This window comes from Athene noctua, chromosome 2 (genome assembly GCF_965140245.1).
Source record: "Athene noctua chromosome 2, bAthNoc1.hap1.1, whole genome shotgun sequence".
Classification (NCBI taxonomy): Eukaryota; Metazoa; Chordata; class Aves; order Strigiformes; family Strigidae; genus Athene; species Athene noctua.
In genome coordinates this window covers 122,053,931-122,175,826 of record NC_134038.1, presented here as the reverse complement: position 1 = coordinate 122,175,826, position 121,896 = coordinate 122,053,931, and the positions used below count along the sequence as shown (strand labels likewise).

The 121,896-nt window shown below is 38.2% G+C and overlaps 1 protein-coding gene across 2 annotated transcripts; it reads right to left on the bottom strand.

Annotated features, from left to right (window-relative positions):
• Positions 1-217: 217 nt before the first annotated feature.
• Positions 218-118,597, bottom strand: ARHGAP21 (Rho GTPase activating protein 21). 2 transcript variants are annotated; one of them, XM_074900140.1, is made up of 25 exons: positions 118,167-118,597; positions 69,959-70,141; positions 63,364-63,388; positions 50,843-50,935; positions 46,844-46,922; positions 41,261-41,315; positions 32,373-32,402; positions 29,007-30,957; positions 16,145-16,303; positions 15,888-15,990; positions 15,759-15,795; positions 15,103-15,228; positions 14,043-14,327; positions 12,913-12,977; positions 12,683-12,819; positions 11,163-11,305; positions 10,911-11,066; positions 10,726-10,804; positions 9,344-9,417; positions 9,169-9,258; positions 7,127-7,252; positions 6,887-6,928; positions 6,450-6,555; positions 4,632-4,663; positions 218-2,784 (listed from the first exon to the last, which is right to left on the bottom strand). In XM_074900140.1, the coding sequence occupies exons 1-25, from the start codon at positions 118,251-118,253 to the stop codon at positions 1,051-1,053; spliced, it is 5,997 nt and encodes a 1,998-aa protein (XP_074756241.1). In that variant the 5' UTR covers positions 118,254-118,597; the 3' UTR covers positions 218-1,050. The 2 variants fall into 2 exon arrangements, with proteins under 2 accessions (XP_074756241.1, XP_074756242.1); XM_074900141.1 differs by lacking the exons at positions 32,373-32,402; positions 63,364-63,388; positions 69,959-70,141; positions 118,167-118,597 and having other exon boundaries at positions 12,683-12,831.
• Between the last annotated feature and the right edge of the window lie 3,299 nt (positions 118,598-121,896).

Sequence of the window (121,896 nt, the reverse complement as noted above, 5' to 3'; positions counted from 1 at the left end):
GAACCAGACAATCTGCCAAGATGAGAATATTTAACCAGCTGAACCTCTCTCTCATACGCTAACCTTCATGGTTTCGTCCCACAAAAGACATTAAAGAGAAGCACCTCTCATCCAGGAGCAACTGGAGGTTTTTGATCTGAGGGCAGCTACTGCTTGAAACTTCTAAACATGACATTTTAAAACCGTTCATTAGAATGAATTCGCATGACGCAAAGAGTCACCAAAACAATTTTATTTCCAGTGTTTAAGTGGGTATGCACACAGGCATGATACAGATTTGGATTCATTAGGTCTTCATGCAGAATTATATTCTCAATAAAAGAAACCAGTTCCATCCAGTATCCACTATCTACACGCCTATGTTACAACATTTATATCAAATCTGGTATCTGAAGAAAAGATACACATGTAATATGTACATTTAAGTTACTTATTTTACAGAAAGATTAAAAATTCAAGTCACATAAAACTCAAAATCTGTATTAAAATTGGAAATATAAAACTCCAATATTTACTGGAATGCCTAAGGAATGGAAGCTCTGTAGCCACCTGTGTTAACATTTGTAAAATGTAGTGAAACTCGTTAACAGTAAAATGCATTCATTTGTTTGTAATAAGTTTTTCTAATTTAACAATATGGCACCCTAACAAACCAAATGAATTTATGATGAGGCACTTGTTAGTGACTAAACCAAAAGAACAATTTTTCTGCATACTAATGCCAGGCCAACTCTCAGTCAGAAAACCATGTATACACTACACAGCATGTTGCATCAGATGCTTTGTTCAACATTTGTATGCAGCCATCAAATATACTTTTTCTTAAAATATATATATATATATATATACTTTAGTGTTCTTCTGGCTGTGGTAATGCACTGTGAAGACGTTCCACAGAGCATATTGATGAAACCAGCCCAAATGGAGGCTGCATAACAACAACAGTACAGGAAAATATATATATATGTACACACACACACACATACACACAGTTACTGGGAAGTGTAACAGGAAGTTAATGAATTGCTGTAGTGGACATATCTCCCCATTTCAAAGATACTGATAGAATCGAGATCTAACCACTTGGGTCCCAGACAGTTTATGAGGATGGGCATCAACTGCTGGGCTAAAGTTGTTTTTGTTCATGTTCTGATAATTTTCACCGTTTACCTGGTCTGGTGGCTGAAATGGTCCCAAAGGTGGTGTTCTATTAATTAAAGTCAAGCTGCTGGAAGAACTGCCTTCATCTGCCTGTATCTCTGCAGATAAAGGCAGGTCTACTTTTGATATATCTGCTAAGCTAGTGTTCTCAAGTCTGGGCTTTCCAGTTTCACCCGTATTAAGGTCAGTTGTGCTAGTGCGTAAACGCTCTCGTGCAAGCCAGTCTGAGATAGAGAGGTCCTGTGCTGGACATTTTGGCTTCAACCGATTCACAGCTGAAAGCTCAGATTCTCTCTCTCTACTTTGACTTGGCTCTTGAGCTTTCCAAGCGTTCAGGACACTTATTTCAGCAAAATCCCTCTGTCCTCCAAGCGTATGCCTTCGCCTGATATTTTTTCTCTTTGCAGTCTCTGCAGAGTTCGCTTTTTGATTCCCAACTCCAAACATGTCATCTGCAGATGATTTGAGTCGCAGCTTTAACCTATCTGTGATTTTAAGTCTCCAGGTAGGTTCTTGTTTGTCAGCCTCACTTCTGGCTGATGTAGCTAAACTGCTTGTCGATCTTCCTTTTTTCATTATGTCAAACATTTTGGTCACAGTAGGCAAGTCCTTCTCACTCTTTGCATCCCCTGAACCCTCACTGTCCGTTTTGTGCCGTGCAGACTTTCTCCTAGACAGTGTATCACATTCAATAAGTTTGTGCGAGCTAAAAAGTCTGCGACTCTCTAACTTTGGTGTTGAACTTCCCTCAGTACAACTTACTTCGCTTTCTTCAGAGTTCCTCCGACTGGTCTTTACCACTTCTGAAACTTTCCCCTTGGACAGCCTTTCAGCAGCAGCACTGGTGGCAAAGACAGGGAAGTCACTTTCACTGTCCGTCTCCATAGGACGCCCTTCGCTGATCAATTCACTTCTTTCATCATCAGCATCTTCTCCCTTGCTTTCTGTCACCGACTGCACCTCAGGGCTCAGCATACTGCCATCTAAACCAGTGAGATACATAGTAGATGAAGTAGTTGAATAATCCGAGGTGATGGAACTGACATCAGCTGCTAAAAACTCATTGTGTTTAACTTCAGGGCTGGCTACTTTTTTGCATGAGTATCTGTGCTGGGAAGCCTGGGACGAAGTACTTAGCATAGTGCCGGAGTCAGACACTGTCTCCTCAACCTGGGAAGAAGATTGTGAAATGGGCATTTTTGGGTTATTCTTCTGCGTGGCTTGGAGACAGCTGAGATTCTGTGATTTTGAACATTTTTCATGGTAAGGCAGTGAAGGCTCCTCTGACAAGATACTTTCTTTCTTTAATGACTTCTTTTCATCCTTCACAACATTCACATCTTTTTTACTGCTGTTCTCTTTTTCCTTCAGGACAAACATCCTCTGTTTTCTACCTATGTCTCTCTCTCTTTCATAGTCTCCTTTAGCTATGTCCTCTTTTGTTGTGTCACCACGAGACTGTTCTGCAAGCTCCTTCTTGAAAAAAACACTATCCAACTCATCCTCTGAGCTGCTTGGCTGAGGTTTCTCTTTTGTTTTTTTCCGCTTGCGACTAGCTGCTGCAAAAATGGAGGACACAAGCAGTTCCTTGCTATACTGATCCTTTCCAGAACCCCAAGAACCCTGTTTTTTTTTAAAAAAAGAGAGGGCATGATTAGAAATCAGAAAGCATTTGTTAGCCTGAGACTTTTTAAAAACATGTTCTGAGCTTCACAGTAGTCTTTATTCAGGAAATATTTCTCTTTCTGTAGCCTACAAGACATTGCCCAAGAAGTCAATTTTAATCCTGAGAATTCCACTTTTTATCTGAATCCCTTCAACTTAACAAGAACTAGTTTGTATATACAACTATTTAGTTTCTGACTGACTAATAAAGCAGGCTCCGTTACAGCAAGGCAACCTTTTCAAGACTGGTTTGCAACAGAAACTCAACCAACACTAACAAAAATATTCATGGTTATCCAGAACCTCCTGCTCCATGCAGCAGAGAATGTCACCCGCTCTTGATGCAGAGCTCAGAGATGAGGGCAGGGTGGGCAGAAGACATGCATTAGGTCTTGCTGAGAGGCCCCCAGGAAACAAGCATCTGAGAAGCCTGCACAACAACCACCCTGCAGTGACGGCCTGGTCTCCTGCACAATGACTGCCTACAGGCAGTGCAGACAAAGAACCTTCTGGGCAGCAGGCAACACCTCTGAATTGGCAGACAAGTGCCAATCCAAAACCGACTGGCAAAAGACCACTGGGTGTCAAGGCCTACCACTTTCCAAGTGACCACAGCAATTCTTCTCACTACTCAGGTGCCACTCTTGCATTAGCTACTGTCCCCATAAAGGATGGGTGAGCTCTGCACATTTTTTCCCATGGGTTGGGAACAGATACATGTCCTTCTCACCAAGAAGGATGCATCAAGCAATGCAGCCGGCTGGAGCTCCACTTGGGATGTGTCTGGCTGAGCAGTAAGGAAGCTCCTGGCCCAGGCAATCTGTGTGCAGCCGCGCCACTGCTCACAGGCCCGTGACTATGTGCTGTTGCTCTGTGCTGCTTGTAGGGGATGGTCAGCAAAAGGCAACCTGCAGCGTCCTGGCACAGGCAGTGTGACGTGGTGTCCTGGAAGTTGGGCTTTTTTGGAGCAGTGGCTGAGCACCAAACAGCTGGGCTGCCATCCCAACAATGAACCAGAAGGATGCATTAAGTCTGGTTCTCAGCTCAAGAGGGGGGCATCAGTGATACACCTAGAACACACGCCAGCATAAAGCTGTATCATGTGCTCACAGCTGACTGAGGCCAGCCACATGCTGCCATAACACCCTGTGCTACAGACACCCAGTGTTAGCAACTACTGAACACCAGCCTAAGAGACTGGAAGATTTGTCCATGGGTCCACTGAGAACTCTGTCATTAAACTGAAGACTGAACTGTTGCCCATGTTCCAGTCTTACTTCCCCACTATCTACAAGGCTGTCCTCCCAAGCACAGCAATACTTCCTAGGGAGGTTTTGCATAGCAACCTTTAACCACAACCTCTGGCTTGAGGAGGAGGAGCTATCATTATCTTGTGAGGAAGAAAAGGCTGAATTCTACATGTACTTTTGTCAGTGAAATAGGGAAACACAAATGCTGTCTGGGAGCAAGTAGGATGCCAGCAGTGACAGTGAACATACTATGTACATTTACCTCTACTAAATGAGATGCAAAAAGGAGGTAAACGCTCACAATTGCAAGAGTTTGGAACAAAGCTGTATATGTGTGCAGCTGCCTGCTTTGGCAGAAGCAGCTAACTGCAAACAAGTGACACTTTTCCAATGTAACACTTTAAAATTGTTTGCTGAGAAAACAATATTACCACTCATTCAGAAAATTCTACATAAGCCTTATAATACATCTGCATGTAAGTGATTTAATAAAGCAAGCAAATATCTAACAGATTTCAGAAGCTTCTAACTATATCATTTCACAAAATAGTTTACCTTAGATTTTGCTGAGTCACTAGTAGCTGAATCTGTGGAAAAATTAAAAAAAAAAACAATTCTGCTCAGTTCTATGCAATTTTTTTGTTGTTGTTACAGACAATGCTGGACTTATGGAAAAAGACAAGCACGGAACAAAATGTGAAGCAAATAAAAACCAGAACAGAGTGAATAGTCAGAGCTCACAAAGATGCAAGCTGCACCACAGAAAGCCACCGCCATGAAAAGATGCTGTGAATTGTAGGCAGAACCAGCTCAATGATAGGAATGGCAAAGGAGCCCTGTTCTTCTAAATAAAAACCAGAAAAACTGATGTTTATTCGATGTTTTAAGTATACAGCTCCTGCAAAACCGCAGCTGAGACACCTTTTCAGGATCGTACTGTGTACTTTCCTGAGATTCAGGATACACAAAGCAAAATTGAATGTCTTAGTACTGTTGGCTGCCCTAGGTACAAATCATGGTTCATGTAGTCATAATTCTTTTTAGAATAAAGAGTTTTAAAAGGAATTAAGTCATATTTTGTGTGTAAAAACCCCAATTATATATCTCTCCACCTCTGACTATGTATAGGTAAAATTTTATTTTTTAATTGGCTAGATTTCAGCAGCTACCAGTTTTGTACTTTTCTATAAACAAGCGCTATTATGAAATGAAAAATGGACACCATAGTTTTACTCTCTCGCAAAACCCAAGATTATACAATTACAAAGGGGGTAGGAAGGGGCTAGCACAGTGACTAAAAAAGCATGAACTTGGATGTGTTCCAGCTTTAGGGACTTTCTCCCTAGGAAGAAAGAGCCGAGCCCCCTGCCACACCCCTTTTTGACACATGGCTAATGCTTTATGACTAGAAAGACTGGTAGACCATACCATGCTATTTCTCCTCAGGGTCTGCTTCAGAGATAACAAGAAACAGCAGAAAAACTTTTAAAAAGTAGCATTGATCTGTTTAAAATACTCTTAAAAGAAAATTTACAGCACAGATCAACTGGGTTTTTTCCATTTACAAGAAACGGGGGTTTCTGCAGACAAGGCAGCTACAGTGTGGGCAACAGTCCTCCTTCTTCCTACAGTTCCAGCTGTCCATCAGTGACATCACAGAATCCACTAATGACATCACCGTGTGATAGACTCCTCCCACTTCGCCTGTTACAACATCAGTATAAAGTGACTGTTTCAGTAAGTGCTGAACAACCCTTTGAAAACTGAAACAAAAGCTAGAGATGAAGGGATAACATTTGTGGGATACAACATGCTGGGTTAGTGCAATAGTATAGTGAAGGGAGGGGGGGGAAAAAAGTCACCAAAAAAGAGCCTGCAATGCTTGTCCTTAGCCACAAAAGAGGATGGCATTTATAAACAGAAGGAAATCAGCTTTAGTATAGACATACTGCAACATACTTAAAGTGCCCATCACTTGACAAGAAAACAGAACTCAATGTGTTGCATTCCTAACGTTGGGAAGGAGCAATATTAGAACACCACTGACGATCAGTCTTTCTGCCATCACAGCAAACCACTTTACAGCAGCTTATCTGCTTCACCTCACGATGATGATTACATGGGTTACTGTGAATAAATAAAATAGTATGTCCAAGCCTCATCTTTTAATGATTATACTCCTGTTACACAACAAAGTTTTCCAAATTATATCATGCATGACTATCAACAACTCAAGTCTTTAAGAAGTGTTAATGATCTTTTGGAAAAGAGAAAAACAGATTATTAGTAAAAGAAAGTAGGAAGAGAGTTACAGTAAGTTAACAGAGCACGTTATTCTAGCCTATGGACTAACACTGTCCAGGCAAGAGTTACCTGATACGTCTCCAGGAGATACTCCCGTTCTTCCAATGTTGGTGAGTAAATGATCTATGTTTGGCACTGGCTGAGATTCTACAGTGTTTTCCTCCTGAACTGCTGTCTATAGTTAATAAACAAAGATCTCTTCATCATCGTTTCACAAATAATTCGTTATGATTCAACAGCATTTAGAAAATTGCATTATTCACCTGAGGACACGCTTTCCTCACGTGTTCTTATTTTCCCATTTTGATTTATGCTTTTGAAACAAATGCACAGCTTGCTTTTTTAAAAAAAAAAATTGTCACTGCAAGGACTGGAGAGCTAAAAAGGTGCTTCTGAAGAGCAAACCGTATAGCGATGTAATAAGAAATCTATACACATTCTAGAAGCAGCAGAAGCAGATTCTAAACTAAGATAATTAGAACACAAATATTTATGATAATACTTACAAGAGGTTCTTCAGCATCATCTTCTGTGAAAAACCAGTCATGCTACAATTTAAAATAAAAAAGGTGAAAACCCCACAGGAAACACAAGACCCAAATGTGGAACAATCAAACATGGAACTACTAAAAATGATATCCTGGAGTTCAAAGGATAAATACCAGACCCAAACTGGCCCAATGAGAGAAGAGCTGGTCAATCTGTGTACGATCTTATTTTTTAAATAATGAAATGCATCCACTTACTTTTTGGATGAGTGTTTCTACAATTTTGTATTGATCTGGCATGTGCGTAACCATGTGTGTCATGTTATCATCAGATGTCCTCACGAGTGTTGGACCAAATACTATTGCCAGGTTTCTTGGTTCCATCTAAGAAATTAAATATTTGACATCATACATTTATAATGAAAAAATACAGTAATATGGACTAAGTACATTCATATAACACTATTAATATATTTGAGAACCATTTTAAATAAGGACAAAGAAAAGGTTTTTAAAGAACACATTACTGACTCAGATAGGACGTTACACTACACTAAAACTCTTCTATACATAGCTGCAATAAATGCATCCAGCATTTCTGCAGTTCAGAAGCCAACCTTCCTCAACTCGCAAGTAAATAGCTCCACAAGCACAGAAAACTCAAGAACTCAGATATAATCTTTATACTTTCAGGGTGATTTTTTTTTCTTCCCATAAAGACTATTTGTTTTGTTTAGAAACTCTGTTTAAGATTTTTTTTTTTTTTTTTAAATTTTTTTAAGAGGGCATTGGTAGTTGCACGTTTCTTTTCTGTTTCTTTTCCTGAAAATGTTTACACGACACACGAAAAATTGAGCAATCAAATACTGTATTATGTGTACAGAGAGCTCATTCAATTTGCATCTACTTTGGAGGTGGCAGCAGCAACCAACATCAGACCCAACACATCTATTCATGAGACAGACTCATGTTATTCAGTCATGTCACAACATCAGTCATCCACTTAATTTACTTTTAATGTTACATCTTTGACAAGTAATTCCACAAAAGCAGCAGCAGAATACGTATCTGGCATTTTTGCTTACTTCTCTGACTTACAGTTTACTGTTGTGACATAGAATACACTAGTAATACATAAAAGGCAATGTCCTTGTGCTTACCAGAAAGAAGATGCAAACATGACATGAGCCCCTAATGCTCACTTTGACTTGAATTGTGGCCTTGTCAACTCATGAAATTACATTATCACCTCACTCATCTAGCTTTACGTGTTCCATAATATTAAAAATTATTTAAACAATGTTTACACAGCATACAAAAAGCATAAAATGATAAAGGTTTGCTTTAGGCATTGCACTAAAAAATTACATTTACTATCATTTCCTTATAATGCCAGCTATAATTCCACTAAAGGTTCTAATTTGTTAAATGCTTTTTCTTATATGTACACACACACACATATTTTTCTTTCACATTTAACTAGAAAGTATTATTTGCAGAACTGATGTTGGAACCTACCATACTCACTTGAATTGAGGCATTTTCTGATCTTTTAAATGATTTAAGATTGGCCACAGGTTTCTCTATATAGAATCCATCACATCCATTTTTCTCCTGTACCCTGCACACTGGTAGCCAAGTAACAAGCCACCAAGCTACCTGTCCTGAGGTAAGCATCCATAAGCACACTCACACTGTGTAAAGCTTTGCATCCAGTTACCCTTCCCCAAGAGCTAAAAAAACCATTTACTGTAGGATTACAGCATGCATAGAAGCACATAACAAACTAACTCTTCCCCACCCCATGAAAATGACAGAAAGCTATCCTTAGTGGTGGACTAAGACCCTGTAGTGATGAACTACCACCCTCTACAAGAATTTTCTTTCTTAAAACCAGCATCTTTTGGGGTCATCATTATTTACAGCAAGTCCTAGTCTTAAAAACTACTCAAGTGTCCAGGAAGCCAGGCTTCACACAAATCTGGTGGCTGGTGCAACTACCTCTCTCAACAGGTTCTCTCAGATCACAGACATTTGTCTGTCCTGCCCAGGCACACTCTTATTGCTGTCTAGATGGGATTATATGAAATTTATAGCCTTGGGACAAATTTAGGAGGTAGGCAGTTATTCCCACAAGAATTAATACCAATCTGAATAAAATTAATTCACAGTAAACAAGTGCTAATTTTTCAGGACCTTAGTCTAATCCAAGTACCTTCTCAACAAATAATAATCCTGCACAAAAACTCTACTTAGTGAATGAAACAAACAAAAATACATTATACTTTTGTTTCTGGTACCTTGTTTTTTTCTGAGTTCTCTGCTACTGTCTTCAGATGTGCAGAAAGAAACTTGAGAGTCTCATAATGATGTTCCGGTAAATCATGAATCTGCAACAAGGAATCACTATTCAGAACATTAAACATTTAATGCTAATTTTGTAGTCCATCTGCAACACACCCGATTTCATCTTACCAGTCTCTTCAGTGTTTTTAGACGCTCAACAGGATCTTCTTTTCTATTGGCATCTATAAAATCTGCGTATTTGTCTGTCAAAGAAAGCAGAAATTAATCATATATAAGTAAGTATATACACCCCCACACCCCAGCTCCACTCCCCTGTGAATACAGGTAACATACATATACACGTGAATGACCGTTGGAAGTCATATATTAGCTTGTTATATTGTATATAGGATAGTAAGATGTCAGTGGGGGAAAAAAACCCCAGCTTTCACAGAATATCACAACAGTAAAATTGCAAATTTTACTCAATTCTTTTTGCAAATTCATAATTCCTTCACCATCAGAGAAATCCTATTTACAGCTCTCATTCTTAAACTCTATGATCACCAGGACTCCTTGCTCTTCAAGGAATAAAGAGAGTATTTATTACAGAGAGAAGTGCTAAGGCTTGAACAACAGGCCCAAGCCAGAGCTGACCTATAGATGAATCCTGTATATTTTATAAATAACCATTGTGCTAGTAGGTATTGTACTAAGTTATAACCATCCACTTATGCTGATGTAGAAAGTGCTAAAGCATTGAAATGCTGAAGCCTGAACAACAGGCCTTGAGCTGAAGCTGCTAACTTAGCATGTAGTCATTAACAAAATATGTAAACTCACTAGTCAAAGATGCAGCTTAAATAGAATATAATCAGTAGTGAGGATGAAAAGCCGAGAGAATGTATCCAACTTTCCTTTCTCAGCCTTGTTCAAGGCTGAGAACCCAAGTATTTGGCCTTGTTTAAACTCCCTTGGTTTCCCTGCCCCTGAGACCTGGCCAGGCTTTGGATGGAATCCAAGGGGAGAATGAAACCAGAAGTTTTCCGCTCAAAACAAAGGTGCTGGTTATTCTGGCTTGCCGATCTCTAGTATATGAGGCTGGACCCGCTTGCAGGGACTTTGGATGCATCACCTGCAGGTGGATGCATTGCATAGGATTTCCCGCTTGCCAGGACAGGCTCTCCAAACCCTTGCTGTAACCGGGGCTCCCCAGCAACTGCAGATCTGGATCATGGTAACGAATGCAAGTGGTGATGTATCTTTCTTAATCACTATTCTCTCTCTCACGTAGTAATGATTTGATGCATTACCCTGTATTTTCCTATTTGTTTGCTTTAAGTGCATTAATCTGCTTTTCTTACTGCATGTTTTCTCTATTACTGTTACATTATTTAGCTATCACTAGTAAAATATGCCTACTCTTTTCACTCTGGTATCCGAGTTTAGTTGGTATCCTTAATCAGCAGAACAGAGTTAGGATGATTCCACTGGATTTTCTCTTAAATCATGTGAAAGCTGTAAGACAACCATTCAACAGTAATTCCTAAAGACAAAAGTGAACAACTTACCATTAGTAAAAAGGGGTTCTGGAAGCTTTCTGAAGAAGGATTTCAGCAAACTGCTTATCACATTCAAGTCTCGCCATTTCTGGATTTTAGAAGAAGAGGACAAACAGGCTTTATATTTCTATCATCACAACACAAGCAGACGTTTTTGGAAGTTCAATCTGGAAACAGTGTGATCAAAGACTTACATCATCATGAACATCAATGTCAGTCATTCCTTTGTTGAGCTCTTCTTGCATACTGGAGATGGCAGCATTATTTCCAGGAACTCTGTAAATACCTGTGTACTCAAGACCTCTTTCTTCAACCAGTTTGCAGCATATATCAACAATCAGTGGAATATACTGAAGAAAAATTGAAGTTATATATACATTTTAAAGTAGTTCATACAAAAAAAGTATTGTAAAATCACAATGGAAAGAAAAATTGTCCTTCCTTACTTTGTTGGTATGAGCTGGGGGACAATCGTCTAGTCTAACACCAAATGTTCCTACAGCAGATGGCTTCTTTTCAAATGTCTTCCTCATAATGCTTGGAATGCCTTTTCTCCATGTTCCCTTGTCTTTTGGTGGGCTTGTCTCATCTTTTTGTTGTTAGTATAATGCCAACAAGGAAATAAAGAAGAAAAATAAGAATATTTAAGTCACAAAAATTACTATGAATACAGGTAACAGATTCGCAAAGATCAAATAACACCTACTGCATTTTTACCTCTTTTGTGATGCAAAAGATACATTTAAACATACACCCCAGATTTAGAAAAGCAAGTAGATGGATGGTACTGTGGAGTTTCATAATTTAAGACTAAAGGTACATAAATTACATTTAAAAAAATTGAAGTCTACATTTAGGAAAGCAAGATTAAGCCTCTACTGAAACACAGTGCAGCACCAAATACCTATGAAAATATACAGCCATGCTCACACTTCTGCAGACCTACTCACTCTTTCAAAAATGACCAGATTTTAGTCACTCCTAAACGATTTCAAGCAGGACTCAAACAATTAAAAGTATTAGCCATCCAAAAATCAAATTAAAAGTTCAGTTGCTCTGTTTACCTCTCCTATACAATCCATGTAGCAAACTGTAATTCCCATTTATCCTGTACTGCAAGTGGCCTAATACAATAGTACTTCCTTCTTACTGAAGTATACTCTTTCAGCAGATTTGACATTTACTTAACATCTGCAATTTAGTTAAATGATCTGTAGCACAGCAGGAGCAAAGGGACATTGTTGGAATTGTGCAAAACTGGTTGATCAAAAGTGATCAGCCAGTTGCCTGAATTTATATGCAACATCCTTGCAAGAACAGTCTGATCAGAAATACAGTATGTATACACATTCTTGGGGGGAAAAAAAAAAAGTAGCTTGTGACATTATTTGATGAAGTTCAGTTACTGATTTAGGTTTGCAATGCCAGCTCATTGGACTTTTTCAGAACTCAGCAGGCATTAATTTTGTTCTGGAAAAAAATAATATAGTTTTACTTCTGTATTTTAAAGATTAAGACAAAAAAAGACATGTTCTTCTCTACTTCTAAACACTTCTGTGGAAAACTTTAGTTTATTAACAGCATTATTTAAAATATGAATTTACCTTGTGACTTCCAAGTCAGCTGGAGACAAAATTATGATTTTTACAGAAAATTATTTCCAAAGCTTGGCAAAATTTTGGTCACAAGAAGCATAACACCCATATTTTACTACTGTTAACACTACATAGAGCTGTAGGAAAAAAACACCCACAACCCTGTTGAGAGAGGACTAGAAGAAAAAACTTCAAGACCTGAAACATAACATCTAAATGAAGTAGTTACAAGAAATGAGTGATTATAGCTGAAGCTTAAGAAAACCTGGTTAATACTTGTTTTGCATCTGCATATTCATAAATTTGAAAAAGCTCAAAGGACACCTCAATGGGGCTATAAGGAGCTAAAGAAATATATAAAACATCCAGACCTTTAGTGAGAAGCTTCCTTTCAGACTCATCCTTAGGGGAATGTGGACTCTGGGTCCTCTGTTCTGCTTTAGTTCCAAGCAGTGTCTGTCTGATACTTAGACTCTGGCGAGGTGTTTTGGGAGACGGCTCTGTTTTGCTGCTTGAAGAACTGAAAGAAGATATATTACTTCAGTAAAAAGAAGCTAGATAAGAAGCCCACAGAAACTATAGCAGCATATAATTCACCTACCTCATCATTGTACTGTATTCTTTAATCCTTCGACTAATTAGATCTCTACTAGTGACACCAGTATCCTATAAAACAAATTGAGATCTACTTTACAATTTTGTAAAATTTAACAAATACTTTTTACTTTCAGAATATGATTGACTCTTCCTGTCAACAGACAGACATGAAAAATTAACATTTCTGTACAGTTTAAAAAAAATAAATCTAACAAGAATAAGGACAGAACATTAAAAAAACATAAGGAAAACTAAAGTGAGTAATTACAAATTTAATGCTGCTATTTAGACTTTTTTTCGAAGCAATACAATCTGATTACATCCTGTTAAATTAGAAATAAGTTTAAATAGAAAACAGGCAAGTCAACACACCCTACTACTCTGAAAAATCCAATCCTATGTACACACAGTATTTACATAACTGATTTCTACTACACATTCAGCTCAAACAGCTGTGAATTCTCAACCGTGTTTTTATCCATCTGTCTATTAGTGTTTATTAATTCATTTGCCTTTGGATAATTATTTCAAATCTGAGCAGATGTGCAACACCACAGACATGAGAATATTCCTCTATTGCTCGTCACTGAGATGAAAATGTACTGAGGACAATATTGTGACAGATATCGATATGTTATGTACAATAGTACATGTTTGCCTTTTGTAATTATCATTAATTCACATTTACTTCATAGAAACATCAATAATCAGAGAAACAGGCATCCTTCAAAGTTTCACTTTTTAACTACTGAGAAACTCATCACACTACCAGCGCACACACCACTTTGCAATGCAAGTCTGAAAACAACACACTGGATCTAATACTGCAAATTAACTTTTAAAAAAGATTAGGGATTTTTGACAGATCAGATTTATCTTTAGTCAAATCAGCAATGACATTAATTCTTTCATTTCTAAAGTCTGTTCTCTGATTATGTCAGGGTTTTTTTAACTCAATTCATTTACTCTGTTACCTTGTCTTTCACCTCATTTACTTGCATGTTCCTGCACACACTTTTGGCCTATAGTTTAATTGCAAGTGATGCATTTTGCTGAAGTATTACAAGAAAACACAATCAATTTTTACTTAAAAGACAAGAACTGTGGCTTCTGCATTATATATTATATGATTACCTCATCATTTAAGTTGCTGTTGTCTTGTATTGCTTTAATCCATGCTAGCATATTATCTCTGTCCTCAGCTTGAAACAGATATTCGCAGTCTGATGTGGTGAGTCTAAATACATTTTTCCTCTTGGTTTCACAGTACGAGATGTCTATCAGACAAGCGTTGATGCTTATAGGTTGTTCTTCTTCAGATGGGGTCATTTGTTCCTTTTTATCCTTGTACAAATAAAGTGAATGACCTCGAAGAACAACATATAATTGCTTCCATGGCCGAATGCTCCCACCAACTCGCTGAAAAAACAACCACCAATACATTTGTTTGCTTATTTGTTACAATGAATGTTTCTGGATTACAAAAACTACCTCCAGAAATTTTAAAGAGAAAGATTCACCACCTACGTACACTATTCTTAAGAATGACCTGTGGAAAGACTACACAAGTGGGATTCACTAATTGCTCTCCATTAGAGAAGTGAATTGCTCAACAGCCTGTCATCCCTGATCACCCATTAAATGCGTGCACATATGACAGTAGGGAGAAACAGAATGTGGCTAGAATTTCACAAAGGCATTATTACAAATATAGGGAAAAATATTCAGTGTATTCTTGCCCATGCCTTCTAAACTTCATTCAAGTCAGACTCGCATTTACATGCCACTGCAATTCCAGACTCCCAATTTCCCCTATGTGTTAGTTTGTACTTGTGCAGAAGGTTAATTTGAACTCAACCCTGCAACGTTCATGAAAACTGCATTTTTTTCATTCTTAGCAAACAGGAAGACCAGGAACTGCAATTATCAGGGGACTGATTCTTACCACTTAAGTAAACTCATTTCTAATGACTAATTCACAGATGCTTTGAAATGCACAAAGGAGACTGTAAAAGCAGCTGAGGAATTCTCTAAAGTTAATGTTCTAACAGGTCATACATTTTGTCAGTCTTACTGATGTTCATACCCAAAAAATTTAATTAAAATGCAGAACAGTAAGGTTTCAATTTTCTTATCTTAGTTTTTCACCAGCTTAATATTTGTGCTAGGTTAAAAACCCAAACATGACAGGTACCTTTCCTTTATCTGTAACAAGCTGACGAAAATGGAGCCATCCTTCCTTGGAGGCATCACCAAAGACCTCTGAAGAAGAATCTTTTCGGGAACCAGAGTCTTCTGAAGATTTCTGGCTGTCTGGGACCTAAGGAAAACGTCACAGAATGAACCCCACAATGTACTTCTACACACATTTCTCTATAATCCCTACATTCCAGATGTTTCTCGCTTTAAAAATGCCCCTAGAAATACCCTCCTGGGAAAATATGATTTCTAAAGTTTCCACACAATAGTGGATCTTACATATCCCAAGAATACTTTGAGAAACTGCAGGAGTCTTAGACTCTCCTTAGTAAGTTTTTACATAAGCATGCCATAGATATGCTTTGTTTACAGAGCCTGAGGAAAACGAAAATCAAGGACCACACATTGAGCATAGAAAAAGAGACCATGTTCACCTATGTGATGCATACAACACCAACTGGGGAAAAACATTAGAATCAATTTAAGTATCAAAATCAATCCAAACTATCAATAATTTGATAAGCAACAATTTCAATAAACTTCATGGCTGTGTTTAACACATCATTTTGTATAATGAAGTTGTATAATTCATACAACTTGTCACAGCAGTATGTGTAATTCTTAGGAGTTGTTATATAAGTATTTACCTACCTTAATCCCCTTTAAACTAGATACATGCTTAATGGATCTGTTGGGAGAAAAACAAATGTTAAAATGAGATTTTTATACCTTTTAAAAAAACCTTATCTCCAAATTAACTGATATTTTTCACGAACTCACGATTTTCCCTCTTCTCTGTAGTCATCTAGACCTTCATCATATGACTTTGATCTCTCAGTTTTTGCAGCAGGCTGGCTATCCAGTACACTAGGCCGGATGGATTCTACAAACAAATAGAAACTTTTGAGTATGCAGAAACCTGAAACACGTTTTTACAATTTATTTCAAGCAATAAAGAGTTTACAGTTTTCACTCCTATTCCCTGGAGTGCAAAAGGAAAAAGTTACATGAGAAAAAAAGATGAAATCAACACTCACCATGATCATGTGAAAGCTGTCGCCGAATTAAAGGGATTGGAGATGTGGGACTGGGAGGAACAGTTGTTACAGCTGGTGCTTGAGAAGCAGATGCAGAAATAACAGCAGAAGCAGGAATGTGTGCAATATCATGGTCAATACTAGGACTAGTCGGTTCATCTACAAAGGCAGTATGTCATATATTAACATATTAAATGCATTAATCAAATGCTCAAACTAAATAGCTGTCTGAACTTCTCATTACTGGTATATCAGATACCTTAAACATGAAGCTGTTCAAACAAACATAAGGATCCAATTAATTCACACTGTCAAATGTACTCTTTTTTAAGAAAGAGAAGCCTGTTTCATTTCGTAGGGATGTTAATTGTACATTAGAGATAACGGCAAAGAACATAATATCTGATTATAGATTTTGCTATGAGTGAATGAAAAAGGAATTATTTGCTAGACTATTTTTGTTTATGTGCATAAGTGAAAAACAAACATTGTATCAGTAAATCTAAACACGAAAGACAGATAACTACAATTTCCTACAATAAAACAAGGGCAGACTATTGAAAAACATTTGGTTTAAATGTGTGTTCAAATAATAAAGCCAAGTTACAAGCAAACAAAAAAAGCATTTTAAACTGATACCCAGCATCCAGTGAACCAATCCCCCCCATCCTCCATACATTCAAATAAAGAAGCAAGTATTTAAAAGATGGCACTACTACATACCAATTAGTTCTTCCACTAATTGTTCATACAAACGGTTGCATGCTGTACATGCCCAGCACCTCACAGTCTCAATAGCCACAAGGGTCATCATGAAAGATTCCAGAAAGCTTTTAAGTATTTCTAATATTTAACGTGTTTCTTACAAGATGGAAGAAGTCAAAAGATACATTTTCAATCATTCTGAGAAAAGAGTCATAACATCTTCTAGAACACATTACCAGAACTAGAAAAATAATCCTACTTCATGCTCCGGTAGAAAAGGGGATGGGAAGGAAGGGGAAAAAAAAAAAGTCACAAGCAGGGGCTGAACTGTACTGCCGTAATGAATATGAATGTATTCTAGGTGCTAAGAATTGTAATATGCAGAGCTACTGAAAAGCCTATTGAAATCAATGAACACTCACAGACAGAGGTTTATTCTTTGCTTTGTGTGAACACAACTGCGTGTGCTGCATTGTGCTTTTCCAACAGTCACTAACAGTTCCATTAAGGGAGCACTTCTACCATCAAAATTTGGCAATGTATATTTAAAACAAGGCAATAAACAATTAAAGTACAGGAAGGTTTAGCAATAACAGCCCTCTAAATTGCCTGGAGTGGAAAATACAATAATTTTTGATGTTATATGTTAAAAAAGCATACCCCCAAAAAAACTAGCTGCAAACTAGAAACATTAATAAAAAGGGAAAGCAAAAGAATTCACCACAAATCCGATACTACAATTTTTAAATTTTTTTAAGTTTTACTTGTGTCCACAGTGATAAATTAGAAGCATTTACAAACCTCTTCCCTACAGCAATAGGAGACAGGAAGAACCTCAGTTACACTTTCATTTCCAAACTACAACAGCTCACTGTCCTATTGACTTTTTTTTATTTGCCCAACTTCCCTGCAGCAAACCCTGAGAGAAGCATAGGAACGCCAAATAAGGAACAGAACCACTCAGTGTAAAATTAATTAGTTTGTAACATGCAAACTGGAAGCACTCAGCTTTAAGTTATTTATGTTACAGACTTATCTCAAAGTCTTATCTCAGAGTCTGTACTCCCCAAAATTACAAAAATGCTAATGCTTGAAATAAATCTGTGCAAGCTGTGAATACAAAGTGTTAGGCAACACTACACAATTTCCCACAACACTTAAATCCAACAATTCAGCTGAGGAAAAACAGTTTCTAAGTCCTTGAAAGCAACAATAATTATTCAAATTATTATTACTTCACAGTGGGTCTAATCCCCAGATAAATCAACATTAAAGTGGTTTTAGAAATAAGCAAGCTTTAAAGAAACTGCAAATGACATTAGTACAGGAGGAAAGTAACTGTTCAATCCCTGAAGAGGTTGAAGATCAGCTAATGGCAAACTTTTCTATGATATAAAGTGATTACAGAGCAAACCATGATGTACACCATGAGTTACTGCCTAATAATTTAATGTATTCGCAAACACGATTGCTGCTGTCCAGTAAGAAACAAATTCCAAAAACCTACATGTATCCCTTGCACTTTGACTTTTTAGCATTTGCAGTATTTGTCCTCTCTTTTTAATTTCCTTGATTAATCAGTGTATTTGCACCCCAAAACTCCTTGTACAGCATATGAAAGGATGTATTTGGTTCACCAATCAATGAAAACTACTGTATCCGAAATGCGGTGAAGTGTATAGAAAAAACAAGCCAGAGGGGAAGCCACACAAAATAATTCTTTCAGTTTGTTATCTCACGGATTACCAGTGTCCCTTTAAATATCTGTAACAAAAAAGGTCCAAGACTCCCAGACTAGTACTTAGTTTTACTTTTCAGTTGAGAAAAGGATACAAATACAATTTGTTCTGCATTATTGTCTATGAAACCGCCCAAGAGACCAGCCATCAGAAAATGAACCAGCATGGTGACCATCTCTGGCAAATGGGAAGATGCCACTTGTCACCTCTGTCCGAACATGAGCATGCAACTCGTCAACAGTTGCAACTAGTGATTTTCAGAAAGAGTCTTTCAACACAAAAACATTTACAGGGGATAAGACACTGAAAACTTGTAATAAACAGGCAACATAGGTCTAACTGCGTTGGAGTAACTTGCAGTAAACTGATCTGCTAGCTAAAGCAGAGAGAAATCAGTGTATCAAAGTACATTTAAACTGCAGTGCAGCTGGAGATCAGAGACCTACAAAGAGAGGCAACATCTGTACGCAATGTAAGTGATCAGGAAAAATACTAACATTCTGACTCTGCAAAGACAAATTTACACTGAATGGACTCAGAGGCAGAACTAGATATTTCAAAATTAAGAATTACATGGGTGAGAAAGCCTGACAGAGAAGAGATACTATTCCCACTCTGTGAATGAAGAACTAAAGAACAAGTGTTAAACCATTTTTCAAAAATTCAAAGTAATGCACACCAAAAAATCACTGGAAAACAAAGTACAGATCTGTATCATACCCTACTATGTTGCTACAATACAATTTTATAATGAATAATATTTACGTTTGGGGTTTTTTTCACCTGACTCTCCTGGAGCAGTCCTTCAGGATTACACATAAAGGTTTGAAAGTAACAACCTGAACACTTGAACATAAAAAGGAGGCACATTCTGAGAAGCTTAAATGTAATTTAAATGAATCACAGAATTATTCAGGTGGAAGCAAACTTTGGAAGGTCTCCTAGCCCATCCTCCTCCTCCGAGCAGGGTTAGCACTGAATTCAGACCATGCTGCTTAGGGCTTTTGTCCAAAAAATGACACATAAAGAGGAATGATCTCTTCCCTCAATATCCTGGCTGCACTCTTACTGATGCAGACCAGTACAGTGTTAGTCTTCATCACCAGTAAGGTGCTGGTACCACTGCAGGAGGTCAGCATATTCCAGGAGCAGGACTTATCATCTCTGCTTCAATTTCAAGAGGTTCCTAGCCTAGAGGTGTAAGTCCTTCTGAATACACCTTCATGTGTATTGACTGCACCCCCTAGTTTGGTGTTGTCTGCAAACTTAACATGCCATCTCCTCTCTAGCTCACTGATAAGATATAAACAAGATGGACCCTAAAGAACACCACTTATAACCAGCCTCCAGGCAGAATATAAACCCTTAGCCAGTACCCTTTATACCTGATAATCCAGTATTTCTACATATCCAGCAGTACACCCATCTAGACTATGGCACAAGGATGGTGCTGCAGAAAAGGTTAAAAGCCTTGCTAAAGTCAAGGTTGGTGCCCACCCCCCATGTGTCCTCCCCTCATTCACAGATCTAGTCATCTCATAAAACAGAATCACATTGGCTAAGCACTTATTTACCCTTGGTAAATCCACACTAGCTATTATCAATCACTTTCTCCTTCATGTGCCTAGAAGTAAGTTCCAAGAGGATCAATTCCATGACTTTCCTAAGGATTGAGATATAGCCCATTGACTGCTTCCCCTGCATTATACTTCTCGTCCTTTTTCAAGACAGGTGCACAATTTGCTTTTTTCTAGTTAACGGGGACCTCCCCCAGTCCTCATGATCCTTCAAAGATGGGTTGTTTTTGTTTGTTTGGGGTTGGTTGGGAGGTGGGGTGGGGGGGTGGTGTATGGGATTTGTTGGGCTTTTTTTTTTTTTTTTTTTTTTTTAAGGAAATACTTTAATCCATCATAACATATAATCATGGACAGCACATTCACAGACTAACTTTAGTCCAGAGAGGCTAAACTTCAGTACCCTTAAGCTATCATTCAGATTTTTTTCTTCACTGGTAATAGAAAGTGACTGGAAAAAACTAGCTTTCCAAGAGTAAAGCCATCTTTCATGTTCATTCCCCTTCGGACATCATAGTCTTGAAAGCAATATCTCAACACCTCAACAGACTAAGAAGGAATTGTATTATTTAGTAAGTGTATTGCAGACCACAATACCATTTAAAACATTCATTAGGCATTTCAATTTAAACAGACAATGAGAGTACGTGGCTACAAACCTTAATTCAACAAGTATGTATTTTATCAAAGACTATTATCTGATTTGAAGATTCAAATCATAAAAATGTAATGGCTGTGCAGTAACACACAATTAAAACAGCTTTATACTGCTTTTCATGTGAAGTGTTGAGACAGCATACACACCAGAAACACACACACATATAAAAAAAGTTTTAAAAAAAAAAAAAAAAAATCACTCAACATACAATTTCTGAAACTCCATATATTGAAGATAACTGTACTTTAGTATTATTTGCTATCTGAAAACCATATCCAATTCTTGGATTATGTATGGTTTAAAGATGCCCCCCCCATAGTACTTAATGCAATTTTGGTTACTCATATATCTTATGGAATTGTAACAGCGATTGCACTTTGTAAGAAGTTCAGCCTTCCGCGGAAGGCTACAGAGAGGTAACTCATACTTGCTATTTGTCTCCAAAGGAAAGGGCTAAAAGAGTAATTAACATCATTACTTGATTCAATGGAGGTACAGAAATGAAGGTTTCTATACACTGAGATGGCATCTACCCAAGAGCTGTTACAGTAAGTATTTTTATCATTGCCTCTCTATTCCTTCAATACTTCTCTCAAACAGCAGGTTATGGTTTTTGGGGTACAACTTAAGAATGAATCTGACATGGCAAATTCATTTGCTTGTGGCAGAAAAGGCGGCACAAAACTATCAAACACTCATCAGAAGCATTAAAAAAATTTTTTAAAAAAATCTTTTCCTTATTGACGGATATACAGGACATAACAGTGACATGAACAGACCCTGCAGCGAGACCAGCTTTGGAGGCACTCCATTACTTCCAAGTCCTTTGTCAACAACCATTTCGCATGCTGCATCCTTGGCCTACTCAAGCACTGCACAGTACATGATATCATGACATGCTCTGCACAACTTAAAATCTTGTCCTACATTTAATACCTCCTCTGTGCTTCTCAGTTTAGGTTTGCTCCAGCTTGCTATAGGCAGCACTTGCCTTATGGTACAGCCATGTGGACCAGATCTCCCTTCCTTCATCTCAGTGACAGGCAGTACACGAGGGGTCAGGCAATGGCTGCTGAGGCACAGGCACAAGCAGAGCAAGGGAGAGCAGAGCAGGGGGACAGAGACCACAAGGAAGAGGCACCAGTGAGAAGAATGCATGAGGTAAAGAGAGGGGAGGGACAGGATACTGGAGGTGGGAAGACCATCTTCATCCACACACAGGCAAGGAAGTTAAAAAGAAGTCTATCTCAGAGGCTCCTCATCTCCTAGAAACCTTAAAAGAAGCTGAATTCAATGTAAACACAGACATACTAATATAGACCATTTTTCTTAAAAGCCTATCAGGAAAACAACTAAATAAAAAGACCATGTATACAATTTTCACCTGCACAGTGAGAAGGCCAGAAATAACCAATAAAACAAAAATGAACTGCTCAATCAAAAATAAACTATATGAAACTAATGTTGCTATCACACAAGATAGCACAAAGGACTAATAAATACCCCACAGCAGTGACTTTTTGTTACAGATAACGTAACAATATGCTGCATTTTATACTTCAACCTGCAAGGGTAAAAGCTCCAATAATTAAAGACTTCCAAGCCTAAAACACATGATTTGGAAAGAAGATGCACTATTGCCTGGATTCATTATGACTCCCTACCTTGTTTTTTTAAAAAAGAACCTTTATAAAGGGATTTTTTTGTTTGTTTGTTGTTAAGTACTTCCAGCACTCATAGCACTGATTGTCTTTACAAAGAACTTCTTCATATATCTACTTTACGTAATTATCCTCTTGTAGCCAAGAGAATATAATAGAAACATGTCTGTATGCTGAGCACATTCATTTCTGTAAGCCACAAACACGACTGGAACAAGCCTCCTGAAACATCAAATCCAGCCCTCTGCTAATACACTCATGTAAATAATATATTTATTATACTGATTGAGTTTCACATAGAAAAAGGCTTCCCAAGGTTATCCTTCATGTAAAACTATTCTGAAAGCCTTATCTATTACAGTCAGTTGTTTATTTCAGTGTTAAACAAATTTATCTTTCTATACAAAAGAATTCTAAAGGTTCCTGTTCACAGTACTACCCTATCATATAAAAAAGTACAATTCTCAATACATTTTTTTTTGGCCAAGAATCCCTATAGCATTATTACCTGTAATTAGTATTTTAAGTTATAATGATATACTATGGATGATTTATGCTTTGAAAATTTTATCCATTACCAAACAAATCTGATGCTTCTATTCAATTAACACTCTTCTCAATGTTAAGAATTGACTTCAAATTTAGAGGTTTAATTTTAAAAACAATTTTTGAGTTACAGAGAATTGGAACGGTATTTAAAATGCTAATTTGTAATTTTGTGTTTTGGCTGCTATACTTCAATATACCACAACGATTTAAAAATTGTTCTTTGGATAAGAAACGCCAAAATTTTCAGCCTGGAGCAATAGTGATTTGGCAGGCCACACTGTAAAACCCTGAAAAGAAACAGAAGACTGATGCTTATCTTAGAAACACTGATGACATGTTAAAAGCTGTGCCAATGCTATTGCTAAAATAACGGAGGCAACAGTCCCTCAAAAATGAACATTTGTCAGCTCTAATTTCTACTGCAGTTACATTTATATTTTCATAGTTTGGAATAGCTAGGCAGTAACTTGTAGGGGAAAAAAAAAATCACAATGGCTGAAGGTTTTCATATTCATCTTGACTGCTAACAGGCTTTGCTAAAATTAAAGTCTCCTTAAAATATGCCATATCAACTATCTGTATTCAGCCACCATTTGTCCTTTAAGGTAACCACACATTTTGGGTTGACAAGCCACGATCTCTGCTGCAGAAGTTGGAGGTTTAGAATTCCTCTTTGCCTGATGCTTATTTCTTCTCACAAGGAGAAAACAGAATGAGTACATTCTTTCAGTTTTTTTCTTCGTTGCATGTGAGAATATTTCTCATTGTTCCCTTAACCTGTCTGTTCCTACCATTATAGCCCTTTTTATAGTGTTGCTGTCCAAGTGTATCAATTTATTTTCTAGTTTCAAGAATGTAACTGTATTCAGTATGTGTGTATTCACACTGTCTTCTGTACCAAAGCCTAAGCAGCCTCCAGAGAGAGGCATAAAGATGTCGAGGGAGAAGTGGAAAGGCATGCAACATATTTCACAAAGCAAGGGTAGTAAACTCATTACACTTTCAAAAAGAGTACTTGGGAGTTATGTACGTGACTTATCATTTAAGGGTAGGTACTGATAAGGTAAACCCTACACACCTCTACTTCCAGCATTAGAGAAGAATACCACCATCACATATACAGTAAAGATGCCTGAAAAGTTTAACTAATGCTGGGTGTTTTAGAATGTTTCACCTCATAATTCCTTAGTTAGTTTACTTTAATTTTTTTTTTTTTTTTAAAAGAGAAGTATTTGGTAACAAAAAAAAAATTAAAAAGAAGGTTGAGCAGAATTCACTAGAAGCCAGCCAAATTTATCCTATCAATCAACAAGTACACAAATACTTATTTGGACAGAAGTTTCTTGAAAAGTAGATACTGGAACAAAATAAAAAGGTGAAAAGCAGAGTCTGCCTTATTACTAGCACAGAAATCACTATGGTTGGTTGCCTGCACCAAGGGTAGAAGCAATAGAGAGATAAAGCCATGAGTGACATGGAAAGGGTGAATCGAGATTAGCAGTCTGCTGGTCACTCTTACATCTGTATCAGGAATTCAGCCGGCAGGAGATGGGTTTTAAAAAAATACACACGCGCAAAAAAAGTAATAAATATCATGTAATTAAAGCTGTGAAACTCCTGGCAAATCTTTATTTAAATCAATACAGGGTAGGACAATCAATACAGGACAGCAAAATTTTACTGTAGTACAAAAGAGAACGGAGGAATTTATGAAGCACTTTAAAATCACATTTGGCTCAGGTTGTAAAGCGCAAATGGTTGAAGAATAGAAAGTAACAACATTAAGTATCACATATCCTTGTCCTGTTATTACACCTTTCCTTAGGTATCACTTTCAGCCAGAGAGGACACTCATCTAATTTTTACAACACTTTGGTGTTATCAAAGTCCAGTCAAATATTTTTATCTGGCTAATTTTCCCTCAGTTATTCACAAATTATTAGCGGAATAAAGTGACCTAAATTTTTTCTAGGATAAGGATGTACTAGATATTTTCAAAACCAGGATTGCACCTCTGAGGAAAAGTCTTTGAACTTAATCTGATGCTACTGCAAGCCTAAAAGAAAAACTGTATACTAGGATGACTATAAACTTATTTGATTGGAAAAAAAATTAAAGCTTCATGATGATGTTGATTTAGGCCAAGTATTTTAAAACATCCATTCAAAACTGATGTTCATGTGACAACCCACTGCCAAGTCAGAACATTCACCCAGTAGTAATGGCCAAAGCACTAAACTGCACTGGCAGCTAGACATACTGCAATCAGGTTAAGTACTGAAGCAGCTTCTCCATTTCACTCATGGGTAGTTCATTCAACTCAATCTGAGAGTTGGATTATCCTTTTTTTCAATTGCTTTCTACTCTACAATAAATGGCGTAAGAAGGAAAAAAATTGTTTCAAGCTAGCTGCAAATCTCAGACATGCACACCAGACATCTCATCTAAGAAATGTACTGAAATAACTATATTCTTAATCAACAGTTACAAAAATGTTAGGCAGCATTCTGATTTCCATCCCAGTGCAAGTTAACACATCCAAAATTACCCAGTAAGTCAGAAATTTATCATCTGCTGTTCTCTAACTGAGAAGCTGTGTACAAATCACCAGTCTGAAAAAAATGTACATTAAACACCATAATTGCCAATATAGTCACTGATAGAGGTAATGGTATTTCTACTAGTCTTAGAGAACAGGTAGAAACCGTTTCTGGTTAAAAGGAGTAAGCTTTCATTATATTAACTGATACAGTTTGAAATAGAAAGCATTGCAAGAACAAAGCCTTTGGACCTGAAATAGAAATAGCAGCTTTCAAGCTAACCACAGTACCCTCCATTTAGTAGCACACGGAAAGTACTGAGGCCTGCAGTACCAGGGTATTCTGTAAAACTGGCAGCTTCCTCATCCCCCAAGAACATCCGCTTACCTGAAGATTTTAAGCACACAATATCTTATCTTTTTCAAATAAACCAATTTCACCTATGAAAGTTACTACATCTACCTACTAGGTTTGCTCTGAGCAGATCTCTCATTTCTATTAGCAAATGCAAACCAAAATTTAATCTTCCTGCCTCAGAACAGCCATTGCAAAAAGACTAGTGTCAAAAGGCAGTTCCTCAGCGACCCACCATAATCCCGGCAAGAATCTGCTGTACGCAAGTTTACAGAAATGTTGCTTGGTTTGTTGTGTTTGTGGTGCAGGGCATCATGCTACTTATAAAGAGCAAAAATCATCCTGATGTTGCACTATTCTCAAGAGCAGGTTAGTCACAAAATACTGCTGCAGAAGCCAACTGTTCCTGGCTAAATGTCTACCAAAATATTGTCTGACTGTATCTACTACTTTCAAAGAGCAGAAAATGGTATCAAAAATAAACACACCACAAAGTATTTAAAATGGCAGTAATATGTAACCTTGGAAGATATTTATTCCCTCCAAATTTGCATTTTTACACTAGTGCAAAGATCTACTGTACAAATAACTTCAGTAAGTGCATTTATGAAATGAACCATATCTAATAAAACCTAATACTGGAAAAAACAATTATGTTCATGAGAAGCAGGGGGGCTGCCAACACCAAGGCACGTCTTTATTCAAAGTAACATCTTCTCAATCCTCAGACAGAAGGGAAAAAAGAAAAAGCCCAAGTCAAAACACAAAACAGAAAAACCCAAGTGATTTTCCTTCAGAAGAGTTAAACAGCCTTTAACTGAGTTTCAAGGTAAATCTAGGGTTTTATCCGCCTGATTAAGTACGGCTTTTAGTAAGTAAAGCTGTAATTAAGCATAATGAAAGTGGAACAAGCAAAGTTAGAATCACGCATATTAATTCTAACTTTGGAAGATGCCCACTCCTAATGGCATTTGATGCTCTTCCTATTCAGAGAGGATTATATTTCATTTCATGGCACTGGAAATTTTCCATAGCACCTGTAACTACACAAGAATTTCTTGCGAGGAAGACAGCCACCAGTAGTGTGTTGGCTCAGACCATGCCCATGCTCTAGCAGCTTAGTATTAGTATTAGAGCTTAGCTCTAGCAGAAATACTTAGTATTTCTGGAGTATTCAGGAAGTTTCAGTCCAAGAGGACTCATAAGAATTCACACAATCCCATATGGTGCTATGCCAAGAAGTTTTAACTTTAGAGTTACAACTTTGTTTCTTCTGAACTGCTCAGCTGCTACCAGAATGCAGTACAACTGCCACGCTTAAAGCTTCTTGAAACTTTAATCGTCCCATTTCTCTAAAATCTGGAAGCAAGTCATACAAGTAAAAGTCCAAAACTTTGTCAAAATCAAGACAGAAGATTGTGAAGAAAAGTTGGGCTTTATTTTGATGATCTTGATCTGACTTTTACATGACATTTAAATTGTACTGGATTGAAAACTCCCATAAAGCACCCCTAAATGGGTACAGATACTGCACGTAACTTAAGTGCCCAACATTGATTTTAAGTGTAGTATTAAAAAACCTTGCACAAAGTCTGGTTGCATGCCTTACAAACTTGTACTAATCCTTAAAGAAAAATTGACAGGCTCTAAAGAAGATTCCAACATTACACTGGATACTGATGCATCCAGTAAGAAAAAACCCTAAAAAAAAATCTATATAACTCCCACTGAAAAAAAGAAAAACCAATACAAAAATCATCTGCTAACTAAGAAAGCTTTTTTGTTACCTCTTAACAAAATTTTGTCAAAAGAACAGAATTATTTTATCTTTTGTATGATTTCCATTCTTTGATGCACACAAAGCTTCTTTGCTATTTTTGGTTATTTACTTTAAAAACTAGTAGCATATATTAGAGATAATTCTAGGGGAAAAAAAAATCACTGCTGCAGATTCACAATAGAAGACAACTGTGCTAAAACAATATATCTAACTTCCTTAATCTAATCTGTTAAAAAAAAAAAAATCTAAGGAGTATTAAGACGACTTGTTTTTCACATACATGAGTTTGAGAATAAAAATACAGCATTTTCTAAAGACTTCCTATACTACATTCAAGAACACAGAGTCGGGTATAAATCAAGCTGTGTCCACAACCATCTAGACTTCCAAGAATTAAACCAGCCACAAAAAAAGAAAAAACAACTCAATAACAGCAGGGCAAAGACAACACATGCACTGACTACTTGAGTAGAACAGAAATGCTCTGCCACTGACACTGTGTCTTCAGCAGATTATTACAATTCCTCATGCATCCAAAACTAGACTTTTAATTTATTTTTTAAACTACTTGCAATCCTTCCATGAGCTACTCTTTTCTTCCAAATTATCTCAAAAGTGCTCAGTCTTCTTCCTCTAAGATCCCTGTAATTTCGACCCTGCTTGTGTCACAGCCCACAGGTGAATCTTTGTGCCTTCTCACATTTTGCTTCCACGTTTTGATTCATATCTATGTTAGCACCTTTACTTGCAAAGTCGTTCATTTTATTGCTATCTTTTCACCCAAATCAGCTTTCCTCTATCCCATATCCATCTCAGAAAGCTTTCACCTTACCTGTTCAGCTGACTATTTTTCCACAAATCACCCTTATATGGATTTACATGCATATCTGGAATCCAGTAAAGAGAAAATTTGTTTTATACTAGAGAAGTAAAAAATATTTTGAAAGGTGCTGCAAATGCTAGTTGTTCATATACATAACACCAGAGCATTATGTGGAGTGATAACCAGACACAGTTATATAATGTAGACTTCTCCAGAAGGTTAAGGAAAACTCTAAAAAAATATTAAACCACTGTAGACATTTTTACACCAATCCTCCAGGACTCCAAACAAAATAGAACTTTTTTTCCTCCTGTAGAGTATTTTTAGTTTTACCAACCTATTATTACTCTAGATGAGAAAAGAGCCCCCATGCTCCTCAGCCTCAGGGTTTACAGGAACAGCAGTCAGCTACCTGGCACGGTGCTCTCCATCTTTAGCAGAGAAGAGCATTTGATGTACACTGGAATAGTTTAACTCACCGATAAATGGAATAGAAGCCAAGGAGTCACCAGGTGGGCTGGAACCTGATGCTTTCCTTTCTTCTATTCTTTTTATGTGGACTTCTCTCCGAGCATCGTTAGGTAACCAACAGGTAGTATCCGAGGCTGCCTCTTGGTCATTTACAGCAAGAATGTAGGACTGATGCCTCAAAGGCTGTGGAGTTTGGTGGCCAGAAGGTGATTTGTCCCGCATGACCACTGTGTCCTTGTCATTTTCCTGACCATTCGTTTGCAGAATTTCAGGCTCTTGGACATCTTCCCTTTCAAAATCATGAATCTTTTGTCTGATAGAACCATCTACATTGTCAGAGGTAGCTGAACTCTCGCTTGTTGGCTGAACAAGTTTGGCAGAAGCTGGAGACAAAGAGGAGGGTTGGATGGTTTTGCCACTTTCTGTTTTGTGATCTGGGGCACCCTCTGCTCGGATCCTTGACTGTTGGTTTAACAGGCCACTCTGTTGCAAATGATTTACTATTCTTTGGTCTTTGCTGGCAATAGCATCCAGACCCTGGTTAAGGGGAAACAATGGTTTTGCTGCATAGGGAGCAGAGTTCTTCAAAGAGCTACTTTTAGAACTTCTGGCTGGTGTAAGAGACAATCTTTCTTGTGAGACAGTTGTAGATTTTGAAACTCCCCCAGGAGTTTGCAAATCTCGAGAAGGCTGTAACATTTTTATATCTGGTGGAACTTTCTGAAAATGAGAACCAGGCAGAGAAGCTCGACTACCTGTTCTCCTGTTATCTGAAATATAAGCACTCGGAGCCATAGAAAAATTTTGTCCTCGAAGGGACATGTGAAATGTGTGCTGTCTAGATCTCTCATAAATACCTCGCCTATCATCCTGTTCTGTAAACCCTGTCCACTTGTAAGTCTTTCTCCTATCTCCATTTGTATCTGCAATCAAATTCTCAGAATGAAAATTTTCTAGCACTTCACCTTGTTTGCTGAGATAATCCCATGATCGAGCCCTGTGATTCCTTGTGTTAACTGAAGGTGAAGTTAGAGTATCTTGCGAAGCACTTCGTGGCCACTCTTTCAACAACATGGGATCTTCAAGTCTTTCCTGGGATACGCTTCTCTGCCGGATCTGAACAGACTGTGGAACCCTGTCATGAGAGGTGCTCCTGCGCCGTACCTGTGAAGCAGTGCGATTTTGCACCACTTGATTATAATCAGTTGTATTCTGAGAAGCTGCTCTTAAACTATCTAACCTTTCCTGTATTGTTCGAGAGCCATACATGTGCATACGCCTATTATCAATGTACTCCTTGTAAGTTTTGTACGTCTTCCAGTCTATGTGCTGGTGGGAGGTTGGAGAACTGTAATGATTAGTAGAGACTGAGGGTGAATCTGTGGCTTGAGCAGGAGGTCTAGTGCTTGGGATTCCTTCTGGACATACTACGTAGTTTGAAGCTTTACTTAGTGTTCCAGTCGGATCAACTGGCCTTGTTATTGGAGTCTGTGGAAGTACAATGGCAGTGGACACCGAAGAAGATGGTGACGTGGTTCGTGCTTTTAGACTGGTTTGATCTTTTAAACCATATCTTACTTCCTCTGTCCTGTGTGATGGACCAGTATGATTATTTCTACAAGATGGCAAATCTACAGCCTTCTCAGAAGGCACAATAACAGTCCTTACAGTTTCATTGCAAACACACACAGCTGTGTTTGATTTTGCAATGTCTGTTGGTGACGGAGGCACTTGTATTTCCATTCTGTAGGCCCTCTCTGGCTGTGTCAATGCCCGTACTGGTCTACTGACTTGCTGTTTCCCCAGTGAGAAGTCGGAAAGTAGCTTGTCACCAGCTTGTGCCATAACAGAAGCTGTGGATGTCAGGCGTGGATAACATATTGGCGGTGGTTCAGGTATGTTGTGGGCATTACCACTGTAGGCTTCGTTGCCTTTCAGGTAGGCATCTTGGGAATACGCCTGCAGAGAGAAGATTAAATAAGTATGCAGCAGTGAGGGAGATGGAAAGTTCACTATCTAGTATTTGCATGATTAAGCTTCAAGAGAGGGAACACAAGTACAGAATTCACACCTATAATTTTAGACAAAATGTTAGTTAAAAAGATAAAAATAGCATTCCATCCCCTTAGTGTGCAGAAACAGAACAAGTAAAATCATTTACATTCCTGCCCTCAACAATTAAAAAAACAATGACCAGTTCTAGGAAATACTGCAGGTAGGGCACTGAGGCAGGTTTCCCAAAATCCTCCTTAATTTTGCTTTCTATCACAACACTTCGCACCTTCTTGTGTAAGCTTCACATTGCTGGAAATGAGAATTTCACAGCAATCAACAGGTTAAAATGCTGCATAATAAATTCAACTAGCACTGGAAAATTCTCTATTCACTTTCTGTATAAAAGAACTCTGTTCACATACCGTAGTACATATGAAAGTGCACACAAATATACATACACATGCTCCTCTAAGATGTCTTTTACATAAAAACTACTGTTCCTAAACAGAAAATGAATAAATTGAAGCAGTAACATCTTTGTTGCGAGCCAACACCCTATAAGTTATCTTACATTTTACAGGAGACAGTACATGGCACACAAATCTTACTGCAAAAATATTAATAACATTTTTAACTACTTTCCACACACTATTAAAACACAAACTAAAATCTCAGATTAATTTCCTTAGTGCACCTTTATTTGCACCTTTATGTTTAAGGGCCTGATTCCTATGGTTATATTACACTTAGTATGTTTCTGTAGCCTTTTAGAAAAGTAGCATTTATCATTCTGAAATTAACGGAACATTCCAAATAAGAAATCAGCGAGAAGCACACAGTATACTTAAACAATACCCTATTATTGAAAAACTTTAGCATGACTTCATTCAGTTTAAACAGAATGAAATAAAGAGCCAATGCAGAGCCTGCCAATGCAACAGAAGATTAAAATTATTTCTCAGAGCTTTTATACGCTTAGACATAGTAACATATCACAGCATTTCCTCTCCAAATCATAACATGCTCAATTCTGGAATATCAGTGTGCCCTGTCTTAACACTAGACAGATTATAAAAGCCCAAGTGCAGCCATAAGATTAATACAGAGCAAAGTACAGAGGAGGGCGAGGCATTTACAGTACTGCTGCAATGTTACACTGAGCATTAGTGAAGTGCAAAATAAAGCACACAGAGAAAACCGACCAAATAACACAGGCACAAACCACAAATTAAGAGATTAGCTTTATGAAGAAAATTCAGCTGAGACTATCTAGCTCATTTCCAACAGACTTGCTGTTTCATATTCTTGCTTCTCACAAATCATTAAGAAAAACATGCCTTACAAACCCATCAGAGAAATGGCTACTGTAGATTTCTTACCAGTACTGTGACATCCTTTGTAAACTGCAGCTGGCAGAAAACAGGAAAACATAGTAAAAGCTGCTTACAGATGTAAAGACAGAATTATCTTGTCATATTGATGCTGAACACAGCAAGCTAAAAATACAACTACCCTGATTTCAGTGGAAGGTACCAACAGAGGTAAAGGGCAGTAGAGCATAAAAAAAATAACTTCACCCTCCTTTTGAGCATATTCATCTCAGGCTTTTATCTGCTCCTTGCATCTATCCTCTACCCTTAAAAAAAGCAAAATACATTTGTGCCATTTTGCCTTGGTGCATCCCTACAGCTGCCTGCAGAGAGCTCTGGCTCTATGCAACAAGACTTCCCTTCCACTACAGCAACATTACTGTCTCTCATTTCCCCTGGGCTGCTACCATCCCTGCTTCCTGGTGACGAAACAACGGCTTTATTATGCATTTAAAACAGCACGCCCCTTCCCCACATATATCTAAACATGACCACAAGCTGTCAGCTGACTGCAGCTGCTTTCATGTTGTACATCTGAAATTAGAGGAATGATGCTGCAGAAACACTCTACTCGTGGGTTTGGTTTGTTTTTTTTTTTCCTCCACTCATAGTAAAAATCAAGCCAGGTTTCCACTGGCACATCTAATGGAGGGAAGGAACATACAGAAATAAATATTTCTAAATCTTTAAATAAATGGCTATTTAAGATCTTGATAGGTTGTAAGAAAAAAAAAAAATTGGAAAAATATGCTAAAGAGCCAGAAAACAGAAAGACCAAGAGGCTACTGGCATGTCAGACAAACAAAAACAATCACACACACGCCCTGAATCAGAAAACAATTATTAATTTATACAGCTGATAAAACAGTTCAAAACCTGGGATATGCACACGTTACACCAATATAAAATAGTCTGTGTTTACATGCCCATGACAAACAATGCTTCATTGACTTTGACAGCAGAAAGGTTAAATTCCAAAACTGGTGTGATCTGATCATAGCTGAAGACTGCAAATAAAAATCAGTTCTCAGCTTTTGACTAAATTTATCACAGATACTATTCAGAAGACAGCATTCTCACAGGGTCCAAAAGATAGGCTTTCTCCCCCACTTCCACCAATAGAGAATGTTTCCATGATTGCAGGTATATCCAGACAGAAAGGCTGGCAGTTCTGAGTAAGAAGACATATTTACTGGAAAAAAGGTTTTGATGATGGAAAGTGTAGTTCTCTTTTCAATCTCATTCCACCCACTTCCCAAGAAATCACTGAAAGCAAGCTGAACTTTCTTCCAAGAATGGAAAAGCTTATAAATGGGGGCTGTGACATTTCTACGAAGAATAGGAAATATCTTTGTTTCATAGTTCTGATTAAGGACCTACAGAGAAATATTGCAACTCAAAAGAAACGTATGGATCCATTCTGAATGTCACACTGAATGATGCATTATCAGCTTTTCTTACTATGAAATATTTTAATTGCTTTAACCAGACCATAATGGTTACATTTTCAGAAGAGGTTTAGAGACTAAAAAAAAGTACACTAACGCATTTATTAGTATTCATAAACCATTTTGACACTTAACGTACATTGCAACTGTATATAAAACACAGTTTGCATACTACTCTCTTTTCCCTTTAGTTCCTCAAGTGATATAGTATGTAGAAATACCACCTTAATCTCTAAGTGATTGCAACAGAGGATATAGTTATTAAAAAGCCACTAGGGTATGGCTTAAATTTAAGCCTTTTAAAAGCCTTAAAAATAAAATAAGCCTTCCCACTTAAAAAAACCCACCTAACTTTTTTTAATATCTGGATCAGTGATGCTCTTGATTGAGACACCAGCCAAGCCACTCAAATTCCTATAGGGGCTGGGTACTCAGCAGTTACTCAGAAATTACAACATGATTGAAAAAAATCAGTCTTGATACTTTTATGAGCGCTTTCTCACCTTCTCAAAACAACAGCAGTTATGGAAGGCTTACCATACAAATAAAATTTAGAGTGACATTAATAGCTTTGATGGATAACAGCTCTGCAACAATTACTAGAAGAAAACTGCTGCACTTACAGTAAGAACTCAGCATGTTTCCAGTTATTTGGTACAATTTCTTATCCACTTTGCAATCTGGTTTTGTTTGCATCAAGTTTGCAAACTCCTATGGCAAACAATTAATTTCTTACTGTGAATTTTTATAGCCATTAGCACATTAAGGATTTAACTGGTAAGGTAATACATTCAAGCTATATGATATGCAAAATAAATTTTAAGCAAATAAAGCATTCTACAAGATATTTTATTAACCCTCAAATTCAGCTGAAGGGTTTTGCTCAAATTTTTCCTACCTGATTTTATGACATTTAATGTTAGAATAATGACAGTCAACATACAAGGATTCATCTTAGCAAGAATCGTGGTGATACCCTGTACTTTAAAGAGCTTAAGCCAACCTTGTCCTATACCCCTTAGTCCAAACCCATAAAAGCACGTAGGCATATGCTTCACTGAGTGTAAGTATGCTTCACTACACTTCACTAAAGGATGAATAATAACGCTGATTTCAACTAAACTACTTGCAACCGTTTTGATGCATCAGAAGTTAATGTGCCCAGTGCCTTGCAAGACTGAGCTTGAGGCATTCTTCCTTCCTTCCTTCTCCAACCAGTTTGGCTTCAGATTGTTTCTTTACTACTAAATTCTTCTCTTCCCTGGTCCTAACTTATTCTCACATTTAGCAGGAAAATGGGAACCACACACCAGGAAAGGTTTTCACCTGTCTTGAAAGGAAACATTTTCCACTTACTAGTTTGCTCTGGCCAGATTGTTAGAACTACAGCTCAAGTGGTTTCATTTTGCTCTGAGACACCCAGCAAACACTATGGTCAGATAACATTATAGGAAAAAAACCCCAGCCCACCAAAAATCCAACCCAACCCAACACAAAACCAAAAAAACCCCCAACACACACCAAACCAAAAAAACCCAACCAACCACCAAAACAATGCATGCCCTTTCTTTCCTATGGCAGTGAAATTTTTGTATATAAAATTTAATGCCTTAAGCTCAAGAAACTTAATTTCCAAATACAAGCTGTGTAAAAGATTTTCCTGTAAATATTAGTCTAAACTAGATGTGAGGAGGGTTGATATGACTAGTATTTTCTAAAAAACTTTGTTAGCTAACATTGCATATAAGTCTTCTTCTAGATCACTAGGTCTTCACATCACACCTCTCCTTCCATTGTACTTGCTGCCAGAGCTTTAGTATTAACCTCTGCACATATTAGTAACTGCATCAGTACAAAATCTGAAAGTAAACAAATGCTCCAAGACTCTGGACTAAGTACACTTATTACTTATGAAGACATCTCTATTAAAAGTAAAGGAAATGAAAATATTTCACAGTTGTTCAGTTGTACTGGGTCTGGCTGAGCCGGAATCAGTTTTCCCCTATAGCAGCCCTCACGGTGCTGTGGTTTATGTTGGGAGCTGGCACGGTGGTGATAGCACACTGGTGTTGTGGCAACTGCTGTGTAGTGCTTACACAATACCAAGGCTCTTACCAACATTTTCCCACCCCAGTGGAACAGGGCGGGGGAAGATCTTAGTAAGGGACACAGCCAGGACAGCTGACCCAGACTGATCAAAGTCATATTCCATATCATATGACGTCTGCTCAAGTATAAAGCTGGGAAAAAGGAGGAAGGGAGTGGGGTCACCCTTGGTCCTCCAAGGCAACTACTACGTGCATCGGAGCCTTGCTTCCTGAAAAGGCCCAACATCGCCTCTTCATGGGAAGTAGAGAATAAATAGGTTTTCTTTTTGCTTCTGCGCACGGACCTTTACTTCGCTTTGCTTATATTAAAACTGCTTTTGTTTTACCCACAAGGGTTGGGTTTTTTCCTTATCTTAGTTTCTTTCCCCTCTTTGCCCTATTGAGAAAAAAGGGGGAAGGGGGAAAACTGTTAGAGCGACTTGGTGGGTACCTGGCATTTAGCCAAGGTCAAACCACCACACCAGTAAAACAGCCGTGTTGCTCCATTAGGTCTTATGCAGCTGAACTGTGTGAGGAAAAAAACAAACAAGACAATATTGTTGAAGTTGACTGTGGGCAGACCTGTAGTCAGAGGCATGAGGTTACTGGGGTACATAAAACTCTAGAATAAATTTCCTTATGTAAGTTATTTTTCTTTTTTCTTTTTTAATACAGGTGCTTCACTGGCAATTTCAGGGTACTACAAGGCCTTGAAAGCTGCCAAATTCCACCAAAATACCAGAAGTTACAAAGCATCAAAGCAGCACACTCTCCTGTGCAAATCTCCCAATATTCTGAAAACTTCCACATCACCCGACTAGAAAGAGGGGGAAAAAAAAAACAAAGGAAGATATACTTCAACTGACTTCCACTTGCTTTCCCAGTCATACCTATAGTAGGAGAACAAAAAAATCCTATATCTGTGACAAGAGAAACATTTCCATTCAAACATGGTCAACTAAGTTATCAATACGCAATGGTCTGCAATTTTAAGGAAAGATTAAGATGTAAATTACAAGATGTGAAAGAAGGAACTAAACATATCAAAAACATACAGTAGTGAACAGCCCCCTTTTATTTCCACGTTTACCATTATTCACAGAATGCTCAATAAAATCTTTTTTGTAAATGAAACTACAGAGATCTTCCTAGAAAAACAAGGCATGTTAACAGATTTGTATGCTACTAAAATTGACTGGTGACAACACCTAGGACTAGAAGTAACCTGCTACCTTTTGAGGCAATTGCTATGAAGAAATTATTTTTTAAAACTTACTCAAAATCAAACAGTAGGATAAAAGTTAGGAAAGATGAACTTTGGAGTAGATAGCAATGTTAGTGCCAGAAAATGAAAGATGAAAAGTAAGGATAACCTGCCTATAGCGTGTGTGTTTATATACACATACATAAAGTAGATACACATATTTACAAATCAGTATCTACATATATTTACATATAATAAATCCTATAAACATGAATGTTACATTACAAATAACCTTCCAAATGAACAGTTCCAATGTAGACCATAATAAAGATGCAGTTTTAAAGACTGACATTTTCAAGCGCTTGATACTTAGAAATTCAGTGACCTGTAAGCAATATTCTTCTTTAAACACACAAGGAACGATTAGCAAACAAGCAAATTCCAACATGAACATACCTTGGAAAAATGGCCCAAAAATCCTGCATACTAAGTATACCCTAATATATACATATCAGACACTACAAAGTCTATTGAGAAGAGTTATAAAAAGGCTGACTTGTAAGTGAACTTAGCAAGTTTAATTTTCTCTCTAGGAAGCACCTTTGCATTCAGTATTTTCTGTAGCACAAAAAGCTTATGAACAACTGAAAACTGTCATAATTTGAACAACTTTTTAGTATTAATTTTGTTATCTAAAGGTTACAAACCAGCAACAATTCCTTTAAATACACTTGAGACAAGAAGCTATTTGTAGTCAACCTAAATGTGTCTTCCCACTCATATGAAGTCGGCAGTACTAAAACCTACAAGATGCCAAAATTTTGACAAAGAAAGGTTGAGAAATCTACAGAAATTGTATATAGAGACATCAAATTTGAAACAGCGAGGAGAGTATAATACAACAATAGCCACCCTCCTCATAGTCTCAACACGGTTACATGCCTACAAATATGTTAAAATTATCAAAAGAAATTACTTTAAGTAAACTAATCTCAGATTTGAGGAGAAGCATAAAAAAACCCCAACACATTCGTAGCTGTCAAGAGTTCTAGTTTTTGTCATGGATAGAGATGTTTTAAATATCTTTTCTCCTATCTCCACAGTGACATTTCCAAGATCAAACCAGTGAACGAACATGACTGACACCAACTTCACTATGGCAGGATTAAACATGTAATTCCCTTCTATGTAAGCAGTATGCATGTGCCACAGAGGGCGATGACTTGTGGATTGGACCACTTCATTGTTACTACTGATGAATGGATGTAAAGCCCTGTTTTCAAGAAATTCAATATACCAACAAGTTCACAGACATATATGGATACTCAAGGTTTATAAATAGCAAACTAAGGATAGAAACAAGCAACTGTGTTCTTTATGTACTTAACCTAGCAATCAGTCATCACCACATGGAGTAGACTGCCAAGTACTATAAAGCTTAGCACAACCAGCATCATTCCTGAATATAATGAAACTATTTCATCCTCACTGCACTAGACAAACATTTCACTAGCTCCTACTACAATACCCAGTAATGCTTTTTCTATTTTTACAGCATACCAGTATTTGACATCAACACTTTACAGTGAGTGATACCATCTGAAGCTATTTACAGTGAGATTTACGACATATGTCAGAAACAACTAAATTCTTTAACATACTGTAAGAACTTACACAACACACAACTTCAGTGACAAATGTATAAATTCTTCCTCTATAAGTGCACTGTACCTTAATATTTACTGTTCACTTTGCACTTATATTGACACTACCACTACAGAGATTATCATTATCACTTATGCGAGCTGCACTTCATTCAGGAATAAGAATTCACTCTGAGGTTTAGACATAAGATTTCCACAAAAGCTAACACAGCATTAATCACAAAGATAAAAACAGAAAAACAAACAGAAAAAAAGCATACAGTTTCTCAGCTGAAAACAAAAAGTTACTATCTTTTCAGAGGGAGCGAGAGGAATAACATTCTGTGCTCTTACTCTAAAAAATATTTTAAACCCGAGTGTTCAGCTTTGAGTAGAGCAAAGTTCTTCACCAAATCTTGTAATAAGAACAGTAGATCCTAACACCTAAAGGCTGAAGATTGATATTCACCATCTTCAGAGGAACTGCACAGATTTTTAATTTGACTGAAGTTATAATGGCACACTGTGTCTCAAAAGACTGCTGATAGTTATTGTAGACGTGGTAAGATTTTTCCTCCTCTGTAGTCGTCTAAAAGGGAAAAAACTACAGGCCATAACTGATGACTTCTGTTGTATGATGAAATTCAGTTTTATCATCTGTATCTTCACATGTTGCAACTCTGCCAAAGATTTACACCTGAAAACATATACTAAAATACAGACAGTGACAAAACCACAGGAACAAACTGCAGCTATTGGAAATTTTTTCCAATAGGCCCAAGTACACGCAATGCTCAGTCTTGTGGACTACAGAAAACATGTGTCTCCATGGCAGATGCTATGTGGAACTTACAGTTCAAGACAAGTCCCCTCTGACACAAACAAATGTATCACAGCAAACAGGGGTGTGAACTCCTCCATGTTGTATCGTAATCATGTACCAGTCCAACACAACAGCAAACAGTCAGAAGGAACTCACACAAACTGTAGAGGCAATGCAAAGCATTCTTTGCAAAAGGATGACCTCACCTCTCAAACCTAATCCTCTATATTCAAAAGAGGCATACACAATTCACAACTCTACCACATCTTACAACTCAAAAGAAAGGGTTTTTTTTAATGATGCCTAGAAATTATTCCCACACATATCACCAGTTTTTTTCTAGAACTCCCACAGGCAGATATTTTCTTTATTTCCTCTACCCCTCAATCTCCTCCAAGAAAACAACTTCATTTTCTTTTTACTAATATATCCATCTGTAGCCCAAAGGTAATTGTCTGTCTTTGCTCCTCTACCTCATTATTTCATTGACATAAGTTAAATTCCAATCAATTATTTTTCATCTATACTTTACCTGAAGCTTGCGCTTCATATTTCATCAGCAAAGATGTGCCTGAGAACTTCTCACCCAGCCAAATACAAAGGTTTAACTTAAACCTATAAATCCTGCCTTACCCAGCTCCTTTAGACTATTATGGCTACAAGACTGTTAGATGCATATGGCCACTCAGATAATTTATAACTATTCCTGCATTTCTACATATTCACAGTTCCAATTAAAAAACTTAAAAACAAAAAAACCCCATACTCACAAAACCCCCAGATTTTCCCTCCTCTTATACATGAATCAAAACTCACTCCATGCCCCCAACATTTTCTGTGCTGGATTACTGAAGTATTTATCAAATGTTCCCAAAATACCACTTCTACTCTAGTAATCTTGGCTTGTTGGCCTAACTGGCTGAATTCTTATGCTAGCCTCTATCATCATCTTCAGCTCAAACAGAGTTTCTTGGTTTTTTTCTTTACCCATCAATTTGTCCTTTAATACTGGAGAACAGCTACTCAAACCCACAGGGTCTTCTTAACTGGTATTTATCTTATTATTTCTGTGTGGATTAGAAAACACTATTTTCTAACTACTAACCAGAAAGTCTAACCTGCTTGTCATCAGGAGGTTAATTATCTCACTATATATGCAGGACCTCAGTTCAAATTGAGAATATACCGGCACTAGTGTAACAAACTATTTAGAGGAGTTGCAATTAAAAAATTCAGTAATAACCTTCAGCACATTCATCACCCTGCTTCTTTCCTGAAAATCCACTGACAATGAGTTATTAAAACAAGTGTCATATGCTAGTTTTTTAATTCAAATTTAGGAATGATTCCCAACTTCTTTAGAATTAGACAACCTAGTGAAAGAAAGCAATCCAATTCATTAATTCTAACATAAGGAAACAAATCTAAAATATAATAAAAATACAGACACTCTTTTATGATTTTTTTTTTTTTTTTTAATAAGATGCTAGAAATATCATGGGAAGAAGGTATTCTCCCCTATATTTGGATTCCTCTGAAATTTCAGGGATGGCAAGCAAGTACGAAAATATCTAAGGAATGACAGAGAGATAAATGTTATTTAATTATTTGCTGGTAGCACAGCTCGTAAACAACACCAAGACATTTTTCTTTAGCCAACATACTGTCTGAATATAAGCTTCATAAACATACCAGCTGAAGGATGTCCTCGTCTTTTGGCATAACGCTAAGTTCCAGTATGCTGTCACTGAAACAAACAGAAAAAAACCAACACACATGAACTTTTGGAAAAGATACTCAAATCTTATTACAAAGACGATTAACTTCCATAAACCAAAACCATTCAAAAACTCCCACACTGAGCTATTCCGTCAAATTAATTTACCCAAAAGAAATAAACACTGATTTCCATTAGATCCATTCCATCTTAGCAAATATGAATAGAACAGAAATCTGACTGAAGAGTATACCTGTGTTGTCAGTATAACTAGTGTATTAAGATAACACGCCATTTTGGTTTGGGTTTTTTTTTTCCTCCCCTAGAAGCCTAAGGTACATTTGTTTGAAGCTTCTCAGACAAAACAAGGTGGCAAATCTCTGAACACAAGCTAAAATTTCTTTCTTTCATTGAAAACTAAAGTCTGTTAGCACTCTTTAAAATTGCTGGGGAAATGTCATAACCACCACAGCATGTGAAAAGTGAGGCAATAGCAAGTCAAGCACTGATTTACACCTTTCCTCTCCAATCACCTCCTAGCAGAATCAACTTAAACATATTTAGTCAGTCAGATGACATCTGAAACATGGATGAAAAAAACATGTGCTATTTATAAGCACTGAAACCAAAAGCAACAACAGTATAAAGATCCACGAATCCAGACAGTTATATCAATGTAACTTAATACAGGCAAAATCAGGACACCGAATGTACAATGTATTAGTTACCCAGGGTCAAATATTGTAAAACAGTGAAACCCACTGTTATTATCTACCAGAAAAACATATTTTCACATGCAAGAGAGAAGTATATGCTTGTAACACTGGATACTGAATAGCTGAATTCGTTACCTCATCCAAGAGAGGAATACGCCGTTCACATTCATTAAATGTGAACTGGAATAGGTACAGAGAAGGGCTACAAAAGAGATGGCTTGTACAGACTATTATAACTAGGCTAAAAAAACAGAAAATGAAGAGATTATGACTGTTATTTATAACTCTCATGTTCCATGTCACAAGAAGAAAGGATATTTAAACAAACCGATCAATACCAGCACAAGAAAAAAAACATACAACCTAACTAGATATATCAGACTAGAAATTAGCTTATCTATGCTGGTAAGTACAATGCATTTGCTGAGAAAAGATAAAACCAGCGCAGAGACTGGCCATCGACTTCAGGGCACACAGAACAGTCTATAAAAGCACTGAGAAGGACCTCAGTTTCTTATTTCTGCAGAGAGGAAAGTAATTTTCTCAAACATGTAATGTGTGATTTATTATGCTTCCTTATATGAAAAGTGTTTTTATTTTGTGGTTCCTTTTCCATTTGTTAGCAACCACAGACATAAGGCTGCATTCCAAAATAGCAAAGTAAAGCTATTTGGTTTCACAATCTTCTTAAACCTTTATTCATTTTAGAAAAGAAGTGTTCTCCAAGCAGCATAAATTACTTTACTTTTAAAATCAAATATCAACAACGATAGATTTAAGTTTTTCCTTTTAAGTCTATACACAGCTAGGAAAAAAAAAAAAAAGGTCATCAAAGCCTTTTAAAGATTTTTTTAAATATTCAGTTTTAAGAAACCAGAAGTATTGATATTTATGTGCATTTACAGTTGCATGTCCTGTTTTGACTGAATGCATAAACAAAGCTATTTAAAATAATTATTTAAAATTAGTGTCATCAGGAGGTGATATTTGCCTTAACCCCTTTGTATGAATATTACATTCTTTATCAATTGAAAAAAAAAAAAGACATGAAAGAGAGACCATAGCTTAAGATATTTCCAATTAAGCCTTCAGATTTCATTTCTATGTATGGGTAGCATGTATGTGTAAGTTCTATTAGGCAACTTACAATTTGATAATAATCAATGCTTTCTTGCAGGATGAAGACTTTGGAAGTAAAAAATATGATAAATAGCACTGCTACTCTTCAAATACTTTTCATATAAAGGAATATAATTTGTCACAGAACAAACCATTCTCTTAGCACAAAATACTTTTTTTTCTTTAAAAAAGGAAGCAATTAAATCCATTTACAGAGTCTAACATCTATTTTAATAGCCACCCAAAAAGAGGAAAGGGTTCCATTCAGGAACAATGGTTTATGTACCATTCACTTAATGGTTCTGTTCCAGTTTGCTGCAGAAGCTTCTGGAGACAATCTGGATCTTTTTACCTTACATTTTGTGAAGCACTCTCAGAATGTTTTTCAGTTCTCATACCAGAAACAAAAAGTATTAAAGCATACTTTTGGTGTATTCTACTCTATAATGTGCATGCAAATTGTGAACTAGAAAGTGTCAGTAAGACCCACCACACTGAAAATGGCAGTTTACACTAAAGTATTAGACAGAGTATTGCAAATTCTCAGGGATAGCTACCCTGCAAATAAGTTTCATTACACATTTTGAGAGCTGAATTTAAATTTGACTCAAACACTAATCATGACTGTCTTTTGATGCACTATTCTGTATTAATGAAAAAGATTCAGTAGCTAATCTCTACATTTCTGAGTCATCCCAATACTTTCGAGAATTTGCCAAGATAAACAAGTGGAATAGACCTAATCATTCAAATTCCCCACAGTTTAAAAAAAAAAAAAAGTTGGGAATCAGAATCTGTTTCTTGTTTTATTTAGAACCATAAATAATGTACAGAGTTTAAATTAGTAGTCAACATATCTCCAAGCTGATTATGTAAACAGATAAGAATAAATTCTTAATGGATCAAACTAACAACCATTGGTAAAGAGTAGGAAATCTAGACTTAAAAGTGTTCTCATGGTTAATCTTATAGGACATACTTATTTCTAGCAACTCTGAGGTGTGCCCTTCACCTTCCAGAAAAAGGTGTAAGTTTAGCTTTGCTATCTCCAACCAGAACAAAATAGATGAACATTCTAGACACAGCTTAAAACTTTTCTGAGAACAATACGAAACATGACTGAATTACAGCCCATCCATAAGTCCCACTGGAATTTATGGGGATAATTTCATTTACGGCAGCTAAATTCTGATGTCTGCAGCATTATAAAGTGAGAACAAATAACTACAACTGAACAATTTTCTAGAAAAATAATAAGCAGCTATGGAAATAAGAGCTGCAGGAGTAAGCCAATTCAAATAGATCAGTTGAACTGAGTTTCATGGCAAAACAGCTGAACAGCAAGTAGCACGAGGAACTCTCTGTTTAGAGGCAAGAGAGATGTTGTACCCTTGAAAACGGCTCTAAAGATGACCAAAACCCTACAAAATAGTAAGCATTTACAGTCAGTAATGTGTTTGAAAAGGTAATTAAAAACAATAATTAAAAATACAGTAATTAATACGTCTAGAAAACCATCACACAACATACCGAGACTATAAATGAAACTGTCTTTAGTCACGAATGAAGGAGATTTCAATTGACAACTTAGCCTTTCAAAAGGCCTTTCAGCACGTTGCTTGCACAAAGTCTACTAAAGAAATTAAAGTGTGCTAGATGAAAGATTAGCTAAGACATGAAATAGAGCAAGAACTGTGTCACTGGGTATTTTTAAATATGAAGAGTTTAAGTACCTTCAAAAGTGAACTTGTGCAAGACCAACTATCAAGAACTATTAAATCAAGCGATACAGATAAAACCTTTGGTTCAGCCAACTCCTAAACCAAGGATTTCTGGCAAGTGGGCTATTACCATCTGACCAAATATCACTCTACAGTTTCAGTGTTTCCATAGTCCTCTCCTAAGAGGCCATTACTGGATGTTATCAGAAAGGATACTGACATAAACAGACCATCAGTCTGACCCAGGATGGCTATGCTGATGTAAGAACTGCATGCTAGAGCAAGCAACATACACCATAATGTAACTTACTTGCCATGAAATGGCAGCACAAGAAATAAAATACTTTACGTACAGAACAAACTGCTCTAAGCTCAAAAATACTGTTTTCAAGCAAAGAATTAGAGAGTTCATTCTTTAGTCACATGAGAAGCACTGCCTGTAAGCTACAAGGAAGACACACCTGATCTGCAGTCTTAGCTCTCTTTATGGATCACAATTAATATTTATCTGTTAATCTTAAGAGGTTCGTTCATCTGAAGACTTCATGACCTTTTGTTATGATCTTCTGTGACGTACACATCTGGCTCAAGACAACAAATTGTTCTCCCCTCCTAACCAACCATAGCATCCCTTCATCTTCCATGCATTCTAGGAAATTAGGGAAACAGACGCAGCAGCATGCTGTACCATTCTGGGTTGCACTAGATAATCATTGATAAGGCCTTGTTCAGGCATCCCCAGTTTATGCAGTCAGCAAGGACTGCATTCTGCTGGGACACTTTGCTACCTAGCCTCACGGGGATGAAAATCATACTTTATTCAGGAGCAAACCTAGAATTGAGAATCTCTAACTGCACAGGCCACTGCAACACATGATTGGTCTTCCTCTTTTCTGGATTAAGAGATTTAATTGACTGATGTACCTGTTGGGCCTGTAAAGTAACATCCTGTGCCTTGGGCATATGCTATTGTACAATACAAAATAAGAAAACGATACATGACTGGTGTTATCTCCAGTAAAGATTATTAAAAAAAAATTCCATCTTTCCAGCTCTTGTACAGAAAGTACTAATGACAAAACACATTTCAGTCTACCTTGTCTGTCATACCTTTGAACACAGTTTTGCTGTTTCAAAAAAAAAAAAAGGCAGCACCTTGGATGTATGTATTTTGAATGAAATCTTATGAAATCTTGAAAAAAGACTCCACTGAAATAGGAGGATCAGGATCTTATTTTTCTTACTCCTAACTATAATAATTATATCTTAATGCATAAAGATTCACTAAAAATGGAATGTGACATGCGAGATGTATTTAGAAAACATTCTTCCATGCTGATAATACCTTTTTTCCACATAACTTATTATTATATTGGAAACTTGTTGTTATAGAACAGAAACTGACACCAAGAAAACTGTAAAACTGGAGGTGGATACATGAGATGAAAATGAGTATCTAGATTGATGTATGGACCTGATTTAAAAAGCCCTTCTGAGTTGCAGGAGCAGTTAAGTATCACCATTTCCTCAATCCTGTGCAACGTTCATAACTTACTGCAAAACAGAGGAAAGCCAAGATGTACTGCAGATGTCTTGCATGTGCACTAGCATTAAGTTTCTCCTTTACCAGATATGCTGATTTCTAGTTATCAGATCTCACAAGCAAGGTAGATTTTTCTGATTTTCCTTTTATATTGACACATACGTGTGGTGTGTGGATACCTAATCTGCCTATTTAAAATTCAGACAATCTTCCTCCATAACACTTTGTATGATTGGCTAACAAGGGAAAAGTAATGACATAAAAGGACTGTGGCACAATTCAGCACGACCATTCTGAAACACTTAGCATTTAGTAAATACAGAAAAACAGAAATAGTAAAACTAAGTGCATATTAAGGAAAATTTAAAAATAGGATGACATTTTCAGAACCACCATAGGCGGTCATTTCCTGCTTAGTATACAAAAACTGTGTGTGGCACATAAATACTAGTATCTTACCTGTTCTGTATTAAAGCAATGACTTGAGAATACGTCTTTCCAATAACACTTTCTCCATTGACTTTTATAATTCTGTCACCTGTAAAAGGAGAAGTTATACCTTAAATTAATTTGTCTAGACTTTTTTTATCATTTTTATTCTGTACCTCACAATAATAAAGACCACCAATATGTTAAATTCAAGGTTAGTTGACTTTAAAAATGAAAAAAGAAGACAATAAGAGACGCACAATACAACTACATGTAACCATATGCAGGATGCCAAGTTCCTACTCTTCTTGGAACATTTTCAGATGTGGTATCTTACTCTAAGCTTCCAAACGAATCATCTAGAAACTCACAGAAAGCAAGCCACAAGCAGGTGTAAACTCTACCAGAGGCTCACTTAAGCATCCCATCTTCAAAATAAACTTTCTGATGTATGGTAACACATACTGACATCTCTTCCCAAATCTTAAGTGAATTATTGGTAGACATTTCAATTACAGCACTTAATCTCAGAACAAAACTGAACTTTAACTCAGAACACTGCCAGGTGTAGCTGTGCACATCTCCTTTAATAGCAAATACTGCAATTTTTTTACTTCTTCCTTCTGAGAAATAAAGAACAAATATTTTGAAAGGCTCCAGCTTCCCTCTTCCACAGAACAATCTGGGTTGTTTTCAAAACATTACTGTCTCTTCAATGCATCTTGGACACTGTAATGGGTTATTTCTTATCCATACAGATATTGATCTTTAGACCTAACATCACCTTTATCAGATTTCTCCAAATAGTTTGTTGCACCTTCCTTATTAAAAGCTTCATACACTCTCATAAATTGACAAATATACCATGTAGAGCTATTTTCAGCTTTTGATGAAAAATCCATCCCATTCCTTCACCAAAAATGGTATTTGCGTCATCTCTGATCAGATGAGCAAAAAGGTATCTTGAATTTATTAATGAGGAGAAAATGGTCTAACAGATTACAGGTAGGGAGCTTTGGAAAGCTGCTGGGGAAAGAAGAACTGCAAGAAAGGACCCATGCAAAGTGAGCCAAAGGGAAGGGCTTTTTCAACACTGCCTTAGAAACTGAAAGCCCCTTTTGTGTTTATGGTGTGTTCAAACCAAAGCAAGGAGAAAGCTGAATACTCAGCCTGACTTAGTGGCAATAATCCTCTAAATGCTCTGTGGAGGTTCCTTATACAGACCCCAGAGATTTCCATGCTTACCAAACCACATGGATCTGCTGAACTGTTTTTAATTTGGTCTGCACACAGACATAACATCATGCAAATAAACTGGTGCGGTATTTTCAACTTTATGAAAGTTTACGTGTGCTTTTTTATCAGCTGGTTACTGCCCTTTTCCTCACCTGCAAAGCTCTTCAGTTTTGCCTCCTGCTTCCTAAGCAATGAAAGAAAGGTTGGTGACAACATTTAACGGCTGCTAGCAAACCACAGGACTGGCAGGCACCTGTGATGGATGACAAGCCCGATCCCACTGTTGCATACACACAGACACCTTATATAATTAGGCTGAGAAACTGGACTTTCATGAAAAGAAAGTTTATTTTTAAATGCTCATTATCACACTGAAATAAATCCTTTCAAAAAGTTGCAGGAAAAAGAAATGCTATAGTTTGTGCCAAAAAATACTCTTATTTACAAGCTCTGAACCCTAGGTCATATGGCAAGACTTCCTCAGAACACACCAGACCCTTCTCTGGAACTTAAAACTGACTTTTTTCTAGGCTGTTTCAGAATTTACCCACAGATGTAGCTCTTTTATCAGTATTCCCAATAAAACTGTAATTAGGAATATCTTTATGTAGGTCATATAATCTTATTTATTCTTGTGTAGTTTTTATTTTTCAAAGAAACAGACTATGTCATGCACAGCAGTGAAACAAGTCTACATGAATCATGCATCCAATGAAGCTGTTAAAAAGCTCAGGTAGAACACACTGCAGAACTGGTTACATGCAAGAAGTAGGTGCAGGCAACTCTGCAAAATACAGCTTCGCTCAGTTTCAGGTACATATAAAGGGGAAGGCCAGTGCCAACAGTGCAAAAAAGCATACAGAAGCATAAAGGCTTTTTCTAATAGATCTCTATCAACCTGGTGGCCCATTAAATATCTTTGATCAAACTAGAAATTATTCTGAATGCACTTAAACCATCTGCCTTTCCACACACATTTTTAGTTATTTATTTCTTGCATATACATGAATGACAGCACGAAGATGAAGACATGGGAACTGTGGATCTGCTTAGGCTGTTTGTATTTCAGTATTTCTAATATTTATATTTGGAACTCGCAGATATGGGTTTTTTTAATGAAATGCCTCAGAAGTTAAATATGGGAAGTATGATCATTCAAACTCTAACAAAGATAATTTTACAGGACTATTCAAAAATACTCAGAATGAATTGTCTTATATTTAAGAGACTGTAACCTATTTCTCAAATTTGCGAGAGTGTTCCAAGTTTTCTGGTGAGTAGCAGACAGGTAAACTCCTGAAACAGAGCTCACTGATTCCGGGTAAAATAGATTGCATTGAGACTTTCAGTATTACAAAGGACCCTGAAACAGTGACACAAGAACTGACAAATATAAATAACTACCACACTCAGATTTTTGGCTATTTTCTTTCCATTAGTGCAATCATGAAACAACGCCAAGTTGAATTTTAAAAGAAATATAAAATACAGTTGATCCTACAAAGTAAGAAATGTATACAGTGTCTGTATCAGAGGTTAAGCAATCTACCTGGCTGCTCACTCCCTGAGTGTTTTATAATATAATTTCAAGATAGAGATGTAGTAATATATCTCACCCTGAAGTTTTAAGCAAGAAATAGTGGCATGACCTAATTATGTATAACTGCTATCAGCAGTATGTTTAAGAAGAATATTCTGGTAATTTAAAAACTTATTTTTTCATTTATTTTCTGTTCTTTATTCTGGGCTCCTAAAAATCTATTCTGTGGCTAAAAATAAAGTATTCTCTACAGATTTCATCTCTTTCAATTTGGCAAACACTGAACAGAGTAGAAATTAACATGACTCCTCTGTACAAGTTCAACACATGCTGCACTTTATCAAGCCAAAACACTTCTTTATATAATAGCATTAAAATAATACCAAAGTAGCCCTTCCCTGAATAACTACTTAAGGAAGAGTTAAAAAATAAAAATGTCTTATGCTGTACAAGTAGGATCTAGTACTGTTTTTAAATTGCGAATCATCCCAGAATCTTTGTATTTCTTTAGAAACATACAAAAGTTATTCTATTTCAGTCAAATGTATGTACATAACTCTTCAAAAGAAAATATCAACATCCCATTATCAACACAAACACAATCCTTTCATAGAATGTATGTCTTGCAGTATTTTTAAGAACAGAAACCTGTGTTTGTAGTGGTATCCACCTACACACAAGTGTGATAAAACAGTAATTTAAGACTTCCTATTTCTAGCATACTTTTTTTTTCCTTTATGACAAAGTACCTGGCACTTCAAAAAAAAAAAAAAATTTCTGTTCTTCAGTTTGATTAAATCAAACTGAACAAGATTTGATAAGAAAGGATAGACCTGGATTGTTCACATTTAATTAAAGGAGGTGGAATAATTTGATTCAAAGGACAAAAACGTGAATGTTTTGAGGTTATCAATTTGTCACAAAGCAAAACAAATAGGACCTTACAGATGTCATTTTCCTCCATTTTCTCTTTCTCCTCACCTATTTATCATATACTTGTTCTAACTTTTTCAAAGATAATAAACCATAAAGACCAAGACTTTAATGCCTTAATGCATTTTATGTACCACTTCCTGAGAGAACACAACAGTGCTTTTGAGATTAAAACACTGGAGGGCAATTTAAAAGAGAGATTTCAAACTTCTGAATGGAAGAATATGGTTTAAATGGAAGATAGAACTACATGTAGAAGCTTAAGTCACATATATTTTACATCACGTACACAACATGCTATTGGTCTTGTACAACAATACCTGTGCACAGTCCAGCTTCAAAAGCAGGTCCACCCTCTTTAACTTGTTTAACGAATATGGTATCCATTGGCTCCAGTCTATTTCTTTGTTTTCCTGAGGAAGAAAGAATATTTCTTAATAGCATCTAATTATACTACATTACAATGGTTTTACTTTAAGAATTATTTTGAAATGTAATCCTGATATGTTCATAGTTACATTAAATATTCAAGTTCAATTTGGGATGGGGGAAGTAAGACAGACTAGGAGTCCTAAAGACAGCATTTTGTCTGGCTACACTAAAGCTCTTTTGGTTGTCTGGGGAAAAAAGAAAGGGGAGGGGGGCAGAGAGAGATACATATTAAACTTGCAAGTATGTCCTAGTAAGTGGTACTTTTCAGGTTCAATTCACACCTCATTGCTGTATCGTCCTCATACTGATGCCTGCACTACTCAGTAAGAATCATCCCTTCCTCTTCTACATTGCTCTCTGGCCCAACGCAGACAAACTAAGTAAGAATTAGTAGTGCAAACTGAAAAATAAAATTTTAAAGTCTTTCCTTAAAAGGAAAAAAGTTGATATATAGACCTTACGGAACTGTACCACTGATTTTCTTGTTTTTAGATTCTTCAAGACAAAGCCTAAAGCTTCTTGAAGATTTACCAAAATTCAAAAAACAAGGTATAATTCAAAGTAAATTATAACGTCTGCACGTGCTGTACGTATCCATAAATACACAATGTAGAAGTTAATCTACAGTAGTTAGAAACCATAACCTGTATCTTCTTGCCTTCTCAGCATACACTTTACTTCCATGCTTCCAGAAACATAGGTATCCTGTGCCTTTACATGCATGCCACCAAATCTAAGTAATTCTTAGTTGAAGTAGCCACTGCTTCTGAATTTCAAGATGGGGGTGTGTGTGCGCAGTATCAAAAACACCACCCCCCACCCCCCCCTCAACAAAAACACAACACAAAAAACTCGAGTTATACTGCACGCTAAAATACTGTGATGCTGTCCTGAGCTACACCTCCACGTAGCTGGAATAAGTCATTTTAGAGCTTCTACACAGCTTCACTACTGTAATTTTTATGCCAGTGAGCTAAAATAACCCAAACAACCAAAAAAACCCAACCAAAAAAGCCACCCAAGAATAAAATTTGAAACTTTATTTCCAGTCTGCCAGAAGACTCCACTGAACTTAATTTGCTCCACCCTGTTTTTGGTGTCTCCTAATACCCCAGTACTACATGGTGCAACACACAAGCGTTCACAGAACCAGTGGCAGAACCTCAAAGGTTACAGATGGTCAAGACTTTATGGTGTCAGTGCTGGCTTTAATGGCCTTGGTCCCTCCCAACTCCTACCGCCCCTGTACCACGCTCTCAGCTGTGGTAGTATCACCCTTTGAGGCTATATGGTGAGCCAGCCCAGTAGACTGACATGGATTGAAAATAAGCTGGGTGTCGGTTCCAGTTTACCAGCAAACTCTGGCATAGTGGAGAGAGTGGTATAAACTGCAGAAAAAGAAGAAAGCAGAAGAAAATAAAGGGATTGCTTAAAACTGGCACTGCTGATAAAAGAAGGTTCTGATCACTTCTCCAGTGACTAATCTTTGACTTAGGCACAAATGGCCCTGCTCTTGGAAGTACCTTTGCTACAGCTTTAAATATCCCATCTGGCCATGTTTACTAAGCCAAAGCATTATTTATTAAATATAAATAAGGTGCCCCCCTCACCCCTTTTTTGGTTCAGTTTCCATATGGGAAAAGCTCATTATTTGAAGAATTTTAATAAACTGCTCAAAACCAGACCTCCCTCTGACTCCAATTCACATTTTTTAAATAAAAGTTTTAGCCTAATGTCTTCATTCTGCAGACCTTCAGTGTCCTGCCATTTTACCACAAAGCAGTTCAACAAAAAGGCTTACTCATATGGCTCTAAATGGCCTTCTCACAGCAACTCCAGATTGGTAGAAAATGATCAAAAAGTTGATATGATAGATCAGATAACTATTATATACAAAGCAACTGAATTATAAATCAAGAAACTCCAGCTGGCAGCTCAGTGCCCAAATACTTTTAAATTTGATTAGCAAGACACAGCTACAAGATATACAAAATGTTCTTTGTGAACCAAAGCTAATATATGTCATTTTTAATCTGCTGATTTAGACACTGAACACATGATGGGTCTCATCCTTTAAAAGGCAGTAACATTTCAGCAAGTTTAGACAAGCTTCAAGAATAATTTACCCAGATGCCATGAAAAGAAGGTTGCTTCAACCACTTACAAAAGTGAAGTTACAATATGACCTTTTATAGGAACACCAAACATCCTTCCCAGTGTTGCCACTTAATCTTTTACTGAAGAGATATACAATACCAAAAGTGACAAGAAAAATAAAACATAATGCAGCTCCCATGGTGCATGGAATTTATAACACTTAGTATCTGATTCTTATAACCCAACACCAAGGGGCCATCTCAGCTTCCTTTATAAAATGCTCCTCAAAAAAATGTTAGTGGACTACTGCTAGTTTGCTTAATGCTAAAATGCTACTTTATGCCTTGTCCATACCTGAACACACAAAGCAAGAGGTCAAGCAGATAAAGTTACTCCCATTCAATATCCAACAGAATACCTTAAATACATTTCCCACTTCCGAGTTAGAAAGGAAATCTGTACCAATTTATGGAGACTGGAGATTAAAGGATTCCCTGAACATTCGACTTCCGACTGACCTGTCAGATCCACTGAGAGATTCTTTAACACTATGGGCACTGACTTCAGGTTTTCACCACTATGGACCAATTGATAATGGTGACTATGCATTAAACTTGGTTCTTTGTCCTACATGTGGAAGGAGGCTATACTGAAATCATTCTTCCTCCTAAAAAGGTGAACCACCACCCTAATAATAAAGATCAACTTAGGGTCAAAAAATTACGATGAAAAAGGTTTAAAACACTGTTTACATTTGCAGGTTCATTTTACAGCTCAGTAATATACAAATACAAGTAGAGATGAGAAGAAAACCTAGGACTCCCAAGCTCTGGTAGATGAATACATGTTCTTCATTTCTTCTTGGTCTTTTACATACTTGGAATACTGATGGAAAAAAGTTTTGGTTTGTAACATATAAATGAACTTCCAGAAATATGTAGCCTCAAAGTGTATATTTATATTTTAACTTTGAAACTCAAAGCTTAACAGTATTTTCTGACAGTAGGAGCTAATGATACTTTCCTCAGACTGAGGGGGAATAAATCTTGTAGCTGTACACTCAATCATTACAGAAATAAGTTCTAAGTTAAATGGATAATCCAGTAATTTATGTCTCAAAATTTAACAATCCCTACACTTCAATTTAACTGTGCCTAAATCTCCATTCTGTCTGCACCCAATCATGATGCTAAAGCAAGATGCTGTCCAAAATGTGAGACTAAACCTCTCTTCTTCCAAAGTCCACCATCTAGAGCAGATTATCACAGTGGAACTTTTACACTAAATTCTCCAGTTCTGCACTATAGTGTCAGGCTGGATTCACAATTTTCCTTTCTAATATCAAAAGGCCTATTTTTTTAGAGCATGCCAGCAATTCCTTACAGGTAATACAACAAAGACCAGTAAAGCAGCTCACACTACTAGTTTGTCAGACATACAGCCTTATTTGTCAGTGCTTTTCCAGTGCTCGTTACTGCCTATTACTTTGCTTTCTCCTTCCTTCTCCATACTTTTGTAAACAACTTTATAATCAAGCATTACATTGCAGGCTATGATAAAATAAGACAATTTCTGCCAAATCTTCAATTGCAAGTGAAAAACAAGACATCACAACACACACAGAACAGGCAAGTGTGAGCTGCCAGAAACACACACATGCAGGGAAGCAGTGCGTTTCTCCACAAACGTAGCTATAAACAGAGGCGCAGTCTCGCATAGTGGCAATAAAGGAAACAGAAGCATATAAAGTTGCTGAGTACGCAAGTTAGCTGACCAGAAACTGAAAAACAGTCCATAAAGTTGTCCTCTCCTTTATCAGTCTTGTAAGCACATAAAAACCTCCAGCATGAGTAAATGGTCACCCGTCAGGATAAATTAAAACTCAAATTATTGTCCAGGCAGTAATGTAGTTTTTCTAACAGAATGACTAGAATATTCCTTGCAGTGCAATCACTCCCCTTTCAGTAATGCTATTCAAAAGAAAACAAAACTTTAGAGAAGGCCAACTGCTGACTGAAATTTTACTTCAGGGATTCAGTGCAATCAGAAATAAAGAAATAAAAATGAATCACCAAATACATAAAAGGCTCAAGACAAAAATTCATTAGCTTAAACATGGATAAGTAAGGAAATCAGGAGTCTTTATATTGAGGTTCTTTAGACTAAACAACCAAAGTTAAGTAGTCTGAAGAAGCACACACACCTGTAAATGAAATACAAGACAAATATAGGAAAGTGGTTTTTTGCAACTTGGTTTTTCCTAGCCAATACATAAATTTTTCATAATTGTATGCAAATCTAATTAATCAGCAATTTTCAACCAAAAAATATTAATTGCTACCTTCAATAAGCAGTGCAATCAAAGTTGAATCTACAAAATTAAGATTAGTGTCTTCAACTATTTTTCAAATTAATGACTAATAAAATTAAAGTCTTTATTCATAATACTTTTATATACATTTATAATAGTTACTGATCTAACCTGGATCTCCTAGCTGAGACAAGTCAATACCACCTCCACAGTCTGACAGAGGAAAGTAAGTTTCCCATTGTAGAAGCTTTCCTGACAAATGTTTGAGATGCCATGAGTGGCAGAGGGGAGTACATTGCACTATGACAACCATCTGATTTGCAAAGTAATAAAGTTCTAATCTTTATTAGCTCTTTCTCCCTGATAAAAGAGAATGTTAAAAACCAATACTACTTTTAAACAAGACAGCAGAATTAAGTAAGTGTTAACACTTACAACTAACTTACATTGGTGAGAGGGTCACATACAGCAACATTCTTCCTAAGTCCCCTAAACTTGACAGAAATTAATTTTATCTAGGTGCCAATTCTAGTTCAATCCCCTAAAATGCTAGTTTGGAATACAGCTGCTACAAGGAACATAACTAGTATTATATCAAATGCTGTAAGCTTGAGTTAGTTTTTAAACTACTCTTTGCAGACCAGACAGTATTACTGTACTGCTTTGTGATTCGTCTGGAAAACAAAATGACATGGCAAAAGTTGTATTATCAAATCTACCAACACACTAGAAGAGAGCAACAAGCAACTCTAGTCATTAAACTTATAATATAAAACACAGTCAGATAAAAACATCCAAGTCAGAAACTACACACAAAGGACACCTGTCTGACAAAGAACTCTTACATTTTGAAGGGGGGGCAGGGGAACAAAACCAAAAAACAATCATCAACCAAAAGAAACAAAACAAAAACCATACCGAAGTGCTATTGTTGACTCAGCCCTCCCTTTCTTTCCGACCTGCAGAGCACAAACCTGCAAGTGTTTTGGGACATAGTATAATACATATATTCTTACAAAGTCTCTCCTAAGAATACACTGTTTAAAGTCATATCATTTCTCCTCTTCCTAGAGGGAAAAAAAAAAAAAACAAAAAAAATCTTTTGCTCTGGGAAGCTGAACTGTTCTTAGAAATCCTCATAATACAGGAACTGAATAAAGGCTACAGAGTTTTGTTAACCTTATACAGAGTAATTCTACTCCTGGCTCTATTCTCAGCAGACAGCAAGCGGGCAACATTAATTTTTATACTAAAAAAATCACCAGCCCCATGAAACACCTCAGATTATTAAATTAAGGCAGTCTCTTATGTACATCTTTCTCTGACTGAAGAGGGAGAAACATTCCTCTTGAACATGAAGATCTGCAAGTATGATTTTTGATATCCAAGGCATTTGAACTCTTGGTTCAGCAATGCTGACTGGCACTGATTCTTGGGATGCTTTTCAAGCAAAGGGAGAATATGTACAGATACAGTGGGACAAATGCTTCTAAACGATTACTGAATCAAACACCTGCTAATCATTTCCCAAACTACTCAAAAAGAGATTCCTGAAAGTAGAGCAGAACTTACATTTATTAACAGAAATTTCATTTAAATATAAATCACAAAACTGTCAGGATTACATTTAACTGAGAGTCCAATGAAAGACAATTCTAGATTTTATAATTTGCAAACTGAATTTCACACATAGCAAGCATTTCTCCACTAGCAATCCATTGCAGAAAAGTAGCCCAAAGGTCCCAGCCCAGCCCTGACAGAGCTTATTTCACCATCAAGCAGACATTAACTCAACTGAAAAAACACTACACAAAATACAGTGCCAAGGATAAGCCTCTAAGAGAGGATGATAACAGGCAAAATAGCATTTGAGTCATTTACCAGAGAAACACCTGGCATTCAACTCTGATACAGGAAAAATACACTCTTATTACTCAAAGCACCTCTGGCATTTTGATTAGGCAACTCAAAGATGGTATTTATTCTTTTGCTTGCTCTTCTCTTAAACGATTTCACTAATACAACCTCAACTCTATCTTCATGACAGGGTGGGGAAGAAGGAGAAAAAAACCCAATCTGGCATTGTTATGGAAAACATGTAACAGTTTCAACTTAATTACAAACTCCCAAACCATGTTTTTCCATTGCATTATTTGCCAATATTATGACAAGTCTTTTCAATTCTCTCAAACCTAAAATGAAACCTTTTCAATTTTAAAATCTAATCTATGATTAACCAATATAGAGGATTTACTAGTTCTTAGATAAGAAGAAACCCATTCAGTTTATACCTATTGTAGTGAACCTACAGACTCTCCCCTAAATCCATGAAAGTTACACTTACACAGCTCTTCATATTTTTATTAGAAGTCAAAGTAGACACTGTGAAATATTATACATGCGACAAGTTGGAAGGCCATGCTGCTGGACATTCTGAACTTTAAAGGACCAGGAATCATCAGGCTCTGGTCTCAGCGGAAAACTAAACAAGCCCTCTTTTAGCATTCTCAACATTTAGTGTTAAAAAATTAAGTTGGATTAAAAAGCCACAGAAAAGGACAATTTACTGTGGTGCTATGCTAAAGCATTAGTGTTATATACCTCTTGAGTGTGCCGGTGCTGACACAGGCTGGGTGGGTACTTGCAGAGACATAGTCTGGCCCTAAGTGTTCAACTGCAAGTGAAGAGTAGCTGCACATCCAGTAGCTGCTGTCTCACTTCCAGCCAGAAAGCAATACTCCTGCAGCTGGGATCATGTACCTTAGACCATACCATCCCAGCAATCTGTGACCCTTCCAAATATTTGCTTTCACATTCATTCTCTTGTTCCTTATCTACCTTGGTCCCATCATCACAGGCACAATTAATGTATTTCATAACAGACTCAGCTGATAGACAATAATATTAAAAACATGGGATTGAATTAAATCCTGAGAGAACACAAAATAGATTACAGAAATGAACATTCTGATTAAAGAAATGAAACATCAAAAACTCAAGGCATTAAAGAAGCAGCAGTAAGAAATAAAAAGCTTTTCTTTGCATTTTTCGCCATCCAAAGGCTCTATATCAAACCGGACTTGCACAGAGCTGAAGGAGTTCAGGTAATAAACTGGAACTATTTAGCTTAGACAACTGAAGGGTAGAAGCTGCAATCCATAGTTAGACACATTAAAAAAAAAAAAACAGCCTGGTGATCACAATTTAACGATCTAGAAACCTCGGTAAAAACAGGTATCTAAAGTCTTATTAGAAAGTGCACACTCAAGTCTCTACAGAAAAGGACATTGAACAATATACCTAAGTCGCCTTTCATTTTTATGAGAAGATAAGCTACTAGTTGTTATAGATATTTCTACATAGAAATAGGAGATAAAGTAGGAAAAGCAAGAACATCCTATTAAACGAAAATAGATACTGGATTATAATGATACTAGATTTCCTGGCACTGTATTAAAGATAAAATAGCTCAGTTCTCATATAAAAGATTAAATTCCTTTCAGAATATTTCTATATGCTTATCACTGTTCATTTTAATGCTTATCACTGTTCATTTTAATCATGACCCAGAAGTCAGACATTTTTGAAGAACAACATGTTTTAGGACAAGTTACAAAAAACAACCAACCATTTAACATACACTAAATTTGCAGTTTGCCAGCTACAGCCTCAAGGGATGGATGTTTAAGGGACAACAACGTATTCATCGTATTAAGTGTGCAATGAAATAGCTTGGAGACAGCATGGCAACGGACACTGTTTTTTCCAGCACCACTTACCACATGCTGACAGAGCAAGTTTTTAATATAAAATATTATTTTTAATAGGTATAGGTATTTTTCAATTTGTCTCCAAATGTTCCTACAATGCTCTCCTAGGAGACTTTTGCCTGTGAGATACTACTTAAATAAAATTTTGAAATAGAGCAAACTCCAGAAAAAAAGGAAGAATACTGATGGTATATCAGCCTCGAAACACATGAAAAATACTCTAAGTTAACACAGGCCTGTCAGTGTAACAGAAATTTTCAAGAAAACAGTAGAAGCTGATAAAAGTTTCCAGCCAGACATCAAAGAATCCACTGAGAAAGATCTGCATCTTCTGATAAACTGCACCTGTTTTAATACACTACCTTAAAGTCAGCAACCCAGAGCAGTCAAAGTAGGAAAGAACATAAATCTTTCAAATAATAACTACAAAATATTTAGGGTAATTCTGCAGTGACGCCCTTCCAGCAGATAACAGGGTGCTAAAGTCCCTCATAAGGAGCACGACCTTCCACCTCCCTTGTCTGAAGAAATCCTCATCTACTTCCCTGATCAGGTGGTCTGCAAATCCTGCCCATAAACTCTAAACTGCTTCCCATCCATCCCAAGACAGAGCTTCATCCATCCCTGCTGTGCTCTCACAACTCAACAACCAAGGCAACTCAACCTCCGTACTTTCTCAACCTGTCCTTCTCAAAGCGCCTGTACTCCTCCACTGCAGCACTCTAGCCCACTCCTGTGAGCTATTGTATCCCACCCTTCTCTGTGACCCCCATGAGATCACAGCCCTGCAACTACATGCAGGCCTCCAGTTCCTCCTGCTTGTTCCCCATGCTGCATACATGAGTGCATAAAGGCTTCATAGATGCCATCAAAAAAGGTATCCACCATCTTGTCCTGTAGGCATTCCCTTAGTTATGTGCATACACTTCAGGTGGTCTCCTTGTCTCCCAACTGCTGACCCTGAGGTGTCTCCTGTCCACAGAATCCTAACGCCTTTGCTTGACAACCCAATCCACCACTCCCTCACTTGTTTCCTGGCCATCATCTCTCTTCTCTGTCATTCCTAATTTAGAGCTCCCGTGGACAAATTTGCATTACCTTTTATTCTAAATGCTTTGAAATCCTACTGCTTACTGAAAGCAAGATCAATGCAAGCCAGAAGCAAGATCCAAATATGTACTAAAAAAATTGCACTAAAATTCTATACCACAACATAAAACCATATAAAAAATATTTCTTTCACTGTTAGAATACGTAAAATCTGGTACACACTTTTATCTTCTGCCCTCTAGACTTAATTAGGTACTCGGATCCTTTACAAAAATATTTAAGTGCTTTCAATAAAAGGTAATAGCAATTGAAATGCTTTTCTCCACACTCACCCACTCAAATTTGTAACTGCTGAACCTGATAAAACCCCCAACTTCTAAAGGTAAGTTTAATCTGTGAAAAGGGCAAAGGTAATTAGGAATCTTCACTCAAAATCAATACTGAAAAAAGACAACTTTGCACTGGCCCACACTGCTTCACAAAAATAAAAAGCTTGAATCCCTTAGCTCAGTCTTTCAGAAGGGAAAGCTCAAGTGAATTAAGTGCATTATCATCGACAAACTTCAAAAGAAAAATGTCTATTATTAAGATATTTTCAGTGTTAATTAAGACAGAGCTTCACAGAGGCAAGCTTTCCAATCAAGTCTGAAGGAAAATACATGAAATTTGCCACTAGATGGCTCCTTTGTACGACACACACACACACACTACACCCTACTCAGAAACATGCTCTTCCTCATGCCGCTGAAGTAACTGGTGCTTAGCAGCAAGGGACCCCACAGCCAGAAGACAAACAGCTTAGTGCCGTTCCAAAGCGGCCTGGTCTCATTTTCCAGTGTTAATTACTTTAAGAATCCTTGTTATAATCCTTCACAGAATTTCTGACATACCTGCTTTTGCTCAATTAACATGATGATTGTGAGCACGAAAAATTAGATATGGTTTTCTTGATTTTCTCCACATAAGCTTCCTACTCGTCTCACTTGAGAACAGGAACAAATTGCAGCAATGTAAATAGAAACCGTTTCACGATCCCCCTCCCACCTGCCCCCCCAAGATCATGATAAATGCTGGGGAAAAATGTCTTCCAGACTTTGTCCCATTTTGTTATTTTTGTAGGTGTAATACACAAAACTGGCAGGTTAATTTCTACTGACACCTACATCCCCCCCACCTTACAGTCAACTTTTCTCTTTCCAGAGGACCACAAATCCAACACATTCTCTGCAGCTGATGAGACTACTGTTATCTTTCCACAGCACTTTGCCCTCTGATTCATATTTTAAGGCATATTTTAAGGCAACGTACTACGTTGCTATAAATAAGCAATAGTTAAGCGATGATTCATAGTTTAAGTAGCTACACAAAACATTCCAGAAAGTAACCTTGCTCCCACCTGCACAGATCTCATAGTGAACCAAATAAATGTTTGTTTACTGCTGTTCCTCTACTGCAAAACAGATCTCAGATAATGTTTTAGATAAACGGACCCGCAGCATTTGCATCTTCAGCTGATCCAGTTTGCCCTGTGAGAAGAATACCGCAGAACCTAGTTTTCTAGACCACAAGTGGCATATTACATGCTGGTTTGGCACAGAGGATTGACATCTTTCCCTTCCCCTAAAGGAATCTGCCTTTTCTTTTTGTATGCCAGAATGGATAAAGGAGGTCAAGTTTGAGAGGGTTTGAGAGGAGCCCATGAGGAATAGGAAGAGACTGACGTTTCACTGTTTAACAAGCAGGTGATAAGAGCTGAGTAAAACTAGGGGGATGAAATGGATTAATTCATCTACTTCCGAGAAGAAATAAAGTTCAAGTAAATTTGCATATCCCAGAATGCTTCTAATATATCACAATTACACTCAAAAAAAAGAAACAAAAAGTTTAGATGTGTCCTCTGTCTTCCTTTAAAAAGTATACTGAAACCAGGTACCGTTTTCTGCTATAGTGTAAAGCAAATTGTAACCCCCCACATTCACCTTATGCTGTCTCTGAGCAAAAGTACCCACGTTTGAACAGGCCAGTCCTCAGGGAGCTGCACTGCACTGCCAGATGAAGCACAAACTGAAGCCCCTGCATGTTACACTCACAATGCAGCTAATCCTACCTGCTCTGTATACCTTACCATCACGACAGACTGGGAAAAAGAGAAAAGTGGGACTGGGCTCTCAACCCAATAAACCAACTTCTTTACCTAAATCAACACATTTTTCACCCTTCTAAGGAAGCAGTAAGATACCACCAGAAAGGGGAGCAGGGATGACAACATACCTAAATACCAAAGAGAAATTTAAGTGGCACTGAGATGTAGCACAATTTAAAAAAATAAGTTAATTAGTGAATCAAGAAAGAGAGCAAACAGACAATGTGAGAGGAAGAAAGCTATGAAAATAGAGGGTAACTGACAAATATAACCTAGAAATAAGTAATTTTTTTCATCTCTCCTAAATCAAGTGCAAGAATTTTGTTCACACATCTTACCTGACATCACTGAAACATGTTTGATGGATCTGTTAAAATGTACATGAGAGTACCAAAACTAATGAAGATCAGTACTATTAAATACTGAAGAAAGTATCTGAAGCTAACAGGAGTAACCTTTTTTATCTCCTGTTTTTAAAAGAGCTGTATACCACTTCGGTGGATAATTTTTACCACCTCTACCAACACTAGGTTTATATACTTTTGTGTTGCTTTTATTAAAGTTGCAACAAAATTTAAATTTCATACTGACAGCTCTTAGAATCACTGCACAACTGTTTTTTAAAAGGCATGTATAGAAATATATCCATGAGACCCTTTATAGTAGTACTTTGTACAGATAACTGTGGGTCTTACATACAGATCAAATTATGAGAGCGTGAAACTTTGGTACTAAAAAGGTAACACAGCTGATTTCTTGTCTTCTTGTCATATATATAACAAGGTGATATACACAGCACAGAAGTGGTACAGCACATTAGTTAACTTAGTGGCCACGCAAACACCTACACTAAACAGATAAAGCTAAAACCCAGGTATTTTCTTTCTTTTGTGCCAATGCCATGAAATTCATGAGCTTGATGGTCACACTGAAGTGACTCCACATTTCCAACTCTCAGACAGCTACTGAAGTATATTACACAGCTTAAGAGAATTGTTTGACATATTGGATCTGTGAAAGAGTAAAAACAATACATACCTTGTCTATTCCCATTCTCTTCATCCTAAGGAAAAAGAAAGAGTGCATATAAAAATTCAATAAAGAAAAAAAAATGTGTAAGCATCTATAAGCTACAAAGGCTTGAAGTGAACTTGTAAGCTTGTCTGCATTCTGATACCTTGTATTTTTTCCTAAATATTCAAATTTACAGAATTTTATTCTGAGAATGTAGTGTAATACTGTTTAAAAAAAACCCAACAACTTCTGCAGTTCCATGAAACATCCCCACAGAAACAACATGAACAGCATTATCTGAAAACAAATGTACCAAACTTCCTGAAACACTGCCTTGGAACCTAATACTGCACTGAGTGTTGTTGCAAGCATTTTTCCAACCTGAAAGCCAGGCAGGAGAGATTATATTTTAAGGATTCAAAGATAAATAATATGCAAGAGATACAAAATATTTTGTAAGCAAGCTATGAATATGCTTCCTGAAATCTGAAATACCGAGTTTGTTTTTCCTTCAGTAATACTGCCTAGATAAAAATATCTACCCCAAACACTACTTAGTAACAACCTCAAAGCTTCTCCTTCTGATCACTGCACTATATATACACAATCATAACTACCAGGTATCACCAGTCGACCCAAAACACACACACACACAATAAAAAATCACACAACTAGAATGTACTGAGGGAGAATGGCATGCTTAAAATAGAAAATTATTACTTAAGTTACTTCCTTGACAATATTTTAATATGAAAGGCTTTTGAAAGATCATGGCTAATCCCTCATACAAAATTCTATCTGAAAACCACAGCTGTTAAAATATGGAAATATGTACTTTCTTTCTGAACTGTAACTTCATGGAGCAATAAGCTTTCAACCTAAATACAATTTCTTAAGATATGTACTATTTGGGAAGTGTATCTAACAATTCACCTCAGCTATTATAATTAAAACAGCTTCATCCTGAAGGAAAGAAGGAGCAAGGTGATGATCACAGAAATAATTTTCACCTGTATATTCCTGCCTACTTTTAAATGGATTAATTCCAAATTTCTAGGTCTTCTGCATTTAAAGACAAATCACTGTCTTTTTCATATTAAAATATTTTCAAAGCAACTGCACACTGATCTCAGCAAACCATTCAAGAAAGGAAGACCTGAAGAAAGAGATGGAGTAATATCGGATATGAATGCTATATAATGATGAGGATGAGACAATTCTCTCCTAGGTGCAATACATTTCTTGTAAGATACACAAAATTCTGCTGGAGTTTTGTAAGGTACTACAGAAAGGTAAGTTTAAGGAAGAAGAAAACAACCACCCCCCCAAAACCCCCCAGAACATTCAGTTAACAGAGATCTGGTACTCATCCTACTTTTATAAAGCCACAATAATTATCATTACAACCCAAATGCTGAGAGCAGCAACCAGTGTAACCTCAAGTTGGAATGTCCTGTCTGCTCTATATTTTGGTAAAAATACCACACTAGTAGGCAAGTACTGTTAAGATTTATCATTATATGTCTTGAAACCCTGTAACAGCCAGTTGATTTTGAACTAGGATCAGCAGTGAAGAATTATACAAGACTAACATCTGTATGTCTCTAGTTTCCACCCAATCTGTCAAAGGAAAAAATCTTCAGGACTCTGAATATTAGAGTTGATAGTCCAGAAAAATGCAGGTCACACATAGTGGAGGCTACCTGGTTTGATGCTCTAAAACAAAAAAATTACAGAAATGGAAAGTTAACTAATATAGAATTGCCATAATTTATGAAATACTGCAGTGGGTGTGTCAGTTTTGTCACTGGGTATGCAAAGCTCTGTTATAAAGGACAGCTGCAAAACATTAGTTTTTCATGGTATCAAGCCAGTGAGCTCAGGCCTTTAAAAACAGAATGCTTTATAACGCAAGTGTTTTGGAATTAGCCTTCCCTCCTACGTTTTCCTCTTACACACTGTTAGATGTTAGTATATGATGCTTCCATACCTAAAGACATGACTTCCTTTTATTGTTTATTTACTTCTCAGACTGACTGAACTTGAAGAACAAACTCCACATGCAAGAAAAGCATGTGCTGACTAACAAATCCTAATAAACATGTGATGTTAAAAGCATAATTTAACATAGGTTTTTTGCAACGCTAAAGAAATCTTCCATACACTCCTTACTCACTTTAAGGGGAAGGAGGCATGGGAAGCAAGGAAGATAGATAATGGGTTACTCCTGAATGTGCAGCTATTCCCAGTTCAGTGTGTGGCCACACACAAGCACAGCCAAGCACTTTTGCCAAAATTAAATGTGTTAAACCACAGCCTCAGTTTCCAAGATTATCTTTTCACACCACCCTTCACACAGTGCTTTCTCTCCCAAAAGACCTACCAAACAACACTTTCTTCCATAACCTTTATCATGATATTTATAAATTAGTTAATTAACAGCAATTACAATGAAAGTCCCTTGATTTGTGGTTAATTAGCTGCTTTGTGCAGGAACCATAAAAATATAGTAGAACTTAGCACAACATCCTGAATTTGACCTAGAACTGCAGCACTATGTACATACTGAATGTTAAATTTAAAACATACATAATATAAATAATGTACATGAAATATAATATACTAGTATTCAGTATTAAAATATGCAGAGATACTTCCCTGAATCGATTATAACCAATCATGTTCAATCATTTCAATAACATCAAGTCAGTCCTGTTTTCCAGTCAGATGTAAAAGGAGAAAAAGCTTTACGGTTGCCCCTCATATACAGTCGTGCAGGTCACTCTCACCTTGTCACTAAGGTATCAAGTTTTAGTCTTGAAACTCACCCTGCTTATTCAGGTGTTACACAAGTGTGTTTCACATCTAACTCAGGTGGCTGACAGTGCCAGTCAGAGCACTGGTCTAGTTATCTGACCAGGAATTGTAGTTTCACATTGATGACAGTGGAAGTCTAACAAAGGCAGACCCCAGTTTTGTACATGTAAGGCTAGAAATACCTGCAACTAGAGTTTACCCTTACCAAACCTTAAACCTCTTGGTTAACATGGCTTCACCTATTTTACTCAGGTTTTTGAACAGTTCTTTCTTTTCAGAAAAAGTCAACAGCATCCTTAAAAGTAAAATGAAAATTTAGTACTGCTGTGTTTTTCTGATCAAACAAAACAAGCCCTTACTGAAGTTCTGCATCAGAGACATCCATGAGATGGATCAGATAGCTAGAATTTAATGTGTTTGACAGTAAGCTGGACTTCACTTCTGCATAAAAATGACTCCCATTCTGTTAACCTGGTGCTCTGCACTTCTGAGCATCAGGAGGAGCCTCACGCCTCTCTCCTTATTGAATAGGAAGGTTTAGGTGTGCCTCCAGTCTGAAATACTAAGGGAAGAAAAAACCCTAAATCACCTGAAGGACTGATGATAACTCAAGACTAGTACTATTAGGTGCTAATATATTTTAAAAGTGTGTTTTGGGACTCCCAGTCAGCCAGAGCTTTAAGGCAGATCTGCCTAGACCTCCTCCTTGGAGGCGGTGGTGACCTCCCCAGGACAACTGAAAAAAAAAGCTTTTCAACTGAACGTAAGTTTTATGAGACTAACAACTGGAACACAACTTCTTGAAATTTAAATTAAAAAACAACACCTCAAATGCACCTAGGCAGAGAACAGATTAAAGATTTTTAAGAAATTAACCCCCACTTTTCTCCATTCAATACATCCTTTGGGGTAGAGTTCTTTGCTTCCAAGAAAATTCACCTTAGTGCCTTTCCAAGTTGCCTTCTCCAGCCTGTAGGAAGCTTTTCTTCCCAATCCCATGGAATATCCAGCTGTGGTGTGATTTCACCACACCCTACAGCCTAGGAATATTATGCTCTCTGTCCTAGAGATGCCCACTGTTCAACCCCAATGAAGGAGTCTTGTCCTCTTCTCCCCAGAGGATTCCATCTGACCTGTGAAGAGCTTTTCAAACACACACAAACTGCAAGCAACAGGAACAGAACTTTTAATGTATAAATCTTCACTAGATATTTCTGAATTGAGTCAGTAGTAGGTATTAAAAAAACCAAACACATACATATCCACAAAGAATGTTTGAAGGAAAGCTCTTTCAGGTACTTTTCTTTCTCTTCACTACCTCTACCAGTTTATGTTGACTTGCAGAGAGATTTAGAGATACTAGGGCAAGCTTACCTTGAAAGACATCAAAGCAGCTAGAATGCAAAGCCTTCCCTGGGGTCAAAAAAAAGACTTCTACACTGATCTAGAGGTAAAGTGCCAGCATCACGTTGACACCTGTGATAACAAAAGGTCTGTAGCTCTGAGAAACTAGCAGGGGATTGAGTAACTCTGGCTGTTTTGTCAATGGCATCTTTAACTTCCAGCTGTAACCTCTGTCTTACATTAGAGGTAGCCACATGTATTCTCAGGTGTCAAGAAGGAACAAGACTACTACAAGATTCAAGACAGGCAGAAAAACAAATCATAGTTATCATCATTATACTCCCTCTAAGGTGTGCAAAACAAAACATCTCTGACTTCTGAGGCCCTTACAATTTTGATCAATGAGGAAAGAAGCTTGAGCTTAGAATCAAAGACAGACACTGTAATTAGCTGGTAACCAATATGATCTTTGGTCAAGTAAGACCAGCAGAGAAAACAGATTTGCTTTATATTAGGATCAAGCTGACAATAGGTGAGTTTCATTCTTTAGTACCATAAGTTAGGTATACAGACTTCTGTAAAAGTCATCTTATGACAACCCAGGAGTAACACTTTTTAAGATATGTTCTTTTTTTCTACCACCTCAGAGACATTAAAAAGAAAATAATGGTTCAGGTTAATTTACAGAAAGAAGCACTGACCAGGGCTCTGTCCAAATGAACCTTACCATCTTCAGACTTATCTGAATACCTGAATAGATGGATTACAACTATCCAACCATCTCACTAGTTCCTTTGCAAAAAAACAGACAGAAATCAGAATTAATTAACCAGATGCTGATATACAGGAGAACAAACAAGGGGAAAAAAAGGTGCTAAGAGCTCTCTTGCAGAAAAACAGGGACGCAGAACTTCAAGACATATCTCGAGATTTACAGGTATCAGGCTCACTATATACTGCTTGGGTGTCTCTCAGAAACCAGAGGGGAATGAGAGGGTAGGGACAGTATTTCTTTTTCTTTTTTATATTCCTTGTCCTTCCTTATGCCTATTTCCTTCTGCATGTAAAAAAAGATATCTACCTTCTCAGAGAGATCTAGTGATAAATTCAGGAAGAAACCTAGTCAGTTGCTTCTTAGTTAAGGAGATCAATAATGCTCGTGTTATTTATGTTCCCCTGCAGCACGAGTAAGGGTGGTTGTTGGGAGATGTTAACAAGTACATGTGATTTGTTTTGCTCAGCTAAGGCTTCCCCACCCTCCTTCCTCTGTATCACACTGGAATTCAACCAGAGATTGCTCTTGTCTGACTCTCTATAACCTGGACAGAAATGTTGAGACCACTTGATACTGCTAGTAGTCTCACTTCCAGTTAGCTTCACTGACTCCTTATAAAGGGGAAAATATGTGGGCACTCAATGCAGGCTGAATAGCTGAAGTTAACTAGAAAAATGTTCTAACTTTCTCCTGCAAAGCTTTTTCTGCTTCCGAAGAAATCTTATAGCCACTGAAGACAGTCAAAAAAGGCAACTTTAATGAAAGATGCCTGCAGAGACATGCGTTAAATGGCTATTTAGAATGAGCGTGAAGCTTCAATAGTCATTTCCCATCTTGGTAAGAATCTATTCTTCTGCCTAATTGAAAAGCAAAAGCAAAAAACTGAGAGATGGCATGGATTATGAGAACTTGCATACTTAATGACTTTAAAGTGAGCAAATGTTATATGAACTCACAAGGAAAAACCCTCTCTTAATATTCAAATTTCTGTCGCTATTAAACAGACTTTTTCTCAACATCAGGTACTATGGCAACTTAACTTAAAATGTTTTACAGTTTTTTATTTAAGAAAGTTGTCCTTTAATGTAGGCTTGTATATATTTTGTATGTATTTGTCCCTTGACTAACAGGCAATTGCAGATTGTTGTTCTCTTCAATGGTAAGAACATAATACAGAAATGCAACACATCTTTCTAACATACATTAATTGTAGGCTACTCAGAGTTTTTCCAGGCTATTCTCTTAGTATGATAGTATGACAAAACTTAATTCTGGGAGGAGAAAAAAGGAAACAACACCACCACCAAAGAAAAAACCCAAGCCTCCCACTCTCGAAGCCTACACTTTAAAAGGTGTAAAGCCTAGTGACACTGGCTTTGGGTAAAAGAACTCTGTAGAGAAGTATTTCCATATTCTGCAATAACCACTGCTCTTACCCATGGTTACAAATACTTTTAACTCAAGTGAACTCATACTCAGTCAATTCTATTTTCTTGCAACAGATCAGTGCATGGCTTTCAGAGGATACAATAAGTTAGCCTGCCCACCTTACGCACAATGGATCTTTCATCTCTGTAAGATACATCTATACATATGTTTACTTTCAAGGAAGCTGGATTTACCTTAGATATACTCTAACAAGTATAATAAAGCTTTAAGTGAATTATTATTAAGTTCACTTACTTTAAAAGAAAACTGAACTGCAGATTCTGGAGGATAAACTATGAAGTGTCTTAAGGTGAAGCCAAAACCCTGAGATGTCCTCCTGAGCACAACAGTTTTAGGACCAGGCCAAGAGAAAGTTTCTTCTTCCTCCAATGGTGATATAGCTTCACTCTGTTCTTTTCCATCTTTATTTTTTGATGCCTAAAATAAAAAAAAGACACACATAGAAGTTGCAATTTGGATAATTAAAAAACAAAAAACCACACCGCATTCCTGCACACTTAAAAATTATTTCTCCCCAATAACCAATATAACTTGATGACTGACCACTAGTATTTTCAAAAGAAATGCATATTGTAAAGCAGCATCCCTTCCAGCATTACACCTCTGATCATATCACATATAGAATTACTCTTAAATTTTAAATGACATTAGATATTAAGAAAGTCAATCTGCAACAGTGAAGGGCTCAAATGAACCACAAGAAATGTGTATAGTTTGCATGTTTTATTTGCTTTCTACTTAGGTACAAATGTGTCCTCTGGGACTCCATTTCTGCACACATATCTCTCACACACAACACACAAAACCAACTCCAATTTTCCTCACTTACAATGAAGGCATGGTTTTCTTGACTAGTATCTCCTCACTAAAAACAAGTAAAATAGAATTGAAGAACACAATCAAATTGGTTAGGGTTCTTAAGCAAGACATACTTTCCCTCTAGTCATAGCTTTGACTTCACCTTTGTTTTTTCCACCCTTACCTACTTTCTCTGAACATTTCAGTATGCAAATTCAGTACGCAAAAACACACCAGTAAAAAAAGACTAGTTTCCTTTTACAGTCCTGCTGCAATCCCTTCTCTCATGCAGAAACATCACATCTTGGCTTTTTTTTCTTAAGGGTGATTTTATGTATCTATGACTCAAGAAACATTATAAAAATATTTATCTTCTCAGCCTTATATGAAATCTTCCATTTCAATTTTCAAAGTGAGAGCCACACCACACATAATATTTCAAATCAAAGGCAGAAGACATACAAAGAAAGCATACAAATCCCTATGACCCCCCTGTAAATATTCAACAATGCATGAAACAAAGTTAGATACCAGAGCCTATAGCCTATTCAAAGGGTATTCAAACAGTAATAATAGTCGTCTTGTCCTCTTGTAGCTCTGCTACTGTGGCTCAGCAACTGGCTGATACGTGTCAGAATTTACTGCTTGGTTTTCTCCCTGGGCTGCTCCAAAATAGTATCTTTTGCTCCAGTCTTACAGCTGGGATCTCAAACTGCAGTGCTTATCGATAAGGTGGGCTCAGACAACTCCAGTCAACATCTACAGAGAAGACAAAGCATTTCCATTCTAACAATGATAGCAACACATGTTACCATAAGGAAGACATTGCAACTGCTTGGTGAGATACTTGACCCACCAGAACAACATTTTGCATTCAGGTATGTAAAACACAGGTTTGCCCTTCAAAACCCACACCTTAGTACATCCAAAAGAAAGGACAAGGAAATCATCAGTGCTTCAAAGAGCAGCCTCCCTACCTCCAACAACCCTGTTCTTCAGCAAGGAAAAAAACATACAAATGAAGAAGGGTACTGGTGCTACAGCCAAGCCAAGAAATAGAGCCACTTCTGGAAACAGAAAATACAGAGAATCCAGACAGGACTCTGCTCCTCTGAACAGCCTGGAAGGATTATCAGCAGATATTGGAAAGAACAATAATAAATAATCAAAGACTTGATCTCAGCCTAGTTTGTCCTCATCTATCATCTTCATTCACATTTTAATTTGTTAGTGCAAAACTGAAAAGACTGTGCAATTAGACGACTAACAAATGAAAAATCAGGGATAACTATGAACTGCCAAGATGAATGGTTCTGGTTTAAAGTTCAAGCAATGCAGAGATTAAAGTAAGCCTTTAGGCTAAGGATGGGTTTTTTTACTGAAGTGTTCCCCACCAACCTGTTCACCTTCAACGTGACAGCATTTTTTTGGTTCCACACAAATAAATGTCCCTTCTCAGTCTTTCAATCTCATGACATGAGCAGAAACTGAAGCCTGTAAGAACATTTTGATCCTAGTAAACTGGCAACGAAATAGCTCCTAATAATATCACTGGCCTCTAAAAAATGACAGTGATTTCCTCCATTAAGCAATAGGCAGCTATTTAACATTCCCTTGCAATCTTTTGTTTCTCCTCTCAAATTTTTTACAGGCAGTACTTGGTGGAAAAGCTTTGAACCCTCAAACAACCACAGGTATCATACATCAAGAAATGTTAATAAGGAAACACCTATTGTTATAGTTAAGTAAACAGCACACATAAATGTAGCACTGAAAAATACACGCCTACAATATACTACAGCACTGCATTTTTTTCCCCGACAAAAACCTCCCTAACTAGCCAAAAGGTAATTTCAGTATGTATAACATCATCACTGGAGTTTACATACAGGAATAGTGTAACTGGAGTTCAAAATACAGTCAGAGAACTTCACTAGGTCTGAGAAATGGGAATGAGAAATGTAGTGAGAAGAGAACCTCTAATTTCCTTGTAATTTCACATAAACTTTTAGCATTCATACAAGTTGTTGAACTAACAGCTATTCATAAACAATGGTACTCCCCAGTCAAATCAGTATTTCTTGAAAGGGCATGCCAGAAGTGAAAGGTTACCTTCATGCCAAGCTTGGACCCCCTGTGAGGTCTGCCAATGGGGGAAAAAGAAGCAGCCACTATTAATAATATATGTGAAGCATGTTCAGCAACAGCAACTTTCAGCCACCACTACAAACAAGAAACAATCTGAATTATAAAGAGACCCAACATCTGTTGAGTAACCCAGTGACATGTCCAACTACAGCATTACAGCATATCTACCAGAATATCCCTTGCCAGAGCAGGCTTTGAAGAGGAACAACTTTTCAAAAACTCAAACAAAACAAGGATGCAAGACAACAAGCAAGAAACAGATATTGTTTAGCAAAGGCAAGAATATGTTACTTAAGAGTTCCTACATGGTTTTCCTTGCAAGCCAAGAATTATAGTAATCAAGTTGTAAATACATAAATACCCCATATCCTTATGGTTATCTGTCTTTCGGGTAGACTCATTTGCATTTCAAGAGAATGAAAAATGAATGCTTTATGTTATTTTCATTTCCTATAAAATCTAACAAACCAAAAGTTATTTTGCCATATTCCTCGCAGAAGATCTGTATGTTTGATTCTCTATAGTCAATCCTCAAAATCAAAGTCAGAATGCATACAATCGATTCAAGGACTGAAGAATCCCAGGCTACTAAAAGTGATTCAAGCATCATTTCCCTTGCGAGTTCTTTATACAAGATTTCTGCACAAAGTATCTCAAAGAATAATTTCCTGTTATATGCAATTACAAGGACATACAACAGATGCTTAAGTGCATTGTAAAATGCATACTTTGTTTTTAATACTGTATTTAACCCTCTTTTCTGAGCAATGAAAAATCAGGTGGTACCTTAAAGACTACATGACTCACTGGGAGCTTAATACACGATAACACAATTATGTAAAATCAGCAAATAATATTTGCAAATTATGTAAAATCAGCAAAATGTTTGTAAATTATACTATTTCCAATTAAAAGTAAACTTCAAACAAATAATTTCCCATCATATCAGTCTAAAAAGTATTTTTTTTTAAAGGCAAACACATCCAACTTGCATGCTCTCCAAAAGCGTGTCTGAATTTTAATCTTCTGATCAATTTACAGCAGATCTATATTGAGAATACTAAAAATTCTTAAGTGGCAGTCATAGGTAATCGCAATACAAATTATCAATAAAGATCATCTTCTTGACTATCTAAACAGGTAAGTAGGTATACTCTTGAGTTCTGAATACTGTCTTCAATAGATGAGTAACAATGAACACAGGAAATAACTGATATACTGCACTATCGATTCTTGAAAAATCATTCAAGCCATTTTAAGAGTTGGTGTGAGTAATTGATCCTCATCTTTGTGTTCAATACACAAGTTCAAAATTATTTCCAAAGACCCTTAGGACTGGCATCCAGATTTGCTCCATACTGTTTTAAACTTCTTTGTTTTGTTTTTTTACCATATAGAACACTTCACAAATAAGTTATGTAAATAAAAGTCTTATTATAAATGTAAGGGTTACCTAAACTACATCATCTGGAACCTAAATCTGTATCAAAAAAAAAAAAAACAAACAAAAAACCAAACACAAAATAAAACAAGATCAACCAACCTAAAAAAAACCATCCACCAGACCAACCAGGGAACTTACCTATCAATACCTATAACGAGCATGAACACAGCCCATGCTAAGCAGGGCCTGCTTCAGCTGCAATTAGCAAGGTTCAAATTTTATCTGGTCTACCAAGAAATGCGATACCTGAAATTGCAGTACAGCTAGATAGATGTATACTGAACAGAAAACGGGCTGATGTTACCTCATTTTACTGATTCATCAGCCATCACAATTTTTTTTTTGTAACTACTGACATAAACCAGAGTAAGAAAGGACCTTGAATATAGTTGTTAATCCCTAAAACCATCTCAAGACACCAACAGGATACTCCAAATGCTACAAAAGCTGGGCTCACTTGAGGACAGTGCTATTCCTTGTATCAGATCATTTACTTTCCCTGTATTTGTACCCAAGTATCTATTGCTTAGTTAACTGCCCTGTTAAATCCACAATTTCAGAGAAAAAAAGGCTTTTCTAGAACAGTTTGATCTTGTTTTAATGTGATGAAGTATAATATCCTTTATAAAGGTAACAGAATAGGGGGAGGAAAAGGAAAAAAAAAAAAGGTCTTTTCTGGCTAGGGCTACAGAATAGGAGAAAAAACCCTGCCTGTATGTGCAAGAAAACATTACCCACAGAAGAACAGCAGGTTTCACTGCAAGTCAGCCTTTGTTTCTTTAATAACCAGGTTCTCTAACTGATGATTTTTAAATAAAGTTATAATAAACCACTGGCCCTTTTAGTCTTAACCATACAGAGAATTTCTAATCACTCTGTTAGAAGGTGACAAAGTCAAATGAAGTAATAACAAATATGTACCTCAAAAAAATTTTTCTGGTACACCTCTCTAATCAGAAACAATGAAGCAAAGAAATGTACCATGCCCAGAGGACAACATATCTCATAGACCCTTAGAATTTTCTCCTGTGGTCACACACCTGGACTCCTGTACATAAGCAAACTCAGAGTAAAACTTTAATCCACTGGAGAACACACAGTTTCCCTGGTCCTCCGATATGAAACAACCACAAGCCCTCCAAAACACACAGCTTCTCTGTGTTCTTAAAACAGATAAGACTTCTTTTAAGAAACATCTGAGAAAGAGAGAAAGGTTATACAACTTCTTTGAGATTCATTATCTCCATCCTCATTTGCAGTATAGGGAGGTACATCCAGTACCCCAAGAAAGCTAGTCAATATTTTATCTTAGTAGCACCTCAAAAGCGGGATAGGATCATTCACACAAGGTGCAAAATACATCTTTTCCTTTCAGTTCTACTCAAGCTCATAAATCAAAGATTTCAAGGGAGATGGGTCACATTTATAAGGAAAAATACTATAATAATGTACTGAAATGGTCCCAAGCTATAGTGAGGTAAGATCTTTCTAGCATCTTTAAATCAAACTGGAATGTACAAACAGCATCTTATACATAAGTCATTCAGTCCCGGTCAAAAAAAAGTAATTACTAACACAAAGGTGACAGCTTAAGTAAATCCATCCTCCAAGTATCCAGGACACAGCTTTCTCCTCAAAAAAAGCAAATTAGTTCCACCACTTTCAGCCTCAGGAAATACGTTCATCTCTTACTGAAAAAAATCTCTGCAAAGGTACGAGCAGGAAAACTGGAATGCAGAAAAGCCAAAACATACATAATAATTTCAGGCTTCCATGTCAAATAACTACTTGTTCAAATTTCTGACTTTTATGCTCAACAAAAATCCTGTAGTCTTCCCCTAAACAGGTAGGAAGGATGTTGGTGAAGACAGAAGTTCAAGTAGGAAGTATAACCTGGCAGTATAGGTACTGACAGTGTCCTTCCCTCAAACAGGTCTTCCATCATTTTTTGTCTTTGCAAGGTAGCTAGAAGATATAACCATCAGTATCTCCAAACCCACACTGATGGCAGATTCCACCCAAAAGACTGTGCTGGACCTACTGACTGGTAGCAAGACCCTCAGAGAATGAGACAGAAGGAATCTGTCTCTACCCTATCCACTTCAGTGCTGTATATTTAAGAAAGCTGCACGGAAGGACTTTGGTTGTCCAATGCCAGTAACTGCTCAGCCTGTTTTCAGTAGTTATCAAGAGGTGGCCACCTTGCCATGAAGCACCTGAAACTGGAAATGAAGATGCAAAGAAGCTCTCAAAGCTTAAATGATCAAACAGCTACAGAACTACTCTCACCACAAGAGAAAGCTGAGATGTGGAGATAAATGGAGTGTGTGTCCTCACACACACAACTATCAGCAGACAGCACTCACAGAGACAGCTAAAATTGGTCCAGTCAGGGCCCTCTCTCTGGGGCCATTGCTACCAGTGGACAACGACAGTCTGCTTCTGGAATTGGGGGGCACAGCTCTTCTATGCAGCAGTTCATCATGAAGAAAAAAAAAAAACAACCCACAATCAAATCAGTTTCCAGAGGAAGACTTCTCCAACTCCAAAACTCAGGGAAAGTGTCCGCTATCAGTCGCCAGGGGACTCCATTAATCTCTTACAGGGCAGATGCTATGCATACATGAAGTCCAGCATATTTGCTGAGACTCCCCAACACTAACATTTCTCTTGAGTTACAGCTAAGGAGGACGCAGTAACTAGAAAGAATAATAAAGGCAAACAAACCAAAAAACTCAACAACCTCTCTAGAACAAGATTCAAATCCTTTATGACTCCAGATGGAGAGAGTTACTATAAGGAATGGTTTCAGTATCAATAACAAGGAAACAGAAGTAAATTATTAGTGATAGTCGTAAGACTATGAGTAAGGATGGGCAATGCCATTCCTCATGTTTTCTGCTCACTTTGGTTGGTCAGGCAGGCCCTGAGCAGCCCCCAGCAGCAGTGAGACAGTCTCTGTGAGCAGCTTTTCCCTCATGGGTCTTGCTGAGAGCCATAGCGAGATGAGACATTTCAGAGCAAGGGCAAGGCAAGAAAGATGAGAACATTGTTCGACGGACCATAGGTCTAGGCATCTCCTTCACAGGAGCCCACTTTTTAGCATTTTAATGCACCATTATGGCACTAAGCCCAGGTTGCCACAGCAAAAGGTCCTTCTTGGGGGACTAACTGAAATGAATTCAGGTATTTGTTAAGAGGTGGTCCTGGCAGCAAATCTACTAATCTCTTTTAGGAGTGTGAATCCCACCCAGATGGAATACAAACCTAGAATATTCTTTTAATTCAATAAGAAAGGCAGTTGCTGCCTGCCTGCAGCAGAGATTTGCGAGGACACCAAGCAGACTTTGAAATGCATCTTGGAACTGAATAAGCCAATTCAATAAAATACACAAATCATGCCCTCAAACCAAACCCTGGTAAGGAGAAAGGCTCAAGAAAGCAATACATGACTAGTCCAAATGTATGAAGTGGGAAATCTGCAACCTTTCAAAATCAAAGTGTCTGCGCCAGCTTGGCAGATGGCTGGGAGGCACAGGGAAGGAGACATGCATTACTGCCATGCACCACACAGGCTACCGAGCTGGCTTGGGGGTGGAATGAGAAGGACAGAGGGACATGTGTTTCTGTGTACTTTTATAACTACTGTTGTAGTAAACACAGTCACTCAAAGGAGAAACAGTATTTTCAAGATAAAGGACTTCAGTTCTCAATAAGGTCAAGGCACACACAGAAAACAAACAATAAAAACCTCCACACATGCAGCTTATTACACAGCTCAAACTTTCCTTACTATGCACTCCTGTTCATGAAAGGCTGCTCTGTAAAGCACGGCAGTTTGTGCTCATGTCAGTCTCATCACTACTCCACCAGACCCGAAAAGCAAAGCTAAAGGCTATCTACAGCAACCTTTACTTTCCTCCCTGACCTTAAAATGCTCACACATCTATGCTGCCTGTTTGCCCCTGAACTCAGAGAAGCAAGAAGGGTTAGAGGAAGCCTGTACCTGAAAAAACTCTTTCTTCTTGATTTGTAATCAAGTCTATCCATCACATTTAACTACTTTTACACTGGCAAACCACTCAAGCATTTAGTGACATGCGACAGTCTGAAAGAGATTGATCTCAAAAATGATGCTTTCATGTGTCTGTTCAATGGAAAGTTGTTCAGTTTACCTGGCTCTGGATTAAATGCAGTGACACCAACTGGCTCTATAAACTGAGTCCAGCTGTACACATCTGATTGAACAAAAGGAGCATCAGCTTCCCAGGCCAGAGGATATGCAGAAATTTTCTCTACTTTGAGGCAGGGAGAATCTCAACATACTAAGCCTGGCTAGACTTGAAATAGCTTCCCCCCCCCAAGCAAGCTCTGCTTTTCTTATACTGTAGTTCTGATACCTAGACTTTTTACACTACACTCTTTACTTCACCAAGAGCAAGATCAGGTTCTGGCATGACTAGTGCTCCACCACAGCTCAAACAGGACTTCTCCAGTCTTAGTACCTAATCCCCAAATCATCTAGATGTATACATAAACTAACTTATCAGATCTCCCTTTAAACACTACATACTACCAGTGTTAGCATACTTCAACTCATTAAAATGATCCTAATCTACCATATAAATGTCTACTTTCATACACATACACACAAAAAAGTATACTGTATCTTGTGTGTGCATACATATGTAAGCATATATATGTAGTAGCTTGTCCACATCCAAAAACTGTACTCCTATACCAAGATTCTTTTCAAAGCTAATTTAGAGCACATCATGCCTTATACTTCCAGAGTTAACAGCCAATTTCAAGCAACAGCACCAAGAAACAAGAGTAAAAAGTACAGGAATTTCATAGGACAGAGATGCAAACTATTCACAATGTGTGTTAGTTTGTATTTTGCATTTAGTATTTACAATAATAAACATGGAGTTCAGTATTAAATTTAGTCAGAAAAACATTAAAAACAAAGAAATTGAGAGCTTCCTTGTTTTCTTATAGGCTCATTAGCAAAAGCCTCCCCTCTTAACAGCTACATCCTTAAAGTGGAAAGAAAGGAAACATCTGCAGGGCTGGTAGCATAACAGCAAAATGTCATGTGATCTTAATTTAGCTAAGTTGAAGCTTTTCCTTCTCTGTTTGTTCTGTCATTGCTTGTTAGGAATAGGAAATGCTTTGTCCTCACATTACAGTCTGATCTAGAAATATCAGAGACAGGAGACAACAAAAGCATGCTTCTGCCTCTTAGCACTGAAGCAATGTTTGAGGTTACTCCATGCATGATGAAAGAGCAGTCTCGGCAGTCTGACAGAAGTGATAGATTGATTGCACAGTCAACCGCCTGTCAAGGGCTGCCTTACAGTGCTTCTTTCGGCCTATGGGAACTTTTTGATAGACCCAATATGAGCCACCCCATGACCCACTCCGTTTCTTACAAATGAGGAGAGAAGAATAAGAAACACTGCCAATGTCACCAGTTAAGCACACTACTGCAGAAATAAGAATGAGTTTCAACAGTTTTTACTTGTTTGCTTTCTAGAATGACATGGACTTTACCAAACACACAACATACCAGATAGCTTCCACTATACTTTCATCAGACTATTACAACTTACCTATTTACACATGAAAGTTTTGCAGAAGCCATTAAGACAAATAAAATGCACAATGTAAAACCTGACCTGGACAGACCCCATTTCAATAACCAGATACACCATAGCTTTCATAATGTCGGCTCTGAAACTACCTATACTTTCCCTTCTGTTCGTAGTGTTTCTCTCCACTGTAGCCAGAGGCTATGCCTTAGTTCAAGAAATATCAGCTCTACAAGGACATAGTTTAAGTTGGCCAAACCACCCAAGAGAGTGCCTGCTTTTCCATAGCCTTGTCCCTGTGCCAAACTTCTGTACTTGGACTAGGGTACTCCATGAGGCAGCTACAATGCCGAGTAAGGGCATTACTTCGTGGGCTCAGAAGTGGGACAGAAATACACCTTACAGCGGCTCTTTATCGAATGCATGAGCTTGATCTTCTCTCACTGAAGCTACTGACCTTTTCAACATACCTGTTCTAAAACCAAGAAAATTAGCTCATTTAGAGACTAGCCACACCACTCCATCTGCATAAACACATCATCATATCTGCTGATAACTCAAGCTGTTAAGACTTAAGATCATTCAGTTCTGCAATATTGCAGATTTGCTTAAGATTTTGTGTGCAACAGAAATGTCTCAGACCTGCCCAAAGCCAAATGGAAGCCTCTAGAAGATCAGTTCTCTGATCTTCCATGTCAAAATTCAAACTGTCACCCTAAATAACATGGTTATTGCAAATGAGTTGTTATTCCAGAGTTTGATTCTGTTTGCAGAAGATTTACTTAGACACATGGGGAGAGTTTTAAGAACAACAGACTTGAAAGAAGAACTACTTGTATCAAGTGTAAGTTTCTTAAGCTTAACACACAAGAACATGGCTCAAAACACCACAAAACTTGTAAAACAAATGTATCAAGATTCTTTACATGCCCACATACACAGTTTCCCTCCTCAAAAATAACCTTTAAATATACAGCTTGAGCTACTCAGTGTTAAAGCTTTCTAATACAGAGACTATTAATAAACTCCTGCAGACAAACTCACCACTTAAATATACTCTTGGTCCTGTGTTTGAAGATATTTAATTTGAATGTACTATATAATGTGCAAATTAACGTAGTTTTAAAAGCTTTAACCTCAGAAGTGAAAAGGCTTACATTTTGTACAAAAAAAAAAAAAAATAGTTACCGTACACAGATGCAAAGCCACATATCCAAACACCCAAATTACATTATCTCAAAACTCTAAATTTGTAATCTATTGTGCAGAGAAAGAAAGAAACCAGCTTTTCCAGTGAAGAACTTCGTTTACAAAGATACAATGCAGAGGAAGATGCTTAAAAAAGGATTGTGAAGTCATTAACCTGAAAAAAAAAAATTCTTAAATCTTTATTCTCTTAGTATTATCTCTGGGCATAAAGAGGAGAAAGTTGTCCACAGGATTTTCAGTTTAACTGCAAATCCAAAAGCTTCTGAATGCTGACTTAAGAAGTGATCATATGTGACCTGCATATTTCGTCACAGTTTGCACTGAATATGTCAGTAAGAATGGTTAACATAGATGACTAAATCTACAGTTGTATCTGTCTGGAGGTTGGGGTGGGGAGAGAGAAGAAATCTATTTTAACACAAATCTATTTGCTTATTTAAGAACTACTTGTCCTTGATGCCTAGTACTATGTCTTGAATTGCTCACCATTGCTGTTACTTCCCTTCTGAACATTACAAAATGTTTCTCCAGCAATGAGAATTCCCACAACGAGTAAAGCCACCAGCTATTTCCTGCAATGATTTTACACCTTTTACTCAATAAAACTGAAGACATCACACCCTGCACTGCTGTGAGATAAGATTTTTATAATATCCCACTCCCCCCCCGCACAGCAGATAAACAGAAGAGCACAGTAAGATAATATAAATATCATATTTCAAAATCCATATTGGCTGCAAATATCTCAGAAAGAATGCAGCCACCTTTGTTATTTCAGCCTCCAAGTGACACATTTGGAAGACTGAAAAGCTTTTTTAATGCCATCAGTGACTCTCTGAAGGAAGTTAAATATCTGCAGTGCAGCAGCTGCTGCAGTACTGCTGCATCCAAGGGCTTGAAGGCAATGTGAGTCCCAGGCTCGCACTGCAACATCTCATTCTTACCTACTGTCTTACAGAAAATATAGCCTGCAATAACGAACACAATTTAAAAAAAAAAAAAAAGAGAGATCTAGGCTGCTGTTATGTCACAACATACTAACATACTTTCATGTACATCAATACAGTCTTTGATGAGAATGTTCCTCCAAGCCCAACAACTTCAATGGTCAGGCCCACACTGTGCAATGAAATTTGGCCAACTAAGTCTACAGAACTTTGCAGAATACCAGTCTCTGGCTAAGAAACCCAAGATTTAAGTGTTTACATGGCTGAAAGTACATTATTCTTACTTTTAAAGGTTAAGATGCAGTAGTAAGATAAAAAATAGAGCCAGATATTGTTCAAAGAACCAAATGAGAACAGCACACGAGATGATCTGCTCTCCTCAAACTAATAAAAACCCTGCTTAGAGCACAGTGATGACCTATGCTCTTTGCTTGTAAGGTGACAACCTACATTCAACCTGTGATCTACTGTTCCCTACCTTGCTTTCAAGTGTTAGGTATTTGTGATGTAAGGAGAAAAAAACAAAGCCATCTATTTTATATTATCTACCAGTAATTCTTCCAACCATCTGAAGAAGCGGTATTTATTGTTTTAGACATACTTGCTCTAATATATCCCACCACAGCCACAAGGTGAATACCAAGCACCTGAAGAGCTTATCTGCATGCTGACAGTTGATAAAGGATGTCCTTATGAGGACAGAGGGGGTAGCTCCTTCTGCATCTTACTGAAGATGAGCCTAGTTGTTAAGTTACCCAGTAAAAATATTACTTAGCACTTCCAGTCATTTGTTGAAGAACTACTCTTACTTGGATCACAGCTAGTATGCCAAATCATGATTCTGAGACTACAACTCCATAAACACCAGACTCAAAGGAAAAAGAATTTGCCTTAGCTTTATTTTTCAAGACTTTTTTTTGTTTGTTTGTTTGTTTTGTTTAAAGAGGAAAACAGTAACAATTCCTTATTTACCAAGATCAGGCAATATTAATAACAGAACTAATAATCTGTGATACTGTTGGGGCAGTCTAGATAAATACAGACAAATGTGCACAGAAATCTATTTACAGTGTCTCCCACAGGATACAAACTTTTTACCTGCTACTCTCCTTCACTAATCCTACATTTGCAATCATCTTGAAATTCTAGATTGCCCATAAGACTCTCATACTTGAATCTACTCCATGTCCCACAAGACAACAGTCTAAGACAACACAAAAAATAAGCAAGGCACTTCACTACTTTCCAATAACTCTTTTTAAAACAGATTAGAAGATAGATGCCAACAGATTTGCATCATCTAATAATTTGATTTTAGAGGTTTCTGTTTTAGTACAGAACACTGCAAATCCTTTGAAAACATTCTAATACACAAAACAGCTTGCTGTATTAGAGAGTGCAAAGGGCAACTGTCTCCAGTCATAGTAACTGTCAAGCTGCACTGTGAAAGTACTTTTTGTAAAATCTAAATTATCATGGTACACAGAAGAAAATATTCCTGCCTACCTCATAGTTCACTTTCTGTTTTAAAAACCAAACTTTGGGAAGTGTATGCTGGGGATGTAGGGGATGAGACATAAAAAAAGAAATCCTTAAAATGAGTCTGTAAACCGATTTGAGAAATTATTAGTAACACATACAGACAATTAAGTAGGTTTGTACTTTCTTCCTGAATATATATTTCTGATGACTCTTTAGAAGAAAACTTACTTTCCTATAAGGCAAGCCTTCAACTCAGCTCTCGGATCACAAGCAGCAATTCATCCCCTGATTTTACTGGAGTCAGGATGGATAGAAATTGCCAAAAAAGCTGCCTAACTTCTACTAATTCAAGGATACCATGAGCCAAAACTGAGCTGTGCTTTGAGGGTACACTTGAGAAAGCATTGTTAGTCTCAGACTTCACAGGTCACCCGTTTATTTTCTCATCAGCAGTCTGCCTGGATACTGCTAGGTCAAGAATGTGGAGAGCAGCACTGCTATATGAAGCAGTGAGCATCTCCCACCAGGGCGACAGCTTCCACTTCTGCCATGGCATTTCAGTGCAGTAGGATGAGAGTAGCTGTACTGTAATATTCCATAAATGAACTTTCAGCTTCATTTCAAAGAAAAATAGCAGCAGCAACTCATTGAAACATATAGTTTATAGGGACTTCAAGAAAAAAAAAAAAAACCAACACCACTACACAAAAAACAAACCACACCAAACACAGCAAGTGCATATTCTACTTAAATAATAAAATCTAGCAAGATCAAACAGTTCAGCAACATTTCTACCTCAAGCATGCAAGTAATCTGAAGTACATTGATCTAAGGCTTGGTTCTTCTTTCCAGCTTGGTAAGAAACGGGTTTTACATTATTTGAATCCTGTTCTGGGGTTGGTTGGGTTTTTCTCTGTTGGTTTGAGAGGTCTGGGGTTTTATTTGGGGGGGTGGGGGTGTGTGTTTGGTTTTGGTTTGCATTTTGAGAGGTTTTTTTTTAAATAAAAATCTTTCACTTTATCTGATCAAAAACCAAACCCCTTTTCCCATCCCTCTAGTTATATCAAACTTATTTTAAAACCTTAAGGGACTGCCCACATCATCAGCCAAGCCTTTTCTTTTTGATTTCTCTTGATGTCATAATGCATTTGCCTATACACATGAATTCTTATATATGTATAAGCAAACTAGATCAAATTTAGTGAAAACAGTTAAGCATCTGTGAGAAAATGCCTCACGTTTCCCTTTTTCAAATTCAACGGAAGAGACTTCTTTAACCTATAACGTTAAAGAGATGACTCAAAAATCCCAGACATTTGAGAATCAGCTTTTGCATCATTCTAACAACAAAAACCCAAAACCCCACAAAAAATCCCCTAAAAACCCACCAAAACACACCACCCAAAAGACCAACCAAACCGAAATACCCACAAGCAAAACCCAACACCACCACATAGCAATGTATTTTCCTGATTAAGAAATTTCAGTACAGTCATGACATACAGGGGTTGTTTGTATTTTAAATGGCATATTGTTCCAAAGGACTTCTATATGTATAGCAGGAATATTTCTGAATCACCTGCCTCTAGTTACTGTACTGAAACTGCAACTTTATAAGGAGTGCTAACCTTTCCCTTACACTGCAGGAGAAAAAAAAAAAAAATTTCTTTAGTGGTGGGCTGAATGTTATGTGAAAAATACAGGTAATATCTAGAGTACCTTGAAAGTAGTATTACAACTGCATACACTATTTTAAATCCTTTAGTAAGCAGATATTCTTTTAAAACATTTCCATTCAAAATCCAGGCAGGTTGTTGGGTTTTTTTTCCCCCATCCAGTTCTGCAGTAAGTCACTCAATTAAACTTAAATCTGTCCATATTAAAAGCTGAATAACATCCTGTGGAAATTTATTTTTTTAAAAAAAGCAGGATAAAGAAAAAAACATTTAACAACCTCCCCTCACACTATTTAAAATCATATTCATGATCAAGTATTTTGAAATAGTCAAGATGTTTGAATCCTTTTTATAGCAGGAAAACAAATCAGCTTTATATTTATTAACAATGCAGTTTATTCTGGCATATCTCCCTCTTTCTGTATGTGATATTTAAATTTTTCTGCAACTCATGAAGTAAAACCCCTTAAAAGCTTAAACTCCCCTTCAGAGAACAATCTAAAGTACTTAAAGTGTTAAAAAAGCGCAATTATATAGTCAAAGCATGCTTTGTATGCTTAATAACTCTAGAAAACTCCTCAGTAAATGGCAAGATTTCTAATACTACAGCCACAGTAGGATTGGGGATGGGGAGAAGAGATCCACCAGAGCGTTTTCCCCCCCTTTAAATTATATAATCATATTAAAATATGTAAGGATAAGCAAACAACAAACCTGACCACTCCACGCACAGTACAGGTTACATATGAAACCCCATTTGTGATTGATCATGCAGTCCAAAATCCTGAACTGGGCCATGTCTTGCTATAGCGCAGACTGCTGCTGTGCTCTGACTCAGCTTCTGCCCGGGCGATCCTCGAGGATATGAACACTATGCAGTAATGACATTCAGGAACAAGGACCTTCCTTCCTGTTCAGTCTCCCTTCCCACCCCAATCATGTGTCAGCTCAGTCAGATAAACTGACAGAACTGCATAACTTTCTTCAAAATGATACTTCAGAAGCTGACAAATTACCCATTCTTTGGGAGGAAAAAAATGGCAAATAAGAACACCCTAAGAAATTCACTAAAGCAAACACAGAAAGGAGTTCTCAAACTGCGCTTGTTCTCCTCGACCCCGGTTCATTTCTGCTGCTGTTGAAACCAGTCTGAATATCAACAATTTATCATAATTCATATAGTATGAATCTTAAACTTGCTTAAGCACAGTTGTGATGACTGCTGTGTTTTCATGAGATCCAAAAGCTTCGGGCTCCTATTTTAAAGACAGCACAATATGAACAACTTTTCAAAGTCAGGAGAACTTCACTGTTTTCTTAAGAATTATATGAGTTCATCCACTTCAGATTCTTAAACAGCAGTCTCCCCTTTAAACCTATCAGAGTACTGCTAGCATTGCACAGAAACGCTGTCTGCCTTTTGTAATGAAGGCTGACAACCCTAATGATAGGGAAATGGAAGATGCAACACTAGAAGGATCCTAAGAAACTGCAGAAATACTGTTATTTTTGCAATTTGCAAACAAACACCCTATTTCAGCATGCATCTCATCTTCTGTGTCTTGACTGCCTACCTTATTCCCCGTTCCCCTTCAAAGGTGAGATTCAGAAATACAAGAAATGTGTTTCCACAGAAACATACACATTTTACCTGATGATTACATGAACTGCTAGCCACAGAAACAACTTAATATGACCTGCTGTTTCAACACAATTAAATAACAAATACTTCAGAAACAAACAAGGTTTTATCGACCAGCTGTGGCTCAAAATAATTTAAAAACTAGAACATGTTATTTGTTGAAAACGTGTTTGAGATCTCAAGCATCTCTCTACTGACAGAAGGAACCCAAACCTCCTGACCTGAAGCCAAAGAACAAGCAGACAGCCCTGCAGAAAATGGCCTCAGGATACACCCATTCCCAGGCTCAGCTGCTCCTTCAAATAAGAGCAGTACAAAGTTAACGTGAAAAGAGACATGTATGAGAAGGACATCCTTCCGTTTGCATCAGCACTCATGCTCTGCCTCAAGGAAGAACATCTGTGAGATGCAGAAGACTCTTCTGTCTTGACAAAGTATGGAGGAACAGCTACAGGAACATGTGACCAGTTCACCCTTTGGTTCAGTAATGGTCAAATGACTGAAAGGTACTTCAAACGTCAAAGAAAATCTGTGCTATAAAAGCAGCCTGGAAATAAAACAAACTTATACACAAGGGTCAAACAAATGGTGTGGCCAAACAGCAGTTTCTAACTTTGAAAGAGTTATACAAACAAGGCCTCATTTGTGTTAACCAAACCAATCTTGTTCTAATTTCTCATCCCAAGGGCCTTGGGAACTAATGACAGAGTCCAAGCCAACCTCTTCCCTCTTCACCAATGCGAGCAGTCTACGAACTTCCAGGATACAGTTGTGTACAACAAATCTATTCTGGTTCATTTTAAGATGTACAGGGCAGAGATTCTCTATTATCCTTACAACATCTAATTACAAAAAAGGGACAACATGTAGTATCAGTGCACCACTGCTCAAAATGAATGTGGCCTCAGAAAAAGCACTTAAAGAAGAGGATTAAAGAGCTCGACATACAAGAGCAGTAAAATCTCCTCGTACAAGTTAAATGGACTGCACTGAAGCAGCCTGTGCTGACAAGGGGCTAAAAGAAATGTCCTGCTTAGCAACAATTACTGAACAGGTAACACTTCCTCACAACAGACATCGTAACTATCCAAGCTTCAAAAATCATGGAGAGGCAAGATGTTTGGGAAGGTCTTATGGAGCAGGGGCGTACTACAGAGATACTGGAGCAAAATGAGGCAGCAAAGTCTCCAGGACAGCAACACTGGAACTAGGAAGGACTCAGCACCCTGCAGGACTGGCAGCAGGCGTGCTGGCAGAACGTGTGGGGCAGCCTACACATGGCTGGAAAAGCAGCCTGCTGCGCATTAGTTACACTGCAGAAAAATGCTGTCATCAACTAAATAAGGGAGGGAAGAAGGGAAAGGAGAGCTGTTCTGTATTAAAAGCATGAACCAGGTTCTTATTAAACAGTATGTTAAGTATAAATCTGCAGTGATCAGTTTCATTATCAATTATCTTCTTTAAAGATCCATAAAGTATTACTCAGTATTTATTCCCTATGAAGTACTCAAACTTTAGAATTCAACATAGTATATTAAAAGTCCCCTACTGTACAGTATGATATAAAAAAAAGTCAGTTAAACATCAGAATCAAATTTGTGCAACTCTTCCCATAATATCAGCAGCCATTATTAACATGTTACTCTTTGGCGTTCATTTCCAAATTTGTTTTAAGGAAATTCTAATACAATTTTTTTTCCCCCCTGCAATCTTGCCAGTGCTTATGTACCACTGCAATTCATGCAGAAGTGTCTATATACTGCAGATAAAAACATAAATAACAATATAGAGCAGTATGTCAACATTTTCAGAAATAGTCAGTATTAGTCTGACAGCTGCCACCAAAAATCAGTATTAAAATGCTTGTAAATTCCAATAGGCATAGAATGAGGAGAGGACAGAAGTTCTGGCAAGCTTGAATCTTTGCTGAAGTCCCTTACATAAAAGGAGGAGCTCAGCAACTGCTGCAAGAGCAGCACCTTCAACAGTAAGGTGCAGTTATTTCTTAAAACTGACTCTGAAAATTTTCATCCAAGTAAGTCTGTGTACTTGTAAATTTGTTCTGCTATTACTCAAAACTGTTCCTGATAATCTTCAGCTAGACTGACGATTGCTGTGTCATTTACAAGAGACAATCTCCTTCCTGGTACAAGGTTAAATTGAATTACACTAACTTAGCACTCCTCTGTTCTTACTTTCTTTAATGTTAACATGTTTTTTGGAAGACCTTATTTATCTCTCCTAAGCGTAGTTAACTACGCTTAGGAAATTCTACTTGCACAAGAATCGATGGAATCTCCTTAAAGTAGGCACACAAACAGAGGGCTTCCCTTTTTGCCTCCAACATTCCACTTACTACTGCCTTCCTCAAAAAAAAGTTTAATGCAAAACCAAAATCAAGATAATTTGTGTTGTAAGTACTTTAAACTCTTAAAAAGTTACACAGTTTTGCCCAAAATTTAAGAGCAAGGCTTTCACACTTAATTTCCAATCTGGCGAATAAAAAAGCTAACAGAGCATTTGAAGACCCACTCATTGCATAACTAGAGAACAGAAGACACACGTCAATGTTAGCAGACTCCAAAGGTCTCAATGTCCAACTGCGCCTTGTCATACATTGAGCTTTGATGGAAAAAAAGATGTTTATGACATCCAAGTTTTTGAAGTTGTTTTCCTCCCGCTAAAATAATGAAGTGACCACTTAAAATTCCAAGAATACAATAAATTTGAAGCTCAATTAAGTATTTTATCCACTAAAAAGAGCCTGTTCAAAGCATCATGTCCTCTCCAAGACTGCATGTCAAGAAGTTTAATGTTTTCTCTTGATGTTAAATACGGCAGGTTTAGAATCTCTGCATTTTGAGATAAGTAAGCTAAAAACAGGTCAGATTCGTAACTTCCTCAACCAGTTATTTCTCAGAATCTGTCAGTTTCGTATTCAAATTCTGGAAGGTTAAAAAGGAACAGCAGAAGAGAGGCAAGACTTTCTAAAAAAAATGTCCCTCAAGTATCTAGAGTATCAAGTATCTAGTATTCTATCTAAAAACTGCAGTGAGCTTTCCTAAAGAGAAAACATCTCATACTCACAGAAAGGAAGGGCTTCCACTTCCTAACAACTCCTGACTCTTTTTGCGCATGAGTGCATATGCAAGTTGGGTCAACCACATCATCAGCACACACTGAAGTGTGTCCTAAAAAGATGCCATTGAAAACTTAGAGCACAAAGTTATTTGAAAGGGTAAATCCTTTACTAAAGAAAGTCTTTTTCCATTAGGCTAATTCTAGTCAAGCTACCATTAGAGAACATACCTGTGTAAGAAGGCACCATGAATCTTTGTATATGCTAATGAATGAAAATGACTCTCTAATGTTATCTTTTAAGACAGTCAGGCATGGAATGTAAATGATGACTGGATTGAGAACACAAGTGAATTGAGAAAGTCCCATTACAGGCAAACCTAGTTATTACTTCATCTACCCACTTGAGAAATCAGCATGCCTGGAGCCAGTAACAGGAATTTCTGTGGCACTACTGTCAAATACAACAACAAAGGCTTTGCTGCATTCTACACTGAGCAACTAGTATTTTCTTTATTGTATTGACACTTTAATGACTTCAAAAATAAAACAAAGCAGCACACACACAAGCAATAGCATCTCCATTGGTTTCTTCCTTCTTCCACATCAGGTAAGGTGTTTTTCAAATGTGGAAAGCAATTATTTTCTACCAGTTGCAAGATCCTAGGAAGGACAATATTTTGCTCACCTTTGTCCCAAACTCAGAAGAGGTAGAAGCCTTTTACAACACCTCTCAATTCTCTTTGCTACCATTAACCAGAGTTGTACACAGTGATTAAAAGTTTTAAAAGCAACTGAAATGTATTTCAGGTTACCAACAAGGTGTAGACTGATCATGATTATGGTGATACTCCAGAGAAAAACTGGCTTATTTTAGTAAGTGAAATTGAGAAGTGCACTAGAACAAAATGGAAAAGTATGTCTGAAAAAACAAAAGAGTATTTCCATTGCTCAGCTCACAAGACTGACAATGAGAGAAGTTCCTACAAACCAAGTCAAGAGCAGGAAGAGAATGAAACATGATTTCCATTCTGAAATCTTTCCTATCATTGGAATTGTTACAAAAAAACTATTAAAATTTAAAAAGGAAAAAAAAAACACACAGTAAATACAAAAATCATTCTCTCCATATTAAAAAAAACCACAAATCTGTAGTGTTTCCTTCCTCCTGTATCAACTTCTTTTTAAGATGCAATACAATTAATAGAAACACAACAGATATCCTTAGGGGGAAAAAATGCAACTCTAGAACAGGTGGCATAGAACCATTTCAGGCTGTTTAACACATTGATACCATTCTGTTACAACTGTCCTAGTAGTCCCAAGTACAAAAAACCCAAGCAAGTACACAAGACTTAGCACTCTTCCATCAGAAACTAACAGCAAAATAACTGAGATTAGCCACTTTTCTTCTTCATTAATGCAATTTATATTTTTAATCAACATAAGCTCATTAGATGAATCAGCAATATATATTTGTGATTGATTTTGTAAACACAGCCCCCACCCCTTCCCCACAAATTTACAATATATAAATAATATACAGTTGTTCTAGTAATGTTTTAAAGACTCATGCATAGGTACTCATCACTTTGGCTCCATAACTCTTCAAAAATTCTCTTGCATCCCTCCCAGACGACTTTGCCATTATCCTGTTTGTTTCCAAGAGGGATATGGGATAGCAATATTGATCTGTCAAGAGTTAATTTGAGTCATGACAGAGAAAACTCCTTTTCTCTTGAGCTACTAGTTCACCAGTTAAGTACTGCTCACTTCCTAGGATTTTAGCCTCGGGCATTTTCAGTGGACTAGCTTGGTGTTTCCTTACCTAACCCACTTCTGTTTAGCATGTGATAGAAGATGCATTTTCTCTTCCCCTTTATCTGACCTATTCAGTCAGATTTCTTCCTTTGTTTCATAGAACGATCAGATATCCAAATAAGAACCAACGTTTTATTCAGCTACAGGAAAATATTGTTTTGTATGTTATTCCACAAAAATGAATATCCTAGGAAAAAAAAAAAAAAGAAAAAAAGAAAAAAAAAAGAGCATAGGAGTCCCCAAACTGAACTCTAGCAACGCAGCTGGCAGCCTTTAGGAACTGGATGCAAGCTTCTACCACTATTCTATTTAAGAAATGAAGAGCCACATTTAGTGGGGACTGAATAACAAATACAAGCAATATATACTCTTACACAAAGTATACTTCTGTGGTACCATTAAGTACTTCTGTAACATTTACAGTGTTAATGAGATCAAACTCATGAGAACACATAAGTTTTTTCAAGCTATCATCACTATTACCTACAGCTCAACATCTCACAAAAGCAGATGACTTGCATTCCACCTGCAAGTTCCTGGATAGCAAACGAAAGACTTTTCCTTTGCTCCTGTGGAAATTCCTGTTTGTCTAACCCAATGTCCATGCAACTGTAACAGTGTATTTTGCATCAGCGTTCACTTTTTTCACCTTTATATGTCAACAGAGGATGAAAAAACAAACACATGAAAAACTAAAAACAAGTGTATTTGTTAACTGCATTTTTAATCACATATAGTAATATTTACCCGGTTATTCCACATCATCTCCACTCAAAGAAGAAACACAACATGACTTAATTGGAACTTTCTCTCCATACTAATTTTTTCATGTCCAACCAAAACATGGGAAAAAATACTGCAGCGCTTATTGCTACTACAATGTACCACCACCACTGGAGCTGTCCTCATGAAAACAACCATAAGCTACATTACTAACTGTGTCTGAATCACATGTGCATCTCTAGAAGACACTGTACACAGTGGTAATCATGCAGGCATGACTGGGTTAGAGAACAGACAGGTTTTCTATTTTTTCCCCCCAGCAATGATAGTAAAAGCATCTAAATTAAATCACATTTAATTGAATGCCTTTGGTACTAGCAGCACATATATTTTCTTCCAAAGTTTTTTTATTTACACTACTAGTGATCCTATCTGAACACATGTGTCCACAACTGGCTCAAGCCCCACCACAAGGGCAGTTCTAACAGAACTTCCTGTTGTGTTCATATTCTTCACTACACCGCAGCACCATTTGATTAGCTGTACTGTTTCTTCATCTGAGACCAAAGCCGAGACTGAGTTACTTGCCTGCCCGAGACTGGGCTTCAGAATCCTAGAACTTGCATTTTGAGATATGAATATACATTAATGTATATAGAAACACATAGGAAAATACCATGCTGACTCTGGTGATTATAGAGAAAATCCTTTCAATGTATCAGGACATTCATTTACTCAGCAGATCTATTACAATAGTTAAGTCCTCTCAAAAATCTAGCAATCTCTGAATACAAGATTCAGATAAAGCTAATCATCAAGTGTGACCACACAGAATCACCTTAATTTGCAGCCCAGTATTCTCTTACTGAGACCAAGGGGTGCTCAAAGTTGAACTGTTTGTGTACAGAGAACTGCCTGAGCTTCTTACCAGATGATCCCACAAAGCAACACCTATGTCACACTGCATTGGAAGACACTCTGCCAGCCTGGTCAGAGCAAAGGTGTATTCCCACTTTCTCTGAACTAAGACTTATAACAAGAAAACCAATATTAATTAAAACCAAAATAGAAGAACTATTCATCACTATTTCAGTGAAATATTCGTATTTGAGATAGCATAGTGGGTTCTCAAGACTTCACTAGATGGTCTACTTCAAAATACAACTTGGCCATTCCATAAGAGACAAAAGCAGACCGTCCTTCGACAAAGTACAGATTTTGAAGTTAAGAAAGCCTCACTTCATAGGCAATTAGAGTAGCTGAGCTCCCTCCTGAAGCCAACTAAAACGAGGAAATAAAATCCTCATTAGAACAAAATTACTAGACTCTGTGTGAAGCAACTCAAGTTTCTCAGCTAGCAAAATATCACCTCCTTCACTTGCTCTGCCTTCCTCTTCCCTCACCTCAAAGGCAGTCCACTGGTGGAACAAAAAAGGGACAGTACAGAGCTGTCAGTCAGAAAGATAAGCTCCAACAGAAAGCTGAAGTCTTAACCACAATGCAGAATTTCCTAACATTTGTTTAACTGAACTAATATCACTGACTGAACTGAAAAAAAACAAACCCTGAAAATCAGTTTTGGCATTCTGGAACACACACACACACTATATAGCATTATCAATCTTATTTTTCACAGAACATATTTATTTTGTGTGATGGTTTAGGCCCCACCGGGACCGGAGACCACGTTGCCATTGTCCCTCCCCCACCCCTGGACACAAGCGGAGCACAAACCCGGGGTTAAAATAAGAATAAATTTAATACAACAGTGTGATAAACAATCTGAACAACAACAGTAGCAATGATAACAACAATAAACAATAACAACAGTAAACAAGACAAAAGATATACAGAGAAATACCGCAATGGATACAGACATCGTCATGCTTCCCAAGACCAAAGCCACAAAGGAAAAAGTTCCCACGCCCAGACCTGATGTCAGCATGGTATGAATAACCTGGCTGGAGATCCCTTCCCCCTCTCTTCTGGGGAAACTTAACCCTATCCTAGCTGAACCAGGACATTTTGCCATTCTAAATACACAGGGTTTTTTTTCCCCTGAGTGTGCTGGAGTAACAAAAACATGTTTATGCAAAATGATACTTTACCCTTGCAGATGGTCAATCTCTATAATTTTAAGCTTTGCCATCTGCGCTATCAGAACACTATTTTTAATTATCTTAGTTCACAATGTATTTTTACACTATTTATCTAAAGTCTTACCTCCCCCCTGTATCTTTACAGTATCTTATCATTTTAACTTCCTTTGTTGCTCCAAATGTAGCCACACAGAAAAAAAAAATCATGAAGGAGGCACAACTACTGGAATTTTAATGCTATAATGATTAAGCATACACTATTTTCACATCAAGAAAGAAAAGACATTACATGTCCATTCTGCTTCCATTCTAACAAACACCATCTGGGTCAGAAAGACTCAAACACGAGTGCACAACTTCACACTGAGCACTAGTTCTTCAAGGTGTTAGATTTCAGAATGAAAACATAAGTTTGTTTTAGAATAACTCTCTTGAAATTCAGGCCATGATCAGAGTCATGGTACATATGTCTTTAAAAAGCTAGGAAAAAAAGTTGTAAGTGAAGATTATATGCAGTCAGTGGGTACATTCCTTAATACCTCACTGGAAGTTTCCCATAGCAGCAAGAGCTCCAAGCTCCTACTACAGCAAACTCTTTAGCAGCAGCTACACTACAGCCAGCAAACCCAGGCATGCTGATCACTCCTCGGCCACTCCACCTCCACACCAAAAGAGATCTCAAAGTACCCTTCACAAGAGCCTTTCCAAATACCTTCCTCCTGTTCCCACCTGTGGTCTCATAAATTTAAGGCTTGAGTAGAACTCCTGCATTTTTAGTGTTATGCAAATGTTACAGAGAAAGGTGCCACTCGGAAGCATTATTAGTGCTGAATTACTGCAGTTTGAAGCCTAACTTGTTAAGTATTACATAGCAGCACTCTTACTTTCAAGCACACTTTAAAAACATAGTATTTAAAGATTATCACTCTCTACAGATAGGGAATATATAAAAAGAGGGTCCTTAAGAGAACACCATTGACTGGAAACCCACAGCACATTTTTCCCTGTAGATGTATGGACAGGGGACATAGATCTAAGACATTAGATTACTGATGAACAACATTCTTCACATCTGCACTTCTACTTTTCTTTTGTAAGGGGATGAAGTGTAAATATAGTAGCTAACACATGCTACCAAATAAAGCTACTAAAGCTACTACAGGTTAGATTTTCAAACCTGTCAGACAATTTGCTGTATTGATTACAGTCAACATAAAGCAGTACAGATAACTCCTATCACATTCTAGTACAGAACTCAGCAGAGAAACAAGTATCACCACCTGTCACTCCTAAGTGAAGAAGAGTTAAATAAAAACAGCTTGTTAACTAATACAGCTTGGTGACTCTTATGTCTAGCTTCCTCTTCTGACTGACCCCAAATTTTAGTAAGTTGCACAGTGCCAAAGGCTAGTCTAACAAATTTTGATGGAATTTATCATAGTTCCTTTCAGATGAAGATGAGGTACCTCAAACAGTCAAACACCCCTGCCCCCTGAATGTCAAATTTACAAATAAAATTTCAGTTTAGACCCTATAACCTTGCTTCCATATGCTGTGTTTTCAGAGGTTCAAACCCCAGTCTTTGCTTTTAAAAAAGAACTCAAAGATTAAGCTCTGTAAAGTCTACCTATCTAGTAATCTCTCCAGGGAATTTAGGCAACTGGAAGAAATTCAAAAATCCAAGTTTTCCTTCAGTTTCTCCATCATTTTTTCCACATAGACCAAGCCCGGTTTTGCACAGTGTTATCAGATAAGTCATCTCACATATTCTGAAACTATCTCTAATCACTTCCAGTATTTTTTGTCATATAAAATATGTGCATTTGATTAAGGCTCTTCCCTACCATTGTGCAAGTTTCTGCCCTTTCACTAAAGCCTTCATTCATCAAAACTGGATTGACTTGGAAGAAATATGCTTTAGAAGAAGTTAATGTTTTCCAACAAGCTTTGGAATTCTAAGAAGGCTTAAAGTTTATTATACCAACAAATTAAAACGTATCAAGTTGCTACATGAGTGGTAGAACTGACTTTTGTCTCATACATCTTCTATCTCCCCCTCATCTTCTTTCCTCCCGTCAGATCCCCTATAAAAGAAAGAGTTTTTTGGCTAGACAGCAGTCAGACATGTGCTGACTGGCCACCAGAGCTTCCCCATCTTACCTTCAGCATGAAGCATTAACCCGAGCTTCAATTCCAACTAGCTACTGAGTTGCTCCAAACTTCCAGGCACTTCATCATCTCCGAGACCTTTTTCCTGCCTTGAAATTTGACCAAAATTAGCCCATGAGTTCAAGAGCAACTGTAGAGGGATTAACACAGGCAGACTGATAACATGCACGAAAAATGAGATTCAAGAATTTTTACTTCTTCGCTCCATTACATCACTTGCTTCCTACCATACCTTTTGCCTGAAGAACACAGGCTCTGAATTTTCAACCACACTGCCTTCCACTCCTTCAGCATGCAGTTATTATCACACAAACTACATCAAGCTACATTCCATAGGCTGGTGGGGTTTTTTTGGACAATAAACCAATTCTCTACTCCATCCATACTTTTTCCATAATCCTGTATTATCATTCTCAAATCGTCCTACCGAAATGCAGAAATTGTGATCTTCTCATCAGAAGCAAAGAAGAAAACTGAAGAACTGTGTGCTAATGCTTTTAACACATTTCAATTCTATAATGCTCATGTGAATTCTTTAGAAAAAAGAAACTGAAAATTAAGTCAGAAAAGGTATACAGCCATATTCATAGCAAAAAATTGTGTGAGTACAGGTAAAACAGTAATCTATTTTTTTCTGAGCAACATTCGTTTTCCGAAAGGTTAAATTCTACTTTCCACATCTTCTATGTGTCTGTAAGGAAGAACAAGAGAGCAAAAGCTCAAATTCACAAAACACAGGCACAGCAAAGTTGGTGTTGTACTTCACTTAATGGGGCATAGCTCCTGGAGTGGCATTTACAATGTAAGGAGCTCAAATTCCTATCTCAGCAGTGGACAATCTAAGCATCTAGCAAGAAAGCTCAAAATAGTGAAATGTGGATGAGGCAGATGCTAAAAGCAGTAGTATAATATGCTGAAGAAAGGAGTACATCCAAAATCCCACTTATTTCTAGATTTCCGACAATTGAACATATTTTTATACAGAACGTGAAAAGCACTATGTAAAATTAAGCATTACTGTAATGTGTGTCTAAATGATCAAAAGCGCAGAAGCCAGGTGTCTGAATTTGTCCATACGTAACAGGCAATTACTTGTGTCATGAAAGAGACGACATGATACTTAATTCTGTCAATTAATGCAAAACCTTTTTATTTCTTAACCACAGGATAAAAATTAACTTTTTATGATAAAAACAAACACTATGCAAAATACTACTGTAGCACTGGTAAAGACCTGGTTTTCCTCAAGGAGAAGCACTGCCCCATTGCACTTAAGAGAAGAAGTCAATGGCTTCACCCTCTGGCCTCAAAATTTCAATTACACTGTGAACCCAGGGTAATTTTTAGTGGTTACCGCTAAAAGGAAATACACTGATTGCAAAGAAACCACAGACTCAACACACAGAGCTCCACAGGGATGATATCTAAGTAGATCCTAGCAATAATGTGTCGCTTAGAATTATATTTTTAAACCTCACTATGGTGGTGGCACAATTCATACTTCAAAACTCTTAAATAAGTCAGTGCATTCTCTGAAACATAGAACAGAATGCTATACCTTCCCTCAGTGTAGGGGGCATCAAAGTAGACAGCATCTTAAAAAACAGGTCTGTTCATATTAGCATGTTAGCATTCATTGGCATCAAAAAAATACCTAACAATAAATACTCAACAGTAAGTTTCATTTTCCAGATGATCTCTCAAGTCTAACCTGAAAAGCCTACATGACTTATTTCTAGAAGCAATAGGCTTGGCCAACCTAACAGCTTGCTGCTTGACCAGATTGCTAAGAACACCACCAGAAACAAGGAACACAGCCAGGTCTCAGAGGAGGTGGAAGAAAAGCTTCCTAGGGATTAGAGAAAACTAGTTTCTGAGTGGTAGTGATCTTTGTTCAATTCATAAAAATGGATAAATAAGAAGCCTCATCTGAAATTAATTCTAGAAGCAAGGACTTACACTTTTCTAGTCAGTAGGGACTGGAAATAAATTCCCTTAACTTCCAACTTAATCTAATACTTCTGTTTTCCTATCAACTTTCTATATAGGAGAAAGTTATGCAAAATCTCACTTTTTTTAGCTTAAACATACTTTGGGGTGCTTCCTATTATGAGAGGGTATAATCAGAGCCATACCAAACCTCTAGCCAACAGGGTTCCACCCCATGAAGTTGAGAGTTATTCACAAGGCTATCTCCAACCCTGCACACAAATATGCATGTAGCTTTAATGTTACTTTGAAACCACTAACAGCATTCATTGAAGTAATGTCACTAGTACATGAAGGACAAGCATGGTATCTCTGGTACAAAGGCCTAAATCATAACTCCACCATTACCATCAAGATTTGTAACTCAGAGAGGCATACTGAGCTCAGATTCATCTCTCCTACTCTTTATTCCTGAGATCCTGACAGAAGAGAATGATTTAAACTAAAAAGTTAAAGCATGAAAAGAAAAACACAAGGGGTTTCCAAGAATTAACTTTCAAATATAGTTTGTGGAATTCCCCAGCATAAGGATAAGCCACGAAAGAGACCTTTAGAAAACACTTGTACCTTCACTTCACTTGAGCACAAATCCTCCAGAAAGGTAGTTAATACAGGAGCCATACAGACAAGATAGCTCCTAAGAAAGTCAATCTGATTCTAATTTTCCTTACCAAAACTTCATCCTCTGAAGTTAAGCGATAAAGAGGGACCGCAACTGTGACCTAATCATCAGCCTAGTCAAAACTCATGCTGGATGATGAAAAGCCATGTCCTCTTCAGTCATCACACTGTTCAGACAGACTTAAGATCAATTGTCCGTCATTTTCTCATCCCTGAAACACCTTCACATCTGAAATAGACTCCACTCCCACCAGTCCAAAACAGTACGACTCTGCTGAGCTTTACATTACACTGAAAATTTAATCTTCATGATACAGGTGGGCCTCAGGAAAAAAGAAAAAAAAAAAAATCAAACAGTGAGAGCAAGAGAGAAGTCGGTGTTTTGCAGTGAATTTAAGTCCTTTTTCCCCATCTTTTAAAACAACTCTACAGGCTCAGATAGATGTCCTTTTCCTGGCATAAATATATTAAGATATACCTCTTGGTTTTACTAGATTGTACATGCCAATAAGATTTTTGCAATGGAAGAAAAGAGGTTATTTAAAGGACAACACACAACTCTAGTTACTGTCACTAGAAACTACTGATAAAAAGGCTGTTGAGGTGTTTTCCCAGGGAAGTCCTGAAAGTCTCCAAAGAGCAAGGTTCCAGGACATCCCACAACCTGTTCCAATGCTTAGCCATCCTCAAGGAAAATTTTCTCTCCTTGTATTCATCTCTAACGTCCCTTAGGGCACCTGTTTCCTCTTGTCCCTTCACCTTCAAGTGGCTGAAGACCTGCACCAGCTGCCTCCTCAGCCTTCCCTCCTCTGGACTGAGCAAAGCTGGTGCCACTGGCTTCCTCTCCAGTCAATGCACTCCAGCCCCTGAACATTTGTCCTCTCTCCAGTCCTGCAGAGAGAGACAAAGGATCCTATCCTGTCCTGCAGGGAGGGCCAAAAACTGGGTACAGTCTTCTGGGAGGAACCCCAATAGCACCGAACAGATGGGGAACGGCACCAACATGTTTTGAAGATGACAGTGCAAATCTTGTGAACAACTATATTACTATGCTACACAGATATAGGAACAGTAGTTACACCACCAGCATTACGCACAGTCATAGTAAGTATGAATTTTTTTCTTCTTTGAATTTAGCTATACCCTCCAGAGCTGCAAAATCAGCATGTAATTCCATGGCCTGTCTCAGGTCTTTTATCCGTTAAAAGAGAAAGTCTTTGTCATGCACTAAATAATGCAAAGAAACCCCAAGAATGGAGGGAGTAACAGCTCAGTATGAAAAGGATAGGATGAGTAGGGTGAGAGAGGCCATTAAGTGGTCCTCATTTTTAAGTTGCACAGCAAAAGTGGCTGATAATGTACACAGGCACCCAGAAACTTCACAGAACATACAATGATTAAACCTGTAATATTTGTCACATATTAAAAACTCTTCCTCCATACTGAATACAAAATACAGAATATGAGTAACAGGATCCCCTTCAGCAAAAGCTGGATAGAGTTAAGGGTCAAAGATTTTTTTTATTATTTTATTTTTTAAACACAAAAGTTCAGGGCTACAATGCAAAACAAAACAAAAAAAAAAAAATCCCACCCTTAAAGGTTCCGAGCAAATATGAAATAAATACACTAGCACTTAAACAACCTAAGCCAGAAATCCAGGTATACAAACCCAGGAAACAGTACATAAACCCACCTGAACCAGTATACTTCACACTGAAAAGCTGTTCACTCACCAACAAATTTTCTGTATGTGAAGAACATACCACACAGTGTTATCAAAAAGTTCTACACAGTCTACAAGATTTATATTCAAAGCCTGAAATTAATGTGTCAGTGAAACCTAATGAAATTACAGTTTCAAGAAAAACATGCCATTTTAACAGGCAAGTCCTAAACCCATCACGATGTATCAGGCATCAGACTTCTGTCAGTGCTCAGGGGAGTACTAATATTAGACTCAAAAAAACCCTATGAAACAAGTTACTGAAAACTTCAACATCCAAAAAGAAATTAAAGAAAAACAAGCACAGATGAATGTGTGGAGTACAGGAACAGAAACAGCACATTACCAGAAATCAAGGAACAAGGTTTGTTAGTGTAAGATTACAGGTTGACTATATAACAAACAGCAATCCATGTGAATTAAATTCAGAGCTGCTTATATTTCAGCAGAAAGTCTGCCTTGTATCACCACAACCTTCCTTCAGTCAACAGCAGGTCTCAATCCTTAACCAAAAATTCACTTCATGTCATATTAAGTTAACAGTATATCTTAGGAATGTCTTTTACCAGTCTTGTCCCAAGCGTGAGTATGCACACTGTGACCTATCAATCACGAAACTACTACGCACAAGCCAAGCTCTTCATTACATAAGTAACAGTAATACAACTGTGCAAAAATATCTGGTACTACAGAAGTGCCTCTCTTGTGAAGGTCTTTGTTTTCATTTTTTACTATGACTGTAAAAAGACAGTGTGTTTTCTAACCTTGTCTTTCAAGGGACAAATGATTTTTCAAGGACAAAAATCACCACACTGCAACTTCAGATCAAATGGCAGAAGTTCCAAGATCTAAAAACACACAAGGTGTTTGCACAAAATATCATATGTCAAACAATGATTTATGACACACACACCACTAACATGCTGCAAGACATGCAGATGGCAAAATTTCCCAATTTATTTTCAGCCAGGTGTTAAATATGCAACAGGCGTAAAACAATAGCTAAAAACTATTTAATGGTAGGAATGCAAGCTGTTGTTTCTGGTTTTTATTTAGCAGTCCTCTTCCAAACCTCTTCACTAGTTTTCTTACCAATTTTGTATCCTGGCATTTGAATTTTGTTGTACGATGAAACAGATTAATCCTCTAATGAAACTTTATCTTCTCTGCAATTAACTACCCCGTACAAGTTCCTGGCCAACAGCCTGTGAGGGCAGTTCTATTTTACCTTGTACAAAAATGATTCAGTAAGTATTCACAAAAATGTATGTAATAAAAATATTACTATTTTTAATAATTTTATTAACATCACAGCAGGACACAGGCAATCCAATAATTTTCTGGAATACGCTGACAGTTACTTCCTGACACAGGTGACTGAGGATTCAAAAAGGAAGAGGCAGTCTGCTGGACCTCATATTTATAGACAAGGAAAAACAAGTTGGGGGTGTGAAGTTCAGGGGCAACCTTATCTACAGTTACCACAAACAGTGGAGTTCAGGATCCTAAGAGAAGGGAACAAAGCAGCATCACAGCCCTGGCTTTCAGAAGAACAGGTCTGTTCAGGGATCAGCTTGGAAGAATGCTACAGCAGACTGTCCTGAAGAGAACAGTCCAAATCAGTGTGCAGAAAATCAAGCAAAGGTGGCAGGAGGCCTGCATGGATGAACAAGAAGCTTCTGACTGAACTCAGATGTAAAAGTGAAGCATACAAGCACAGCAAGCAAGACTGAGGTGATTCCAGAGTAACAGAAATCCTGTCTGAGCATGCAGCAATTGGGTTAGGAAAGCCAAAGCTCCCCCTGGATTTCAATCTGGGAAGGGACATGAAGGGCAACAACAAAGGAAAGAGAAAAAAAGCTTAATCAACCTGATAGCCATTTGTAAGGCATTGACTGGCGTGGTGGATGACAGGGGAGTAGCAGATGTTTATCCTGACATCAGGAGAGCTCTGACACTGTCTCCCATAATGTCCTTAGCTGATGAAGTATGGGCTAGATAAATGGACTGCAAACTCAACTGGAAACCAGTTGAATCGCCAGATGGAAAGGGTTATGATCAACAGCAAGAGGTCCAGCTGAAGGCCAGCCAATGGTTCCATGCCCCAGAGGTCAATACTGGGGCCAAGACTAACCTCTTTGCTGACACCTACAAGTTTGCAGATGATCCAAAACTGTAAGGAATGGTTGGTATACCAGATGGATATGCAATCATTCAGGCAGATGTTGACAGACTGGAGAAATGGACAAAGCAGAACCTCATGAAATTCAAAGGGAAATGTCAAGTCCTGTACCTGAGGAGGAATAACCCCAAGCACCAGAACAGGCTCTGAGCCAGCCATCTGGAAAGCAGCTTTGCATAAAGGGCCCTAGGGCTCCTGTACGGGTAACAGGTTGAACACGATCCACCAATGTGGCCTTGCAGCAAGGAAAGCCAACAGCCTGCTGGACTCCATTAAGCAGAGTACAGCCAGCAGGCTGAGGGAGGGGACCCTTCTCTGCTACTCAGCACTGGTGGGATCACACCTGGAATGACGTGTTCAGCTCTTGGGTCCCCAATATAGGGCAGACTGAAGTGAGGCTAGGGAGGGGACACAAAGATGATTAAAAGACTGAAACGTGTCACACAAGGAAAGGCTAAGAGACCTGAGACTGTTTTAGCCTGGAGAGGTGGGGGGGTGGCAGGGGGCAGCAACTTATCCATGTGTACCTGATGGGGGAAGCAGGGGGAGAAGTGAAGAATAAGGTGCCAGACTCTGTGATGCCAAAAATGAAATGACAAGAGGCAATGGACACAAACTGAAATAGAAGATAGTCTATTTAAACATAAAAACCCTTTTACTATAAGCATGATAAACACTGGAACGGGTTGCCCAGAGAAGCTGCTGAGCCTCCATTCTTGGAGTCAAAACCAGCCTGGACGCAGTCCTAAGCAGCCTGCTCCAGCTGGTTGAACTAAATAATGTCCAGAAGCACCTTCCAACCTCAGTGATTCACCAATTCTATGAAAACCGTTTTTATCTCCATCCCTTATTTTCAATGTTGAGAATTCCTTTATACAGCAGCTACACAAATGGTAGCTGGGGACATATCAGGTTCAGATTGGTTTTTGGCACAGCATTATATTCTAGCTCAAATTCCTCTCGCTCAAATCCCTAACATTCCATAACTGTTCATGTCCAATATAGTCTGGTAGTACTCTCTGCTAACAGGCACATAAGCCTTTACAAGTAAGTGGAAAGCTGTACCCACTCCTCTACCATCCTCATCCAGTTTTACTGAAACTATGTTATTCATCCAACTGTCATCCTATTTTCAAACTTCTGACTTCAACAAACACAGGATCTACAATTACAACATATAATCACATATGTATAGGGAAGGAAGGAGGAAACATAAGAACCAATTCACCTTGATACTGAACTCAGAGCCAGAAGTTCGAGTCATGGAAAGACGTCACACCAAAGACTAACTGCAGCAGGTACAGCAGTGGTTTCCAGGCTCAACATGAAATCCTGTGAATACTACAGAAAAGTCTTTTCTTTGTACCACAGCTAATTACCACATACCAGCTGATTCCTGTATTTTGATATTGTGGGCAGTCTTCTGACTACCTGTTACTTCAAGTTCAGGCAATACAAAAATCTACTTACCAAATTTATAACTATGTTCTTTAATAAGGTAATAAGGTGTATTTTCACATTAATCTACCTCATTATACAAAGCCCAACATGAAGCAGGAAAAAATGTGTCAAATATTCACAGCTGACTACAAAGAGCTGTAAAAGGACCACATAGCAAAAGGACAGGCAAAATTAAATTGCAATAAAAAAACTCATCAAGAACAGTGTTCTTACACTAGTATGTTCTCACTACTTTCCCAGCTCAGTGTTTTGGCATTTAACAATCCACTCCATTATTTCCAAGTGAGATAACTTTGCCCTTCAAAATAAGGCTTCTATAAGCTTTACTTTGCTAAGGTTAGAGAGCTTGTTTCATGAAGTTGCAAAAAAAACCAGAAAGATAATTCTCTTAAAACAGACAGACTGTAAATGCTGGAAGGAGACACTAAAGTATAATTATACTTCAATCCATGACTCTCTATAGAAAAATGCTCAAGAATGTCTTTTTTTAAGATTAAATTTACAGTTTATAAATTCACAATTTGTACTATGTTTACAGCAATCACTCTTATTTGCCTAATTCTGGAGAAGTATCTACAACTCTTTTAAGCTGTAGACATTCAAAAAAGCAGTCCTTATCCTTCCCAGATTTCCTTTGCAGGGACAAGCTCTCCCCTCCCCCCAGTTTGGGTAAGAATAGAGGAGTTAAAGAAAAGAAGCAACTTTTCATTCCTGAAACAAACATATCTACTTTCACTGTGTGTTTAATTTCAAAATACTGTGGTTTTTTACAACATTCTTATTTTCACATTGCGACTTCATATATAACAGCATCTCAGGTTTTAGATATTATATATAGTTTTGCATTACAAAAAGAAACAGAACTTGTATTTATATGCTTTTTACTCTTGGACAAAATGTTAGTTGCTTGGGGTATCTGTGTTTAAACCTGGCACTGATTCCTCCAAAAGGTTTGCAGAAAGTATATGATGTAAGTTATTTACTTGTATTCTAGCATATAATACAAAATGCAGTCAGTTTTGTTTAGAGAACAGTAATAGAATAGGCATAACTGGGTTTTGCAAGAATTAAAGCCTCTTTTCAAAAGCTTATTTACTAGTACTGGTGATTCAAAGCCTGTTGAAGTCCATAGGAATCTTCAGCTGAAAGGGTTTACACAGGTTATTTTATGAAGTAACAACAGTGTCATTTCCCCCCATTTCAATATTTTAAATTAGACTGTAAATACTTTTTTTGCAATTATTAAAGAAAACCTTTAATTAACATAAATCATCACAAAATGTCTTCCTACACATATGTTTTTATAATTTCTGGAATCATCTATCCTAAATCTGCACTTAAGAATTAAAAAAAGGTAGTCTGGACTGCAGTCATTTTAAGCAATAAATATGATGGAAATTCTGGGAACTGGATAGAACTTGAAGTACAAAATAGTGTAACGGAACACTAAAGCCTCTACTACCACTCTGTAATAGCAATACGTAAAATGAGGTAGCAGTGAAAAAACAGGCTTGTGAAAGAAAGTGCAACTATCCCAGAAATGCTTTATTAAGGGGTAAGAATTAATTGGAAGATTCTTCTCTAGCAAGTCATTCTAAAATGCAACTAGTTCTATTCCCTTCCCAAATGAAAAGGGTCTCTAGAAGGAAGAAACAAAGTTCTTCAAAAAAGCAACTGCACCATGGGATGAAGAAGACAGAAGAACCGCTACTGCTCCTCATGGGTTGAAAAGGCTATTAATACTCAATTGAGGACATGTTCTTGTAATCCCTGATTTCTCACAGAAGTAGGGAAGACTACAAGAGCCTTCCAAGGACTAAAAGCTCATGGTATCTTGGGTCCTAAGCAGGAAAGAGAAATCTGCTGGACAGATTATCTAAGTGGGTAAGTGACCACAGTATTAACTGAACTTAAGGTCAAGTCCCTCCCACAAATCCTGTTCTTAATCTCACACATAATACCTTCCTCTCAACTCATCCGGTGGAATTAATGGCTTGAATTAAAGAAAAAAAAACACACACAAACAAACAACAACAAAAAACACAGAACACACAACCAACCCACACAACAACATATCACCAAAAAACCCAACCAAAAACCCAAAACCACAAACAAAAAAAACCACACCACACTAAAACATTATGATTCACCTTTCTGGGACATAGATGATTGCAGTGTTTGTACTTCACCTCCCTCACAGCAGACATAGAACATAATATACAGATAAAACTTTGTTTCCAAAATTCAGGTTCCCATTGTGAGCTGCAAGGAAGCCTAGAGACAACCATTACATCACTGACTGATGTTGCATTATCCACAATTTAAGCCACTGACAACTGGCCATGAAATGGATAAAGGTTAACATGCTGGGGGGGGGGGAATCTTTTTTTCCCCAAAGGAACTCACACCAGACAGTATGAAAAACAGGCATCACTGAATTCTAAGAAGTCTTAAACTGAACACGAGATTTTTTTTTCTGTAAGTTTATACAACTCCCCTGTTTAAATGAGGAAAAAATTATTCTCTACATACAACTTACCCTGAACACGCCTTGCTGAGTAACTGTCTAGTATTACCACTGTCTCTACTAACTCACCTTGAAAAATTTATTTTCTCAGAGTTATGAAACACTGATTACAAGAGCAGAAACCATTTTAGCCACAGATGCCTTTTAACATTTGAGATCTAGCTTTAAAAAGTTTTGGGGTATGTGGGTTGATGGTCTGCCCACCCACAAAAAACAAAAACACCAACTCAGCAAACCTATTTTGTGGCCACCTCATTTCACAGTTCTTTAGGTACAAGTTCACTTTTTTTTTTACCTTCTTGATAACTGACTTCCATGATTGGTGAAGGGGAGAAGGGGTTTTTTTTGCCAGGCAGGGTTTCTCCCGCCCCCCAATACCTTCCCTACCTGTACACCCCTCAGTCCTGTCAGCAACCTTTGAAGGTTGACCCTATGTAACTTGCTGTGCAGCCTCTCAAAATGCGATTATCATTCCCTAAACTGGTACCACATAACTGAACTGGAAGAATAACTATTCTACAGTGAACAAAAGACCCAGAGTAGCATCATTCACCACAAAAGGAGAAAGGAGTATTCCACTGGCTCTTAAGGATTTACTGGTTTTGCTGCTGCAGTATTTGCAAGACTTGGAATCAAGAATGTAGTCTGCTAAAAGTAGTAATACAGAAAACAAATCAACAAACTATAAAAATTACGTGCCTGATTGCAAACAGATAGAAAATAGATGAGAACTACAACAGCATATTTAAATTCTGTGTACAAGCCACACAATCATCTTGACTTCTCCTTCAACTGGGAGGGGAAATGGAGGAAAAGATGAGGTGAACACAAAAGTAGGCAACTGTGCATTTCATCTTAACTTACCAACTCTGGAGAACATTAGACCCGTATGACACAGCAAGAATTAATAGCAACTTTTGTAAAAGTGAGCAAAAACAAAGCCTAAGTTTGATATGTAGCCTGAGCCTCCAAGAAGAAAAAATATTCCAAGTCCTCAACATTTGAAAAACTGTATTTCCTGTTGCTGATCGCAAACAGCTGCCATGTTTCAGCAGGCTTAGTACAGAACCTCCCGAAAGCAGGAGGAATTCTGATGAGCTCTCAGGGAATCAGCATCATAACATATAAGAATGCTTGTAGATCAGATCAAAGGTCCACCTAGCCCATCCCCAACAGAGGACAGTTGCAGATAATTAGGAAAGAACACAAGAACAAGCACTGCTAGAATACCCTCCCAGTTTCAATTATTCAAAAACCCATAATTCATTCCACTACAAGGGCATTGAGTAACTTTTAAGTACTGCTCTTCCAAAAATGTATACAGGTTATCCTTCAGCTTACATACACACTTTTAGCTTCCAAAATATTAGGGTGCAAAGTAACAAGCTTAATTAACTTTTCTGAACAGGACCATCTCCTTTTGTTTGTTCTCACTCAACCATGCTTATCTGCTGCCCCCAAGTTCTTGGATAGTAAAAAGATGATCCACAGAAATTCAAGAGAGATGGAAAAAGCTACCACATCTCCACAGTCTCCTCTTTCCCAAACTGCCAAGTCCTAGCTTCCTTATTTGGTTTTGGTACAGAAACAACTCCATATATTCCATTATCATAGCCTCCCTTTCCCTGAGACTTCCTGGTTGCTGACATGGGGAAAAATGAAGGGCGCAGGACAGAACTAGACCTAGACCTAGCACCAGCTCCAAGTGCACTATGGATTTATACACTGAGGCATGAGAGAGAACATTAACTGTTCAAAATTATTAGGAAATTGATGACAATTTGCTTTTTTGACCAACACTGAGCATTAAGCTGCTGTTTAATCCTGAAGAGTTACCTATCACAACTCCAAAACCTCACCCATGAGCTCCTAGTTAATCATTACCTCTCAGTATTACATGTGACATCGTACTTGACATTTATGCACACTGAGTTTTCATTTTATTTCTTTATCAACTAGTGCTGGACACCAAAAAGTCCTTCTGCATTTCTTCACAGACAATTCATCTTCACTAACCTGAATAACAGCATCAGCAAGCAAAAACTGTGCAAAAAGGAAGATACAAAAATAAGCATTTTACCTCTCCATTGCCATTTAACTCACAAAACCAGCAAAAAGTTATCAGACCTATTTAGATATACAACTGAATCATATTCTCAGTCACAGTGCAAACAGAAAAAAAATACTCAAAACCACCTATAAAGAAGTCATGAAAAACAACACCTAAAGGGCACTGGCTATGAAACACTACCAGCGTTGGCCTGCATCCACTATACATCATGTTTCGTAACACTCACATACAGTAAAATTTTTGTTCCACAAATTCAGCTACAAGGACCATTTCAGTCAGGTATACAGTATTTTTGAAAAGCATTAATACTACATATTAATGCTAACAAAAGAGAGGCAATTAACAAGGCTTGTAAGATTACCTCCATGACATCAGGATCAGAACATCAGCTTCCCAAACTACTTATGGCTACTGAATTACTCCAGCATCTGATTCAGATGCACAGATTGTGAGGAGCATTGAAAACCATTCATGTAAGCTTGTTTCACTCTTCAAACTTTCATATTAATGCTAATTTGGCAAGATAGGATACTTTAACACCCCAGGAGCAGTACACAAGCCATTCATTCTTCTTCCTAAGACAAAAAAGATCATGTTCAAATCCCACCTCATAGGTAACTCCAAAACAACTTCTCCAACAAATTTTTAGAAAATAACCAAACAGAAATTGAGAGACTGTATTCACACAGACCCATACGAAAACAGCAAGTACACAGAATGGAGCAGAAGGCCTGTAAAATTGCCATGAAAATTGATTACTCCGGGCAAAGTTTACTTACTCACCTTTTACCATGGTGATTGAGGATAATAAAATTTTAAAATGCATGCAAGAAGGAACAAGTAAGATTTTACAACCACTGATGAATAAGAAATGTTTGTGGCTACACATGGGAATACTTTTCACCAGAGTCACAGGCTCCCTATTAAAGTTGCATCAAAATTGGAGAGCTGAGAAGCACAACAATAACAAAGCATGAACTGCAGTGGGACAGCTTATTACATGAAAACTGTGGCATTCCTTTCAGAGATAACCCTAACCAGATCTTTATCTTACAAAAACAGGTCAAAACCTACAGGTAGTAAGAACCACCTGCTTGAGGTGCACATACTAGACCTGCTGTTTCTTTTGCTGGCCAAAACAACAACAGAATGTTTCAATTCTCAATTCTGGCATCACAAAGAAATGCTGACAGTTTTGCATACCCCTGCAAGCATCAACTGAACTCCAGCCCTTTCAAACATTATAAAAACGAGGACATATGAGTTTAAACATGTCTAAACTATAACAAACTAAGTTTAATTAAAGATTTATATTTACATATCAGTCAAGTTTCTTAGGAAATCAACCACTTCCACATTCCATTACAATACAGCAGTCCTTGGACAAGTTAAAATGTTATGTTTTCCTCAAAAATAACTGGAATTGTCTTATGGTTTTGAAATCCACATGACTTTAGCTCCATAAACTAGTTTTTGAACAGTGTCTCTCCATGTGAAGTTTTCCAATACAAAAATGCAACTGAAATTGTAGATTGAGTTCAGTTTTAGTTCTCAAAATTGAGAAATTTGCCTCAATGCCACAAGAGTATCACTGGGTAGACTGTGTATCTGTCATGAGCCAAATGATCTGGAAGGGATTTCTGAGAATTTAAATTAGCTCATTCCACTGTCAGAACAGGTAGTACCCAACACCAATTCATCTCAAAGTGTTAAATCGTATCACATGAAAATATGTTTATTTTAGCCTTTTTTGTCCTCACACTTAGAATAAAAATAATTACACAGGTATTTGAAGTAGAGAACACATACATATTCAACATTAACGTTAAGGCAGTTTAAGCAGCTCTGTCTTTAGCGTATTTTTTAATTACAAGAGTAATTCATTCTCTTACATTCTCATCAACTTTGTAACAAAAAGCTCCATATACTTAGAAGAAAAATTAAGATACAATAGAATAAAATACAGTCTTTTAAAGGGTAGATGATTTGCAATTAAGATTCAATAAGAAATAGGACTCCATTAGAGTATTCAAATAAGAACACATAGATATAAGTGGGAGGGCACACTACCATCTCTACTAGTAAAAAAAAAAATCACCTCAGAAACAGGCTCGGGTTTCTCTTTTCAACTGACTTGTACTAACAGCAACTGTTATTTAGAAGCATTTAGAACCTCTCTCCTCAATACAATTTATAGCTTGCTATTTCATTTCTTCTCCCTGCCTCTCCAAGCAAAAGTAAAAAAAGCACAAACCTCAAAAATTAAAATACGGAAGATTATGTCATCCAGCCAGCTCAGTGTTGCTAGTGCAAGATTATTCCCTACAGTGTATTCGCTAGTGCTTAATGCAGTCCATACTGTGTGTCCTAACACATTATGTAAATGACACACACATAAAAGAAAATGTCTATCTCAAAGTGCACCCCTCCACCAACAGCCAATCTGTAATTAGCCATGTCCTCTAAGGAGGCACCTCATTCTCTCTCAGCAAAGCAGCAGCTGCTGGCAAATGGAAATAAAGAAATTTAGAACAAAAATAAGCCTACTACCTACACTCCCAAAGGTGTATGCTCATGCTTGCAAGCCTGAGCCAAAAATCTAAACAGCTGCTTGTATTTTTCCAGAATGCCCACACAGAACCTCTCATGCCCAGCACCAAATATTTACTAACATGATTTGTATCAGGCTCTCTAGAACATCATGCTGTTCAGAGAGCTGCAGCAACAGCAAACAGTGCTTCACTTAAACACTTTCTGAACTACAAGTTTTCAGTGTAAGAATCAGGAACAGAAAATATAAGGCAGCAACATTTCTTGCTGAACACAGTTCACTGATGACATACAGAATTATTACAGGGTACTCCAAATTCAGACAGATACAGTACTTCTGGCCCTCCAATACAAATAAAGAGACAGATTCAGAGAACAAAGCATATAGCTGGGTCTAGTTTTTACTTTCCTATTACTAAGTGATCCAGCCTCTAAACTCTAGTATCATCTCCCCAGAAGAGTTATCTTCAAATCTGACAGCAATGATAAAACAGTAAATTCAGAAAATTGTTTCATCATTGCTAACGAAAGATGCAACACAACAATTCAGGGAGTAGCTAGAGTTCCCTGGAGTAAAGGAAAAATGCATTTCACCCTGGTTTAAAAAGAGTACAAAAAAAAAAAAAACAACAGAGGAAGCCCTCCTATTAAATCATCTTTATATATTTAAGAATGATATACAGCTTATCCCACCTTTAGGTGATGGGGAAAAAAATAGCATGGAATTGTCTTTAAAAAAATTTTTTTAAATGACAAGACATAGGAAGGATTTGTACAGGAGAAATGCACAGTATTTACATTAATCTACATTCTGTATAATAAACAGGCAAAGTGTGACAAGATTATCCTCATTCATCCACCAATCTGACTGGACAGCATAACTCTCATCCAGTGTTTATCTACTATGCCTGGCACAACATATTATTTAGTATGTATACATATATTATCTATTAATGGTAGGCAGACAAACACTTCCTCTGTAGCAAGGCCCTGAATTCAAGGCTTTGTTGAGATCGTAGGCCCCGACGTAGAGTTCTACCTAACAGCTCATCAAACTGACTTCTGGAGTGCCATCAATTCGGACTGTTTCAACACCAATTTAGAAGCCTCACCGTTTACAGTTGGGCTAACTCATGCTTTTTAAGAACAATGACCCCTGTTAACAACAGGAAATAAGTCTGTTTTCATTTAACATAATTTCCTAATTTTAAAAATCTGCTTCCTATCCTATCCTATGCAATATACAAAGAACTGCAAAGAAGGATAACACACAACCTCTGAATGATAGAAAACTTATTTTTCTTCCAGTTATCGGAGAAAAAAACATCAGCTACAAAGCATCAGTATATATTCCTAACACATTAGTCTAACACTGCTACATAGACTTCCTTAGGAAGAAATACAGAAAGTTTTTTTTTAATAAGGCTCAGGTTGCACATGTTTATATTCTAATCATCTTCTACACAACAACATATGTATGTATTCACAAAATTTTTTAAAAAAGACAAACTTTTACTCTTTGCAGAGTCTATACTGTTCTGCTGAGCTACAATTTGGTCATCCACCTACAGGAAGACATTTTCATGCATTCAATATGGACACGATCACAAATGCATACAGTGTGTAAAATGTAATACCTTCTTTTCCCCAACTGTGCTCTCAGTTGTTTTTTGCATAAGCAAGTAAATATAACAAGAAATAAACGTCTGCTACTTCAGATGTATTATTTCACATTTTAATAATAGAAATCATTTAAAATAGCTTATACAAGGAAAAAACTCGAGTGCTTTGATATTTGTTAAACCTCTTAATGCAAAAAGTTCACTCTTATAATGCATATAGTGCATGCAATAAATGGAATTATTTATTGCGCGTACTGCAATAAATGCAAAGTACTGACACAGTTCAAAATATTCTTCAGTCCATCAGGTTTCTCTCACAAAAATTCTGTTTTTTCAGACAATTACCGAAGCAGTACAATCAACAAAGGTGTATTTCTGGGAAGCAAAAAGTCACTTTAAAAAACACCACATGCAGCCACACATGAAGGCAGATGCCTTCTTTTTCTTGAAGGAATTATTTGCTGCTTTATATTGTCCTTTATCAAACACATAACATTTTCTCATGGAAGAGTTCCATGTTCTGTCAAATTATCTTACTCCAACATAAATGAGAGCAGAAGTCACTGTTACACCTGCATGATTATACAGGATTTTTGACTCAAAGCTTTTTGAACAGTTGCAACCACAACTCCTAGTAATGCTGGTATTTATACTGAATTTATTCCTCCTTGATGCAAGGCTTGTGCACAATTCTCTATCACCGTAAGTAATATACGCTTCTAACGACTAGTTTTGGTATTCTGTACTACCTGACATATAAAATCTCAAAAATGCATTTCTCCAATTCCAATCTTTAACATTATGGTTAAACCCTCCAGCCTCCAAGCATCAGACATAAAAAAAGCACTGACACCCAACAACACAGAGTTCCCGAACAGGCCCAATTACATAAAGACTGAAATGCAGGATCAAAATACAGCCCTTCAGTGCTTGTGCCCCTATAGTAGAGACACACATCTGGGAATCACCACTCAAAGTTTACTGATGTCATCCCAACTGTGTTGTTAGAATAGTAAACAATCTATTAATTATCGTTAGTGAGAACACCAATCATTTTCTATTTTTAGTGTCATCATTGCCCTTCTCTGGTTCCTGACCCTTCAGCACAAGCTTCTCTTCAGTTTACGCAGTTGTGCTCTCTCTGATAAGGTATAGGAGTGAAAATATTGTGGAGTTTTCTCCCCCTTTCTGAAATCCAGTATTTATGGTTATGAAGCAAATACTAAATAACCTCTGACTTTTCTTTTACATAAGTCTTTGTAAATATATTTCCTAATTATTGCCAAATACAGAAACTCTCAGGAATCTCTGAAGATAGTCAACTATTCCTAACTCAGTTATTAAGAAATAACAAAAAAACCACCCCACTCTTAATGCAAATTTGCAGTGAAGTGTTTGAAATTTGCAATAACTATCTAAATGTATGTGTGTTCTAATGAGTTCCAACAGAAAAATATCAAACACTCTTAATAAAGTATTTTTGGTATTTATAAACTGAGGAAACTATTGTTTACAATAAAAATTTTGCTTTTAAGCCATACACACTGTGGTTAATATTTTTTCATCCTATATTTAACATTCTGAATGTAATTTTAATACAGATTAACAGTAAACTACACCACAAACATATTTGGCAATTCTTTTAAGTACATGCAAAATAGTGGAAATAGAAAAGCAAAAAAAGCACTTTTTGTTGTGCCTTCCTAGGCAGAGAAAGGGAGACTAAGTTCACACTAACAAAGAAGCCAGTTCTAGCCTCAAATCTGGACAGACCTGTAGATGGGATGTTGTGACTAAAGTAGTACTGCCTGTACCTCAGCAGAGCTTAATCACTCCAGCAAAACCCTGCTACAACCTGATGGAACAGAGATAGTATATGCCTATTAATCTAAAATCCAGAAGGAACACGCTCTCACTTATCTGTCCTTATGAACATAGCCTCAGCAATTCTTGCACCCATTTGCAAATGTGTGTCAGATTTCAAACAGAATGGCAAACAGCCCTGAGAGTCCCTGGCCCTCTCTGCCAGCTCCCCCAAGAGCCCAGAATAAGTGATCTGTCCCTTTGAACAGGCGCTGTATGTTCAGGCAGGAGCCTGCAAGCCTGAATGCACAATCTTTGTTCTCTACAACCGTTTCTTGTGAAGGGGCTCTGAAGTGAGAAAGACCACCAGGTACAGTGTCAACAGGAAAACAAAAAAATGAAGTGAAAACAAAAATAGAAACCATGGCAAGGCATGACCAAATTAAACATAGTATCAGAGCAGACAGACCTCCAAAACAGAAAACAATTCTCAACCCAACACATGCATTACCTGAAGGAGTCAAGTCACACGTCCTCAATTCTCACACCTCTGTATGCAAAGACACACAGAAGCACTAGCTTCTCAGCCAGACATTCCCTTTCTTTGACCAGTGATTCTGAAGCCAGAGGACAGACAAGTTTTTCAGTTCTCAATCAAACCATGGGGATTATAGCTGTACATTTTCAAAACCTTTAACTGGCTGAAATTCCCCATTTCTGTTGCAACTCCCTTGCCCGTGATGAACACAGACTATGCTTGGAGTCCTTCTCATGACAACCTGCTGTGAATATAGGTCTACAGCTAAACATTAAGTGTAGATTAGTTAATACTGCATTACAATGCAAACACCATATGGGATACAGTGTTCCAAAACCATAAATCATTTCTCAAAATTGCTAATACCTTGCAAGTCAGTATTAGCACATTATAAAACCCTGCAACTGAAGCAACTCTTCTGCAAACTTAAAATCCCTTTTTTATAGTAATTATGTTTCATTAAAGGTGTTTTCTGATTTTTTTTCCCAGCAGAAAAGCAGTTCTTACTGTTCAATACAAGTAAGATTTCACTTAAGGGGATTTGCTCACATATAGCAGCAGATCCCAAGCCACAAATCTTCACTCTCTCTCAGTATTTCACACCAATCTATGAAAAAAGTTGCAAGAAAATAAGTTGGACTTTAAGCTGTACAGTGATATGCATAGTAAACTAACTGAGAAAGCATTGCAACCTTGATTAGACATTCATGAGGGCTATCTACGTTCAAGAAAAGATTATGTCAGGCCTGCTGTGATTAAGGCAATCATCAGTGTAAGAGCATGTTTTCTAGCACTTACATTTTAACTGCAACATGTAAGTATCAGGCAAAACAACAGGCAGAACAGTCCATTTCGCAATTCCATACCTATTATGGAATAGGTACCTATTACTAGTCCCCAATTAGACAGCTTTAACATGATGAGTTCCAAAAGTGCTACAGGCCTTGTTAGGGCTTACCACAGTGGGGATAGGTGTATTATGACAACTGCCAGTGCCAAAACACCAGCAGTCTCAATACTCAAGAATTAAAAAGCAGATTTTAATTTTACGCTTAGACATGTGGTTTCCTCCCTCTTCCCACACTATTTGAATAGTATTAAAGGACAGGTTCTCTAAAAATGGCCTTGTTTTCAGTCACGTTTTTAGAAAGGACATCCAACAAGAATGATGCATGATTAAATCTACATACAAATTAAGAATAATTTATCACGAAGTCTTAAATCTTAACATCTTCTTAACAACTCACATTTTGTCCTCACCTAACCCACCTGCTTTAAGAGACTGTGTGAATCTCTTAATTGAGGTGATGGCAGTAAGGAAAACCTTACAATACCATATGTGCCACTTTTAAACCAAGGCAAAGGGGTGAATTAAGGGTAGCAGTAAACTAAAACCCAGTGTCCTGAAAGAATCAAACAAAACTCAAAAAACTAAACCCCACAACCAAACTAAAATTCACCCACACTTTCAGTTCTGTAGGTTTGAAATCGGTCTACTGTATCTCAATTCCAGCAAACAAAAGGGAAGCATCGATAGGGGCATCCATTTCACAGCCCTCCACAGATTTAAGTCAGTTTTCTGTCTTTGGCACATGTTGCAACTTTGAGAAATACAAAAGCAAGTTTGTCTTTGCAAATCAAGTTTAAGGCACATCTTAGAACAAGTCCACTGAAGCTGTTACATATATTCCGTTGGATCTGAAGTTACAGTTGTTTTGCAGATATTACTATCAAGATCCCTCTGTGCTTCCGCACAGAAGGAAACATCAGACACAGTTCTGTGTTAAAAGCTCTGGGTTGCGAGTCCAAACATGCAATGGTGCCACCACAGGGCATGCTACGAAGTTTTTAAAGTAAACACACAAAGGACTGTTCCAGCAACAAATGCCATGGATAGAAAAATGTTTCATATAAGCCGCTGAGTACACGCAAGAGGGGGGGTAAGTATCGCCTACAAGGAGGCAGAGGCCAGGCCCGTCTTTCGACTAAAAGGTTTCAGGGTGACGTGGGGTGGGGACGAAGCCGTACCCCAGTGCCGCCCCGCGCAGCGCTCCCGTCCCTCGGGGCCAGGGCAGACGGGCGTCGGGACGACGCGGACAAATAGAGCGTGGGGGCGACACGCCGCGACCTGCCCTGCGAAAGGGGGGGTTCAGGGGGACCCCACGGAAACCGCCGCCCCGAGGACGAGGTCGGCGGCCGGTCGGCGACGCGGGCAGCGGAGGCGCCCCCCCGCCCCGCCCCGGCAGCGACGCCCCGGCTGCCAGGCGAGCCCCCGGCCGGGACGGCAGCCTCCCCCCCCGCCGCACCGCTCCCAGCGTCCAACTCCCAGCGACTCCGGGGCGGGCGGGCAGGAAGAGAGAGAGGGAGGGAGGGAGGGAGGGAGGAAGGGCGGGAGAGAGGGGGCGGCCATTAAGCCCGCTCCAGCCAAGCCGTTCCCCGCAGCGGGAGGCGGCCGCCCGGCCTGGCCCTGCCCGCCGCCGCGTACACGCAGCCCGCGCCCCGCCCGCCCCCGCCGCTCCTACCTGGCCGCCGGTGCCGTTGCCGCCGCCCGGGGGGGGCTCGTTGTCTCCATCTCCGCCGGGTGGCCCCGCTGCCCACCGGGTCGCCATTATTTCATTCCCAGTTACAAAGGAGGAGCAAATCCTCTGGAGCCCACATCGGGGAAGGGAAGGGAGGGGAGGGGGGGAACCAGCGCCGGAGCCAGTCGCGCACACCCGACGCGACGAGGCGAGGCCAGCCCCGCCGCCGGGGGAGGGGGACTCGGCCCCTTCACGCAGCTGCCATAGATAAGGGCGCCGGGACGGCCCTCGGCTTCAGCGGCTCTCCCCGGCTTCTGCCTTCATGGCTGGAGGAGGAGAGAGAGAGAGAGATGTGTCAGTCCTGGGCGAAGGGCCGCCGCTGCCGCCGTCTCCGCCGCCACCCGTCCCTTGTTCGGCTTAATTGCACCCGCTCGTCATCTTCCTCCGGCTCCTCCTATCCAGAGCCCCAGCCGCGGGGAGGAGAGGGCAGGCGGAGAGAAGCGGGAGGCGCCCGCTCCCTCCTACTTCGCTACACATAGGCTTCCGTGCCGCGGGAGGGAGCCGGGACGGGGGAGCGCTGCCCCGGGCCGCGGAGGAAGGCAGGGACGGAGGGGAGCCCCGGCTGGCAGGGGCGGCGGGCCGGTCGCTCCTCGCTTTGGCCCGGCCAAACTTTGATCAACTGGTGGAGGACGGGGCTGGGGCCGGCGGGCCGCTCCCTCACTGTGCCGGGCGGAAGCCGCCGCCTGTTCGCGCGCCTCACCCCAGCCGTAACCAGTGCCGTAACCGGGCGGGGGGCGGCGGGAAGCGCACAAACTCCGGTTAGCAAACGGCAACAAAGGAGCCCCCCCAGCAGCGCCGAGGCCGAGCCCCTCGCTCGGCAGAGCAGGGCTTTTGTCTCTGACGCCAGCAGAGCCCCCTCGCAGGCGGCTCCCTCCCCCCGGCTACGTAGCCGGAGCCGTTCGCGATCAGACCACCGCGCCCCACGTCCCGCCCGCCGCCCCTCCCTCCGGTCTCCCTCCACACAGACGCGCCGTTTCGCCCCGATAGCCGCAGCCGGCGGCCGGCCCTACCCCCCGCTGCCAGCTCCGCCGTGCCCGCCGCCAACTGGGGCGTCTCGGCGCTGGGGGCCATCGCGCCGCGCCAGCTGCGACCGCCCCCCCCCCCCCGCCCCGGTCCCGGCCACCTGGGCACCGGCCTCGCCCACCGCCGCGGGCGGGCGGAGGCCTCGCTGCGCTCCGGGCAGAGCTCGGCGTCAGGGGGAGCCGCGGGCGTGCCCAGGCACTCCAGCCAGCGCTCTCCCGTAGGCGCGGGGGTTTGCGTGGCTTAACTGACTGCCCCGCACCGGCGACCGCGATCCCTCCTCATCCGCGCCCAGAGCGCGGCCCCCCTTCCCCCCGTCCCGTTACTCACACGCACACACCACCCCCCCCGCCCCGGGAAGGCCTCGGGTCCGCCCCAGCGCCTCACGGCGGCCCCCGCCCTGACAGGAGCAGGGGCGGACACCACCCCCAGCCCGCCGGCCCTCACGGCGGCCCCCTCTTACTCGGCGGCCGGTGGGGCTCCGGCCCCTCAGCCCCGCGGCGGCGACGAGGTGTTCCCGGGGCTGGCGGCTCCCGCTGCCTCCGCCGCTGGGGCCGGTGGGGAGCCCGTCCTCTTCCCCCGCCTCCGGGCTGGCGGTTTCTGTTCCCTCCAAAAATCCACCCACCTCCTCCGACGACACCGCGAGGCCAGGAACTGGTTCCCGGCTGCCTTCCAGGGCACCCGCCCTGCGGCCGGGGAGCGCGGAGCCCCGCCGGGCCCCGGCCCGCACCCCAACACCGGCCTCCGCCCCCCGCCCGCCAGCACTCCCTGAGGCGGCGGGCGGCGGCGTGTCCTTCTCCCCCTCGCCCCGAGCGTTTTCAGGGTGAGGGGGAGTGTTCACACAGGAGTAATCTCAGGTTTTCCGCCCTAACTCAGGATTTAGTGCTTCTGCCGCCAGCTCCGACCTGTACCTGGCTTCGTGAGGACTCCCTCGGCGGGACCTCGGGGATGGGGCCAGGCTGAAGCCCTGCAGCGTCTGAGCTGGGGGGACCTTGGTTTTGTGGTCTCCGTGATGGTGGTAAACGTAAACATTTTTATATACCTTCATGCATCGTTATCAGACTGTGTGATTTTTTTTTTTTTTTCCTTTTTCAGATTGGTGATTTTCAGTGTAGAGGCTGGGCAAGTAAGGTCTCTGAAAGGGAACAAAGCATTTGTAAGAAATAGTAAAGGTCTTGTGTGAAATAAAAGGTTGTGTCTTGTTTGTGGTCTCAAAACAATAATAATATTTTGGGTTGTGGCGGCTTTTTTACTATGCTACTCATAAGTGATCTCTGAAAAGAGGTGAGTGGCCTGATTATCCATCAGCAGCCGGCATCGGCAGCAGGTATGAATATTGGTATCCGGCGAGCCAAGGAAAGAGTTTACATGCATTGGCTGGAGGAAGAGTCTCAAGGTCCAAATGCTGATTCTTGTCAACTGAGGTCACATCTGTCGAGTTTAAAAGAGTGTCACAACTCAAGGCCTGTCACACTGATTCAGGTACCGGTCTACAATTCTCTGTGCTGCCATGGATTTCATTAGGCAAATATACAGTTAAAAACCTGTAGTCGTTTCTAAAGAATTTGAATTCCTCATAAATTTCTGATGTTAAAAACTACTTTGTGCCTGGACCAGACATTGTACATACATATTTTAAATAAGCATACTGCTTGTCCAGCTGGCAATCCACAGGATGATTCGGTCCAGCTCACTAATCATTTCTCACTGTCATACAACATTTAAAGATTTATTTGCCATCCAGACCCTGAACAAACTGTTATAATATAGTCCAGTCCAGGGTTGTCAAGAAGTTGAAAAGACCAGGATTAAAATCACTTGAGATTTTTGAAGGGTGGAGAAGGAGATCAGTCAGGGCACTTTTCCTGTTTAGAAGCTGTTGTCAAACAACCAGGAAATGTAGCTGTGTGCTCAGCTGGATACTGCTTTCTGCACTGTAATCATCATGTTAATCTACAGAACATGGAAATCTGTGATGTATATAGAATCAGTTCTGTGTATTCATAACAATCACTTTTTCTATAGGAGCCACAGTACTGACTCCAAATCTAAATTAGTGTCATAACTAATACCCGTGTTGAAAGTTCTCAGGTCTACAAAATGTCTCAGAGAGATTAAACCACTCTGGGTGATCATTTAGTATCTATCAAGTCCCTATTTATATCAGCACAGCTAATCAGTACAGTGACAAATCTTCCATTTTTACTTTTCTTACGTTGCCAATCAATTTCTCTAGCTTTAGCTTTCAAACTACAACAGGGAGATGAAAATATCACACAGGAAAACGTGATCCTAGAATCACAAATTACTTCATAGCTGAGGAAACAGATCTTATTATTAACTCTTCAGAAGGTTATATTTGTGTAATTATCAGAAGAGTATTTACACTAGCAAATCTTTATTAAACTATGTACTTAATTTTCTTACTCTTAATCACAGTGTTCTATTTTTTTGTGGCAGGTGTTTTTATTTGAGACACTGAGGTATTCTTAGGACTTTCACATGTAAGGCTATGCTGCTGTGATTTTTTGTTCTAAATGCGGTGTCATAGTTACAACAGAAAACCTTAAAGAAGGAGGCAGGCTTTCAGTAACATGCTCATTATCTCGGATTCGTAACACGCAATCAAAACCTCAGAGTCCCTTAACCACCC

Coding starts and splice junctions, on each gene's coding strand:
- ARHGAP21 (XM_074900140.1), bottom strand. CDS start 118,253: ATGGCGACCCGGTGGGCAGCGGGGCCACCCGGCGGAGATGGAGACAAC. Junction 41,316..46,843: donor ATTGCTTTAATACAGAACAG/GTAAGATACTAG, acceptor TGTTTGTTTCAG/TGACAGCATACTGGAACTTA. Junction 15,796..15,887: donor TACAGAGAAGAGGGAAAATC/GTGAGTTCGTGA, acceptor TTCTCCCAACAG/ATCCATTAAGCATGTATCTA.